This window comes from Choloepus didactylus, chromosome 1 (assembly GCF_015220235.1).
Source record: "Choloepus didactylus isolate mChoDid1 chromosome 1, mChoDid1.pri, whole genome shotgun sequence".
Classification (NCBI taxonomy): domain Eukaryota; kingdom Metazoa; phylum Chordata; class Mammalia; order Pilosa; family Megalonychidae; genus Choloepus; species Choloepus didactylus.
The window spans coordinates 20421562-20565740 of NC_051307.1; the positions used below are offsets into that span (position 1 = coordinate 20421562).

General features: G+C 38.8%; 1 pseudogene; it reads right to left on the reverse strand.

Moving 5' to 3' along the window:
• Window positions 1–35096: 35096 nt before the first annotated feature.
• LOC119545600 lies at window positions 35097–36292 on the reverse strand (annotated as a pseudogene).
• Between the last annotated feature and the right edge of the window lie 107887 nt (window positions 36293–144179).

The following is a 144179-nucleotide window of genomic DNA, read 5'->3' on the forward strand; positions in this document are numbered from 1 at the left end:
TGTGTTCTGCTTTCTATATTTCAATAATCCTGCAAAATGGATATGTTTGTGGACATTTAAATGAAATATTTTATACCCATAGGACTGGCAATTTTAATGAAAAATGTTTAGTGCTTACAACAGTGTTGTGCCTTCCAGCTTTATATTTGCTCCCCACAATCCTTATAAAATACAAAAGAATTAGAAAAATGTTTTTTTGTCTCCGCCTGCTCCTGACCCTTGGCTTCTGTGGCTTCCCCTTAGTGAGTGAAAAATAGGAATAACAATGGGGTATCATTGAGAATAAAGCTCTTGGTTCTGATGTCACAGAATCAGGTTCTGAAAGTTGGAAAGGTCTGAAGAGTGTCTACTCTGTGGCAGAAGACTGTCACCACAACCTCACCACAGTTCTGGCATTTTGGAATCTGGAATTTTGAAAGGGACACCTTCCCTGGCATTATATATTCACGTAGTTTTAAGGCCAAAATGATCCAATATTTGGTAACCTTTGTATAAGAAGGGAAAAAAGCAGAATCTTCCTTCTTGGCATAAATGTAATGAAGAGGAAGAAACTACTGTTTATCCAGATTGCGGATAATTAAAAAATTATTTTCAGAGAGTATATAAAAATCCGACAAAAACACTGTTATCATGTATTGTTGATAACAGTAAGTACCTAGTTTTGCCAACAGGATTGTGGTAGATTGATTATGTACCCCAATTTAGACGTGTTCTTAATTTTAACCCATATTCTAGTGATGTGTACCCATTGTAAAGAGAATCTCTTGAAGATGTTATTTTAAGTTAAGGTGTGGACCCGCTGAATGATGTTGGGTCTTAATAAAGAGCAAGAAACTGAAAGTAGAGTCAGAGAAACCCATGGGGAGGAGCCAGAAGCTAGAAGTCAATGGAAGCCAGAAGAGAAAGGAGAGGACATTGCCATGTGCTGTGAGGCGGGGATACGAACCAAGGAACCCCAAGGATTTCTAGTCAGCCAGCATCAAAACATGACAGACTTCGGGGACAAAGCATTGCTTTACTGATGTCCTGAGTTTGGACTTCTCCTAGACTCAAAACTGTGAGCCAAAAACTTCCCATCCTATTGTGTGGCATTTGTCATAACAACCTGGACAAGTAAGACAAGGGTCAAAATAGGTTGCAGCCAATTTCCCTCCACATCTAGATCTCTGATGAGGACTGATGGGCAGGAACATTATCTGAGCACTGCCAGGTCCTCAAGACATTCTGAGTCACCAAAGAAAAATTAGGGATGTCTGTTAGAGTTTTATTGCATGTTTTACCAATTTACCTGGCTCATGGGGGATTGTGTATTAATTCTACTCAGGATCCCCAATCACCCTTCCCTATACCACTCACCTTACTAGGTTTCCAGGGTGCCACTTGCATTCCTGTTTTTCTTGGTAGTGGTGCAACATAGCTGAAGTTGGATGGGGGCCAAGTAAGGGTAAGTGTCATACCTGCTGATGGTCATCAGGATAGTGGCTGTTGATGTGAAGTCCTCACTTGGCAAGGACAACTAGCTTGGTTCCTGGTCAACAGTAATGGGCAGGGCTTTGTAATGGTCACCAGGCAGTCTTGGACACTGACCTGGTTTCCATGCAGCTCTTAGGTGCTGGAAAAATACTTACTATAGGGGTGTTTTGTTGAGGTGTCTGCTTTTGACCCTGCCCATGCAGCCCCCTTCAGACTCTGCCCTTTAGTTGGGGCCCATGACCTCTCTGCTCTCATCATCTTCCCCTTTGTCACCTCTTTTCTCAGCTTGTTGCAATGTTGTTTCCAGGGGGTTGTACCTTCCTCAAGCTCTTTGCTTTCATTCTCTCTGTTTCTCCCAAACCTTTTTTTCCTACACCTGGACTTCCCTTAGGGTCCCAGAAGGTTTTGGTTTATGGTGACTCACTCAGACTGTGGTGATTCACATTCACTTTTGAAGTTAAGAATGACAAAAGACTAGCTGTTTGAGTGGGAAGCAGGATGGGGAAGGACAGGAAAAAGTGGACAGCCAGAAGAAAAGAAATAATTGTTTATAAATTATTATCCTGTCCCCTTTGCAATAGCCAGTCATTGCATTCTTTCCTGAATTTTCATAGGTATTTAGTTTCATTGGATTTAGCAGGGTTGGAATATTTCTCCCTCCTTCCTTCCTTCCTTTATGGTGTAGCAGATACTGCAGTATGCTATCAGATCCCCCTTCTATGTTTAGGTACTCATTCCTCCAGCTGGTGGGAATTTTGGGGGCTGATGATTCTCTCCAGAAACCATCCTCTGCCGAAGAGAACCACCTCAGCCAAAGTCATACCACTTTCCAGGGACAGCCTGCATTCATGGACCGGTTAGTGGGTTGGGGCTAAACAGAAGTGTCCTCCAACCCAAGGTGGAGCCCCTCTGAAGGGCCCTCACAGCCTCAGAGCTCTCCTTAGGATGAGCTGAGGCTTTTGTGGTGACTGCATCACAGTTCAGCATTTCCCTCTGCTGTGGGTGTTGATTCAGAAGACACTCCCTAATAGCATCTTTCATGCAAATCTCCATCTCAGTGTGTCTCTCAGGGAACTGACTGGGATGTGGTTTTTGAAATAAAACTTAGAGGACTCCCAGATAGATACGTTAGGTAGGAAAGGAGGTGTAAGATTGACTCTTGGGGTTTGACTTGGGTGACTTAGTAGATGGTGATATGATTTACTAAGATAGAGTAGGCTGGGGAGACTTCAGTGGGCACTGAGTTCCAAGTCCTGCTTTGTTCATGCTTATTTTGAGATTCCATTATACATTCAAGAGGAGGTATCCAGGAGGCAGTGGAAGATTTGATTCTGGAGCTCAGGGAGAGATCACGATTGGAGACGATACATTTGAAAGTCAAATGATATAGATAGTATTTAAAGCCCTGGAGCTGGATGTGTTCACTTAAGCAGAGAGTACATAGAAAAGAAAAGGGAGACCTCAATATAGTCATGCTCCCTCTGACATTTTCTAGCAGTCACAGCTGGAAGCAACAGCAAGGACTCCTACAAGAATTTTCTACCAAGTTTACTGAGTTAAAGAATATTCCTAAATTACAGTCCTGCTGCATATGGTATAGGACGTTTCACATTAACCAGAATATTAAATGCATTATGCAAATGCATTCTACATCTATTCTGAATAAATAAGAGCCCATAATGATCTGTCTCGACAACATTTCCCATAGAAAGTAAATACAGAACACTTCCGAAGCATTACATGCTGGTCGGGACAGACAATGTGGAGGCTTGGAGATGTAATTCCTGGAAAACGCACTCATATTCCATGAATACAGTACTTTACCAAATTTGTAGATAATAGTTGAAGAGCTGACTCATGTTTCTGGATTTTTGGAAAACAGACACTCCGCCACAGTACATACTGATGTGTGCAATCCAAAAACAAATGAGGGAAAGAGCTCTCAAAACTGCTGAAGAATCACAGTAGACAGAAACACTATGTACTGGCTGAGTTCTTGGGCAACCTCAATTTCAACTTTCTGTCAAGGGTTTTGCTTGTTTCAGCGTCACATCATTTTTCACAGCTGTACACTTTTATAGCATGTAGCACCTATAAATGCACTAATTTCAGAGATAAGGAGGCAGACCTTTTAAATAAAGCAATGTAAAATCAAGCAGTAGCGTCTATGGAGACATTGCATAGCTAAAAGGTTCAGGGATTCTGATACTGAATTTCGTTTGGGAAGCAACTCAGCCAGTGGCAGCTTCCAAATTCCAGACAAGTTATCTTGATTAGAAATGGCAAGTTGTAATCACCGAACATTTCGATTTTATCCAGCTCTTCTTTTTTGTATAGCTATATAGTTGGAGATTCATTAGCTTTGTCTTTTTGTTCACATGACTAAGCAAAATTTTATCACATGATAACCAATAATATAATTCAAAAGCCTACGATGCTGGGTAACAGGGCCAGGGGTGGTGGGAAAATAAGAAGGCAGTGGTGAGCTACAGCTGCTATGGACAGGCCTCTGAAACCACTATTTGAGGTGCAGAAAGCAAATGGGGTTCTAATGGGATGTAGCATGGCCTAGTAATGAAAGCATGGGTTTTAGAGCCTATTTACTTGAGACTGAACACCTAGCTCTAGCCCAGGTCATATGGATGACCTTGAAAAAATTTTAAATTTCTCTGTGCTTCATTTTCCTCATCTGCAAAACTGGAATGATGGAAATCATTTTACAGCATTTCAATAAAGGGTAAATTTTGTTAAAAACACAGATTCCTGGACCCCAAGCCAACCAGAATTTCCATGGGTGAAGCCTGGGAAACTGTATATTAAATGAAGACTCAGGTTTCTGTATATTTAACAAATTCTCAATGTACTTTGAGAAACATGAATGAGATACAGTATGTAAAGTGCCTCGGATAGAGCTTGTGGCATAATAGACATAATGTGGCATAATGAATATTGGTTTTCTTCCCATACCTTCCCTTATTGAATGTGCAGGGATAGAGGAAATGTGCTCATGGAATTGGTTATAACTGAGCAAGGTAATGGGCTCATTTTCCAGTGTCTTTCTGACTCCTGATTAACAAGTGTTTTGAGTGATAAAATTTTTGAATAGGATTGTTGGTTTATGATCCATCTGCCTACCAAGTGCTATAAGCCCTTTGCCCCAGGGTAAATCATTTTGGGGAGTGCATTGTACCTTTAAAATTATTTCAACATTTAATTATATGACATATTCAAAGTGATTACTGGAAGTAGTCTGTTGACTGCTTAAAACGATCTGGCTGTCACTATCTTTATTTTGAATTACAAAATGTTCATCTTGTTTTGTACTTTTTGTTTGTTTGTTTGTTTGTTTTAAATGGAGCACCCTACCTAAACTTAAATGTTATCAGACTAGTATAAGACAGCTTTTGGGATGGGATGAAGTACATGAAAAATCAGGTAAATTTTTCAGAGCATCCTGATTCTAGAGGCTATGGAAAAAATGATGGTTCAGAAGAAGATAGTGTTTGTCTTTTGGGGACAAAGCTAATCAACAACATTTGTTAATTTAATAAGATTATTTAAAACATTGACTTCATTTTTCAGACATTGAGAGAACACTTGTTGTTCATTACTCCATTCTAAAACAATTTTCAGTTGTGACTTTTCCTAAGGAGCATGTCTGCTGCACTCATTTTGGGAAAACTTCTGTTAACAGAAGAATGTTGTTAATGCAATTGTAATAGGGATAAAAATCATTATTTGTGAGTATGGACTTCTTTCTCTTCCTTTGCCCACTAATGGCAAATCTGGCATTTTTGCAAACTGGTTCTTTTTATTCAGATCACTGTAACTGGGATGCCCAAGAAATGGAAATGGAATGATTCATCTTGGAGCATGTGTAGGTTTATTTGAGAAAAGGGGACAATAATGGGCATAGAAATAAATGGGGTAGAGAAAGGAAAACCTTTATTGATGGGGGTGAAGAGCCAGGGACAGAAAGAAAGTTTTGGAAAGCAGCTAGCAGCTGCTTGGAGGAATCTGAGAGAGGCAGTGATGAGAGAGGATTTTAAAGATATTTCTCTGTGAAGAATGTATTTCCTTCTTTGGTAGTTCCTTAAGAGGCTGAAAAAAAAAAAAAAACCTTGAAGTTCTTTTCATTACCTTTTGGCTGCCAAGCTATGCATTTTTGATCACAGCCCTAGGCTGAGATTGAAGCACGATGGGCCTCAGGATTTATTTGGGTTTCACAACATAACTGAATGCTATAAAATGAAAACTTTAATTATTTCAAAAACCCAACTGTGTATGCAAGTACCATCTATAAAGATTCTTGTATCTTGGATGATGACAAATTTATGATCCAAGATGATTGGTTCCCAAAGCTCAAGGTTTATGAACATGTTTGTTAATCCCATTGGATTAAAATCAATATATATTTGGGATAATTGCTTAGGAACTAAGAGAACATGAAAATTATGAGAAGTCGAGGGAAATGAATTTTTCCAAGAGAAATTGAGACCATTGAGGAGCAAGTTGTTTTCCTTTGGGAACTACATTAGTATTTTGAATTGTCAACGCTGGCAAGTATAGTCAGTCATGTTTATGGACAGGGCAACATCATGGGCTGGTGACTTGTACAGTTACCCAGGACCTCCTGCTTAGAAGGGTTCCATGATTGGCTTAATGCTCTGCTGCCACTGTCTTGAAATTCTGAAGTTTTTTAACAGGGGTCCCATATTTTCATTTTTCACTGGGACATGCAAATTATGTAGTGAATCCTCTGCACAAAAGGTATAAACAAAACGTCTTCTCTAGAGTCTTTATTAAACAGACACAAGACATTTATTTATCTTGAATTTTTTTTTTTTTTACACTATTTGGAATAGTTTCAAAATGCTAGGAGTATTAAAAGGCCCACAGAAAACTGTGTTTTCCATCTCTCCCCCACCCCCATTTTTCTAATTCTCCCTCCTTTCTCCATATAACTGATATTATTCATTTATTGTTTTTTATCCTCCCAGAGTTCCTTTATGCATACACAAAGAAACACGAAGGAAGACTCTGATTTTTCTTCCTTTTTCTTTTTACACAAAAGGTTGTATGCAATGCACACACTGTTCTGCATCATTTTCTTTTCACTTAATATTTCTTGGAGATCTTGCCATATCTGTAAATAGAGAGCTTCCTCTTTCTTTGTTCAAGTTCCATATAATGTCATTGCAACAATGATTCATTATGTATTTAACTGGTCCCTTTTGCTGGACATTTGGGTTATTCTCAGTCTTCTGTTATTACCAACAGGGCTGCAATGAATATAACATTGTGCACTCATCATTTTGTTCATGGATAAGTGTAGCCATAGAATAAATTATCCAAAGTGGAACTGCTTGTTCAAAGGTTTTATACATATATATATATTTTTAATATATATAAATATATATATATATATATAAATATTTAAGTTTCAATAGTTATTGCCAGAATGGCCTCCAAAGACAAATCAGTTTATACCAACAATATATGAGAGCATATGCTTCCCCACAGCCTCACCAACATGATGACTTTCCAAACTTTTAGACTTTTTTCCCCAATCTGATAGTGTGTTGATGATATTTGAATTTGCATTTCTTATTAAGAGTGCAATTTAACATCCTTTCATATATTTACTAGCTATTCGTTTGACCCATATGAAATTGCCAATTTTTGAACATTTTAGACATGGAAAAATCACAGTTTCATGATAAGTTATTATATTACTTCTTTTCTCTGAAATATCTATTCAAATCCTTTGCCTATCATACTATGTGTTTATCTTTTCCTTATTGATTTCTAAGTGATTTTTATATACCAGGAGGTTAGTCTTTAGTGATATAAATTTCAAATATATTTTTTCCAAAATGTACTTTTGATTTGCCCCTGCTATTTCTGTTCATTGCAGAAGTTTTGATCAAATTATTCATCTTTTTCTTTTATGGCTTCTTGATTTTGAATTATCCTTAGAAAGTCTTTGCCCACTACAAAATTATAAAAGAATTTCTTTATAGTTCCAAGGTTATGAGGGAGTTATCTCTTTTTTCCCCCCTCAAACATTTATAGTTTTATTTTTATTACTTTAAAAATCTTTGTTCCATTTGTAATTTGTCTTGTATAAGACATGAGGGAATGGATCCAAGTTTATTTTATTTTATTCTTTCTTTTAGGTTCTTTCCCCTCACTGGTTTGACATGCCACCTTTGATCACATACTAAATCCTGATAAATATTTGGGTTAATTTTGAGACTTTCTGTCTCTCCTAATGATTTGTCTCTTCATGAGCCAATACTACACTGCTTTAATTAAGATCAGGCTCATAACCCATAATGACACTTAGCAAGAGAGAAAACCTGTATTAACAAGAACAGTTTTTCTTAGTGTCCCAATAGCTTCTCTTAAGGCCATAAAAGACTTTGTAAGCAGCTTTGCATCAGAAAGAGACATTTCTGGTAGAAGCTGACTTATAGCAGTATAATGCAGAAAAGAGAATACTGAAGGAACTAGGTGAAAACTGGTTGATTTGTGATTATATATATATATTTTTAAACCTAGAATTTCCATGCCCCTCTGTCCAGTGAAGCAATGGATACTTAAATGCACCTCATAGGCTCAGATCATTATTGTCAGAGTTAGCCTTGGGCACAAGGGTGAAGATGGTGCCCTTTTTTTTCTTCCATAGTATGTTTCTTTCCTCTTTTCTTGTACCCATCTCCACTTTGGTACCCTGTCCCACCCCATAGACGTCTGCCTGTTTGTATAACCTTTCTGTCTACTATACTCACTAGGTTGCCTTATTTTTCATTGATGGTGGTGGGGGTATTGTATCAGAAGAATGGGAAGGTTATTTAGTCAATCAATAATAATGAGATATGTTCCTCAGGTATTCACTGGGTCATTTTATTTATTTCATCCATTTCTTTTACTTGTTTTTTGGCTATGTCTGAAGACTGAGGTTATTATGGAATACCATGAGCTCCTTAAAATCATTGAGAATTAGCCTTTTCTAATCAAATATTTATGCAGGACTCGACATTATCCCTCTATGTTTTGAAAAAAACAGCCACTCCCCCCACCCCCCCAAATACAGGTATTATATAGTGTTGTCCCAATCTTTAGAGGTCTCCCAAGCCCTCCACTATAGCTATATATTTTGAAAGATTACATGATGGCTTTTTAGTGGTTGGATTAGCTCTTCTGTCACAATGCCAAGCAATCCAAGATTGTGTAGTTTTAGAATTTCACACATATGTAAGCATAAGATGAATGTCTGATGTTTATATAAGCTTCACTGCTTTAAAACTAAGGGGATTGCTTAGAAGCAAGGCAGATAACTCATGCATGGGGACAGTGTTTTGGTTTTCCAGCTGATTGTAGGTCTGGACCAATGGATACCACCATTAGGCGTTTCCCTATCTGGGAAAGTATGAATACAGTATCATGTGTGTAAATAGGATTGGCAAAGCTATAGTGTAAGTCTCAGAGTATATACTCTCAGACTCAATTGTTCTTGGAAAATACTATTACTTGGAGAAATAAAAAATGAGTATGTGTCTATTTGCTTCAAGCTGGCCCCTCTTATCACAGAAACAGAAAAAACAAAACATGACTGGAAATTTGTAAAAGACTGTTCTGAATTTGGCCATGCCAAACTTTATACCTAATCAAAATCAAGCTATATGAGTAGTTTTGTATAGATAAAGACACTGACATAGGAATGCTGAGATATATAAAGAAAAAATTTTCTATTAATATAAAAAACATTTTCAAAATCTCGTAGGGCTTTCCAAGCCTTCAGGAATCAAGCACTGATTGGGCTATCAAAATATTACAGAGAGTTTACAATGAACATCATTTTATAAAAGGAAGTCAAGTGTACTGCAGTGGCTTTCAACATTATTTGGAAACACTGAGCTATTTTTTGGAAAGTTGATGACTTATGTGTCAAAGGATGGGGGAAAGTCAATGCGGAAAATAGATAAGAGCAGATCTACTCTGGCTGAAGGGGGTCTGAGTCTTGAAACCTAGGTTCTTGTTTATGCTGCCAATCCAGCTCCTCCCAGGGAAGTGTCGTGTTACTTGGAACTTCTAGTGCTGTGCACACTGCAGTTTGAAAACCACCAGTTCAGTATTTTTTATAATCATAGGAAAGCTCTCAAATTAGGGCTCCAGCAGGTAGACAGAGCATTGCAACTTATTGGGTGAGGGGCAGGGAAGCTTCTTGCTGGGGATGCTATGACTGGTCCAAGACCAGCTATGTCTTAAGCTATGAGGAGTGGCAGTGAGAGATGCAACAGAGATGAGTGTCCTTACCACAGTACCTGGCACAAAATCATTCATGGAACATTAGTTACTATTACTATTGCCATGGCTGCTACTAGTACTACTATGATTCCTACTGTGACCACCCCCACTACTGCAATTCGTCTCCATGAACTGACAGTTGGCTCTGCTGTTGCCATTTTTATTTCCTGCCCAGGAAAACAAAGTGCAAAGAGTGGTGTAGAAAGGAAAGAAAAAAAAAAAAAAAAAGAGTGGCTACAGAACAGACTCTTGAATTAGTTTCCATTTAGGCTCTGGCATTCCAAACTTCATTGCTGATAAATAGAATAATGACAATAAATCAAAATAGTTGGCCACATTTATCCAGTTCTTAGCCTAGTACAGTCTGGTACAGAGTGAAGTGTTGAACATATATTATCTCATTTTATCCTCACAGCAACTCTATGGGCTGGGAACTATTTATTATCTCCATTTTACAGATGAGGAAATTGAGGCCCAGAGATACCAAGTGAAAGAAGTAAAATTCCAAAGTTCAACACTATTCTTATGATTGTTTCAGCATTTTATCCAGAAAGAATCAAGAGGTACTTATTTGAAGCACCCAACCCAACCCCAAGCTGACGTTCCCACACTCAGGGCCCCTCTATACCATGTGTGTGGAGAAGCACTGGCAGTGGGTAGCCTGCTTGATGAGTGATGGGGTGGCAACCTTCATCAAGAAGAGCAGAGGATCTTTTGGAGGAGATTAAGACAGTTTCTAACCAAATAGTTTCACCTGCTTGACCGAGTGCTCCTCAAAACTGGCCTTTTGCAGAGATTAAGCCTAAGAGGATGCGGGGTCCCTGGTGATCCAGCTAGAAATCCAGGGATTGAAAATTCATGGAGAATGAGAGAGAAATGCTTGGTGGATGTCAATAAACAGGATCAACAGACAGAAATCTTGATTGTCAATGTCATTTCCAAATACTCCTTTATGCCTTTCAGTAGTTCCTTTTATATCCACATACCACACAATTCCTTATATTTACCTTTTACTATAACAAAAATAATATTTTAAAAATAGTATCAGGCAATATTTTTTATTTCTACCCATCACCTCCTAATTTACACTAGCCAGCTTTCTTCACTATTATGAGATTGGGTTTTTCACTCTTGTGTCTGTTGATTTCAAGCTTTTAACTCTCATCCAAGTTACTTGTTTCTACTCTTTAATATTCAGAATTGGTTTCTTAAGTCTTAAGTTCCTCTTTTCTTTCTAAAACTTACCTTGAAAGCCGCCTTTTCAGCTGACTTTCTTGCCTACTCCAAGCACTTGCTTGGATGTTTCTCACCTACCGTCCCTCTTAGCCCCTTCAGCATCTAAGTGCAATAGACAGTCAATGAGGAACAGGAGTGGGTCTTGGTGAAAAGCTAGTGTCTGTAGATTGTTGTTGATGATTTCTGCAAAGTGGGTATAAAACAAGAATATTTTGACTTCTATGGCAATTTACTACCTTTTCAGCTCTACTGGAGGGAAAGACACATTTTCGGTCCTAGGAATTGCCAGAAGGACCAAGCAATGGCTGAAGGAATACTTATGGATTAGCAGCAAGACTCAGGTGAGCAAAACATACAAATAAAATAGTGACACTAAAATTAAATCACTGTCTAAATTTCATATTAAAGTGCATTTAATATTAACTTCCACATCCAAGGGAACCACCAACAGATCTTTAAACTGTCAAACTATCGACCACTTCCTAACACAGATTTGTAATATTTTCGTTACATTTGTGATTAACCTTCAACATCAATTTAGGATAATTTATTTCAGCCATGTATCTGAATATTACAAAATTCTGAATCAAATTTCCTTCTTGACCTATGTTCAGCTTTTAAGTTATAAAAGATATGTTCAAAACTCACACTGCAAATGGTTTACTTTAACTGAACACTGGGATACTTTTAATGTGTTTTATGGATCAGTATGATTGGGATGTTTACATACAATTTATCATAGAAATGAAAAACGGTTCCAAAATGAGCTGGTTTTCCCCAAACCCTCCCAACTTATCTTACATTTATCTTTTATTTGTTCTTTTAGAAAACATTTATTGGGTGCTTTATTATGGGATGATTACTTAATAGATGTTGCAGATGTAGACACGAAGATACGTGGTCTCTGTCATTTAAGAACTCCTGGTAGAGTCCGTTGGAGCTGGAGAGTGGAGGGGCTTGGCCAGTGAACAGCTGATTAGAAAGCCTTTTCTTTGCGACCCTAATAATGCAGTGTTTTGCCATTAACTAGGGAATAGCACAGGCTCTGGTCAGAAGGAACTTACTCATTGGCTTTCTGACTTTGGGACAAGTTGCTCAACCATTCTGAGATTTAGACTTCTCATCTATTAAGGGAGAAACTCAACACTACCTTTCATGGGTTTATAAAGAAAGCCATTATTATCTGGGCAATTCTCTTGCTTTCTTTCTCAGTGTGTCTACAACACTGAAAATGATTAGTTTCTTTGGTTGCTCAAGAAAATACCATACAATGGGCTGGCTTAAACAATGGGAATTTAATGGCCCTCAGTTTTGAGGTTAGGAAGAAATCCAAATCAAGGCATCATGGAGGCAATGATATTTCCCTGAAGACTGTGGTGTTCTGGGGCTGGCTGCTGGTGATCCTTAGTCCTGGGATCTCTGTCACATGCCAATGCACATGGTGGCTTCTCTTGGCCTCTCCATTCTCTTCCAGATTCTGTTAGTGTTCAGTCTCTGTCTGCTACCTCTGTAGCTTTCTCTCTCTGTCTGAATTTCATTCTGTTTATAAAGAACTCCAGTAATAGGGTTAAGACCCATCCTGATTGAGGTGGGCCACACATTAACTGAAGCAACTGCGTCAAAAAGTCCTACTTATAGTGGGTTCACACCCAGAGGAATGGGTGAAGTTTAAGAACTTCTTTTTCTGGGGGTATATATGCTCCAAACCACTACAAGGAATAATAATGGAATATTTATAGTTGAATAATTCAGACAGCACTCTCTTTTCCTATGGATATGATTCATTCTCTGCCAAAACACTTGTCTAACCCTACAAGGCAATTTTAAATTTTCTGTAGTGTTGGGTTTGGATGTATTTATTAAGAAAAATAGCAGAGTCTAAGCCTTTGATACATCAAAGTGCTACAGAACTAGTGGATTTAAATAGCACCCTCCCCAATTTGAAGACTTTTGGGCTCCAGAAGTCCATCAACACATTTGATGGAACCATCTCGTGAACATACCATAAACTCCACACTTCACTGGAGTCTCATGTTACATTGGACCTCTTGTTCCCCTGAGAAATCACAGCCTCACAGAGTCAGATATCATAAAGAGGCTCTGAGTGGCCAATCCCATTGCTCTTCAGTGGTTAGTTGTCAACTCTGTCATCAGTGAATAATTTAAAACAGACGTCTTCATGCATTATTCAGTAAAACCAAACCTGTGACCACAATGTGTGGATACCACGTTTCCTGAATGGAATTTGCTGCCTTTGGTTATTTGATTATTTTCTTTCCCCAGATTCCCAAGTATTCAGTTACAAGATAATTTGCTGATCTGAACAACAGTTTTATTAATGTCTTCATTCAATTATATTGACATCATTGTTTTCAGTGTTCACATATCTTCCAAATGCCTCATATGATGGGTAACCTGTCAGCATTCCTCTTCAATCTACTGTTGCTTCAACGGACCTGCTGTTTGAGAAATTCTTATCACATATCCATATTTAGGCAAAGCTCTTGTTTGCTTCACCATCTACCTTAGAAAGAGCATTTGAGATGACTAATTTTTAGCTTCAGCATTTTTAGTGAAAAACTTATGAAGTGAAAATTCTGATATGTAAAATACTTTTGAGAGTAGGGATTCGGCAGTGAAGCATTTATACTATTAATTGAATAGCATTCTATAATATTCTAGACCAATGGATTTAGACAAATACCCCCCCTTTTTTTTTTTAATTTTAGGCACCTGTGCCACTTCCAAACATGCTAATTTTGTTTTCTGAAGGAGTGCACTGAAGAGGAAGAAGAGTAAGATAAGGTTTCATCACTAACCATTTTACCTTGGGTTTACATAAACCATTTCATAACAACCAGTTACTTTTTTCATATCATCAAACATATTTGACAGAATCAAGAACTTGGTTTTCCTTTGTAAGTTCAATTCAACGAAAATAATTTATTCTGGAGATCTTTTCACACAGAGCTTGGAAGAGGCAAAGCTCCTTTTATCATTTTGTTGTAGGTGCATTATGTGGGAGGATGAGTTGTTGGAATTGGTCAACTTGTTCAAAGCTTTGTTAAAAACTTAGGAAGCTTGTATTTGCAATTCAGGGGTAGCCACCACTAGATGGCAGGCTTGTCTCATTAGAGTGCACCAAACTCTCGACTAATGGTTTCTTCAGGATCAGATTCTTCAGTCCACCATGTGAAAAGGCAGTTTTAGCATTTCTTTAAATAAAACAACTCTGTTAAAAAACCTAATTGACATGCATGTGAATAAATTTATATTTTAAGGACAGAGAAATGAGTCATTGAAGTAAAACAAAAATGCAAGGAGAACAGAATTTCCAGGCGCTTGAGTTACCGTCTTCAGTTTTCTTCACTTCAGGCTAAGGCTTTAATTATAAATCCAGGCCTAACTGGACCGCCTTTTCTTTGGTGTCTGTGATTCTCTGCTTTGGCTGCACATTGGAATATTCTAGGAAGGCTTTAAAAGATACCAATACCTGGGTACCATGTCAGAGATTCAATTTGCTTAGGTATTGGGAGCAAAAGATGAAAAGATCCAGAAAGAGACAGAAATCAGCAAGGTTCATGCGAAGGAATGGGAAGCCATACTCTTGAGTAAACAGATACAGTGAGGGAGAGCAAAGATCAGTGTAGGGAAGAAGGAGGCTGTAAAATAGCAGCAGGAGTTGAGAAAGTGGAATCCAAAACAGGGAAATTGCCATGTCACTCTAGAGGCAGAGGTTCAATAAATAGCTGTCACTGAGTGAGTGGGACCATCTCATGACTTGGAAGTTCCTGTAGAATTCAAATTTCTCTTATTGCCCCACTATCTACCCAGCAAGTCCTCAGTACTTGAGGCAGTCTGTGGGACTCTGTTTCTTGTAATCAAAAGAGAGGGACACTAGGACCATCCTGTGGATAGGATCTGGAGCCCCCTGCACAATGTCTCATTTCTCTTTCCTAAAAATATAAATTTATTCACATGCATGTTAATTAGGTTTTTCAACAGAGTTGTTTTATTTAAAGAAATGCTAAGACAAGCCCCCTGTTATGTCTTGTTTCTGCTACTTCTGGGGGCTCAGGGGTCTTGAGCACCATGACTTTGGCTAATCTTCCTACTTCTGCTTAAAGCTACCAGGTGACTCTTGGTCAACCCAAGCACCAATGAATCCCAAAGCAGAAGACACTAGAGCCATGGTCCTCAACTTTGACCCTGCCAGACTCAAAATTCAGCTCTAACAGAGATTTCTTAAAAGGACTTGTGCATTTATTTTGAATGTTAACTTTTATAAGATTATGTCAAATAGAACATCATAAGAGGAAACTCGTTGGAAGAGGCAGCTCACAAGACTCAGCTTCCTTGAACTTCATTTAAAAAGAGAAAATTGCATTAATTTCTGTGGCCATCTTATCTACCTCCCAGTTGGGAACACAATGCAGAAGAAGGGGAAAGGTTCTCAGCTGGACAATGCCCCACTGTCTCAAAATGGAGCATGGGTTTTTATCCATTCCTTGTCTAGAATGGAGATGTTTACACACTCTTACAGGCAAGGAGGAGAATTGGTGTCTCTATCAGTCTTTCTCAACCTTGATTACACAATGGAATTTCCTTTAAAAATATCAATGCCTGGGTCCTGTCCAGAGATTCTGATTTAATGGGTGTGGGGTGTGTCTTGGGATCTAGGAGTTTTGAAAGAGCATCTGAGGTCACCCTTTTTTTTTTTTTTTGCAGCCAAGATTGAGACCCCTTGGTCTACATACCATTGAGAATCCACACAGTTACAGCCATCATTTTCTCTGTGGAAACACTAGCCCACAATGTTCAGTTCTTTTACCTTATTTCCAAAATATTGTTTGGAAAAGACAAAATATATTTAGAACAGACACACTTACAATCTCATTCAGATTATATCCAAATTACATTTAGAATTCATTTCTTCCTTCATTAATATTTCTTCCTAAAGTTAGAGGGGAGATACAAAAATATGTATTCATTCTACAAATATTTGTTGATCACTCCATTTACCTGTCACTGTTCTATCAGGTACTCCTATAGAGTTTTTTCACACTTGCCATGGAATAATCAGTGCCCTGTGCTCTATGGTGTAACAAAAGATGGAAATTGTACTCAGAGCAGTCACATGATGTCCCAAACAAAGAATATGTAAAGTACCTGAACTTTGGTACCCCCTGTGAATGTCCACAGATGCTTGACAAGTGTGGTTTCACTGATTTAAATTCTTTCTGAATAATACAAAAAAAATTTTTTTAAAACAAAAAAAAAAAACACCCCAATCTAACCAAATAGCCCTTTGATGTGCAATGGAACCAGGAGAGTGGTTTGGAAAATGTTCTTAGTTTATTGCAGGTGTTTATCATCAAAACAGAATCAAATTTCCAAGTGTTTATTTTGAAAGCTGGCATTCAAAGAGATTTCTGAGATGTTTTATGGTGTAGTTCATTGCTTCAAGTTACTGGAATTCATTTCATTTATGCAAATGCAATATCTTGCAAAGTGATCAGCCACGAACTGATTGCAAAATGGCCAACTTTGTTAAATTGTTAACAACAAAAAAAGAAACACTGAGATTAAATTTAACTCACAAGATAGTGAGCAAACAGTGCTATGTTGGTATTTTAACCTTTTTAGCATTAGGCAAATGTTTAACAATCATGAAAGATAATAATAGTGCTATCTTCTTATAGGTACTGTTGTGGTCTTCCATGGCCAGGATATCCTTGAAGCCCTTGTCCATGAAAGGTTGACTTTCCTTTTTAGTTCTCTGGAGCTGTCATCCACTAACTCTAAGCAAAGCCTTTTCTACTTTGGTGCACATTTGTTCAGGATAGTTTTGCAGATCTGCCTGTCTAGTGGCTGAAACAAACACATTGGACTTACTGTTGCTTGTAAGACTTTCTCCAGTTATTTATATAATCCATATTTTGGCTGCTTTGTGCCAAACTTTAAGACTTGGCACTTTTAGTGACAAGAAAGAATCTACTCCAGAAATAATCTACTCACCCAACCCCAAAGCATTAGTGAGCAACATAGATTTTGTTGATGCGTTTGTTGGGAATAAGGAGGATCTTTAGCTTTTGGGAACATGACATAAAATTTCACAAATGTCCCTTTCTTAAGTCTCCTCTCCCACACCCCTCTGAACTCTGCTGAGTGGCTCATCTTCTTTCCCTTCACTTGTTGACTTCAATCTTCCAAGCTTTCACTTGGGCATCAATCTCCTCCTTCGTGTGAAGAGCAACTTAGCTTTGTTTCAGCATATCACAGTAAACCTATATACTCACACCCTTGGATAGCAGTGGGGCATTAAAAAAAAGTAGTAAGTTCCCTATCACTGACGTTGGAGATTTAGCAAATAAAAAGACTGCAAATATTGCACGGGTCATAGTTAATGTTAATAAAAATTATTCAACGTTAATCTGAAATTCAAATTTAACTGGACATCCTATATTTTATCAGGCAACTCTGTCACTTTCAGAAGACTTTTTGATCTCCTATCATTAAATATTCTTCTAGAGTTAAAAATTGACCATTATCATAAAGATTCATCCTGAGCTGAGGTTTTGTTTTTAATAGTTTTAAAACTGACTTGGCTGGATATTGAAGAAACAAGAATACATCACAAGAAATATTCTCACTGTACATAGACTGAGTCTTGTCTCTGCGAAGCTGAACTACTCATTTGCCTGCTTTGTCTTGACCTCATCCCTCTGATTTTATGCATACTTCAAAAAACATCCAGTGATATCAAACTATACATTATAAAATTCATTTAGGAAACCCTGGGTGTACTATCTCTCTAGATTCAAGGTCTGGATATTAGATGTCAATTCTGACTTACTTTTCAGTATTTAGAACTGGAAATTTGGTAGAATGTAGAAAAAAAATTAAACATATACTGTGGGACCACATATGCTTCCGGAATTGTCTGTGGAAATGGAAATTGTAATCATTAGACATGGCAATTTATTTTTCAGTCTTGCATTTAGACATTTTGGCAAGGCAGCAAGAAAAACCTTGAGTTTAAAATTTCCATAGACTTCTCTTACAAAAGAGGTTTTTTGGTCCAGATCTCATTAACTGATACTTTCTAAAATTCCTGTGATAGCTTAACATAAGCATATTCAGAATTACTTAGTCAAATTGTGTTATGAAGTACTATTTTTGGGGGATTGAATCATGCCCCCTACAAAAGGCATGTTCAGGTCCCAACCTCTGATCCCTTAGGGGTGAACTCATTTGTAAATAGGATCTCTGAAGATGTTATCAGTTAAGGTGTGCCCAAACTGAATGAGGTTAGGCCTTAATCCAATCTGCAAAGGAAACTGGACATGGCAAAGAAGCCATGGGGAGTAGCCATGAGCTGGAAGTCAATGGAACATGGAAGATAAAGGTGAAGATGTTGCTATACACATTGCCATGTGATGGAAAAGCTAAATAATCCCAAGGATTTCTCCCAGACAGAAGGTACCAATCCTGGGAGGAAGCAAAACTTTTAGCCTCTGAAACCATGAGCCAAAAAATTTCTGCTGTTAAGCCAACCCACTGTCTGGTATTTGTTTTAGCAGTTGGGAAACTAATACACTGTTCTTCAAGGTGTTGAAATCAGGGGCACAGCAATTGGAATCTAACCAAGCTCTGAATTTCTGCAAGGATTCAACTGATTGGGTTTTGGGAGCAAAGAAACATCCACTGATCAATTAGAAAGTCAATTTTGATTGAAGAGGGTGGATATTTGGACAATGTGTAAAATCCCAGCAACAAGTAGGTGTTTAGATTTCTACAAAAATGAATCAGTAAATCATCTTACACAAATCAGCACAAGGAATCCAAATCTTTATGCACAAATATGTTGTGATTAATCATGAAGGAAAACCTAGAACAAGAAATTAAAACCATCCTTTCCTAGCTCCATGACAGAACCATAATCTTGTCTCTGGGGAAAAGGACTGCTGGCTTTCTCTCATGAGGCTGGTAGGGTAGCCTCTTTGCCTCGGTAGATCTCATAGCTTGGCCTGGACTTCATTTTGCAGGCACTTCAAGATTTTGCCAGAACATTGAAAGCGGGTCCATCGCACATGAGCAGACCTGTTAAATAAGCACACGAGGAAGAGGAATGAAATCAGAATGCCCCTGCCTACCTCTCCAGCCTCATCTCTACTTCTCTTCCCCATTGTTTCTTTTGCTCCAGTTGTGGGATTTCTTTACTTCCTATGCATAAACTGATAGGCAGTTCTCTTTTCCGAAAACGTTATTCTTTGGAATCAGCCCCACCTTCCCAGACACACATGTGCTTGCACACTGTGAGCTTACGTATAAACTCAAACATTACTTCTTTAGGGGGACCTCTATGGACATATTATCCCAGCTCCCCATCCCTCTTCCCTGAATTATGTTAGGCTACTGTGATGGTTTGGAACTGTATGTACCCCAGAAAAACATGTTCTTAAACCTAAATTCATTCCTATGGTTGTGAACCCATTGTATGTAGGACTTTTTGATAAGGCTACTTGTTACGGTACGACCCACCTCAGTCAGGATGGGTCTTAATCCTCTTACTGGAGATGTTTATAAGACAATGAAATACAGGCAAAGAGAGGGAAAGCCACAGAAGTGAGAAACCGAAAGCAACAAAACCTGGAGGAGAAGGGAGAAACCAGCAGACGCTGCCATGTGCCTTGCTATGTGGCAGAGGATTCAAGGATCACTGGCAGCTGGTCTCAGGAAGAAGATGATAATGCCTTGATTTGGACGTTTTTCCAGCCTCAAAACCATGAGCAAAAAATTTCCATTGTTGAGCAGCCTAGGAAACTAAAACAGCCCCCATGCGCCATAACTCTTCTCATGCATGACACTTATCGTTCTTAAGATTATTTATTCAAAGCTCATCTCCCCTGCTAGGTTGTCACCTTTATGAGAGTATACACAACCTAACATTTGATGGTGGCATTATGGCCATGGAATTAACACTGATGCCTTTACTCCTGAGACTTTTATTCTCTTTGACAGGTTTGAGAATGCAGATCTCAGTTTTATGAGCATTCCCCATTTTATACTGACTATAAGTGGGCATCTCTCATCAATTTATGATTTTCAAGAAAGATTGACAATTTTGCTTTTGGTTGTTCAAATGTGTTCATTCAATGGTTTCTGCTTATGCCCAAGCAGAGAAAGGAAGTAGCATATGGTATTAAGAGGCAGGCTCATGATAATCTGTCTATATCGTGGATTCTGGGAATGGGCATCTATGTAACTAACATTTGTTAGTTCTGTCTCAGCAGCTTTGACCACAGTAGCTAAAGTCATTGGATATTACTCCATAAACCAGCTGGCCATCTGATTAATTTATTAAGAAAAATAATTCTTAGGAGACTTTTGGTGATTCTTAGTGCCTCTCTTTTCCAGGATTAGAAACCTTTTTCGGAAATCAAGTTAATGTCAGAAGCCCTTTCTCTGGTGAGCACAGAACAAGGAAGAGGGAGTTAGCTGATCTCAGGTATTTTACTTGGGCCATGTTGGGACCTGGAAGGAGCTCTGGACTGGGATTCAAATCCAGACAAGTTCTGCCACTAAATGGCCTGATTCTGCGTGGACCAGTCTTCTCAACTACATGCTTTGTAAAGTCCAATCTCATTGGAATTTTTCTACTTTGGAACACGGAAAGAGCTTATACTTCTGAAGGAGTCTAGGGTTCTTGAAATCCTGGCACTGCTTCTAAGGCATGGACAAGTAACTTAGACATTCTGAGCCTCAGTTTCCACTTCTGTAAAATGGGATAGCATTGGTACTCACTTCATAGAATTGCTGTGAGGATTAAATGAGATAATTCATGCCAAGCCTTTAGCTCATTTCCTAGCATGCTGGAAGCACTCATTCAGTTGTTATCCATGTTTGTAAAATGAGATCAATAATACTGACCACCAAGTTGTTGTGAAGACTAGGTAAGAGAACATACATAGATGCCAAGCTTGGTGTCTGGCCCATGAGCCAGTCAATGTCTGTTTCTACTTCAGACAATGATATATCTTCCTGAAAACTGGAGCAGGCCTCCTTCTCTTGGATAGTTCTAAGAACACATCAACATATTTTTTACTCTTTTCAAGATAATTTCTTTTCCTTCCAGCTAAACTGGTAAGTGATCATTATTGCACTGGTATTATAATGACCAACTGTAACCCATACCCTATGATTTTACCCCATTTCTTCATCCTTTTCTACTATCATATTCTTTGTAGTGATCTTGGTCTTTAGTTATTTTACTTGTGAATCTCATCTATGTTATTTAGATCTTTTCAAGCCCAAAGACAATGGTGGCTAGCTCCTCTTTGATTTTTGCCTATCTCTTCTATCATCTAATTATGTGTGTGCCCCTCAATTTTTAAATATGCTACACTTTGAAATCCCTTTTTTATCTCTTTCATAAAAAACAATACTGGGAAATAATTTGGTTGATAATTTTATTCTCTTTAAGCTGAACAAATTTAAATTCTGGGATTCCTAGAAAATTCCAGATCAATCTCCTTCTTGTGTTTTATTAATAGGAAAATTAAGAGTTTTAAAGCAGTAAAGGTCTTTTAATTTTGTGGACCTCTTTCATATAGGACAAGCACTGGTGTTTTTTTCCGTCTATATTTGTCACAAAAAAGATGTTTCTTCATGTTTCTTATACCAACTCCAGCATATTTGTTTTGTTGTGTTCTTTCTCCTTATAATTTTTGGTCAATATATTCCATTACCTAGAGTGGTTGCCAGTTTTATAGTTCATTTTCCAGGAAAAGCTTTTGTTTTCCCTTTTTTAAGGACTTATTTTGGTTTTAATTTTTCTAAAGGAAAGTTAGAAAGAGCCATCCCTCTCTCCCCCTCCCCCACTTATACTTTTGTTTATTACCCTCCCCAAAGAGGTTTAGGATCATGATACTGACTTCCAATGATTTGTTAAAATTGTCCATGGTCTCTGTGGTGATTAAATTCATGTGCCAAATTGACTAGGGTATGGTGTCCAGTTGTTTGGTTAAGCAAACACTGGCCTGATTGTTATTGTGAGGGTATTTTGTAGATAGACTTGCATCTATAGTCAGTTGATTTTATCTGCTGCTGATTGCATCTACAATCAACAAAGGAGATTTGCTCTCAGCAATGAGAGGGGTCTCATCTAACCAGGTGGCGATCTTAAAAGCCAGAACTGAGGATTTCAGAAATCAGAAGGAAAAATTGCTGCCTCTTCTTCAGCCAGCCAGCTTCTCCTGGGGAATACAACTTCACCTTCCTTGGAGTTTCCAGCTTGTGGTCTGTCCCATGGAATTTGGACTTGCCCATCCTATAATTAATCTCTGGAGAACCTGACTAATACAGTCTTATATGGAATCCTTCCTTGTTTCTGTCACTGTGCTCCCTTCTCTCAGAGCAGCTTCATGCTGCAAATAGAAAAGTCTAGACTTCCTGTAGCAAGACTGTAAACAATGGCTCTTTAAACTATTATTCTTTTCTTCCTTGCTTATGTAAGTCCATATCCATGTTTGTTCTTTTGTAAAGTTCAGCTCTCAACTGCCTCATGACAATCATTTTTAAAAGATTTGGTCATTGGCTTTTTCAAATTCCATCTGGGAAAGAACACAGCATCAAAAGAAGTCTAAAGAAAAGAAATACCTAATATATTTTAATTTTATATATATTTTTCCTTTAATTATTCAAACTGCTTCTACCAGCAACTGAAAGTCTTAGAGGATTTTCATTTTTTTTAAAGGACTATTATTACCAACATCTGTATAGAACAGTTTTGAAAATTGATTTAAAAATATCATTAATCTTTCTAATAACACAGAAATGTTGTATCTGGTGACGGAGATCATCAGTATTTCTAGATGTTAAAATTCCACAACGTGATTGCATTTTTTTGGGGGGGGAGGGGTTCAAAAAATTCTTCTGTAATTGTGATTTCATTGGTTATTCTGAAGATCAGCACACAGACATTATGAACAATTTGTACACAATTAATATATATACCAAAAATCTTAAAACCCATAAAGTTGTAATTCTTTTCTTAAAGTTATTCTAGTGACTTTCCAGCTTAAAATTTGGAGGCAAGTTTCCCTAAGAGGATATCAAGTACCAATATTTTCAAGTGTTGATAAGCTGTTACATCATAAGTCCTACTAATTCACAATTTAATATCATACCTACTACATACTCACATTTCCAGTGTTTCACAGAATATTACAAAGTTATTAGGAAAACAGGACAACCACAACCAAAGATATTACAGAGTACACACAGTTCTGAAAGGGAAAGCCAAGATCAGTGGGCAGTTTTAAGAAACAATTCTACTAAAAAACTTGGGAATAGAAGTAATTAAAAATGTTCAAGACATCTTAAATGCAAAACCGTGACTCCAAATCATCATTTAGTATGTGTTGTATTATAGGGTATAAAAACTGCCACCCCCCCACCCCATGGAATGTTAAAATTGAAATCCAAAGCAGCCAAAGCTTCCCATAATTCAACAACCCACTATTTTCTGGTTATCCCAAAAAATAAACAACCAGCAAATGATTTCTCTTCTTAAAAAAAAAAACATTTACACTTAAAAAATGGGATGAGGTGGGATTCCAATCTCCTTCTTAAAAATGTTCCTTCTAGAGCTACTAAAAAACTAGCATTTACAAAATAGTTGATAAAAAGATTCCTCTGGATTGTACAAGAAGGGAGAAACAGGGACCACTGATAAGACATGGCATATGAGATAAATCAGACTTGGCTTCTTTCTTGCTTCATCAGAGGCTGGACTCTCTTTATTTTAGTTTCTCCATATTCTGCAGGTAAATATTCTTTAGTATTTTGGTTAGCCAATTCAGCTTGTTTTCCCTTTGCTCCTCTTTTCCCTCTTGGTTGCACTTTTTGGTCTGAAACCTTATCCTTTCCTGCTGCGCTTTTTGGCTTCATTTCCACTTTTGCAGGAGCAGGCTTAGCTGACAGCCTTGCAGACCTTCTCCTGGGCTCTTCCTTCCACGCGCCTTCAGCCGGCCGAGCTGACCTTCCTCTTTGGCATCTTGGCAATGGAGTGGGGACTTGCTGGGTGCTGCAGGCAGTAGTTCACCAAGAGCCTTCACGAAGCTGGGCTGCCGGCCTCTGCATGATTGCATTTTAATGAAGATAACTAATTTGCCCTATGGATGAAGTTGAATGAAAAAATTTTTTTATATTTTAAAAACCATTTCCAAAACATTACACCATTTTGTCCTTAAAACAACCTTGTGAAGCTGAGGAATAAGATGATGCTGTACCCACTTCACAGGTGAGATGGCAGTAATGTGGAGATGTGATTTGCTTAAATGATGAGCTCAGATCTCTGGCCCTGACCTGTGCTCATTCACTCACCTTTATAACAGACATTTCATGAGCATCTTGTCACCTGGCTAAGAGCTGGGTGTCCGGCGCTGCCCCGCTCGGTCCCCGGTTCCCGGCCGGCGAGGGGAAACAGGGAAGGAGAGAGAGAGATGCAGACTGCGCGAACTAACCTGGTCATGAATCACGACTCGAACCACACGGCAGTTGTGAAAGCAAGCCCTTTACTACAGCTAGATGAACATTCTGTGTTACTGGTTCCCACACGGGGCACGGCGCCTCGTGGGAGAGCAGCCTCGATGTGGCCGTCAGGCACGGCTCCTTGTGGGCTGTCTCACCCTACCCCGTCCGGGTAAGACCTTTTATACACAATTAACAACCAATAAGCTTCTAGGCTAGTATCGCGTATACAGGATTTCGATTGGTAGGAGCGGGTGGCGGATACATGCGTCACTATGCGGAAACAGGATGCAGGCGCCATCTTGGCTCACTCGATGGGCGGGGGTAACTCTAGAGCAGGCTGCAGCGCATACGCTAGGCCCGATTCGGGAGGCGGCTTTCCACAGCTGGGGACCAAAGACTTAACAAAGTCCCTGCCCATGAAGAGTTTGTCATCTAGAGGTGTAAGTTACAGCAAGCGTATCAAACCACAAGGAAAGTGTCCTCAAGAAATATAAACAGATATATTAAAAGTTAGAGAAGTTTATAAAGGCTTCCCAAATTAAAAAAGGCATGAGTACGGGTTTCCAGATGCAACTGTCAATGGGCATCTCAGACAGAAGGATTGAAATATTCAGAGGGGAAAGGAGGTGGGTGTGGGTGACAGATGGCCAGAAACATGGTTTGATTGGAGCTTGCAGAACATGAAATTGGGGAATGGCAGCCATGAACTTGGGAGATAGATCAGAGTCAACTTGTGAAGGCTTTCTACATATACATGAAGGATCTGGACTTGATCTGCCAGTTTCTGAGGTAGGAGTGATCAGATTTATGTTTGAGAACTGCAGCTATAGCAGTAATGGGGCTATGGACAGGGACATTGCTGATATTAGAGCCAGTCAAGATTAAAGTTATCAGAAACTGTTGCCTCTTGAAATATGCTTATGACATACAGCATGTACTAGATTCTTCATGATAATTTTCTCCTTTGGTGCTCATGTAACTTGGCAATGTAAGTGCCGTGTTGTCCCCATTTCACATATGAGGAAATAAAGGCTTGGGATGGTAAAATAGCCCAAGTTCACACAGCTGCTAAGGTTTAAATGCATGTCTGCCTGATTCCAAAACCATTTTCTTGTCATTGTACTCTACTGTTGTTCTAACAAAATAAGCTCACAAACAGAGGCATTGGCAGAAGGGCAGATATGAGAAATATGTAGGAGCTATAACTGACATGGCATGTCTACTAAGTGGATGTGGTGATCAGGGAGGGGAAGTAGGTGAGACTGCTCTGAGGTTCCTATCTTGGGAGATGGGGTAAATAATTTAACCAAGGAAACAACATGGAGAGCAGGTTTGAGCCAAGGTAGAGGGAGGTAAAATGTCTTCTTGGGACATCTGGTAAAAGATAGTTAGAAGGTTGGTGAAAAAATGAATATGTAGCTCAGAAGCAAGTTTGGGGATGACATGCTAGATAGGGGAGTCTCTGATGTGTAGATGGTTTGAAAGACCAGAGGAAGGGCTGAGGCCACCTAGGGCAGTGCTTCACTGTGTTGCTTCACTAACCACCTTGGACAAGTAACTTAGCATCTCAAGCTTCATTTGCTCATCTATAAAATGGAGATGATGAAAATACACACATCAAAGGGTAATCTCAGGATTAAATGAGATCATGTATATAAAGCAGTCAGTGCTGCGTGTGGCACAAAGTACATTCCCAATCAATCAATATTAAATTTAGTAGTGCTCATTATTAAACTCTGAAGAAGGAAGTCCATAATGAATTCCAACATGTGCTGAGAGAATTCTTAGAATCAAATCAAAGGGTAAAAACTGAAGATTGATTTTATGCTGGTGAGATTGGGAAAAGGAGGCAGAGGAAGAGGAAATTTATCTTTTTCCCCCTTGATATAGAGGTAATAAGCACCAATTAGACAATTTTGAAAAAAAGAAAAGACATAAAAGTAACATCACTGTTATTATTGTCATTGTCTTTGATAACCACTACCCATATTTTAGTGAAAAACTTTCATCTTTTTTCTACATTGTATAGAGTCACTTGAAAGTATATCATGTTCATTTTTTAATAGTATAGATTGTACACCCAGCTTAAAAGGCATCACCTCTACTCTGTGACTTGTTCCCCACCCACCAAAAGCCTGAGTCCCCCACAGTCATTGTGGTTGTTTGAAGCTGTCATGTGTCCCAGAAAAGGCCCTGTTCTTTGAATCCATTCCTGTGGGTGCAAACCTATTGTAATGGGACCTTTTTATTAGGTTATTTCAGTTGAGATGTGGCCCACCTCATACAAGGTGGGTCTTAATCCTCTTACTGAGTCTTTTATAAGAGGATAAAATACATACAGAAGCAGAGAGATGAAATTAAGAGAAGTTTAGAGAAAAGCCCCGGAGAATCTAAGAGAGGATCCATAGAAAAGAGAGAGAAAAAATCACAGATGGAGAAGTCAGAAGCTGAAAGCAATGAAACATGGGAGAGAAGGACCAGCAGATGTCACCATGTGCCCTGCTAAATGACAGAGGAGCCCAGGCTTGCTGGTATCCAGTCTTCAGAGAAGATATCATCCTGGTGATGCCTTAATTTGGACATTTTCATGGTCTTAGAATTGTAAACTTGTAAGCTAATAAGTCCCTGTGCTGGTTTGAATCTGTTGCATACCCCCTAAAAGACTATGTTCTTTTAATCCAACCTTGTGGGGGCAGATCTATTGTGGTCTGATTATGGTGTGGTCTGATTATGTGGTGTGATCATTTGATTAGGTTGTTTTCATGGAGATGTGACTCACCCAGTTGTGGGTGGGACCTTTTGATTATATTATTTCCATGGAGATGTGACCTCACCCATTCAAGATGCATCCAATTAGTTTACTGGAATCCTTAAGAGAGCTCAGGGAGAGAGAGAGAGCTCACTGAGAGCTGACCCAGATGCTTGGAGATGCAGACAGAAAGACATTTGGAGATGCTAAGCTAAGAGAGAAGCTCAGAGTTTGCCCTGAAGAAGCTAAGTGAGTATCCACAGATGCTTAAAGCGAAGCCACTGGAATCAGAAGGTGAAAGCAATGTAACCTGGGAGCAAAGGACAAACAGATGCCAGCTACATGCCTTCCCAGCTGACAGAGGTGTTCTGGATGCTATCAGCCTTTCTTCAGTGAAGGTATCCTCTGTTGACGCCTTAGTTTGGACACTTTTATGGCCTAGAACTTTAAATTTGTAACCTAATAAATCCCCTGTATAAAAGCCAAGTAATTTCTGTTATATTGCATCTGGAAACTTTAACAAACTGAAATGGTCATTCCCTTATTTTATTTGTGACCTAAACTAGGTTGATCAGATTCTCTCTCTCAGAATTTAGGAAATAGGATTGAGTGATTCTAGTTCCATCTTGGTTGTTCATTTGAACTGCATGACCATGAAATAAAAAAGCTGAGACTGCCTTTTGAGCCTGCATGTGCACAGAAAACCATAGAAACTAGTTTTTAAGAGTGGAAAGAATAGAGCTCATATGCAGAGAGAAGCAGAGATGATATTGAGAGAGGACTGGCTGCCCTCAGACTTTCCTACAGACTTTCTTTTTTGCTTAGGCAAGTTCAGATTCATTTCTGTTGCTTGCTATCAAAAGATCTTAAACTCAGACACATGGCAGTGAATAGTCATATAGAATATAATTATAAATGTTTGCATGGTAGTCCTTCACAGGGAACTTCCATCATTTACTCAAACCATGCCCTATTGTTGGACAATAATAATCATAAACATTTCCACCATGTCAACTATATACCAAGAATTGATCTGAGTTCATACCTCATGAGGCAGGTATTAGTATTATCCCCATTTACAGAGGAAGAAAAAGGCACAAAGTCCCTAAGTTCACTCATAAAGTGGTAGAGGTAGGATTTGAACCTAAGTAGTAGTTTTGCTATGATAAAAATATCACAGTAAACATATTTATACCTAAATATATACAAATATAAAGCTACTTCTTTAGAGTAAGAATTGGTTGACAGTTACTAATGGAGCTGCATAACAAGCCACTCCAAAATTCTGTGATGAAAGCACTATTTATTTGGGTCTTGAGTCATGAGTCAACCATTTGGGCTGGGCTCAGCAGGGAGGTTCTTCTGTCTCAGCTGGGCTTGCTCACATGTCCAGGGGATGGATGGTTGTTAGATGATTTGACTCTGCTCTATAAGCTTCCTATTCTACAGCAGGATAGCCTAGACATGTTCTCATGGGAAGCATGTAAGCAGAAGCATGCACTCTTTCAATCCCTTTCTTGTGTCACATTTGCTAATATCTCATTGCCCCAAGAAGATATAGGACTGAGGCAAGAGTTGAAGTGTGAATGCACTCAAGTTTACATGGAAAATGCTGTGAATATAGGGAGGGGTGAAGAATATCTTCAGTCTCTCATGAGGGAAATGCTAGAAGTAAAATTGCTGTATTGAAGAACATGCCTTTTTAAAGGTTGAGTACATGCCATTTAACTGTCTTTCAGAAAAGTACCAATTTAAATTACTATCACAATGTTAGTATGAAGTATTCATTATTCTATACTCTTACCATTACTTGAAAAAATATATAGCATTTTACATATTAGCCAACTGTTTGTTTACATTTCTTTAATTTACAGAGAGGTTGGACTTTTTTAAAAAAAATAGCACTTTATTGGGAGATAACTCACATACCATGTAACCCATTCATCTCAAGTGTTCAACAAAACAGTTTTTAGTATGTTCACAGGGTTGTGCAACCATCACCACAATCAATTTTAAAACATTTTCATTACCCACGAAAGAAACCCTGCACCAATTAGCAGTTATCCCATAGACATTTAAAATTCTTTTAAATTCAACATTTCTCTTGTATGAGTCCTTTATGTATTAAAGGTATCAAAACTTTGCTGGCATATATAACAGTTACTATCTAAGGTTTTTCAATGATTCATTTATCATTTATGACATGCAGAATTTTTAATTTTTAATTTTATCCATCTTTTCCTCTTGAACAGATGCAACTTGATGTGGAATAGTAAAACACATGGTAATGCATCTATAGATAACTTTTCTAAATTATATTTATACATTGGAAGAGTTGAATTTATTGCTTTTAACTAGGAAAGTGTTTTGGTTTGCTAAAGCTGACGAAATGCAATATACCAGAAATGGACTGGCTTTTAACAATGAGGATTTATTAGCTTATGAGTTTACAGTTCTAAGGCCATGAAAATGTCCAAGTTAAGGCATCAATATAATGGTATCTTCTCCCTGAAGAAGGGCTGCTGGCAATCTGGACTCCTCTGTCACATGGCCAGACATACGGTGATGTCTACTGGTCCTTCTCTCCTGGGTTTCATTGCTCTCAATTTCTGGCTTCTCCATCTGTGGCTTCCTTTCTCAGCTCCTGTGGGGCTTTTTTTGGTGAGCTTATCTCAATTTCATCTCTTAGCTTCTGTCTTTTATCCTCTTATAAAGGTCTCCAGTAAGAGGATTAAGACCCACCTCAAATGAGTTGGGTCACTCCTCAGCTGAAATAGCCTAATCAAAAGGTCCCACTTACAATAGGTCTACACCCACAGGAATGCATTAAATTTAAGAACATGATTTACTGAGGTACATACCAGCTTCACGCTACCACAAAGATGAATCTAAGACTTGATTGTACAATGAAGATATAGACCCAGTGTGTTCCTTTGGTCTAAAATATCCATAAATGTTGACCAGCAAATGGAAGTATTTTGGACATGAGATATTTTCCTCATGTTATGTTTAAATCATGGTATTCATGTACTTTGGCTATTAGGTGGAGTTCTTTTCCTTATACATGAGTATGTCTCAAGTAAATTAATTGATATAATAATGGACAATGACCAAAGGAATAAAGTCACTCTCAATTGAGAACACTTTGCAAAGACTGAGTATTCAATTTTGAAAAGTCAGATGGGATAATGGCCAGGATGTGGCAAACCCTGTGTTCCAGTTTGCTAATGCTGCCGGAATGCAAAACACCTGAAATGGATTGGCTATTATAAAAGGGGGCTTATTTGGTTACACAGTTACAGTCTTAAGGCCGTAGATTGTCCGTCAACAAAGGGTACCTTCACTGGAGAAAGGCCATTGGTATCCAGAAAACCTCTGTTAGCTGGGAAGGCACGGGGCTGGCATCTGGTTGCTCCTAGGTTGCGTTTCAAAATGGTGTTCTCCAAAATGTCTGTTTCAGCTCCAGCTAGCTATGAGCTCCTTCTGTCTGAGCTTATATAATGCTCCAGTAAACTAAACAGGGCCCAGGCTGAATGGGCAGGGCCACACCTTCATGGAAATTATCCAATTAGAGTTATCACCTACCGTTGGGTGGGTCACATCTCCGTGGACATGGAACCAATAGGTTCCAACCCAATCCACACTAATACATCAGCCCCCACAAGAATGCATTAAATAATATGGCTTTTTCTGGGGGACATAAATATACAAACCAGCACACCCTGACATTAATGTTTGAACACTCTTTGCATATCAAATGAAGTAGTTTTTGTTTTAAGAATCCAAGTATCCTAATGGTTAACTCAGCAGATTATCCACACTCTGCACATTCCAAAGAACATTTTGGCCCTTACCTTCCTCCTGGGAGATAACCCATAGCCTTGGAATACTAATACTCTGCCTGGTGAGAATCTTTGGTTCATGTTAACAGTGTGATTTTTGGTGGGGACATTGGACCAGGCTGTATCTGCTTGACCTCTGGAGAGGCTGGAGACTGAAGGTAAGCCATGTGTATGGTCAGACTTGCCTTTGCAACAGGCCCCCAATAACCCTGGATACCAAGTTTCTGGTGAGCTTTTCTGGTTGGCAATACTCTGTGTGTGTTGTCACACATTTTTTTCTGGGAGGATTAAGTGCTGTCCACATTGCTCCTTGGGAGAGGATAAGTGGAAGCTTGTGCCTGGTATTACCTGTACTTTGCCCTATGTGACTTTTTCTGTTTCTGATTTTGACATGTAATAAAGCATAACCATGAATATAATAGCTTTTCTGAATTCTGTGAGTCCTTCTAGCAAATCATTGAGCCCAAGAGTGCTCTCAGGGACCCCTCAACTGAGGAACATTCCTTGGAAACTTGAGCATGGCTTCAAGGGTAACCACATTCCTGTTTGCCCAAGTACTCAATGATTCTGCTGGAGAAATGATGAGGATGGTGTTAGCAATGGATGAGCAGGCTGCAAGGCCCTGGAGTTAAAAATACAGAACAAGAAGCAGAAAAATTTGCCTTTTAATCTTCAGGCACTTCTCTGAATTGCTAGGGGATTCACTATTAAGTGGTGACCAAGTGGTGGGAGGGCACTTTTAGATTTGACATTATAAGCTATTTCTTTAATAGCTGCTGACCTGACTCTGGGCAAACTTATCTTAAGTTCCTTATCCCAAGGCCTTAGGAAAAAAAAAATCGAAAGTGACAATAATAAAAGCTATATTTGTAGAAGTTATTTATGAATCAGAGAGAGAAAGGACAATGCTTTTGGTAAACTCTCAGGATCTATTAAATATGAGCAAAAGTGCTCCTCCTGTCTCAATGAAAAGCCTTGACTCCGGCATAAGCATAGCCTGTCTAGAGTTCTGAATGATAGCACCAGTGATATCATCGAGCAATGATGTCAGAGTAACAGCTCAGAAGCAACATCAAGGGGACAGGGTCAAGAGTCCCAGCAGCAGGAGTAGACAAAGGTGAAGATGATATCAAATATAGCCACATTCCAGGGAAGTTCCAGGGAACTTCTTTGTTGCCTAGACATTGGGGATGATACATGAGTAAAAACTTAGTTCACCAAATATTATTGTGATCTCTTAATCTCAGGGTTAGAAAAATCTTTGAAAGTTGTCTAGTTCAGTACCTCAAAGTTACCCAAGCAGAACTTAGTGAGGTTCAAATTCTTGATATTTCTTTTGACATGTTGGTGCTCTGGTCCTTAGCTGTAGGACTCAAGATGGAAAGCCAGTCCTTGTTGGATACTGAGACTCTTCCTGAAATGGGAGTTGTTTAGTTTGAGGGTTTCTGTGTTTTCAAAGGGGTACACATGATAGGTTGGCAGAGGGTTTTACATGTATAACAGGTAGAAAAAAATGTGGCAAAAAAAGAAGAAATTCTCAGGCAACAGCAGTATTAATTCAGCAATATACAATTTTTTTTTAAAAAGAAAATATATAAAATAAGCTCCTCTTGCACACTCACAGGAAGGTCAGGGATTACCTCTGGTTGGGTGTATAAAACAATAGACACCTTGGAATTGTCCGGTGGTGCTTGATATATTGGGCAATGTAATAATAGAGATGAAATAGAAAGTGCCTCAGAACATGGCAGGAGGCCATGGTCCAAGGAGAAACATGGGCCATGAGAAATAGCATGGCAAAAGAGTAGCTACGAATTTTCAGGAATGGAGATGTCTGTTATTGAATTTGAAGTGTTTTTTTTTTTTTTTTCCCCATTTCTGGTGTCTTAATCTCCTTACTAAAGTATAATTTTCAAAAAATAAAATTATTATCCTCTTCAAAAATTTTACTTAATTCATTAAGAACCAGTTAAAAGGAGAATTTGAAGAATAGCCACATAGGTATACACACACATATACACATGCATGCATACATACACAGTTCAATGAAAAACACAGGCAAAGTTATTGAGATAAGTTTGGCAAAAGAGACAAAACTATTATCATCATACCTGACATCTGTCCTGTGGATTTCATGGAAATTTGTTCTGCCCTTTGAAATTTTGATATTTAAGAAAAGTATTTGAAATCTAGAAATTTGGGACAATTCTTTTGTGCTATTGAGAATGTCATCAAAATTCAGAATTTATTTTTTTTTAAATAAAGGTTTTTATGGGATTTTAGAGGTCTTATACACAAGGAAAGTTGTTATTTAGATTTGGGAAATTTACTTTGGACTGTTTTAGTTTCCTAGGCTGCTCAAAGCAAATGCCATGAAATGATTTGGCTTAAACAATGGGAATTTATTCACTCATGGTTTTTAGGCCAGGAAAACACACAAATCAAGGCATCATCAAGGTAATGCTTTTTTCCCCCAGACTGGCTGCCGGTGATCCTTGGCTCATCTGTCACATGGCAAGGCACTTGATGGTGTCTGCTGATCTCTCCTTTGTGTTCTGGTTTGTTGCTTTCAGCTTCTTGCTTCTGTGGCTTTCTCTTTCTTTGTCTGAATTTCATTCCCTTATAAAAGACTCCAGTAATAGGATTGAGACCCTTCCTGATTGAGGTGGGTCACACCACTGAAGTAACCTTATCAAAAGTTCCTACTTACAATGGTGCCACACTCATAAGAATGGATTAACTTTAAGAACATGCAATTCCAAACCATCACAGAACCTTAGTGGACACAAAATTCTCATTAACTTTGTTGAATAAGTAAATTCCCTAACCAGGCTTCTGAAAATCTTCCTGAAATCAAACACTCCTTGGTGACTTTATCTTTCATCTTTGGGAAGTTGAGACAGGCTTATATTCTTACCCCAAAGTTACTTCCTTTGTTACTAGTTTTCTTACACTTTCAAATGTATACTTCTTTCTGTTGTGACAGTGTTGTTTGCCTACCCTAATGCCACCATAACTTTTTTTGTTGTTTTTTTTTTGCTTTAACAAGTAATACCATATATTCTCTTACAAATTTCAGGAAAACATGAGCTGATTTTATCTTTATCATTTTACCAGAAAGTAGTCTATATCCACAAGATTTGTATGTTTCTGTTTGGAGGCAGGCAGAACTAATATAGGAATTACCAAACTGTGTAACAAACTGAAAAAAATCTCTTGTCCACAGTATACAACTGAAAAAATATGGTAGAAATATAAAGCTATCTGGGGGAAAAATAAAGCTTTTCACACTTTCTCCATCAGAACCAAAGTTCTTCATGGGAGTAAGACTATAGAAAAGGCAAAATCACTGATTATTAACAGCCCTCAGTTATTAAGAGACAGTTTACATAGCATGAATCATTACAGAAGTCAGCAGCAAAGAATCCTATGATTATACAAAGTGACAAAGTCAGAAAATTCTGGACACAGATTTGAATGTAGGCCTGAAAAAAGAGCCCCCTCAAGATATTTGGTGCACAGAAAGCACGCGCCCTATGTGCGTTCAACTTTTGTGCTTTTCTTTTGTGCGTAAAACCTGATACAATGGAGGATCTTAGGCTGGACCATAGTATATTAAAAATTCTGAAAAAAGCTTCCAAAAATTAAAGCATCAAATCCTAGCTGTGATTCAAGGTTGATTTTTTTCTCCTCTAGGAGCAAGCAAATAAAAATATAGCCATATATATGTAATTTTTCATGTATTTATAGTTTTACACTGAGCAAGGAGATCTAGTAGGAGACAGCTAGTGTTAGATGCTCAGCTTTGCTATTGCACTATTTCATCATTTGGTACACAAGGCCAATGTATTGGACCAAAGACAAGACTATACATCCTATGTTCCAGCTTAGAACATTCAAATATACTTTTTTTCCCCAATGTGGAACATCACATAACCTTGCCTTCAGTCACTGTTAATACTAGAACAAAATAGGTTTTCTACAGTTTTCTCTTGGACATAAGAAATAAAACACTTTAGAAACTTGGGATACTCTTGCTTTGCCACTGCCCTTAACACTGAAGCTGGTGCCCATCCTCTAGGGATCCATTGGCTGCATATGTAATCTTGCTTAGAATGTTATTCCTGCTAATCTCCTGGTTTCCCTCTGGTGAGCTTACCAAGGTTTGACATATCATTGCAATATTTAATTTGGCACAGATGCATCGATTGTTTAGAGGAGCACCATCATGATCCACAGGAAAATTACAAACTATCCAGTTTTCAGGGTCATTTTTGGTCAAGGCTGGTATTTTTTGAATAGTAGAAAGATAGAATACATCTCTCTGAGAAGATGGCTACACTCTCTTGTGCATTTGATAAACGATGATTGCCTTATCAGCTAATGTTTCCATCACATGAAAGTTTTCTGTAGTTGTTTCCCAGTCATTGTGAACATCAACATTCCAAAAGTAATTGCAGACCTCATGCCTTGTCATGCCTTTAACTGCATGGGTAGCTTTCAAAGGATCCAGAACAATCCCATTTTCTTCAACTTCTCTTCTGTATACCTTCATTTCTCCTTCTACAACCAACTGCCATTTGGCATCTCCACCTTCATCCTGTAATGAATAAGTTATGTGGTTCTGCACTATCCCTTCAATCTGGGAGCTGAATGTGTGAACATTGCCAGATACTGACTAGATCAATGGAAGACAAGGAGGAAGAGCAACTACTTGGCTTTTGGACAAATCTATGAGACCCCACAGAAGAAAAGGCATCTCCAATGGCAAGGATGTAGGCCACTGTAACCTGACCTTTTCACTCTGTGACTGTTCTTCTATTTTATCTTGTGTGTCAAGAGCAGCTTCAACAGCATCAAAGAACTCCTCTTCATTACTCAGGCTATTTGGGCCTTCCTCATAATCTGGTCCTCCAAAGTGGGTTTTTTTCTTAAGTAAGGCCATGGTATTTTTGTAGGCTTCCTCTATTATCCTCTTCTCAATTTCCCACAGCTGGTTAAGACTATTTTAGAGCCCCATGACATTTTAATACAGGCAGAAGTTTGATTTTGTCATAGTGTCACATTCCCATGAGTTCATGGTAGGTAACAACCTCTGTAGATGCCAGGGAGTGAATTACGGTTGATCTAAACCAATCATGGTGGATTCATTCCCTTTCCAGAGATTGGTTCTTAAATCAATGGACATGAGAATAAATCTAGCCTATAGGATCTGAGAAGAAGTAAATTGGGGAGCTTCTGGAAATTTCCTTGTTGAAAACAATTGATATACAAACAGAAACTTGTTTCTGGAGTGGTCAGCTGATGCATGTCAAGGACAAATTCTGCACTGGACAATGTGAAACAGGCAAGGATGACATTATTCAAAATTATATGCAATAGAGAAGACAGAGAGAGAGATCAGAAGGCTAGTGTGATAGAGGGGAGACCAGAAGGCTATCACATTTGGAGAGAGAGACAGGGTTCAACTCCACTGAAGCAGAGGGCAGGAGAGTTTGTAAGGACTGGGATGAGCTAATGGGAAGGTATGAATGGGAGGCCAAACAACAGGGTGTGACCATGACATGATAGCTCTTGAATTTAGTGTGGAGGCCAAGTGGAATATTTCCTATCTAGATTCTGTAAGGGCCACAGTAAGGGTGGCCAGGGCCTAGAGTCAGGAAGAAGCTGTCTAAAATTTAGTCAAGCTAAGGAGACGTTAAGGTCGTTCTGGACAGTAACATAATGGAGGTGGGATTTCTTAACGTCTGCTGCTTTCCAGGATCACAGCGTTCAGGTAAAATTCAACACTGTCCCGCTGCTACAGCCATATTTTGACATACTGACATAATGAGAACAACAAAACTGAAATGGAGATAGCACCAGTGTCTTTGATGACATTCGACATCTACTGAGTTAACCAACCTGGATTGCCTTATCACAAGGATTCTTCTTGTTTGAGTTACTTTGAACTGGATATTCTGTGATTTGAATCAAAACCATTTTAACAGAAATACCTAATGTCTAGAGAAAATCAAATCAACAAATTTTAGTGAAAGATGTGTTCAATAATAAATTGAGTAACCACAGTCCATAATCCTTCACCTACTCTTACTACACTTGTGTGAAGAGAACTATATGTAGCAGCATCTGAGGGGGGCAAAATTTTTTCCGAATTGTACCTCATTCTGTACCTATTATGAGGTGGGCTGATGAAGCTGAACAAGCAGTCAGGTTAGTCACTGACTTGTGTCAATAACCTTCATGTTAAAAGAGGTGTGACCCATGTTTTGAACCAGGCTGCCTATATAAGGTGTAGGAGATTCTGCTCATGTTTATTCATACCTCAAATTTTGAAAAGAAATTCTGAGTGCATGCTGCTTGTCCTGCCACCACGCTTGAGGGTTATGACACTACTGAAACTCCCTGAAGTCTACAAATTCTTCTGACATTGCCTGTCTTTGCTATCCTAACCCCTATTAATTTCTTCCCTATTCTCTGAATAAAAAAAGGTGTCATTCCTCTAAAAATGCAAAGAAATAGAACCTATAACTCATTTGCAGGAGCTTTTCTGCCAGTGTTTCTTAGAGGCCATTTCACATTTATGTTTTCTCTTTTCTTTTCCTTTACCTCTTCATCTCTAGCTCTCTATTAGACCCTTTCCAATGGCATTTAAACAGTCTCTCCCATCTTAATAATACTTGCACCTATGAGAATTGCACAATTTTTCTTCTACTTTTCAATAACAACTTGTAAGAGTGGTGTCCACTTAGTCTCCTTCCTTTCTACTTACTATTTAATACATTATAAATTGGCTTCCATATCCATCACTCCACTGAAACTACTCATGTTAATGTTGTCAATGACCTTTGGCGTTGCTATATTCAAACGCCCTTCAGAGTCCTTCTTGTGGAGCTTTGCAGTAGATTTTGATGTTGTTGGAATAAAGATTCACTTCTTGACTTCCATGTGACCACTTCTGACTCCTCTTGCACTGATCTTTCTCTGGCTCCTTTGCATTCTCTTTATCAATCCCTTATCCGTGGTTAAAGTTACTATTCACATGCTTATCTTGTATACACATTTATATATTTCAAGCCAAATTTTGAGTACTAGACCTGTATGACCATCTGTTTACTGCACCTGGATGCCTGGTAGGCACCTCTGTCTCAGCAAGTCCAACCCATCATTCTGTCCTCATCCCCAACATCTTCTTCAATACTAGTCATCCAGTTTACCATGGCATCAACCATGTCCTCAATTTCCTAATCTCTAAAATAAGAGGGTTGCATTAAATCATCTCTAATAACACCTTCAGTTCTACTAAAGTTTGTAAAATATTAAACTATAAAAACTAAATGAATAAAAAGGGCTTGAGATAAATTTTTCTTGAAGATCTTACTTCATTATGACCTAAATTTTCTCTTTACTGAAACAAAGCTCTTCCTTTCTAGAATATATAATTTCCATTTGTAAGATCATTTACTGCCAGGTTTTTCTCATAAAATTCTCCATTAAAATGAGACTGACCCCAATTTAGATGGAACTTGAAGGTAATGTGATGAGATATTCTTGTTGAAATTGAATATCATGAAGATGCTCTTCTTTTAATGAGCTACATTCCACTCAGGAATATATAATTTAGAAATAAAAATCTGAAGGGAATAATACTATATCTTCAAAAATAGATTTGGGGCAGGAAATATTTCTACTTTTAGTGACCTTGGAAATGTCCTTATGATATCATCAAATTATTGGAGAAAAGGGATAAATAAATAAAATTTTGAGGGAATTCTGAATGCTTACATCTCTTAGTCTCTTTATATTGGCAATAGTTTTTAACAGGTAAGCTTGATTTTCCAGATATCTTTACAGAATGCTCCAGAGCAATCTGAAGCCACCTGAACGTAAAAATCGTTAGACTCCACAGATCATAGATCTAGATTTGGAGTGGATTTTAGGAATAAACTCATCTAATTTTTATTTTGAAGAGGGGGAAATGTGGTCTAAATTAAGTGGTTTATAAACACATGTCAAAAGCATGGCCAAAATTAGGACCTATATATCTCTGGTTTTCTACCCAGAGTTGAAGTTATAAGAATGTAAATGATAAGGAAATCCTGGGAGGCAACTCTTAAATTATATATGATTTCCTTGTTGATGCAAACAATTCCACAGCTTCTGAAAGATTTGTACCATTCTTGATATTTATAGCAGAATCCCAGCCACAAACTACAGCCTGGGAATAGTTTTTCTGCTACAGGAAAATCAGGTATCAGGTTATAGAGAATAAAATTAAACCAGATTGGTGGAGCCTTTTCTTTCTGGGAGAAGCAGTGGAGGGTTTGGTGTAGAACACCAGTTCATTGTGGCTGGGAGTTCCCTAGAAGTGATTCCTGTCTCTGTATTCATCTTTGCATTTACTGTCACCACACATGGCTGGTGACCTTTACACTATTTATGCTATCTCAGTGGTACATTGTCTACATTTCAAATCCAATTACTAAGATAGTCCCTGTCTTTCCTGAAAACAAATTTTCCTTGCCTACTGAGGGCATATTCTGGGTGAATATTTTCTGTTAAAATGATCTTTTCTATATTTTAGTTTTTAGATATTAAAAGGTAGACTCTTCTATTAATATGCTCCTACATTTCTTTTTTATGATGTCAGTTCTATGCCCTTTTTGGTTTCCAGTTGCTGAAAATGCTTATTACGAATTAAGTACTTAAATGTCATTAGCTGATAACAAATGAGGGAGTTGCTGAGTGAGGGAATGAAGAAGTGGGGCAGTTTTGAAAGTGTTTATGGAAGAGCCTACCTTAATCATTACCTTAATTAGCTATTAGGAAGCTAGCTTCCCTGTAGCACTTAGAATCCGGCCAAATATTCAGGACCTCAGTCACCCCACTTGGAGTGTGCTAAGAGGTGAGATCCAAATTCGTGAGACTATACAAGAGCAAACTACTTCAAAGAAACCAAGGAAAAAACTGAACAACAATTTCCATCTGACAAAATTCATATGATATCATATAATCTAATCAAAGAATGTTGGATGCTTACTAAACCTAAGTACCTTGTCAGTTTCTGGGGATGCAAAATGAATAAAATGTTATCCCTCCCCTTGAGGGTGTTTCAGCTCAGAATTACAGACACACACAAATAATTATCATGAAGAAACAAACTGATCATTATAAAAGCTTAGAGAAGATAGAAGCAATGTAATTGGGAGCAAAGAGGAACCTTTGGTTAATGCTGATGGGGGACTGGTTTCAGTTTTATAGGGAAAATGATATCTGAGTTAGGCCTTGAATGATAAGAATAATTTTGGTGGACAGGGATGACAAATATCCCAGGCTCAAAGAATTATATGAGAAAAATTTTCCAAAAAATATAATTTCAAAAGATATTAAATGAGGTAATAATTATAACACTTTCCATACTTTCCTTTGACATGAAGCAGTTAACATTCTAAGGTATAAATAACCTTTACCCAGACCTGGATAAAATCTGGATTGCTTTTTAAAGAAACTGACGTAATGATTAATAATTTTTGTGGTGGTAAGACAGTGTTATGAGCTGCCAAAATCAGAGACCAGCCAGGCAACATTTTAAACAAGTTGATTTTGTCCCTATAGAAATATTAGAAAGGCAAATTAAAATATTTTCTTTGGTTGATAGCATGCTTTCAGAGTTTATGTGTGAGTCCTTTAATGCAAACAAAGATGTTTTCCACTGAAGTTGCCTTAACATCTATCATTCTTTGACTTTTAGGGCTTTCTCAATATAGGCATGGGTTGGGACAGACATTTTATTGCTGAAGCTGTTGAATTTATCTTCTGACTATTTAGCCTTGATTACAGAATGATAGAACAATGTATTTTCTCCACATTCTCTCTTCTTTTCTTGCAATTCCCAGAGAACATGCCGTATGAGTGTGATGGAAATTATTTTAGTTTCTCTTGACTTATGGCTCATGAAGAGCTGTTAATGCTGGCATCACATTACAGGTTTGTTCTTTTGATTTTTTTTTTTTTTTCTTTCAAGATTTCTCATTGCAACGGCATGTTCTAGTGCAACCACTCTCCCCACCCCCAACTGCTTTCCTCAGACAGGATTCCAGGAAGCACTGGTCCAGTTCTGAGGTGAGGTGTAAATGATAGACAGTTGGCCTGCTTGGTCACTCTTCCCAAAATAGTGCCCTCAGAGCATTGTTCCAAGCAGGGAGCTGCTCTTTGGAAGACTCTTTGAAATCCAGTTTCTCCTTTATCCACATTGTCCCTGCTTCCTAAAAGGAACTGGGGTGCCTCACAGTAAAAGATGAACATAAAACAAGACTGTTAGAATGGTCATAGAGAACAAAAGAACATGAAGACCAATGTGGTAGGATGTAATAAATGTGCCAACTAGACCAAACCCCCAGAGCATGTGTTTCAACCTTGGCACTGTTGACATTCTGGGTCTGGAAGTACTTTGTTGTCCAGGTATATTGGGCACTGTAGGATGTTTACCAGCATCCTTAGCCTCTGCCCACTAAATGCCAGTAGTATCCTCCTTCCCCCAAGTATGACAACCAAAAATGTCTCCAGACATTGCCAAATGTCCTCTGGAGGCATATCATGCCTGGTTGAGAACATCTTCCCTAAACCAATAAGAAAATATCTGACTTCATACTTTCAAATCATCTGTGTCTGAATTGCAACTCCAGAGAATACAAGGTCCATTATTGTCATGTAGTACTTGGCAATCCTGTGTCCTGTTCAGCAAGCACAATGGTGATTATGAACTATGGTTCAAGTCTTGGCTTACCACTTACTAGTTGTATGACCCCTATGACTCAATGTCCTTATCTATGAAGTGGAAGTAATAGGGTTGTTTGTGAGGATTAATTGAGAAAATGTTTCTAAAGCACTCATCCCAGTTGTCTGGCATTTACTGAGTGCTCTATAAATACTAGTATGTTGGGTGTGTCTGTGTGTTTCTTTTTAAATTCTTCCTTCCTTATCCTGAGTCATGGCTAGAGTAAGAAAAGGGAGGCAGCATTTGGTACTGACTCAAGGTGGAGAAAGAGACAGAGACACATAGCATATCAATACTCAGGAGATACCCTAAGGGGAGTTCGATCTTGATGCATGGAAAGGTCTTGACTCCCAAGTTGGGAAGCCTGATCCCTCATCCTCTTTCCTTGTCTGGAGACAGGTGGAACAGAATGGGTGAGGAAAACCCAAGAAGAAGAACCCTGAAGGAAGGGAGGAAAGGACTTAAAGAGACTGGGCTCATTGGGATATAGAGAAGAGGAAAAGTCCCAAAGGAAAGGGTTTTTTTCCTACTAACTGTGAGAGTGGTGTCCTATTGAGGATCCAAGATGTGGCTGAGGATTTATTGGAATGCACGAGAGTGGATAAGCTGTCCACAAACCTCTACTTCCTCGTTGAATCTTTTGTGAGCTGAACGACACAACTTGGAAAGACAGGACTTCTCAAACATCACAAAAGTCTTGTTCTGGGGATGGCAAATAAAAATCAGTTATGGCACCTGTGAAGATAAATTCAGTACTCAGACAAGAGTTACTATTACCTCAGAAGTGCTACCCCGTGGAGAATGTGCTTGAGGTAAACTAGGGTATCGAGTCTAGAGGATTCAGGGCCTCACACACCCAACTACAGAATGAATGGTTGTTCTATCTCTTACAAAGGCACAGCCACAATGCCTGAGTTACTTTTCTTACTTCAGAACCTCTTGTCAATTAGAAAGGGGTGAAATCCCAGCTTCTATATTACTGTGGAATTAGTTGGCTTTTCTTCATCTGGAATTAAAATATTCCATGCATGAAGGTTCTTTCCAATTGATAACAGTGATTGCACCCACACAGGCAAACGCTGCTTGTACAGGAGTTTAATGGAGGGCAGTTGTTCTGACATCACCCCCATGGAAGGGGCTGGGGTCATGACAGGCAGCACTCAAGTCTTGGCCAGGTGAGCGTGTTCCTGTGGCTGTGGGTGAGTTATTTTGGGTGCATTTCATGGCCAATGATCCAACAGAATCCTTCTCCCTGGGATTTAACACAACACAAAGGATACCAGATCACCCACCTCCACCCATGAATTCATGCTGCTCTAAGGGTGAGTTAATGGGGATTCTCTAGTGATCCAGCACTCAGCTGAGTTCTCACAAAGCTTATATTCTCGTTTGGCAAGCCAAATTTGACAAAGGACTGCAGTCTTCATTACTTTGCCTATTTTAGTCACTGTGAGAAAAGCGAAAAATAACATGAGTGTCTGCATGTGTAAATGACTATAAAAGTTGTTAAAGTTAAAGACTTCTGAAAGTGGGATCTACAAAGAGTAGAAGTAAGTTAATTTTCATAAACTTGTGCCTGGAAATGAGGTGAAAGAGTTCTAAGAGGCACTATATATAAGGTATCACCCATTAATATAAATAAAAATACGTTTATTACATTAATGTGTATACATTTTTTATTACTGTATTATACCACATATATAATATTATATATGATATATAAAAATGAAATAGTTCATCTTACATACCATGTGATTATAGTGATCAAAAACTAACTAGTGATGTAAAAAGCATCAGCTGCAACCTTAAAAAAGTGAGCATAGGCCCAGGCACATTAAGGAGAGAGTGCTGATCTCAGAGCAAGAAAACTGGAAAGGAGTGCAGAGTCCCAACAGTGGTGTACTTATAAGCTGCCCGCATGGTCAGGGATCTTCCCTGCAGCCAGATGATGGAGAGAGGAAAGTGAGAAAGATGACAGCTCCCAAGTCACCCAGGAAGGAGAGCTCTGGCTCTGCCCCTTGGCTTTTATAACTGAGGATCCACCCTACCAGGTATGAGGGAGAGGAAGAGAAGGGGCATCTCTTTCAATTTCATATTTTATTTTCACCACAAAAGAAAAAAATGAGAGTTACTCTTGTCTCAGAAGTACTACTCCATGATACCGAGGATGCTGGGTGATGATTTTGATGCATCCTAATTTAGTTGATGCAAGCCTTTAGCCCAAAGGCAGAGGATGTTTAGTCAAAATGTGACCCTTCTAAGCAATGCATTCAGTGCAAACCATTGCTCACAAAGGAATGATCCAGAATAGGAAACCATTAGAGTTAGCTCTGAATTTTTGTCTTTGGAACTGGATAATTTGTGCAAGATAATTTTAGTAACATTTATTTTACCTTCTATGTCCAGGCTTATTCTACCTAGGATAAGAGAGCCTTCACTTCATGGACTCTGTGGAAAAATTTCTCAGTTCACTAGTCTCCTGATTTAATCATTATGACCAAGTGGGAGACAATGAAGATCTGTTCCAATGGGAAATATTTAAAAGGGCAGGGATTAAAAATTATGACAATTATTTTGTATCGTCTTCTTGGGAACCCATAACCTTACTTAATAATATTCTAGGAAATTTCTATCTGGAATAGAAAGGGCAATGGATTCCAAATATGGGGATCTACTGCATACATACAGTGCTATAGGAACCAAAGCACTGGCTTAATTCTCCTTTGCTAAAAGCTCTAGTAGGACTCTTGACCTCCATTTTTGAGGAGATAACAAGGGGGCCTTCCACATGTTATTGAACTGAAAGATACAGTACAAATTAGCTAACCCTCAGCCCAGCATCACTCTTAAGCAACAACAAAAATATACCTCATCCAGCAAAAAATACACTTCATCCAGGGCAATCAGGAGTTTCACGCCAGAGATTGAATCTTGTTATGGAAAATGGGGGTCCCACATGGGCCTAAGATAACTGACTTCTAGAGGAATCTCATATCTACTAGTGGACCAGATAGGATTCTTGCCAGTGTATAAAATGCAACTGGACCCTAGAGATTGGATTGATGGTCTTCAATCCATCTGGAAACTTGGAAACTGGTGCAGAAGGAATCCACATCACTGTCTTTAATACTCATGAGATGATACACTGGTTGTGTTCTAGATAAGACTAAAGAGATGCTGTATTCTCCCTCTTGCACCCTAACTAGGAGTGGGTGGCAGACTGAACATACTTGGTCTTCTCCTGTGGCTTTCTCTGACTTCTGGCTTCTATGTCTTCTGACTTCTTTGACTGTGTCCAAATTTGCACTCTTTAATTTGGATTAAGACCCATCCTGATTCAATCTGGACACACCTTTAACTAATAATAACATCACCAGTCAGTCCTATTTACAAATGGGTTCACAACCACAGCAATGCAGATTAAATTTTGAACATGTCTTTTGGGGGGGAACATGATTCAATTCCCAACAAGGGGTGTGAGATAATGGACCTCTGAAGTGGAGAAGAGGTGATCTTTCCATATAGAGGACATTCTGAAATCTTCTCATTCTTTTGGCTGACTCATAAAATAAGAGGGATGTTGAGGATTGAATTATGAACCCCAGAAAAACATGTTCATAATCTTAATCCATTCCCATGGCTGTTAAACCATTGTAATAGGATCTTTGGAGGATGTTGGTTTTAGCTAAGTTTTGGCCAACTGAATCAGTTTAATCCAGGTCACTGGAGGCCTTTATAAGCAGAATGAAATTCAGACATAGAGAAACCACAGGGAACAGCCAGAAGCTAGAAGTCAACAAAACTTGGAAGAGAAAGAAAATGCTACTGTGTGTATGGCCTTGTGATGGAAAAACCAAAGAACCCCTAGGATTGCCAGCAAACAGCTCCAGAATTCCACAGTCTTTAGGAAGAAAGCATTACCTTGCTGATGCCTCAATTTTGGACCTCTTCTAGCCTCAAAATTTTGAGCAAATGAATTGCTATTGTTTAAGTCAACCCATTGTATGGTATTTGTTGTAGCAAGTGGAAAACTAATATCATGGTGTGAACACTCCAAGTGTCTGGATGCTGCCCTTAGTATGCCCACACAGTATAACACACCTCACTCTTTCCATGGTATTTGATGGCCATGGTGGGGAGGAAGTGGCATTCATTCTTGGATGGTTCAAGGAGTTCAGTTAGGTAGAGAGTGTGGCTGGATGGCCTTTCACTTCCACCAATCTCCAGTGTTCTCTTACTTTTCCATTGAGGTGTGGCTCATGGGTATCAGAGTGAAGTCCAAGGTAAGGAAGTACATGATGTTTGAGCAGAGGAATAACATATGAAAGCCATGCCCTCAGAAGAGGTTGCATCTAGCTGTGAGAGGTCTCAGTCTCTCAGAGATACAATGAGAAGCTGACTCTCTTCTCCCCTTCTCCATATTTCCCTAATATCCTGATACCTCATTCTTCAGCCTCTTTCATAGAAGAACCATATGGAATGGAATGACTGACAGCCATGTTGGAGCTGAAGGTGAAGAAAAGGCAGGACATTCAGGTAGGGGACACAGTGGAGATAAAAGGACAGTGGGGCCCCTGTGGGAGGGGAATTATCCTGATCAACCATGAGACATTGGGCAGGAGGAGCATGAACCCATGTCAAAGAACCCATGTCTGTGAAGGAATTGGGAGGGATGAGTTCAAGAAAGAAAAGAAGCAGTTCCTGAGTCCCTTGAACCATCCACATAAATACATTAGAAGATAAGACTTGAACATATAGTAAAAGCCTTGTTTATGTACTCTTCTAGGCTCCATGTATAGTTAAAGCAGATTACAGTAAAGTCACTTCACAAGGTTTTTTTTTTTCATGCATGTCTTTATTTTATTACTTGTCTACCTATACACTGGATAAAGGGGGTGTCAGTCCCAAAGTTTTTATAATCACATGGTCTCGAGATAAAAGCTATATAGTTATGCAATCATTTTAAGAGATCAAGACTATGGATTATGGTTCAACATTTTCAGGTATTTCCTCTGGCTACTCTAATACATTAGAAACTACAAAGAAATATTTATATAATGAGCCAGTAGTCATAATCATTTGTTAAATCCTAACTTCTCCATTACAACTCCTCCCTCTCATTTGGTCATTCTCTCAATCTTCAGGGATATCTGGGCCATGACCATTCTAACTTCTTCATGCTGAAAAGGGATGTTGACATTATGAGGTAGAGGAATTAAACTGGTTGATGTTCTTGGAGAGACTGGGTTTCAGGGTTTATCTGCATAGGAACAACCTGGAGGCTTTAAGTTTCTGAAAAAATGAACTTCCACAAGGGATTTTACAAATCTTTTCTTTAATTATTAAGGGCATTACACCAATTAGTATCAAATTGTTATTCTTGTCAATTTCTTGCCAACCACCCCTTATCAGGCAGAATTTTGTGTAGGCTAAAGCCCTGAGTTCTCCTGAGGTTTTGTCTCTGCATGATAGTCTCACCAATTTTTCAGGAACATAGGTTTTTTTTTTTTTTTTTTTTTAAATCTTGTGCCTCTTTTGTTTCAAATCATAGATCTTCATCTCATCATTTGGTTATTTCTCACAATGCTGTTTTTCTCTAATTTCTTCCTGGATCTCAAATGTGAGGACAATGGAGTCCCAGTCATGGAATAGTTCCTTCTTTTTGGAGGTTGATTCTGATGCATAGCAGTCATAGAGGGACTTCTGGAGTTCTCCATCAGATCTGACCATTGTCATGGCTCCTCTTACCGCTCAAGGGGTTGTGTGTTAGAGGACATCATTTTTGCCAGTTTCATAGCCTCCATATTCATTATATCATGTTTTTGAAAGACAATTGCAAATTCAGTAATTTGTAAATCACGTGGTTTATTTGTCTGAACGTATTCAATAAAAGCAGCCAAAATTTTAGGACTAGGACATAGTAAGTCAATTCTAGATTAGTCACCATTTTAATGATCTATTGCAGCCTAAACATATTACCACAAACTTGATAGCTTAAAACAACACACACTTATTATCTCACAGTTTCTGTGGATCATGAATCCATGCATGGCTTAGCTGGGTCCTCCTTATCCCAGTGTTGCAATCAAAGAGTCAGTCAGGGCTGCAGTCTCATCTGAGGCTCAGCTGAGTCAGGATCTGCTTCCAAAATCCTGTGGTTGCTGGTAAAATTCAGTTCCTTGCACCTCTTGGAATGAGGGCCTCAATCTCTTGCTGACTGTTGGTTGGAGGCTACTCTGAGTTCCTTGCCTCGTGGGCCTCTACAACATGGCCATTTACTCCCTCAAATCTAGCAAGGGACAAAGTCTTCTAGTAAGATGGACACTACAATCTTATGTAATGCAATCATGTGTCCCCTTTGCTGTATTACATTGGTTAGAAGCAAGTCACAGGAGGATGGTGGGAAGGCCCACACTCAAGGGGAGGTGGTCACACAGGGCAAGAACACCAGGAGGTGGGATCATGACGGGGGTGGCGGTTAGAGGTGGGGATAAGAAGTGTGAATTAAAGTCAGTCCACCACAGTTAGCAATACTTAAAAACTAAGAGTGACCGTGGTCAGGATTGGAAATAAATGTAGCTGCCACTGCATACACATATTTTGCTGAAGCATATGGGGAAAAGAGGCAGAAGGATCATGTTACCTGAATCTCAGAAACTCAGGAATGGCTCACCTGGGAATGGTGATCCTGTTGCCCTCTCTGCCCTGGCAGCTGTAACCTCAAGTTGTATAAGACAAGGAATCTACTTGGATCTGCAAGGTTCCATGGAAGGGGTAAGTCTGGATAGGGACCAACTGCTTTCTCCATTCTTTCCTGGAGGGTAGACAGATTCCAACTGGTGGATGGCCAAGGGGACATATTTCTTTCTTTTTTACACAACTTGTGCATATCTTCCTAGGAGATGGGTATGTGAGAGATAAAACAGGTCTCATTGCTGTCTCTGTCCCCTACTTTATTTATTATAAGGGCTTTCCTATTTCAAGTTCTGATGCTGCCTGTTGGGCCTCTGCAGAAGTATTTCCTGCTTATGTTCTCTCTTGAACTTAGCAGCTTTGTCTTCACTTTTTAATTTTTAAATTTAAATTTAAATTTACTCTAATCTCTCTAACCACACAGTGAATATGCATACTCCAGAACTTGCAAATATGTACTTCAATTTGTCCTTCTGACAGTTCCCAGGTTTGCATCTTGAACTACCTGCTGGATATTTCTGCTTGGCTTTCTTTGGTTGAGTATTCCCAGTAGCAGACCCCAAGACAAGGATCTGCATTCAAATAGTTTAAGTGGGAGTTTATTCCAAGAAGCAGCAGTAGGGATGTGAGGAGGTGAGATAAGAAAGGACAGGAACCTAATAAAGGGTGTGATATTGACCAAGTTACCACTGGAGCTCAGTTCTGCTGGGGAACTCTGAGACACTATGGAGCTTGCCTCAGAATAGTTGCTCCTGTTTTCATCCTTGAGCAAGGGAGCTGGGCTTTTTATCTACCAATTCCCATCAATTCTGAGTGAGAGCTGCTTCTGGAGGGTGGGCATTGACCCGTGTGGTGGTTTGCAGCTGTTAGCAACCCCAGAAAAGGCCATGTTCTTTTAATTCATTCCTGTGGGTGTAGACCTCCTGTGGGTGGGACCTTTTGACTAGGTTATTTCAATTGAGATGTGACCTACCTCATTCAGGATGGGTCTTGAGCTTCTTGCTGGAGTCCTTTAAAAGAGATGAAATTAAGAGAAGCTCATGAAGAAAAACCCTGGAGAAGCTCAGAGAGGAAGCCACTGAAGCCAGAAGCTGAAAGCAATGAAACCCAGGAGCAAAGGACCAGCAGACGCTGGCCATGTGCTTCCCATGTGGCAGAGGTGTCCTCGATGCTGGTAGCCTGTCTTCAGAGTCCAGTTATCATCCTCTTGAGGCCTTGAGTCAGAACTTTTCCTGGCCTAAGAGCTGTAAATTGTAAGTTAATCAATCCCCATTGTTAAAAGCCAACCCACTTCTGGTATATTGTATTTCATAAGCTTTAGCAAACTGAAACAACCTCCTAGTATTTCAGGAATGCCCCATGAGGTCCAAGTGAGTTGCAGTGGTGAGAGAGAGATCACTTCTGAGAGAGTGGTCAGTGCTTGCATTTGGAAGCCATTAGGTTGGCATTCACAGGAGGACTGAAAGAAAATGTGCAGAGCTTCTATCACACAAGCTTAGCTGTCTCTTGTTTTGTCCTCTGAACAGAACTTGGTCCAAGTCAACTCAGTTCCTTTCATGTCTACATAGCTCCCCAACTTAATAGCCCCATCCAACAAACATCACCAGTCTTCAGTCACTGAGACTTGGATTTACTGGGTTATCCTTGCTGTTCTGATGAGGAAGCTGAGAATTAGAATGTATCAGTGATTTGCCCAATGTCATATGACTGCTAGTGACAGAATCATTCTACTACTCTACCTAGAAGAGTGTCTCATAAGTGTAAAAAGGCTCAAGGAGCTTTGCTTGTAGAAGCTTGGGCTCCTGCAAAATCAGATAACCTAACATGAGGCAAGAGGGGTCACATTCAAGTTGCATTTCTCTTTGGGCTTCCTGTTTTGGAAATTTCTCCTTCCTCTGAGATGAAATTGGCATACTCTGTAGCTAAGTAGATGGTTTAATAATTCTTCTGGATCTTTGCCCTACTACTGACTCCAAATAGTTCTAGAACTTTAGTCAAAGCACATATCCTCGCTAGAGCTTTTTTTCCTCATTTGATGAGTTTTAAGGTCCCTTTTAACCCTAACAATGTGAGACAGGAGACAGAGGACTTACTTCCTTTAGTGGGCTGGGCACAAAGGTGAAACTCAGCCTTATTTATTTTTAATATAGACTGTGGTTTGGATAGCCTTCATAGATCAAGCAGAAACAATTGTAGACCTTTTCAAAATATCCATGGGAATGTTCTTTGCTTTCTCGTGCAAAGACTTAAAAATGTGCCAGGAATAGCTAGGGTGATGTAGCTAACTGGGGCAAAAACAGTAAAGGCTGTGAAACATAATGTCCTAGAGATAGCATCTCCAGGAATAATGCACAAGCAGCATTCCTTCTAGTGTGAGTTTCTGCAGGTTGTCAGCAATCTGAGGGCAATAACTTTTCTCAGGGCAAGCTAAGATATTAAATTTTACCCAAGAGTGAGATCAAATCATCTGGGAGTTTAAGGAATACACAGTGGTACAGATTTTAGTTCTAATGAGTGGAAACTGAAAACACATTTGGAGGGCTACCATCTTGTTTCTTTTCCTTCCTCTGTCTAGTGATCTCATTGGTTTGAAGTCTCTGTGGTCTGGCTTCAAACTGTTTCTTTCCCATTTTCATCTTTCCAATTTGATGTCCCATTTCATGGTCTGTATCTTTCCTTCTCCTAGGTTCTCGCTCTTTTTCAACTTCTTGACTCTTTCAACTTTTCTTCAACCCATTGCATGCCCCTTCTGGCCTTCTTCCACTTAGTTTCATAAAACAGATTCATGATTGTGGCAACTGGGAGGACAGAATGAAGAAAGGCCTGCGAATTTCTCCAAGCCAACCTATATGGTTTTCCTCTAAGGTTTCCTTCTTATGCTCTTCCCAAATATCTAAGTGAAGAAAACCTTTGTAGGACAGCAGGGAAATTGAGGAAACAAGAGAGGACAGTACAGGACTCTGTCTGGGTTATATGCCATAGGTAACTAAGAATAATAAATTTTGGGTCATCTGATCTGCACTGTACTTTCTGATCCAAAAAGTCTTCTCTTCCCTCCAGAGCAGTGACTGACAAACTACGACCCATGGCCCAAGAACTGCCTACTGTCTGTTTTTTTTTTTAATGCATTTTTTATTGTGAACTTTAACATGTATACATAACAGTGATAACTTTCAAAGCACAATTTAACAAGTAGAGAGTAAATTTCAAAGAATATTATGGGTTACAGTTCCACAATTTCAGTTATTTCCATTATTGTAAAATATATATACAGAAAGCTGGTAACTTTCAAAATATAGCTCAACAAGCAGTTCTATGGGTAATTTCAAAATATGTTATAGGTTACAGTTCCAGTTTCATTTCTTTCCTTATTGTGAAATATAGGGTATACACAAAAGGGTGATAAATTTCAAAGCACAATTCAATGAATAGCTATAGAGAAAATTTCAAAGAATGTTATAGGTTACAGTTCCACCATTTCAGTTATTTCCTTCTAGCTATTCTAATACCCTAGCATCTAAAAAATATATGTGTACATATATATTTATATAAAGCTTCAGTTTTCATAATCCTTTGTTAAATTCTATGCTGTCTGTTGCTACCCCTTCCTCTCATTTAATCATTTTCTCAATCTTCAGGGGTGTCTAGGCATAACCACCCTAATTTATTCATATTAAAAAGGAGTGTCAACATTATGGGTAAAGGGGATGCATCTAGTTGATGTTCTTAAAGAGGCTGTTGCCTCTGAGTTTTAGGACTTGTCTGGCATAGGAACACTCTGGTGGATTTAAGCTTCTGAGAGATAAAACTTAGTGAGTATTTTATAGAATCTGAGATACAGACCTAGGTATTTCAGGACTACTGTTGGTTAGGCCATGGCATACTGTGTCTGTTTGGGATGTCTAGCTGGAGCTTGCATAAGAGAAACCTCCAGGATAGCCCCTTGACTCTACTTGAGATTGCTTAGGTACTGTAACCTTATTTTGTTACCTTTCTTTTTGAAACCCCTGTTGGTCAAGTAGGCATTTTCAATCCCTTGATGCCAGGGCCAAGCTCATTCCTAGGAGTCATGTCCAATGTTGCCAGGAAGATTCATTCCCTGGGAGTCAATCCCCATGTAGGAGGGAAGTTAATGAATTTACTTGCCAAGTTGGACTTAGAGAGACAAAGGCCACATCTGAGCAACAAAAGATATTCTCTGGAGGTGCCTCTTAGGCATAATTATAGGAAGGTTTAGCATCCCATTTACAGGCCTAAATTTCACAAGAAAAAGCCTTAAGATTGAGGGCTTGTCTTATTAAGTAGGGGGTTCCTAATTTCACATAGCATATATTCTTTCCCAAGATAAACAGTTTCTCCCATTATCTTCACTCATCATCAATCTCATTTTTAAACAATTATCGTAGCATAAAACATCCCAGAGCTCTTATCAGCTGCTAATTATTCATCCCTGGTATTAGTGTAGTGCTGGTAAGATATTCCTATTAAATATAGTCTATAATATATAATGGTAGCTTTTCCATATACCATTCTGTTGTTAACTCTTTGTACCAATGTCATACCTTACATGTATATTTGTAGTACTACTCTGTGGGTTATATGCCTTTAAACAACCACTTTTGAACACATTTGCCTTCAGTGCAGCACTGATACTTATAATCCCATTAAAGAACCATAATCACACCTGTCCATTCCCATACCATTAAGTTCATCCTCATTATCATGTCTGTATATATTAGATTAGCATTCCCCCTTCACTAGCTTCTGTGTATCTCTAGGTCTCCTAAATTCTACATTATAAGACACATTTTACATTGTTCATGGAGTTCACAGTAGTAGTAACATATAATATCTCTCCTTTTGTGTCTGGTTTATTTCACTCAGCAATATGTCTTCAAGGTTTATCCATGTTGTTATATATTTCAAGACCTCATTCCTTCTTACTGCTGCATAGCATTCCATCATATGTATATAACACATTTTGTTTATCCACTCATTTGTTGAAGGACATTTGGATTATTTCCGTCTCTTGACAATTTTGAACAATGCCACTGTGAACATTGGTGTGCAAAAGTCTGTTTGTGTCACTGCTTTCAGATCTTCTGGGTATATACTGAGAAGTGAAATTGCTGGATTGTAGGTTAACTCGATACCTATTTTTCTGAGGAACCACCAAACTGTCTTCCACAGTGGCTGTACCATTATACAGTCCCACCAGCAATGGATAAGAGTTCCAATTTCTCTACATCCTTTCCAGCATTTGTAGTTTCCTGTTTGTTTAATGACAGCCATTCTTATTGTTGTAAGAAGATATCTCATTGTGATCTTGATTTGCATCTCCCTAATAGCTAGTGAAGATGAACATTTTTTCGTGTGTTTTTTAGTCATTTGTATTTCCTCTTTGGAGAAATGTTTTTTTCATATCTTTTTCCCATTTTATAATTGGGCTGTTTGTATTGTTGTCTTTGAGTTGTAGGATTTCTTTATATATGTAAGATATCAGTCTCTTATCAGATACATGGTTTCTAAATATTTTCTCCAATTGTGTTGGTTACCTCTTCACCTTTTTGACAAATTCCATTGAGGTACAGAAGGTTTTGATTTTGAGGAGTTCCAATTTATCCATTTTTCCTTTTGTTGTTTGTACTTTGGGTATAAGGTCTAAGAAGTGACCTCTTAATACTAGTTTTGAAGATAATTTCCTACATTATCTTCCGGAGTTTTATGATACCGTCTCTTATATTGAGGTCTTTGATCCACCTTGAGTTAATTTTTGTATAGGGTGTGAGGTAGGGGTCCTCTTTCATTCTTTTTGTTATGGCCATCCAGTTCTCCCAGCCCCATTTGTTGAAGAGACTGTTCTGTCCCAGTTCAGTGGATTTGGGGGCCTTATAAAAAATCAGCTGACTATAGATCTGGGGGTCTATTTCCAAACTCTCAATTTGATTCCATTGATCAGTATGTCTATCTTTATGCCAGTACCATGCTATTTTGACCACTGTAGCTTTATAGGAAGCTTCACAGTCTGGAAGTGTAAGTGCTCCCACTTTGTTCTTTTTTAGGATGTTTTTGGAAATTCAAGACCCCTTTCCCTTGAAATAAATTTGATAACTAGTATTTTGAAGTCTGCAAAGTAGGTTGTTGTAATTTTGATTGGAATTCCATTGAATCTGTAGATTAGTTTGGGTAGGACTGACATCTTAACAGCATTTAGCCTTCCTATCCATGAACATGAATATCTTTCCATCTCTTTAGGTCCCCTTGTATTTTAGTAAAGTTATGTAATTTTCTGTGTGGAGGTCTTTTACATCCTTGGTTAAGTTTATTCCTAGGTACTTGATTTTTTTAGTTGCTATTATGAATGGAATTTTTTTCATGAGTGTCTATCGGTTAGGTCATTTCTAGTGTAAAGGAACATTGCTGACTTCTGTGCATTAATCTTATATCCCACCATTTTGCTGAATTTGTTTTTTAGCTCAAGTAGCTGTGTCATTGATTTCTCAAGATTTTCCAAATATATGATCATATCATCTGCAAATAATGAAAGTTTTACTCTTCCTTTCTAATTTGGATGCCTTTTATTTTTTTTTTGTCTCGCTGGATTGCTCTGGCTAGAACTTCTAGCACAATGTTGAATAATCGTGGTGACAGTGGGCATCCTTATCTCATTTCCAATCTTTGGGGGAAGGCTTTCAGTCTCTCACCATTGACTACTGTGCTGGCTGTGGGTTTTTTATGTATGCCCTTTATCATATTGAGGATATTTCCTTCAATTCCTACCTTTTGAAGTGTTTTATCAAAAAAGGATGCAGAATTTTGTCGAATGCTTTTTCAGCATCTATTGAGAGGATTATTTGATTTTTCCCTTTTGCTATGTTAATGTGTTGTATTCCATTGATTGATTTTCTTATGTTGAACCACCCTTGCATGCCTGGAATGAACACCACTTGGTCATGCTGTATGATTTTTTTTTTTAATGTGTCTTTAGATTTGATTTGCAAGTACTTTGTTGAGAATTTTTGCATCTATATTCATTAGGGACACTGGCCTGTAGTTTTCCTTTCTTGTAGCATCTTTATCTGGTTTTGGTATTAGACTGATGTTAGCTCCATAAAATGAGTTAAGTAGTGTTCCACTTTCTTCAATTTTGTGAAAGAGATTGAGCAGGAATGTGTCAGTTCTTTTTGGAAAGTTTGCTAAAATTCCCCTGTGAAGTTATCTGTCCCTGGATTTTTATTTGTAGGAAGCTTTTTGATGACTGATTGGAACTTTTTACTTGTGATTTGTTTGTTGAGGTCTTTTATTTCTTCTTGGGTCAGTCTAGGCTGTTCATGTGTTTCCAGGAAATTATCAATTTCCTCTAAATTGTCTAGTTTGTTGATATATAGTTGCTCATAGTATCCTCTTATGATTTTTTGAAATTTCTTTCGGATCCACAGTAATGTCCCCCCTCTCATTTATGATTTTGTTTATTTGGGTCTTCTCTCTTTTGACTTTGTCAGTCTAGCTAAGGGTTTGCTAATCTTATTGATCTCAAAGAACCAACTTTTGGTTTTATTTTTTCTCTCTCTTGTTTTATTTTTTTCTTCTCCATATAATTTATTTCTGCTTTAATCCTTGTTATTTCTTTTCTTCTTCTTGCTTTAGGGTTAGTTTGATGATCATTCTCTAGCTTCTTTAGTTGTTATTTTAGCTCTTTCTTCCTTTTTAATGTATGTATTTAGAGCTATAATTTTCCCCTCAGCATGGCTTTGCTGCATCCCATAGGTTTTGATATGTGGTGTTCTCATTATGATTCATCTCTAGATATTTAGCAATTGCTCTTGCAATTTCTTCTTGACCCACTGATTGTTTATGTATGTGTTGTTTAACCACACATATTTGTGAATGTCCTGGTTCTTTGATGGTTATTGATTTCTAGTTGCATTCCATTGTTGTCAGAGAATGTGCTTTGAGTAATTGCAATCTTTTTCAATTTATTGAGGCTTGTTTTATGCCCCAGAATACTATCTATTCTGGAGTGCATTCCATGAGTACTAGAGAAAAATGTTTATCCTAGTAATTTGGGATGTAATGCTCTATATATGTCTATTAAGTCTAATTTGTTTATCACATTGTTTAGATTCTCAATTTCCTTATTGGTTCTCTGCTTGGTTGTTCTATCTATAGAAGAGAGCTGTGTATTGAAGTCTCCCATGATTATTGTAGAAACATCTATTTTACCTTCATTTTTGCCAATGTTTGTCTCATGTACTTTGGAGCACCATGATTGGGTGCATAAACATTTATGATTGTTATTTCTTCTTGGTGAATTGTCCTTTTTATTAGTATATAGTGTCCTTCTTTGTCTATTATTACATCTTTGCATTTAAAGTCTACTTTGCCTGATATTAGTATTGCTGCCCCTGCTTTCTTTTGGCTGTGGCTTGAGTGCAATATGTTTTTCCATCCTTTCGCTTTCAATATCTTTGTGTCATTGGGTCTAAGATGAGTCTCTTATAAACAACCTATTGATGGTTCATACTTTTTCATCCATTCTGCCAATCTGTATCTTTTAATTGGGGAGTTTAATCCATTCACATTCCATGTTACTACTGTGAAAGCAGTTCTTGAATCAGCCATCTTATCCTTTAATTTTTAGTTGTCTGATCTATTTTTTCCCTCTCTCTCTTTATTTGCTTTAAGTTACCCTTACAAACTTTTCAGTTCTGTGTCCTTTTCCAGTCCTCTCTGTTCTTTCCTTTTTTTCTCAGCCAGTAGATCTCCCTTTAGTATTTCTTGCAGAGCAGGTCTTTTTTTAACAAATTTTCTCAGCATTTGTCTGTTGTGGAAAGCCGCCTCCCGAATCGGGCCTAGCGTATGCGCTGCAGCCTGCTCTAGAGTTACCCCCGCCCATCGAGTGAGCCAAGATGGCGCCTGCATCCTGTTTCCGCATAGTGACGCATGTATCCGCCACCCGCTCCTACCAATCGAAATCCTGTATGCGCGATACTAGCCTAGAAGCTTATTGGTTGTTAATTGTGTATAAAAGGTCTTACCCGGACGGGGTAGGGTGAGACAGCCCACAAGGAGCCGTGCCTGACGGCCACATCGAGGCTGCTCTCCCACGAGGCGCCGTGCCCCGTGTGGGAACCAGTAACACAGAATGTTCATCTAGCTGTAGTAAAGGGCTTGCTTTCACAACTGCCGTGTGGTTCGAGTCGTGATTCATGACCAGGTTAGTTCGCGCAGTCTGCATCTCTCTCTCTCCTTCCCTGTTTCCCCTCGCCGGCCGGGAACCGGGGACCGAGCGGGGCAGCGCCGGACAAGTGGTGGCCCGTACGGGGAAGCTCCTCCTCCTGCCTCGCTCTCGACGGTCCCTCTGTGAGGAGAGCAGCGCTGCGCGTCGAGCTTACGGCGGACTTCCCGCGCCTGATCAACGCGAGAAGGTGAGTGCGTCTTATTACATGATAGTTAGGGCCCGTGGGTTTTCAGGTGACCCCGGGGGACTCGGAAGAGCTCTCCGAGTGACTGAAGTATAGTGCCGACTGCAATCATGGGGCAGTCCGGAAGTTCACCTCTCTTAGCTCCCTTAAAGAACCTTTTGAAACAACGGGGTATCTCGGTCAGGAAAAGCTCCCTTCAGCGTTTTCTTGATGATGTTGATACTTTTGCCCCTTGGTTTGCCTGCACCGGCAGCCTTAGCCTACCCTCTTGGATGAAGCTCGGTCGCGACATAGACCGAGCGCGCCAGACGGGCGTGTGTATGGACCCGATTCTAGTACCCATATGGGAGACCGTCCGTGCGGTCCTTGAACTAGAATCGGCTACCGGCCTAAGCCCGTCCTCTGTCTTGCAAGAAGCACGGTGCGCGCTCCAAGAAACCCAGTCAGTTTCGTCAGCGGACGGCTCCTGTAAGGGCAAACCGCCGGAGTCCAGTGACTCTGACTCAGAGTCAGATAGCGATACTGACGAGAAGGCGGAAGCATCCCCGCTAATTGAGTGGGAGGAGCCTCCCGCCACACCCGTGCGGCCTTCCGCCCCGCCAATGTCTACCGCTGCACCCCCAGGGACACCCCAGCTCCCAACTGACGCCTTGGGCGGTCCCACCAAAGGACCTTGCCGAGAGCTCCCTCTAGTGGCCATGCCCAGTAAATGTAATTATCCTTTGCTGCCAGACCCGGAAACCCCGATGGGTCGGTCAGGGGAGGGGCAACCTTTGCCGTACCCCCCGCCCGAGTATACAGGCCCTCAGGACCCTTTGCCATTAGGTAGTGGTGGGAGACATTTCTGGAGATGGAACCCTTTCACAACATTTAGACCTTTTGGCATGCTGGGTGGCTACCAGCCACTTGAGCCGCAGCCAGTCTCAGAAATGTACCCGGTTATTATCAATCCCCAAGGTGGCAATCGGCACGAATCATATGATTACAAACTATTGAGGGAATTGAGGCAGGCCGTCCATCAGTATGGCCCCAATGCCCCTTATACCTTGAACATGATCGAGAACCTCTCTGCTCTAAATCATACACCCGCAGATATTTTTCAGCTAGCCCGTGCTTGCTTGCCGTCAGGCCGATTCATAGATTGGAAAGCATGGTTTGAGGAGTTAGCTGAAGAGCAGGCCGCAAGGAATGCGGCGGGGAGACGTGGCGGGTGGAATGCTGACATGCTGTTGGGGAGAGGCGCCCATGCCCAGAACCAAACGGGTTTCCCACAAGAGGTCTATGCCCAGATCTTCCGCTGTTTTGTGGGTGCCTGGAAAAAGCTAACAGGTGAGGGAGAGGCTCAGGCCTCACTCAGCAATATACACCAAGGCCCCACAGAACCATTTGCGGATTTTGTAGCCAGGATGCAAACCGCAGCTGAGAGAATCTTCTCAGATCCAGGAGTAGCAGAGACTGTGGTTAAGCAAATGATTTTTGAGCAGTGCAACAAGGAGTGCAAAGTTATCCTGGCACAAAACAGAGCAAAAAATTTGACAGAGTGGGTCAGGCTCTGTAGAGATGCTGGCAGCCCTTTAACTAATGCAGGTCTAGCTGCCATGCTAGCCAGCTCCCTACAGGTGGCTACAAAAAGCCCGAGAACCTTAGGGGCAAAGTCTAACGGGTGCTATGGCTGTGGCCAATCAGGGCACTTTAAGAGAGATTGTCCCAATAGACGTCAACCCCCTGCCACTCAACGGTTTGGCGAACCAGGTGCAGCAACCAGGCCGTGTGGCCGTTGCCACAAAGGCCCCCACCGCGCAGAAGACTGTAAATCGGTTTTCGATGCGCAGGGTAGACGCCTCTCTGGCCGCCCCGAGCAGATTCCAAAAAATGGGAAGAGGGGGTCCGCCCTTTCGACGGACCCCCTTGCATGCCATTCGACAACACAGGATCCGATCAAATTCGTGCGTCCCCCGGCTCAGCAGGACTGGACCTCTGTGCCACCTCCAGACTCGTACTAACCCCCTCCATGGGTGTCCAGTTAGTAGGGACCTCCTTCAAGGGGCCCTTACCGGCTGGTACTGTAGGGCTCATATTGGGAAGAGCATCCACGGCCCTGAAAGGATTAACAGTTATACCAGGACTTGTAGATTCAGATTTCACAGGCCGTGCCCAAGTTATGGTTCAATCTCAGCGGGGCACCTTAGTCATTGCAGAAGGTGATAAGCTGGCGCAGCTCCTGCTCTTACCCAGCTTACATGCAGTCTTTCCAAGCAGAATCAGACAGAGAGGGGAAAAAGGGTTCGGATCCAGTGGAGCGATTTTTGAGGGACTCCATATGTCCCTGGAGTCTCGACCTATGCTAACCATTAAGGTGCAAGGCAGATCTTTCTTGGGCCTGCTCGATACAGGGGCCGATCGGTCTATCATAAGACAACAAGAATGGCCCCCCACCTGGCCAACGAGCAGGGCGGAAGAGCCCATTAGAGGAATAGGCCAAATTTCAGCGCCCATGCTCAGTGCAGCTGCCCTTCATTGGGCCGATGAAGAAGGACACCAAGGCAGTTTCCAGCCTTATGTATTAGCCCTGCCTGTGTCTTTGTGGGGAAGAGACATTCTGACCCAAATGGACGTTACTTTAATTAGCGGCTACTCCCCAACCTCTAAGCGACTGCTAAAAGAAATGGGGTATACCCCCGGCAAGGGTTTAGGAGCTTCACTGCACGGACGTGCGGAGCCTATACAAGCTGCCCCCAAGTCTGACAGACGAGGCTTGGGTTTTTCATAGGGGCCACTGAGGAGAGATTCCCACCCACACCTATAAAACTAAAATGGAAAACCGAGGCTCCGGTGTGGGTGCCTCAGTGGCCCTTGCCACAGGAAAAACTTGCAGCGTTGCACGCCCTAGTATCAGAACAACTAGAAAAGGGCCATATCGCCCCTTCCACGTCACCGTGGAACACCCCTATATTCGTAATAAAAAAGAAATCTGGTAAATGGAGACTGCTACATGATCTAAGAGCTATTAACGATTGCATGGAGCCTTTAGGGCCCGTTCAGATGGGACTGCCCCTCCTCTCGGCATTACCGGAGCACTGGTCGATTTTCATCATAGATCTGAAAGATTGCTTCTTTTCTATTCCGCTCCACCCTGAAGACACCCCTAAGTTTGCCTTTACTGTGCCCTCTAGTAATCAAGAGGAGCCCTGTCAACGCTTTGAATGGACAGTCCTGCCCCAAGGCATGGCTAATAGTCCTACCATGTGCCAGCTGTATGTCGCTGCGAAGCTAGCTAGCACTCGGCAGCAGTTCCCTCAAGTGAAAATCATCCATTATATGGATGACATTCTCTTAGCCCATAGAGACACAGATCTTCTTAAAACAGTTTTGTCACATTTAGTCCTTAGTCTTAGAGAAGCTAACCTAGAGATTGCCCCTGAAAAAATCCAAATGACTGACATTACCACTTTCCTGGGGGCAAAAGTCGCACCCACTCATGTTTCCCCCCAAAAGGTGTCTCTCAGGCTAGACAATATACACACTCTCAATGATCTACAAAAACTCATGGGGGATATCAATTGGATCCGTCCATACCTAAAAATACCCAATGTCAAACTAACACCTTTGTTCGACCTGTTGAAGGGGGATTCTAATATAAACTCACCTCGAAGCTTCACTCCAGAGGCAAGGCGAGCACTATGCCAGGTGGAACAGGCGCTCAGTGGCGCTGCATTGAAGAGAATAGACCCTGATGAGCCTTTTGAAGCCTGCGTGCTGCCGACAGAATTACAGCCCACTGCGGTACTGTGGCAGCGGGGGCCGCTGCTCTGGGTCCACCCTGGAGTTTCCCCCAAAAAAGTCCTAGAGCACTATCCTACAGCGGTTGCAGACTTGGCCCTAGAATGCATTAAAAGGGCTGTGCAGCATTTCGGTCAGCAGCCCAAAAATCTCAGGGTGCCTTATTCTTCCCAGCAGCTTGAGATACTCACCGGATGCATAGATCAATGGGCCATTCTCCGGTGTACATTTCTTGGTCCCATTAACAATCAGTTTCCTAAGGCTCCTCTCTTGCAGTTTGTCACCCGGCACCCAGTGATTTTTCCCAAAGTAACCTCTCCTAGGCCACTAGCAGGCGCCCCCACCGTATACACGGACGGCTCCAGCTCTGGAACAGGGGCGTATTGTGTGGAGGGGGACACTCCTAAAACAGTGCTCTTCCAACCACAAAAGCCTCAATGGGTAGAACTGCAGGTTATCATTGCAGTCCTGGAAAGCCTTTCCGAGCCCTTAAATGTCGTCTCGGATTCTGCTTATGTTGTGAACTCTGTACAAATTTTAGAAACGGTGGGCATTGTTAAACATTCCTCTACAGTAAGGACGTTCTTTGCCAAACTACAGGAGGTTATATGGACCAGGCAACACCCTTTTTACATAACCCATATTAGAGCCCACACAGGTTTGCCTGGCCCTATGGCCCAGGGGAACCACAGCGCAGATGTAGCCACTCGACAGCTGCACATCTTTCCGACGCTGGTACCGTATCAACAAGCCCGAGAATTCCATGCCAAGTTTCACATCAATGCAGGTACCCTAGCTAAGCGGTTCAGCATACCACGTGCAGCTGCTCGAGATATTGTCCGAGCCTGCAACAATTGTGCAGAGCAGAGAGCAGTCCCCTCGGTTGGGGTCAACCCTAGGGGTCTCACCCCAGGGGATACTTGGCAGATGGATGTCACTCATCATTCAGAGTATGGTAAGATCAAGTACTTACATGTGTCGGTGGACACATGCTCCCAAGTTTTATTTGCCTCTGCTGAACCAGGAGAAAGAGTCTCCCACGTCATTGCACACTGCCTTGCTGCATGGGCAGCTTGGGGTAAGCCAAAGACGTTAAAGACGGATAACGGGCCTGCCTACACTAGTAAATCCTTCCAAAAATTTTGTGACAACATGGATGTCCAATTAAAACATGGCATCCCCTATAACCCTCAGGGGCAAGGAATCATTGAAAGAGCGCACAGATCTCTCAAAGACTTGCTTAAAAAACAGAAAGAGGGTATAGGCCACGGCCTGTCCCCAAAAGCTCGACTGTCTGTAGCCTTGCTCACATATAATTTTTTAAACGAAAATTCACAAGGAATGACACCTGCCCTGCAACACACCACCCCGAGTCCTCCGCATAGAGGTCTAGTCCGTTGGAAGGATGTCCTGTCGGGGCAGTGGAAAGGCCCTGACCCGGTGCTCAGCTGGGCCAGAGGCTCTGTTTGTGTTTTTCCCCAGGAACCAGGACGTCAACCAGTGTGGGTTCCGGAAAGACTGGTGAGAACCGTGACATCACCTGAAGAAGCCAAGGAACAGCTGTCAGAAACGCCAACGAATATACAACCTGAACCATTAGACCAAGCCTCCGACCCTGCTGATGATGGCGACGACCGACAAGACGATAATAGTAGGACTGACCACCCCGCGGTTGCCCAAAAAGAGGATCGGTAACTCTGTTCTTTGCTCTCCTATAGCAATCCTTCTAATCTGCCTTTTTCTTTTTAGTGGAACTATATTTCCTCCACAAGCTTCAACGAGTCCTTCCCCCCCACCAATGACACACTGATCCTCTCTTTTGCTAACCTCTCTGTCAAGGTTGTCAACACCACAGTTGCGGCGAATGCTACTTGTGAAACTGGTAATGGCGAGTTAAGTAAGGGAGTCTTGCTTGAATTTCTTAATGTTACAGGGAAGAGCCGCCAGTCTTGTGAAGGGATCTTGAGTAAAAAGGAGACTCAAAGGTGCCTTTTCCTTCCAGGGCTTGCTCCTACAGTCTGCAACCGTTCCAAAGACCCGGATGCCTCGCCGCCCCGCTATCCTAGTGTATCGCCCAAGTTATGTCTGGCTCCCCGTCAAGGCAACCGACTGGGTTGGCCCTGTTTCTCAAGTTGTTTCACTTAACAATATCCCCTTCTCTAAGTCTAGGCGTCCAAGAGGCATAAAAGAATGGCTATCGAATGCTGCCAGTGTAGCTTCCTCTTTGTTTGTCCCAACGATCGGGCAGGCTGTGCTACAAGCATGGACAGATCGGCAGCTCGCCATAATGATGGAAACGGTAAATGGCTTGGTCAACCTTACCCGAGACGTGCTACGCCGCCACAATCAGATGCTGAACTTAAATTTCCAGGCCATTCAGAAACTCCAAGCGGAGATAGATGAACTTGGACTGGAAATAGATGGACTCTGGAGAGTGCTTCAGCAAACATGTGACACCCGGTGGCTTACGGTTAAACTCTGTGTCACTCCTGTCAGGGCCAACGTGACCGGAAGCATTTCCAGAGTCTCTGATTGGCTGAAAAGGTCATATTTTCCTGAATTTGTTAATCTCTCCCAACAGGTGGAATTTAGTTTAGACACAATTGGGGGGATCAAGTTAAAACCCGTTAAAGTCGATCTCTCCGGGTTAGGCGAGGTTCTACAGAAACTATTGCACAGTGTTTCTTCCTGGTTCTCTTGGCCCAATTTAACTAATTGGATCCTCATTGCAGTGGGATTATTGGTGGGATTAGTCGTTGTTAAATGTTTGCTAGAACGCCTGTTTCAAGCGCAGCAGCAATTGCGTGTTACCACTATGATGGCTATGACTCCCACCTCTGTTACCCCCGATAGTGACCGATTTATTAACCATACCCCTTCCTGGTCGCCTCAGGTGGGGCGCTTTGGAGCAAAATTTGTAGCGAATCGCATGGCTGTTTCTCGGGTGTAAAAGGCGACACCAGTAGTCATAATTTTGTCTCAGGTGGGTCTCTAGGGCAGAGTCCTAGTTGTGGCCAGACTGGACCCTAGCCATTGCACAGAGACACCTAGTGACACCCCCGACTCTGGTTACTGCTGTTCCTGCCCCCGTCGTTGTTCCCCAGTTGCCAGGCAAAGCACTGCAGGGAGAGTCACGTTGCTTCCAGCTTACGGACTCTCCGGTCTCCATATGACGTGAGCATTCTGGTTGGTGCTAGAGGCTCCGCCGCTGGATGGCTGAGGCCTAGTCCAGACTCCCCAAAGCACCAAAGAGGTTGTGAACCATTTGGGTTCACGGGAGCACGCTCATCACTGGAGACACTGGGTCAAAAATAAATAAGAAAGGGGGAGATGTGGAAAGCCGCCTCCCGAATCGGGCCTAGCGTATGCGCTGCAGCCTGCTCTAGAGTTACCCCCGCCCATCGAGTGAGCCAAGATGGCGCCTGCATCCTGTTTCCGCATAGTGACGCATGTATCCGCCACCCGCTCCTACCAATCGAAATCCTGTATACGCGATACTAGCCTAGAAGCTTATTGGTTGTTAATTGTGTATAAAAGGTCTTACCCGGACGGGGTAGGGTGAGACAGCCCACAAGGAGCCGTGCCTGATGGCCACATCGAGGCTGCTCTCCCACGAGGCGCCGTGCCCCGTGTGGGAACCAGTAACACAGAATGTTCATCTAGCTGTAGTAAAGGGCTTGCTTTCACAACTGCCGTGTGGTTCGAGTCGTGATTCATGACCAGGTTAGTTCGCGCAGTCTGCATCTCTCTCTCTCCTTCCCTGTTTCCCCTCGCCGGCCGGGAACCGGGGACCGAGCGGGGCAGCGCCGGACACATTGATTTGTAATGAATCTGTTGATTCTGTTTCCCTGGAAAACCTGACTAATATCAATTTGGTACTATGCCAGTTTGAATGTATTATGTCCCCCAAAATGCCATTATCTTTGATGTAATCTTGGGTGGGTAGATATGTCAGTGTTGATTAGACTGTAATTCTTTGAGTGTTTCCATGGACATGTGACCAACCCAACTGTGGGTGATGACTCTGATTTGGACAATTTCCATGGAGGTGTTACCCCACCTATTCAGGGTGGGTCTTATTAAATCACTGGAGCCATATAAATGAGCTGACAGACAAAGGAACTCAGTGCAGCTGAGAGTGACATTTTGAAGAGGAGCTACAGCCAAGAGGGACACTTTGAAGAATGCACAGAAGATGAGAGAGTAGCTGCAGATGAAAGACATTTTGAAGATGACCATTGAAAGCAGACTTTGCTGTGGAGAACCTAAGAGAGGACAAATGCCTGAAGAGCAATTAAGAGTGACATTTTTGAGGAACTGAAGCCTAGAGAGAAAAATCCTTGGAGAAAGCCATTTTGAAACCAGAAATTTGAGCAGACACCAGCCATGTGCCTTCCCAGCTAACAGAGGTTTTCTAGATGCCATTGGCCATCTTCAGTGAAGGTACCTGACTGTTGATGCATTACCTGGACACTTTATGGCCTGTGCCAGTTTGAATGTACTGTGTCCCCCAAATGCCATTATCTTTGTGGTCTTGTGTGGGGCAGACGTTTTTGGTGCTGGTTGGATTTGTTGGAGTGTGCCCCACTCAGCTGTGGGAGATGATGCTGATGAGATGTTCCCATGGAGGTGTGGCCCCGCCCATTCAGGGTGGGCCTTGATCGGTGGAGCCATATAAATGAGCTGATTCAGAGAGAGGGAACTAACAGAGTGCAGCTGGGAGTGATGTTTTGAAGAGAAGCAAGCTTGCTAGAAAGGAACGTCCTGGGAGAAAGCCGTTTTGAGGCCGGAGCTTTGGAGCAGACGCCAGCGGCCTTCCTAGCTAACAGAGGTTTTCCGGACACCACTGGCCGTCCTCCGGTGAAGGTACCCGATTGCTGAGGTGTTACCTTGGATGCTTTGTGGCCTTAAGACTGTAACTGTGTAGTGAAATAAACCCCGTTTTATAAAACCCTGTCCATCTCTGGTGTTTTGCATTCTGCAGCATTAGCAAACTAGAACATGGCCTTAAGACTGTAACTGTGTAACTGAATAAACCCCCTTTTGTAAAAGTGAATCCATTTCTGCTGTTTTGCATTCCAGCAACATTAGCAAACTAGAAAAGGTACTAAACATGGTATTGAGAAACAAAATCTTGATAATATTCTGAATTATCTCTGGGTTTGTTTGGAAGTGGATCTTGAATATGATTAGATTAAAAGGCTCTGGTGTCTCTATTCCTATGTTTGAGCTGTCACTCATAAACTGCATTATGAATTGTCAATAGTGGTACACAAAATATCACTATTGTGTATTGCTACCCAAATTCTTGTAAGAAGCCAGACTCTGGGTAACAATGTATCTGATGCCTTATTCACTTTCTGGAGTTAAAATGTATAATGTTGTTGGTTGCTTGCCCCTAAATATGCTAAATGTAGGTATGAAAGAAAGGGACTAGCTAAAGTCCCCAAATGATCAGTTTAAACATGGTACAAAGGACATGAAAGTTTCTATGTGTGTTCTGAAAGACTCTATTATCATAGCTGCAGACTAGAAATTTCTGAGAACCTAATCCAGAGTTTCATTGTTTAAGTGGCTGAATTGCAATATAAATTGATTTCCCAACCTAGCAGTATGTCTGCTGTTAAAATGAGGGTGTTGATTTGGATAGGAATGGGATTTTGAGAATTGCAATGAGATCACATTGGGTGATTATGATGAAGGTGGAGATATTGAAACCCTAGATTTTCATGATTCTTTTTTTTCTGACAAATATTCTTCTCTTAGGAATAAAGAGATTAACCCAGTGTGCCTGATAAATATGTAATTGCCTCTTCTGAAGAAATAGCCTTCTGGTAGTTTGAAGTTGTATGAACCCCAGAAAATATGCTTCTTTAATACATTTATGAGGGTGTGGACCTATTGTGGGTGGGACTTTTTGATTAGGTTATTTCAATTGTGACATGACACCCCTCATTCAAGTTGGGTTTTAATCCTCTTGCTGGAGTCCTTTATAAGAGGATAAAAATATATACAGAAGCAGGAGATGAAATTAACAGAAGTTCATAGAGAAAGCCCCAGAGAATCTGAGAGGAAGCCACTGAAGCCAGTAGCTGAGGCAATGAAGCCTGGAAGAGAAGGACCAACAGGCATCATATGTGCCTTGAGCTAAAACTTGCTGGTAACCAGTCTTCAGAAAAGGTATAATCCTGATTAGGCCTTAATTTGGACATTTTCATGACTTTAGATTTGTAAACTTCTAAGCTAATAAATCCCCATTGTTAAAAGCCATTCCATTTCATCAGCTTTAGCCAATGAAAACAAGCCCCACATCTCTCTCTGAAGAAAATAAACCTTTTTCATGGAAGAAATTGTAAACAAATGCCCTGAGAGATTTGGCTTGTAAGGCAGTGCTAATTCATCTCATGAACAAGTCCCACCACCCCTCTTTACTTCTAGACCTATAATTGGTCCCAACAGAACTGAAAAGTTGTGGTTCTAAGTATATTCTATGAAGACTTGCACTACAAACCATCTAAAAACCTGAATGAGTTTTCCAATTTCTGTAAAGAGAAATCAGGGCAATATGTATGGGAATGGATTTTAAGGGTGTGGGAAAATAGTGGAAGGAAGATAAAGATGAATCAGGCTAAATTTATTGACATGGGCCCACTAAGCCAGGATTCTTGATTCAGTGATGTAGCTCAAAGTGTTAGTAAGAATTCTGATAGTTTGCGTGTGTGGTTGGTTGTAGCATGGACCAAAGTGTGGCCTACATTATCTAAAGTCAAATGTCAGTACTGCTTTGGTATAATGTAGATGAGGTGCTCTAAAGGCTTAGAAAGATTGGAATGTTAGAGTGGATTTAACTTGCAAAACCTGTTAAACCCATGCCATAAATGTCCAGAAATCATACCTTTCAACAAGACTGTGAGGAATAAATTTTGGAGAATAACTCATCATCAATATACAGCTCTGTGGTTACTCTTCTCTGTAGGTAAGAGAGTACTGTAGGAACTGCTGTCATTGAACTTGGATGCACTTGGCAGTAGCCAGGTGGCTGAATTTAATTGGCAAATACAAGGTTGGCATGGCTACCATATTGGACAGCAGAGTCAAAGTAGTAATCAGAATAATCTGACTTGCAGAGACCTATGATGTTGGCTCTTTCTTATGAAGTACCCAGAAGTAAAGTACATGGGCAGCCTACTAATTTATTACTTGACCTGTGTAAGCAGAAGAGTTAAATATCAAGTGAAAAAATGTCTAACTTGAATCACAAAGCAGAGAGTCAAAGTCCCTTAATTCCCAGATTTGAGTCAGTTTACAGACCCAGAACACCTTGCATGAGAGGAAGGTCAAGTCCCTTTGGGAAAGGAAACTGCTACACTACCAGAATATATATTGTAAATCGTCCTCCAAGCTTTACCAAAAGGGATCAAGAGCCTTTTACCAGGATACCTATACATTGGGAAAAAGGACATGATAAAACATCTCAGGGGTTATTAGGCACTGGCTCAGAAATGGCATTAATTCCAGGAGACACAAAACATCACTGTTTTCCACCAGTTAGAGTAGGGGCTAAAGGAGTTGTTCTAGTTTGCTAATGCTGCTGGAATACAAAACACCAGAAATGAACTGGCTTTTATAAAAGGTGGTTTATTTGGTTACACAATTACAGTCTTAAGGCCATAAAGTGTCCAAGGTAACACATAAACAGTCAGGTACCTTCACTGGAGGATGGCCAATAGTGTCTGGAAAACCTCTGCTAGCTGTGAAGCCACATGGCTGGCATCTGTTCCAGAGTTCTGGTTTCAAAATGGCTTTCTCCCAGGAAGTTCCTCTCTAGGATTCAGCATCTCTCCAAAACATCACTCTCAGTTGCTCTTGGGACATTTGTCTTCTCTTAGCTTCGCTGGAGCAAAAGTCTGGTTTCAAAGGCCATCTCCAAAATGTCTCTGTAAGCTGAATCTCCTCTCTCAGTTCCAGTGCATTCTTCAAAGTGTCCCTCTTGGCTGTGGCAAGCTTGCTCCTTTTGTCTGAGCTTATATAGTGCTCCAGTGATTTAATTCAGACCCACTCTGAATGGGTGGGGCAACACCTCCATGGAAATTGTCCAATTATAGTCATCACCCACAGTTGGGTGTGTCACATCTCTATGGAAACACTCAAAGAATTACAGTCTAATCAATGTTGATACATCTGCCCACACAAGATTACATCTAATATAATGGCATTTTGGGGGACATAATACATTCAAACTGGCACAGGCATATAGAAATCAATGAAGTTTGAGGTCAGGTCCATGTCACAGTTGTTCTAGTGGTTCACCAAACTCATTCTGTAATTTCCCCAGTTCTGGAATACATAATTAGAATAGACATACTTGGCAACTGACAGAATACCCACATTGGCTTCTTAACTTGTGTAGTGAAGGCTATTGTAGTAGAGAAGGCCAAATGGAAGCCCATAGAACTACCTCCACCTAGGAAAATAGAACATTAAAAGCAATATCACATTCCTGGGTGGGTTGTAGAGATTAGTGTCACAGTCAGGGACTTGAAGGATGCAGAGGTGGTATGATTCCCACCACATTCCCATTCAACACAACCATTTTGCCTATAGAAAAACATTGGAATCTTTGATGATAGAGGATTTTCATAAACTTAACCAGGTAGTGACTCCAATTGCAGTTCAGTTCCAGGTATGATATAATTGTTTGAGCAAGTTAATGCATCTTGACACAGCTCTTGATTGGAAAATGTTTTTTTCCTGAAACCTGTGAGTAAAGACCACCTCCAACATTTTGCTTTCATTGCAAAAGGCCAGCAATATATTTTCACTATACAACTTCATTGATATATCAACTCTCCAGCGATATATCATAATCTAGTCTGCAGGGATGTGATTGAATTCCCTCTCCACAAGACATATTTGTCTATTATATGGATGGTACCATGCTGAAGGGACTTAGTTTGCAAGAAGTAGCCACCTCTTATTGATAAGGCATTTTTGTGTCAGATGGTGGCTGATAAATCCAAGAAAAATTTAGGGCTGTCCATATCAGGGAAATTTCTAGGTATTCATCATTGTGGGCCATGTCAAGATATTCTTTCTAAGGTGAAGGGTATGCTGTTTCATCTGGCTCCTACTGCGATCAGAAAAGTGATGCAATTCCTGTTTGGCCTCGTTGGATTTTGGAAGCAACATACCCCATATTGCCATTTACAGAGTGACACAAATGGTTGCTGGTTTTGATTTGGAGGACCTGAAATAGGTCCAGAATGCTGTCAAGCTGTTCTGTCAGTTAAACCATATGATTCATCAGATCCAATGGTGCTGAAAGTTTTAGTAGCAAACAGAGATACTCTATGGAGGATATGGCAGACACCTATAGGAGAATCACAACACAAACCCTTAGGATATTGAAGCAAAATCATGCCATCCTCTGCAGATAACTACTCTCCATTTGAGAAAAAGCTTTTTGTCTGCTACAAGCCATAGTGGAGACCAAATGCTTAAACATAGGCCACTAAGTTACTATGGGAACTGAGTTACTGGTCATTTACTGGGTGTTGTCTGAGCCACCAAGTCATAAAGCTGGGCATGCACAGAGGCACTCTATAATCAAATGGAAGTGGTGTATACAAGATCAGGCTCATGTAGTCCCTGAAGGTACAAATAAGTTAGAAGAGGAAGTGTCCTTAATGACCATGACCCCACTCCTGCCACTTTATTTTCTCTTGTCCAGCACACATATATTGCTGCATTGGAATTTCCCTACAATCATTGGACTAAGGAAGAGAACATTCAGGCCTGGTGTACACACCTCTGTGCACATCATACAGATAACACCTGAAGTTAGACAACTGTAATACTATAGTCCTGTTTCTGAGACATCCCAGTAAAAAAATTTTGAAGGGAAATATTCCCAGTGGGCAGAACTTCAAGCAGGATACCTGGTTGTTCATTTAGCTTGGAAGGAGAAATGGCAGGAGGTAGAATTGTACACACTGCCTGTGGACAGTGGTTTACCTGGATGATCAGAGTCATGAAAGGTATGATGGGACAATTGGTGACAAAGGGGTATTGGGGAGAATTGTATGGACATCCATTACCAAATGGGAAAATGCCATGAAGATATTTGTGTCCCATATGAATGTTCACCAGAGGATAACAACGTCAGAGGATTTTAATAATAAAGTGGATAGGAAGACCTGTTTTCTGGATATGGATTGGCCTCTTTCCCAGTCATTCTTGTCATTTCCCAATGTGCTCTTCAACAAAGTGGCTATGGTAGTATGGATAGAGGTTATGCATGGACTTGCACTCACCAAGGTACACATGGTTAAAGCCACTGTGGGGTGCCTAATCTGTCAGCAGAGATCAACATTCAACCACTGCTATGGCATCACACCTCATGTGATTGCCTTGATACCTAGTGACAGGTTGATTACATTGGACCACTTCCATCATGGAAGGGGAAGTATTTTATTCTAACTGGAATATTAATATCCTATGGATTTGTATTTCCTTTCTTTGTGCAATGCTTCTGAGAAAACTATCATCTATGGACTTATAGAATGCCTTATTGAACTTTCTGGTGTTCCACACAGCGTTACTTCTGAGCAAAGAACCCTCTTTACAGCAAATGAAGCATAGAAGTGGGCAAATGCTCATGGAATCCACTGGTCTTACCATGTCCCTGAAGCAGCTGGAGTGATGGAATGGTGAAATGGTCTTTTGAAGACTGAAATGTGGTGTCACCTGTGAGGCAATTCCCAGCAGGGATTGGTCAATATTCTCTAGGAGGCTGTATACCCTCTAAGTCAGTGTCCATTCTATCATGTTGTTTTTTCCAAAGACAGAAATCAAGGGATAGTAATGGTGGTGACATTATTCACTATCACCATTAGTGATCTGGTGGAAAAAAAATGTGCTTCCTGTTCCTATGACCTTAAGTTGTGCTGGATTATAGATCTCAAGTCCAAAAGGATGGTTGCTTCCACCAGGAGACAAAACAATGATTCCAATTACCTGGAAGGTATGACTTCAGTTTGTCACTTTGGGCTCCTTATATCCCCAAATTAACAGGCAAAGAAAAGAATTAGTACTGTAGTGGTTGGGGTGATAGATCATAATTACTAAAGGAAAATAGGACTGCTACAACCCTCAGTAGGCAACAAAGAGCTATCTGGGATACAGGAGATCCCTTAGGGTTATCTCTGAATACTACCATTCCCTATGGTTCAAGTCAATGGAAAACTTAAACAACCCAATCCAGACAGGACCACTAATGACCCAGAAACTTCAGGAATGAAGGCTTGGTTCACCTCACCAGGCAATGATCATGACCAGCTGATGTGCTTGCTGATGGTAGATGGAATATGGAATGCATAGTGGAGGAATGTAGTTATAACTACCAGTGATGAATATATGATCAGTTACAGAAATAAGAACTGTAACAGTTATGAGTATTTATTGCTTGTTTTGTTATAGTATATCTGCATATATACATAAACCATATAACTTTATTTTCTTTGCTATCATCCCCTTGTCATATAATACATTTCATTAAATTTATGTCATAGTATTTACATTACATGATATGCAATTTAAGTATAGATGTTACTCAAGTTACTTGAATCCTCTATTGGGTAATGATTTATTGTGTTTCCTGCTGCATGCAGGACAGTTGAGTTATGTTAGGTGAAACTATGACCACCATATTTAGAGAATTACTGTGCTTTAAGGAGATATATGGGTGCCAATTTGACAAGGGTTCAACTGCAATGGTTAATTTCATTTGTCAACTTGGCTAAGTTATGGTATACATTTTTTGGCCAAGCAAGCACTTGCCTAATTATTATTGTGACTATATTTCATGGACTTAAATCATTAGCCAGTTGTTTGCATCAGTGGCTGATTACATCTCCAAACTACAAAGGAGATTGATTTTATCAATGAAAGAAGCCTCCTCCAATCATGTAAAGGCCTTAAATGGAGAACTGATGACTTCAGCAGTGACAATAAAGAATTTCTATATCTACTTCAGCCAGCCAGATCCTCCTGGAGAATTCATTGACACATACATTGAAGTTGCAGCCTGAGGCCTGGCCCTACAGAATTCAGATTTGCTTCTCCCCAAATTTGCATGAGTCAATTCCTATAACAATCTCAGTATTTACATTTTATATATGTATAGATAGATATCTATTGAGATATAAATGTTGGTCCTGATATATATGTTTTGTGGGTTCTTTTTCCCTGGAGAACCCTGATTAACACAGCAGTAACTAATATCCCATCAATAGGAAATTAGATAAACAATTTATGCTAATTCATATATTAGAGGATTACTAAGAAATAAATATACTTAACTAATTATAGAAACAACATCCTTATCCTGAATAAAAGAAGCCTTTCTTAACAGAGCACATGTTGTTTGCTTCCATTAATATGAAATTCTAGAACAGGCAAAACTTTTCCAGGGTGGATAAAAACATTTGGACATTGGTGTCTTTGTGGGAATAGAGGTGGGGATTGATTGGTGTGGTAAATCAAATTACGTACCCCAGTTTTAGGTGTGTCAGTCTTAATCTACATTGCTCTGGGTGTAGAACCAATTGTAAATAGGAAATTTGATTTTGTTAAGGGGTGGCCCAATGCACTGAAGTTTGGACTTTATCCAGATTACTGGAGGCATCTTTATAAATAAAACACCCTCCTGTGTGGCAGAGCTCAATGTGGGAAACTTGATGTTCACTGAGTATTGGTGGCTGTAGCCCCTCCTGGATATGAGGAATAATCACTGTAATTTTGTTCATATCATTCAATTCCAAGAGAATGAGCCTAGTTGAAGGTGACTCCTAAGCAGAGCTAGCACCAAAGACAACAGGAAGGAGGGACAAGCAGAAAGAACAGGAGCCAGGGAGACTTATCCCTGTCCCCAGACCCCTCTGTCCACAGCAGGATCCTGCCCATTGGCCAATCCCTGGCTGAGGCTCCAGATGCCTCTCACTGGGATGTTTGTGACATCCTGCTGACTGCCACCACACACAAGTTAACTTACTCCCTCTGCAGAGGCCCACCTACTGAGGGCTCTCCCCTCCTCCATGCCACACACACTCTGCCCCAGTCCAGCATGAGATGCTCAGTTTATTGGTGAATTTATTGAGGATCAGGGACAGTGACTTATAAAGGATCAAACTGCCATCTCAAATCTGGGCAGACCCCACCCAGTTTCCCAGATCATGGCTCAGTGAGAAGCAGGGGTCTCATAAGTCTGACAGGGAAGCTGCCTATAATGTGAGGGTGATTGTTTTTCCTCTCCCACTGCCTTAAATCTTGCCCCCTAAATTCACAGTCACCAAAACACCCTTGCATCATTTCCAGTGTAACAGTAACTTTTTAAATATAACTTTAAAACTGTAAGCAAACAGAAAATTATAAAATGTAACCTTCTAAGCTGCAAACAGGAAACAATGGAAGCACCTATTCTCACAAAGGAGAAATTTGTAAATATAAAGTGTGCAAGCATATGCAAATGTAAAATTTGTACCTTTCCCAGGTGTCACCTAGGAAACAGGAGATAAATTACTGAAGTTCTCCAAACCTGTTACATGTTAACTAAAATAGTTGGCTCCCTTTGTTCCTAATGGGTTTAGCTAATTAAAGAATCACTGGGAGACTGCCCCAAACCTCCCAGATAGATGGGCTTTTTGTCTATCATTCTTGTTGCATGTTAGCTGAATAAGTATCTTTCTTTGTCTCTGCAGCTGGGTATAAAACCAAATTGGAGCAACAATTCAGGGAAGCAGATTTGGGAAAATTTCCCCTGCTTTCTTCCAGCATAATAAACCATCTTTCCTCTTCAGTGGGGTTCAGTGTACTAGCTGCATCAAGCAACAGACCCATATTTGGGAAGTGCCCCTTCTTCAGTTTGGTGACCATGAAGGGATGAAAACATCTGAATGACATGCTGTTCAGTGGGCTCCAGGACCCCTGAAGTAAGACAGTTATAAGCCTCAGTCAACAGACACTTTTCTCTGAGAGCTGGGTGAGAGAGCTTTCTGCTCCAGCATCCAGGACCCCAACGGTGGCTGCCATGGAGGAAAACAGGTCTGTTGAGTGAGTGTGTTTGGTGAGTGAGTGTGGATGTCTTGTGAGCATGCACAGGCCTTGTTTCCTTTTGTTTGTGGGTCCTGTTTGTTTCTTCTTCAGTTAAAGAAACTCCTGCTGGACCTATAAGTGGGAAATCAATTGGTTGGACACTAGTTGGCCATAAGTTCATGCTAAAGCTGTTTCTGGAGGGTGCAGCCCCACACATGGAGGAATAGCCATTGAGATTTGGTTTGGAATGAAGGAGCCCCTGGCATTAAGGGAGGTCACTGAATTTGGTGCCAAGGTTTATTTGAGTGCTCAGTGACATATAAATTTATGCCAAGGCTGTTTTTGGAGGGTACAGCCCCAGGTACAGAGGAATAGCCTTTGGGACTTGGTCACCTAGGACTTGGCTTTATTTTCTTGGTCTTGTCTTCTTTTTATATATTGATTCCATTCGGTTTCTTTTTCAGTGGCTCACAAACTCCTGCTGAAGCTGTAAGTGGGAAACTACACTTGGTTGGGCACTCAATGGCACATAGAAAGAGCCATTAAGACTTGGTTTGAAAGGGAGGGGGCAGCCCCTAGTATTAAGGGAAGTCACTGATTTTGGATGCCTAGGTTTTTGTTGTTTGGTTGCTCAGTGGCAGATAAATTTATGCCAAAGCTGTTTGTGGAGGATGCAGCCCCAGGCATTGAGGAATAGCCATTGAGACTTGGTTGCCTAGTACTTGGCTTTAAATCATAGTCTTTTATTTGTTTGTGGTTTGGTTAAGTTTTGTTCTATGTTTTCTTTTGTCCTGCTTTGCCTCAAGTTATCTAAATGATGTTTAAAAAATAGAAACAATGTAAGTGAAAAATCTAAAGAAATTAACGAGTATGAACTTTTAAGTTGCATTCTTAAGCATTAAAAGCAATTCAGATTTGAATGTGTGTGTAGGTGTATGTACATACATGCATACATATTTACTCATGTATCAAATAAGTATCATTTAGTGTGGCCAGTCAAATTGGTAGACCACAAATATTTGGATTTATTTGATTGCTGGATTGTATTACTGGAGTATATTGGTAAGTTGGATGGTTTTGAGGCATTTTGAATTTTTTTTCTTTTGGGTGTTTTGAGGATTTTAACTTACATATTATTTGTCAATGTAAAGAAATCATGACCATTCATATTTAAAAATATGTTGATTTGTAAAATGTTTCTTTTTAATGCACTTTTATTGAGATATGATCACATAACATACAGTCATTCAAAGTGTAAAATCATTTGTTCATTTCTCCAGAAACAAGACAAACATTATAAGGCATCACTAATATGGACTAACTATAATGTGTAAAATGTTTTTTTTTAATTCATTTCATTGAGACATATTCATATACCATGCAGTCATGCAAAACAAAGCACACATTCAATTTTTCATAGTACCATTAGAGTTGTGCATTCATCACCAAAATCAATCCCTGACACCTTCATTACCACACACAGAAAAATAACAAGAATAGTAATTAAAGTGAAAAAGAGCAATTAAAGTAAAAAACATTAAGTGCCTTTGTTCACTTGTTTTTTTCATTCCCCCATTTTTTGTGAGAAACAAGCACTATTCCTAAAGAGGAATAAATGCTCACCCAATTGTGGAGAAGAAAAGAATTTATTCATGATCTTGCAAGAACGGCCCGATCAAAATGTGGAGGTTGGTGCCCAGAACAATAGACCCAGCAGTATTTAATCCCTACACCTAACCACAAGTCCCTCCCCTGTTTCTTCATTGGCTGGATACTTCAGAGGTTACATTCTATTTGACAAGCCTAACTAGCCCACACAAATTTGAAACATGCAGCCTGCCCAAATTGGAAACATTTTTTTTTTTAAAAGCCTCCTGTGCAAACTTGGAACATTTGAAACAAGTCTCCATCGCTCTTTCCTTTGTTCTTGAACTGCAGAGCTGGTCTGAGCTAGTTTGGTAACAACTTATGAAGCTGTTTAAGGAACCTCTACCCCCCACCAGTCTCCACATTGCAAAGACAGTGGGTGGATAAACAGGAGGACCGGCTGCTGATTATAGCTTGGCTTCTTGAACCTCTGCCATTCCCCTGAGCTGCCCCCACCCTGTGTGAAAGCTAAACTTAATCTAATTCTCACAACTCCCCCCCTTTTTTTAAACTCTTTTTAGCTTTCACATTTGAGTCTTTTAAACCTCTGAAGAGCTTTTTCACATTCCTCATTATAAAGATCCTTCTCCTTGAGGGAGTACAAATTGTTTTGCATTTATTGAATTGGCATTTGTTTGATTAGTGTCATTTTAATAAATCTTTGAGTTAATTCCTGTACCCATGGATGATGTAGCCCCTGACTGTTGTGAGTACTTCCACTACAACGATGAGAGAGGTTAAGATGGACAACGTCACACCTTTCCACTTTTTAAACCAGCTTTCAAACCACCAAGTAAGGGGGTTATTAATACCTGAGTTTTCTGTTAGACCTTGCAAAGCTTTGATGATGGTTTTATTAGGTGCTGTATTATTTGGAATAAATGTACAACTACTGCCAATCATTACATAAATGCTCCTTTTTTAGTGAGCATCATGTCTAAGGCTATTTTATTTTCCCATGCCATTCGGCTAGCAGCATTTTGCTGCTTTGTGATGCCTTTAACTGCATTTTTGGTGTAATTGATAAATTTTTGTTGGGTATAATATACGTAATTATTCCAGTCTACGTTCTTATTAATCCTGACCCACCAGAACAAAAATGACTAGCTTTAAACTCATTTGGGATCCCCTGTGGAATGCCTATGCTGTCTAAATAGATTCAGTCATTGAAAGGAACAGGTGAGCTTTTTTTTCTTCCTTTTCTTTTGGGTTTTCATTTCCTCCCCTTTCTCAAATGCCAGGGTTAGTGGGATGGTCAATTGGACCAGAGCACAGGTCCCTTCCATTTTTCAGATAACACTGGTTGGAGGATGCCCTTTCCTCAATACTACCAAAGGTTTGCTCAGGGTGTGGTTAAACTGGAGAAACTGCTAGTACTATCCTCAGTCACATTCCACACTTGGGTACATGAGGCCATGGTTTCAAGATCCTGGAGCCCCTCTCCCTGTCTAGAGAGACAGGCAGAGTGGTTTCCTGGACCAAGGTGAGGAGCTAGCCTGGCCTTGGTGTTTCCTCTCCTGATTGGAGGAAAAAGGGAGGACAACGTACTGCAATTTTCACCAGGAGCAGTATTCCAGAAAAGGAGCACCACACACTTGAACTCTTTTTTTATGCTTTTCCATACCAAAGGGAAAGGGCATGATTTGAGCAGTGGGTCAGCCTGTTGCACAAGCTTAGCAGTTACTTTTATTTAGGCTCTGGACTGCATATTTAACCCATTCTACCCAGGCATTTGCATCTCTGTATTCTGTTTCTATTTCTATGGTTTGCTTTAAGTTTTCTGTTTTGATTCTTCTAATTACCTTACCCCCTTAAGTGTTACTGAAGGGCTAACTGGAGGGAACATTGTTAATGACAAGTTTATGGAGAGGAAAGAACTTGTAGACAGAATCTCCCCAGAGGATTTTTACCAGTAACCTCTATCCCTATGCCATATACCCCAACAACTCCCTGAGTCCACTACCTGACATGTGTCAAACTGCACTGTTTGAAACTCTAAGCTTTCAGTCATATTTATTACTAGTTTGACAGGATTCATTGCCTTTCAAACTGGAAACATTATAGCTAGCATAATTATTCCCATTCCTAGTCTGATCTTTAAGGTGCCTATTCTTTAGCTTTCTAAAGCACCTGACCAAGTGGTGTGGAGACACAGGGTTTGACCTGCCTCCCACCTTTTCCAATATTCCCTCCCAGCTATTGTCTTTTTAGGGTGACCCTTAAGGCATTTGAGGTTAGAGTTATTTTCCAAGATTTGGGTGGAGTTTCTGGGTACTTATCGTCCAGTTTAGACACCAGTCCCTTTACTCAGGTGTAGTGAGTCCAGCCTTCCTTTGCCATCCAGACTGCTGTTTCAGTTGTTGACAAAACTTGATAAGATCCCTCCCAGGCTGGTTGAAGTTTGGATTCCTTCCACATCTTGATTAGGACCCAGCTGCCAGGTTGGTGTTGATGGACAGCACACTTAAGGGGTGGAGTCTTGGCCAGCAAACCAGGGTGCCTGAGGGATGACAGAATAGGAGACAAAGCCAGTACATAATTTTTAAGGAAGAGGTTCTTTGAATCTAAGGAAGGGAGATTTCTAGTTTCAGCCACCCCACTGGGGGCATCTTAGTGTAATTAACTTGAATACTTTGAAATGGCCTGAGGCCTGGTTCCCTTCCCCCATGTACTTGTTTTCTTAGGACTTTATTAACCCTTTGGCAAATTATGCATCATTTACATATTTGTTTAGCTACAGTATAAAGGCCCACACATTTAAAATGCTTAACAGCCAGATTACACATGGTCTGTACTTCCCAATGACTTCCCTGGTGTAAAACTGCCAACACTTCCCTCAGGTACAGACACCCCTGAACTCACTTATATGAAGCACAGCAAGAATTTATCAGCATTTAAGGCTATTTACTGCTAAAAAGAATGGAGCAATTAGACTAAAGGACAACAACAATTCAGAATAACCCAGGATTAATGAATAAAAAGGCTCACCATTCTCAAATACCCACTGAAAATCCAGTCTTCAATAGACCCAGTTCAGTGATGCCTGAATATAGTTGATTCACATATATGTACACCTTGAACACACACACAAGGTTTGCTGCCAGATGAGTAATAACCCACTCTTCAGGGAGAGGAGAACAAGCCTTGGTGTGGAGCATTTGACAATATAAGTGGTGCCTCTATTTCCACCAGAGTCAATTTTAAGCTAGCAACCTGGCATTACCAAACACAGAGCTGGGAAGAGATATGCACCACTCACTGTCCCATGTTTGTTTGATGCAGCTTCAGTGAATCTTAACCCCTTTTACAGAAATGTGTGCATACAATCCCCTTGCACTTTGATTATGAACCTTTTGCTGTTGCCCAAAATATATCAGCAAAATCGTATTACAAATCACAAGAACACACAGCCACTTATATATTTGGAACAGACAGACCCATAGAACTTACACATACTCAAACCACTTCTACCTAAGGGAAAATGCTGTACACAGTAAAATTTGTATATACACACCCAAAACCATACAAAACCACACATTATGCCCATTTGCAAGCATGTACAGCCAGTTTCTTTTACAGTTTCAAGTAGAGTTGTCTTATTCTTCACACTATTTTGAACCTGCACACAATTGCCCAGCTTTAGAGTACATACAAACTAATATAGGCTACAAAGACACAAAGAAATATCTTCAGTCTACTATAGATGAGTACACAGGAAATCTCTGCCAAGTCTTAAACCATACACTAACAAACTTCCACAGCTTTAAAGACTCCTACATAATCTTATCACATGCTTTTATTACATACAAATATAATTATCCCACATCCCTGTGTAAACACGTGACCCAAACTTCCATTAGATACACGAATCTTTAACTTCCAGAATTTATACACTAAAATATGCAAATGTATTCACCAATACCTGTCCAGCCCCATATCACTTAAGTATGCGGATAGAGAATTACACAAACCCCATGACACAGAATCCTTAAATCTGAGCATATACGACTCCCCACCAAACCCAGAAATTTCCTTAGTTCCCTTTTTTTGGGGGGGAGGAAGAGGTAATCCAGCCACGGCCTGAATTCCCCCCAGACCAATCCCCCCTCTTTCTTTCTAACTGGCCCCAACTGCTTCTCTATCTTGCCCTTGTCTGTCTTTTTCCTGCTTTGTCCCTAATCTCTCCTTGACCATGAGGTCAACCGTGATCATCATGACCTTGGCTTTCTGCTTCTGCTTTTCCTTCTCCATTCGTAGGGTCCATTCCTGAGTATTTCCTCACCTGGTCACTCAACCTTTGCAATAGGCTGAGGGGGACTCATCTTTTTCTTGATTTACCTCAAAAGGCCGTACTTAGGTTTTGGAATTTGGGTACAGCCAATTTTATTCCCAGTATAACTAGTTCTCTAAGATTTTTGATGTGTGTTTTAGCCCCCTGATCATTATTATCCCAATTGGGGTCCACATTGGGGAACTTCTGCTCTGCTGCCATCACCCCTTGTCCAGGCGGGTGCTGCCTCTCCCGTTCTCTCATAGCTGCCATCCTCACCATTCCCCTTCCCTTTCCCATAAAGAGGATATTTAGTATGGACATAAGTTCAGACCAGGTATATAAACTGGGGCCTAAGAATTGATCTAATTGTTCAGCTAGCCCTGCTGAGTCCTCCATTAATGATTTCATTTCCTTCTTGAACTTCCTTCCTTCTGTACTCGTTAATGGGACATTTACATAACCAATTTCTCCTGATCCAATAGATACTTCTCTGAGAGGGTACAAAGACTCAGCGGGTTTATACACCCTTACCCTCCTTTCCTCAGGAGCCTCTGGAAATGGAAGCTTCCGTATATATGGAAGCTCCTGTATATCTTTTTTACATTGTTTTAATTCTTTTCTTAACTGTGGGTTGGTTGTAACTGGTGGAGCAGTCGGCACTGATTGGCTCTCCAACTGCCCCTCCCATTCCCCAGGGTTGGGGTTTGGTTCCACTGAATCTTTAGGGCTTAATGGTTCTTGCCCCAGTGGGGGAGGTGAAACATAAGGCGGGGAAAGCTTAACAAAGGATTCCAGGTTTTCGTTTCTAAAGATTCAGTCTTTTATGGTATAAAAAACTGGTTTCTTTTCCCTCCAGCCAGCACATGACATAGTCAGATTTTTCCTTGGAAAAGGTTTCTTTTTATTAACATAATGCATGAGGTTGGCACAAAGCCATTCCTCATCTGCCCCGTATTTTGGCCAGAATACATCAGGTGGCAAAATGCTTTCTCTTGTCCAAACATAACAATAATATTTCTTTTTATCCTTTTCCTTGGTCCGATTGCTTTCGGCCCAATGTTTCAACATCCTCCCCGATGGACTATTCAGAGGGATGTTTCTGGGTGACCCTACAAGTACCCCCTTCCCTTTATTTTTCCCCCGGCTGGCTGACTGCCTCTATTCCCCATTCTGAGTCTCGTCTGGGTGTCTTTCCCTTAGGATCAGCTGCAGACTTACCAGAATTTCCCACCACCAAGGTAATACTTAATAGCCCTTTTTTTCTTACCTTGGTCTGTGCACAGAGTTACCTGGTGGCTGCAAGGCATGTTTTTCTTTCCCCTTTTCTTGTTCACAATTGGCAGACCCAAGCATCTGATCACGGGTGTCACCAGCAGTCAGATGTGGGCCCCCAACGATGGAGTCCGAGACCGCTTAAACGGCGGGGCGCGCCTTCCCTTCTTCCATCCCGGGGGTCCTCCTCGATGCTTCGGATACCGGACGAGCCCCCAAGAAATTGTGAGAAACAAGCACTGTTCCTAAAGAGGAATAAACACTCACCTGATTGTGGAGAAGAAAAGAATTTATTCATGATCTTGCAAGAACGGGCCCAACCAAAATGTGGAGATTGGCGCCCAGAACAATAGACCCAGCAGTATTTAATCCCTACACCTAACTGCAAGTCCCTCCCCTTTTTCTCCATTGGCTGATACTTCAGAGGTTACATTCTATTCAACAAGCCTAACTAGCCTGCGCAAATTTGAAACATGCAGCCTGCCCAAATTGGAAACATTTTTTTTTTTAAAGCCTCCTGTGCAAACTTGGAACATTTGAAACAAGTCTCCACCCCTCTTTCCTTTGTTCTTGAACTGCAGAGCTGGTCTGAGCTAGTTTGGTAACAATTTATGAAGCTGTTTAAGGAACCTCTATCCCCCCACCAGTCTCCACCTTGCAAAGACAGTGAGCGGATAAACAGGAGGACTGGCCACCGATTATAGCTTGGCTTCTTGATCCTCTGCTATTCCCCTGAGCTGCCCCCTGTGTGAAAGCTAAACTTAATCTAATTCTCATATTTTCTACTCATCCATCCATAAACTAGACAAAGGGGAGTGTGGTCCATATGGGTTTTCCCAATCATATTTTCACCCCCCATAAGCTACATTTTTATACAATCATCTTCAAGTCTCATGGGTTCTGGGTTAGAATGCTTCTTAATGTAATTGTTGGTTTGTCTCTCCCTGTATTCAGTAGGCTGTTGGGGGCTAGGACCAAGCAGAAAGCATTTGACTGTTGTGCTTACAATAGGCAAGGTTCTTGTACACCATCTGAACTTTCTAAGTATATAGAAATAACTGCTCTCTCTCCCCACAAACATACACATTGTAAATATCTTAATTGTAAGCTGTGGTGGAAAATCTCTATGTGTGTTTATTTGACATCTGTGTGGGGAGAGTTATTAGATAATTTTGCATGTAGTAGACAGATTTTCTGTTTTTTTATACCATGCATCTTTGCAGATTTGTAGAAATTGCTATCATATAGTAAATATCTTTTACTTAAAATTACAGGTCAGAAGTTTCTTTTTTTCTTTCTTTATTTCTTGTGGAAATGTAGACCACTCTAGACTGTTGAGTGAGATTTTTAGGTGACTGGGTATATAGCCATTATTTCCCTAAAATATCAGTTATTTTTAGATGTATAGACCTTATGACATTACTGATATATTTTCATTGGTTTCCTTCTGTTTTTACTGGGTTCTCAGGAGGGATATGGACATACTGGGTATTTTGTGATTTTATGTCTATTAATATTCAGTGTTTTTGCTTTGTATTCTTTCTTGCTTTATAGAGATTGCAGATGTGAATAAGTTCTGTAAACAGTATGTTACACAAAATGTTTGAAATATTTAATTTATGCAAATATTTATGTTTAAGAGCTCTCTATGTTGGGTTTTTGGTTTTCTTGTTAAACAGCTGTGTTTTATAGTACTTTATACAATTTCAACTGTGTAAATATATAAAGATGATGAATTATTGGTTCACCTTTGTGTAATCTTCATTAGATTGCTCTGTTATAGACAAATTAACTTCAAGAAAGAGTTGACCTCTTGGAGATTTTTTTATTTTTATATATGTTGTAATATTAGGGAGGGAGATAGAGTAATTCAAATACTTTTTACCATATTTTCATTTAGAAGAAAAATTACAATTGGAATCATTAAATGTTCATGTTCACTTTATACAAAAATACCTCTATTTAAGGGACATGTAAGTACATATTATTTTCCAGAAGGTACTTAGATTCAGGATGTGATTCACTTTCACAGAAAACATTTTATAGAATCTCTAAATTATACAGTTCTGTTTTCATTCATTGCATAGTGATACTCAAGACAACTTTGTAAGTGATGGGTAGTTAAGATTTAATTTGTAAACATCTGAGTATTTCTAGATATATGGAATCTCACAAAGTATAATTTTCTAATATATCACTGTAAATTTGTAGTTCTATTATTCTTTGCAGTTGACTTGGCAATGAAGTTGCTGAAAAACAGGGTCCTGTTGCTACAAAAAGTTTGTCATATATTTTTGAGGAGACAAGATTTAAGGCTTTAATGCCATTCTCATATAGAAGGCTGCCATTGGAAGAATATTTCATTTGTTAAACCATACCTAAAAAACCATGCAAATTCATTTGGTAAATTTATTGTGTATAAACTGAGCATCCTGATTTTTTGCTGTTAACATTCCAGATATAAATTACTTTGTTAAAGAGATTTTATGCTACCTCTTGGAACTATACACACTTCTGTATGTGTTCCTTTGATTGTATGAAAATATTCAAGACAACTTTGTAAATAATATGCAGTTAGTTTTTAATTTTTAACATCTAGTATTTCTAGATATATGTCCCACAAAATATGTTATAAATACTTCATTGTAAAATTTCATGGTTTCATTCTTTCATGTGAATGTCTTAGCAGTGTAACTGATAAAATTGTAGGGTTTTTGAGCTATGTATATTTTAGTATATGTTTATTACATTGTTAGGGGAAGGGGAAAGGATTTCTGCTTTCATCATTGCAGTTTCAGTGCCTGTGTACATTAAAAAACTGCTGTAACTAAATCATACTTTTGTAGTTGTATTGAGTTGCTGATAGGTCATTCTATGAATATATTTTGTAAACATTATGGGAAAAGCTTCATATAAAGAAAATTTTATTCTACCTCTCTGAACTATACAGTTTTGTATTTGATTGCACTGCATGACAACATTCAAGACAACTAAGTAAAAAACAGATAAATATGCCATTTTAAGAAATCTAGTATTTCTAGATAACTTGGAGTCTCAAGGGTATAAATCTGTAAATATTTCATTGTAAAATATCATAGTTACATTCATTGATGTCTGTAAATGTTTTGGCAGTGCAATAGATAATTAATGGTTGACCTCTTAAGACTATAAAATATTTTAGTATTTGTACAGTGGGGTTTGGGGGAGAGGAATAGGAGATCACCACTATGTCTATAGAATGTTATCTTCTCATAAAGAAGAAGGGTGTAGATTATAACCCTTGGACTTTGGTATACTTGAAAAAAACAAAGACACAATGAGAAGGCAATTATCATTTTTAATCAAGTTATATTCAGAGTTAGTAAACATTCAATTAGTTAAAAATCATTGTTATTTTGTTACACTATATATGTCTGCATGTACACATGTTGAAAGAATACATATAGGTGGTCTTGACAGATCTGTGTATAATTTTATGTGTGCATATGCATAAACACACATAAAATTAGAAATAAGGAATGAAACTGCATTTTAAAAAGGGTACTAGCTTATTCATACTTAGTGATTTAAATTTTATTTTTATTTGAAATTTAACAGTATTTTCTAAGCTTACAAACATTTCTGTTATAGCCAAGTCTATGCAGATTTTTATATTAAATAAATAACCCAGTCATATCAATCTCCTCTCTAGTGTGTATATATAAATATATACATATATATACAGAATTTCTGTGGTTATGAACAGTTCTTGTTTTTTTTCCTTGAGGTAGTTATATGTTATGTCATAATCAGACACAAATGCCAAAAGTTGCTTTATATCTCTGTTGTATGTAAAATAATTTTGGAAAATTTCTTCTAAAGTTATTATTCTGTAGTGATTAAAATATAAATCAGTATATCTTTTCAAACAGAATTTTAGCAATGACAATCAATTAGCATGTGTAATTTATGAAATGGTATAATTTCCTGCTGGGGACATATCCTCAAATTCTAGAAAATTTACACAGAAGAAAGAATATTATAGATTGATTACAGCAATAAACAGTAACTTGTACATCTGAAAATACCCATCAATAAGTATAAAAGGGAGAAATTATTGTAGACCATTTAACCAATAAATACAATCTCTGAGGAAAAAATTCTGGAATATAAAAGTGTTAGTAGTAATTTAAGTTCAAGTTTAAAATGATATTTTTGAAGAAGCATCAACTAGTTGTTTACATTTGCAAAGGTGTGTGCATGTTGCCTCTAGTTACTCTAACAAACTCTTAATGGTAATTAATCTACACAGCATGGGGAACAATAGAGTAATTCCTGATCATTGTTACAATGGTGATTATTTTACTGTATTTTGAAATTTTTGTACATGTGTGAATTTACAAAGTAAAGCATTGTATGCTTTATATGTTGGTATACTGCTACCTGAGAAAATTCAAAGTGAACATGTGATTATATGTGAATAGAAAATTGTCTGGAAGAATATGTGGCAGAGAGGTGGAAAAACAAGAACTGTTTCTATGTTCTGCATTTGAATTTTATATGTTATTTCAAAATGTACACTTAAACAAAAGAGGGAATTTTAAAGATACAGTCTGTACATCCCTTAATCCTTGCCTCTCAATGGCTTGGGGGTTCTGTTTTATTAAGCTTTGTTTTCCTAGTGGCTGTTATGAATGTGTTTAGGGAATGATCATATAAAGAACATGCAATCTAGAGACTAGTGCAGCAGAGTCTTAAAACATTAAAACAAAACATATTGGATCACCTGAGGAAAGAAGATAGGTGATGGGATTGGAGGGGTCATGAGGAAAGAAATACATTTACAGATAACCTAAGTACAGCTGACATCACCAGAAACATTCACCCTTCAATGGAGATTTTTAATTCATAAGTCTTAATTGAAAACCACTTAAGGTATACTCTTGCCATCTATTTTAATGCCAAGGAAGACACCATCAGAGAATGATCTTTTGCTGTACTCCTCACTGAAGGATTCTTCACTTCCTGGAATAACTTTTGGAAATATGATTGCATTGACCACAAGGGAAAATGATAACATTGCTTCTACCACTACTTTCACCAAAACTAAAATACAATCTTCCCAAGGCTTACAGACTCCTCCTCCTTTTTGTGTGTGGCAGTAAGCACTCCTTGAACATGAGAAAAACTGGACTGAAAAATGAAATACTCACATTTATAAAGTGACCCAATATGTATCATCATAATGAATTCTAAGCAGGCATGTTGACTGCTTTCATTGCTGCCATTGGACTAAATCCCTGGAGCCTGAATGGCAGAGATGTTAGTACCCATAGAAGCTCAGGGTGATGGAATGGACAACTCCATCTCAGTGGTTCCATAAGTGTAAAGTGCATATGTTTCCAATTCTCATTTATCACTGGATAAATTTTGAAATCTTAGTCATAAAAATCATTTTTCCATAAATTTAGAAGACAGTAATTTTTGAATTAAAATATTTTTACTTCTGAAGTATCTTTTCTCCTCCTGATTATACTCCCCTGTTTTGTCTGCTATTGATGGGATTTTCTGCACATTTTTTGGTGGTATGTTCATTAACAATAAGCACATAGTGTTTTAGGGGATCATAATTTCTTTTCCCTTTTAACCCTTTCTTGAGTCCCTTATTCTAATTTGGTTATATAGCTTTACCTATCTTGGTAAAAGAGATGAAAATTTATTGTGACACATTCTTCTTTAATAGATCTTTATGTTTGCTACAAATTTTCTCTGCAACAAACATGCTTCTGTGTAAACTATTTTGAATCTGTCCCACTTTTTCATTGGAATTCTTCCTGTGAATTGATACTCCTGGGGCAAAAGAAAAGGAAAATATGCATTTTAGGTGAAAATTCCTTCTAAATGTAAGGCAGTCAAGCTTGCTCATCATCTCATTAATAGTATTTCACTTCCATGTTCTCATTTTCCTTTGAATGTTTTCATTTCTCTTGAAATAATAGTAACTTCATGCTGATATCTAAGGGCTCAATTATGATGAGCAATGTCAGTCTTCTGATTTTCACACATTGCACAAGAAATACCATGTTTTCTTCCCATTTAATTGATTCTACTGTTTTATTTTTGTTTATGCAGAATTTGTGTATTGAAATATAACCATGTTATGTTGCATGGCTTTTGAGTTTTGTATTTATTACAAATATTTACATTAGTTTCATACATATATTTGTCTGTATTTTCTTCTAGTTTCTAATAATTATTTCTGCAATTTCCTTATGCATGGGTCATTACTTTGGTTTTAAGGCATTAAATTTTCAAAATTGAAAGAAAATCAATTTGAGTATAAGCCTGTGACAAAGAAAAGCTACATACAAAGTAATTTGGCTTCAGTGTAAATTAGAGAATAGCCACAAGAGGTCAAATTAGGGATCAATAAAGTAAAATGCCATTTTACAGCTAAATTTATTTTGTAAGAGAATAAACAAATGGAATAAAATTCTGAATGTACAGTGTTTTATGGCTCTATCTCAGAATAAAAAGCTAGAGAGAAAATGTTTTGGGCATGGCATTTTACCATATCAACCAAGCCCCTAGCCTCTCCTTAAAAGCTCCAGAACTTATTGCTCCAGGAGAAATAAAAGAGGTTCCTAGATCCCAGTAAAAGATAAACAGACTGAATCTTCCAAAGTCCAGGCTAAAGAAGTAGCCAAGGCCTCTGTGCCCCAGGCTGTGGGACACTAGAAGCACCTGACCCCCAAGATAAAATCAATGATCATTCTGATGCATTTCCCTCATCCTTGTTTTTAAAGAATAAAAGAATCCCTACAAATGGATTACATTAAACTTTTCCATTTTAATTAAAAGTTATTAAACATGAAAACTTTTCATGTACTACTTTAAGTGATTTATAAAGGTGGGATTTATTCTGAAAAATCCACTTGAAAGGAAGGATTAGTAATGGTAAAGCAAGCTTAGCTTATCTATATATTTGTACTCTAATCTTATATCTCCTTGTGCTACTGTGGTTGGGCAAAATCTGCAGGACCTAGTAAAATCTATTAGTTGTCTTTTCTGAGAGCTAGTGGTAACTGGAAATAAATCAGGTTGCAAGAAACCAATCTTTTCTAAATTTGTTAATCTTTTTCATAATTTCCCTTTAATGTAGCACTAAATCTGGAGGGAATTGCTCATGCTACACAGTACGAATTTCCCACCCCTCCGTAAAGCTTTGGAATGTTTTCAGTCATGTTGTAGTTTATTGTCAACTACATTAAATCTCCTTTTCATTAAAATAAGGAACATTTTTGTTTAACATAAAGTAAATGATTTACTGTTTGTTAGTACAATGGCAGCTTGATTTTCCAGTGTAAATCTGGGAGCAACTTCCTAAGAGTAGGTAAAATAATTGGGTAACCATTGTAGAGCTTAACAATGCAAGATATGGTTTAAAATGGTAAAATTAGAAACTAAACAAGGAATTGATCAAAGCTGTGAGTGTTGTGAGAACCCCTCCCCAATCCTGCTTAGCCTAATAATCTCATAGATGCTGTAGTCACCCAGGATCGAGGGGGTGGTACCTTTTCTCCTCGGTTCAGATGCCCACTGCTCGTGCATTTCCCCAAACCCTGCAGCCAGGGTCTATGGTTTTTGTGGGGTCTGTAAACTCTGCATTTCCTTAAGCCTTTCAGCCAGAGTTGTGGTGTTTGTCTATCACCCCACAATATTTTCTTCCAGATTTCACTACTTTGGGCAGCCTCTTCTTCCCCACATTATTGGAGAAATGCAGATGAGAATGGGATGCCTTTGAATTTACCCTGAAGTGGCCTTCCTACCTCACATCATGAATGATATGAATTTTAGGCAGGGTGTCTCTACCTCTGGATGGCAAAAGCAGGGACAGTAACCTCTCCAACAAGGTCCAGCTGAAATATTTGTCAGTGCTCCTGACATTCATCAAAAATTACAAAGTTGAAGGTGAACTTAAGAAGTTGCCAATCTCAACAATGGTGGAATTGCATTTAAAGTGTTCTGTGCAGCTCAAGGAAGGGAACAAAAGAAAGCTATCACCTATAAAGCTTATTGAAATGCTAATATCTTTGTAGCAGTCCTGAGCAAAATTTTTCGGCAGCAAAGAAAGTCTATAAAAGTTATGTCCCCCAGGGTCCCAAGGAAAGTGCTGTGCTCCCAGCAATGTGTACATTGCAGGGGGAGGGACATTGAAAATGGGAATGTTCCAGCTTGATGCAAAAGAAAACAAGGGACTCCAGCAATACAGTGTCCACAGCTGACAGGAGACTAGGACAGGGACCTTTAGTAATGTGGACCAGGGGCACTTTCCACCCATCAGGGAAACATCCTGATCACCCACAAAGAATCTTGGGCCTCATTCTAAGTGGGTAAAAACAGTAATTTTTCTGATAAACATGAAACTTAATTGCACTCAAATCAGTGCTTGTTATGGACTTGTCTGAATTTGCTAATGACTTCTCACAGCATCAGCAATGCCAAATTATAAAGGGTCAATTGACTTACAAATTTCTTTGCAAGCCTCCCTCTCTCTCTCTCTCACCTGGCAAAATAAAATTACAAGTTCTTCTAGCAGCAGGCCTACAAACTGCATTAAAAGATCTGAGCAAGCCACAACTTCCTATCAAAGAAAAGCCATGAAATATCCTTGAGGTGAGCCAGAGATATACAAAAAGTCAAGGTAAGATTGTAGCCTCACATGATTCCAACATGTTTAAACAATGTCCACTTACGTGAAGAGAAGAGAGAGCATTTTTGCCACCAATTAAAAGGTTTTAAACTAAAGACACCAGGATCTCAAGATTACAGATTTGTCCAAAATTTAAGTCATAAATCCAATGGTAAAAAGTATACATCCCATAGTATTTAATCTTTATACTCCCTCATCAATATTCCTGATGCATATACTTGGTTTAACTTTAAAAATGCCATTTATTGCATCCCAATTAATAAAGACTTGCAAAAACTCCTTACATGCAAATTAAAAGGACTTGACTTAGGTATAAAACAGCAGTGTAATTGGATTGTGTTAAAAAGTGCTAATTTTTTCCAGAAATCCTCAGGCAGTAAAGCTCCACAAGTGACCTTTTGCAAACTAGACCCTTTGGCAAGTAGCCATGCCAAAGAAAAAAAGGAACTCAGGATTCTTTTGTATAGTGAGCTATTGTTAACTTCCAATACCAAATTTTGAATTGATAGCCAAACCTCTATATCTGGCCATAAAGAAAAAGAAAACATTAAAATGGATACCAGAATATACAACTGTCTTTCAAATTTTAAAGGCAAATTAATATCAGCTCCAGCCTTGGGTTTCCTACTGCCATCAAAATTAACTTATCTGTCCATGGAAAACAGGGCATGACGTTCAAAGTATTTACATAAGACTTTTGAAAAACTATGTAACCAGTGGCTTATTTGTCAAAAGAGTTTGATGCTGTAGACCAAGGATGGCCCACTGGCCTAAGACAGTGGCAACCAGCTGTGAACACTTATGAGAAATAAAAAGTGTACTTGGAGATCTCAACTGTCCTTACTGTATTGGAGCAAAAGGGGGACAGTGGTTCAGAATGGAGAAGCTGGGTCACTATGAGGCAGTGCTGCTGGATAACCTTGAGTGTCAGTCATCCCACAAAAAGCAAGATATTCATTAGCAAATATTGCCTCTCCTGCCATGAACATAAGCACAAATGTGGGATTAATTGCCCTCATAAGGGCCCTCAGCTAAAAACAAGGCAGAGTCTCCTGCCTGCACAAACTAGCATATGTTTTTGCTGATTTGCATGCTCACAAAACCATTTGAAAAGAGCATAGCCAAAATAACTGCAGCCAGCAAAAAAACATAAAGCTTATAAATCTAAATTTTAAATTGTTAAATGTAGTAATGAATCCCAATAAATTAGTCATCCCCTGCAAAGGACATCTATCCATGAATAATAAAAGGTCAAGATGAAGAAAACTAGCAAATAGATTTACTGTCCTGCCAAAAGTGCTTGGGGTCTTCAAGTACTTGCTAGTATTTGTGTACACTTTTACTAAATAGTCAAAAGCCTTTTCTTTGTTGAACAAAAGAGCACAAGTCACAAAATTGTTACTTCAAAAAAAATTCCTTAATTTGGAGTTCTGATTTCTGTTCAAAGTAATAGACCAGCTTCCATAGCAAAATTGTTAAAAGTGTTTCAAGACTCTTCAGCATCAACTGGTGCCTTCATTCTAATTACCAGCCACAGTCAACAGGAAAAACAGAATATGTGAATTAAACTTTAAAAGACGGTCTCACCAAAATCTCCTTGAGAAATGGGACAAAGCTCTACCTATTGCCCTCTTGAGAATATGAATAACACCCTGAAGTGGGCTGGGTTTGAGCCCTTTAAAATTACATTTAGAAGGCCATTTCTAAAGTTTAAATAAGCAAGTAACATGCATCCCAGTTCAGAATTAACTACAATTCAATATGTAAAATTCCTAAGTACTACTTTAGATGAAATTAATAATTAAGACTCTAATGCTTTAAATTCCCAACAGATGTACCCCCTACACCATTACCAGCCTAAAAATTAAGTCTGGGTCTACACCTAAAACAAGTGTCTCCAGGTTCAATTAAATTCTAAATGGGCTAGGCCTTATTTAGTGTTACTTGTTACTCATTTTTTTCTTAAGTTGCAGGAAATAAAGCCCTGGAATTCAGCATACCAGAGTCAAGTTGCAACTGTTCCAGGGTGAAGACACACTATCTGTTAAACAAAAAGTGTGGTAACAGTAAATCCTCCAGAAATAGAGTCATGGTTATGGACTCTTTTCAAACCATACTTACAATCTTCCTAATTGTTATGTCTACCCTTATCCTAGTCAAATATCTCTTATCTCTACGTACTCTAATAATAACTCAACTATGTATGAAACACTTTTCATATTCTAAAACTCTGGCTAAGAATGATCCATGATCACTTGAATGTAGGGGATATAAGGAATGTTTATATTAGAGGGAAAAAGAAAGTAGTTTTGTCCTAAATGTCTAGTTGTTTCAGAATGTGGGACAAAAGCCTGAATGGAGGAAGAAAGTTGCAGAAAGTTCACAGAAAGTGAAATTTATTTTTGTGGTCAAGGTAGGAAAATGGTAAAGACTAGCCATGTCACTAATGAATGTTAAAACCTCACAAATTAAAGAGGTAGTTTTTTAAAACAAAATACCAATAAATATTCTGGCTGCCACCAAAGGTGGTACTTGTGCTCTAACTAATGTTCAATGCTGTACACATGTGCCTAATAATTCACAAAATGTAACACTTTTCATCTTCCAGAGCTCCAGATAAGAATAATCCCTTCTCCTCCCCCAAAGGAAATTGACAATATCTATAAGTTATAAGTCAAAGATTTCACCAGATAACCTCTTAATTACTTCACCCCAATTGTCAAATGAAGCAGCCAGACCAACCAATGGCCAATTCCCAAGACTGGAAATGAATATTATTTTAAGGGGGAAATTATAATGGTTACTTTTAAAATATAATCTTAAACTGTAAGCAAGCAAGAAATTGTAAAACATAACCTTCAAATCTGGAGGCAGGATAGAATGGAAGCTCCTGTTCCAACAAAGGATCAATTTGTAAATGCAAAGTGTGCAAACATATATAAATGTAAATTTTGCACATTTCTGAGATGTCATTTAGAAAACAGGAGATAATATATTACTGAAGTTCTCCAAACCTGTTGCATGTTAACTTAAATAATTGACTCCCTTTGTCTCTAATGGGTTTAGCCAATTAAAAATCACTGGGAGACAGTCCCAAACCTCCTAGATAGATGGGCCTTTTGTCTATCACTCTTGTTGCATGTTGACTGAATGATTATCTCTTTTTATCTCTGAACCTGGGTATAAAACTCAATTGGAGAAACATTTCAGGGAGGCAGACTTGGGAAAATTCCCCCTGTATTCCCACTAAACTAAACCATAAACTAAACCATATTTTCCTCTTCAGCCTGGTTCAGTGTGACTTCTATTAGCTGCCCCAAGCAACAAACACATATTTGGGAAGTGTCCCTTCTTCAATTTTAATTGGTATTGTGTTGAATCTATAAATCAGCTTAGATACATCAAATTAAGCTCTTCAGCAAAAATCAAATTATGCCATTTAGCTCTGACTGTTTTTCTCCCCATAGCCATCCATGGACAGCATAGATCCCTTGAATCAGGCTACATTTCCATAAACCAGAGTGCATTTGGCTTCTATAACTACTAGTGTTATCATTTTCTGTTAGTTAGCAGGGGACCAGTAAATGGTTACTTGTATATGTGGTCTTTGATCCCAGGGGTCCTTAGCTATTTTTTGCACCTATGGAGCTTGACTTCCCTTATAAGGAATAGGGAAATGGGCTTGCCACAACTCCTCTGGGAGAGCAGATGTTTCTGACTTCCTTTCTCCCTCAGAGGATTGGGAGGTCACTTTAGTAATCTCTGACCCCTAGGCAGTTTGCTCCATAGTTTTACTAGGACTGTATCTGGTTGCTTATCTATAGTTTCTATTTCTGTGCCTACAGTGATGAGATTCACCCACCTCTGCTTTGGGGATTCCCAATTACAGCAGTATATCTCATGAGAGACTTTCCCATTGCCCTTACTCCCACGCCCTTCTATGCAGCCTCTCCACCTTCCTGAGGTCAGCTATGGCCTGAGCAGCAAGGGAAATGTGCTGTCATACTAGCAGATATAGGATAGACATGAGAGGCTCATAGTAATGGTTGACAGCACTATGCAATACAGTGTTTTCCATTCCTATGGTAAAATCTTCAGTATCAGGACCTACAAATACTATGGCATAAATGGTGTGCTTCATTCCAAGCCCCCCTAAAATGTCTTGTAGCTCTTCCATAGTTTTCCAATGGGGATATTGTGTGGATATATCCCCTTCATTGGGTCATGCAGCCTTATGTATGTCAATCAGCCACACCAATAAGGAGGTGGTTCTCACATTGGCTGAGGTAGTACACAAGCTAGAGAAAGGTGGGTGGAAATAGATGTCAATTTACTCATCTCTACCACCAGAAAGCACTTATTCCCTCTGTTCTGTTGCCCCACAACCTCAGAAGCCATTTGGATAGGGACTCTCCAGATATTGTCTATAGTGCTGCCCCAAATTTCCAATTTCTGCCATGGTACACTATTATAGTAATGTGTAATTTCTGTTCAGGAGGCTGGAATTGCTGAGCCCAGGCAGCTGATGTTATGATGCCTTCTGTTTCTGTTGTATTATGGGGCACACCTGTCAGGGCTCATCTTCCTCCACCTCTCATCATTCCTCCCCTTCCAATTCTGAGAGGAGTCTAAGGAGTACCTTAAGCCCCAGGAAACTTACAGCCATTGACTTGGGCATTTCTGCATGCCAGAATCTTTAGCTGATTGTCCACTCAGAGCAGGTGATCAGTTAGAAAGTCCTTTTCCACCCGGACATATCCCTTTCTAGTTTCACTTTCTCCTCTAAATGGCATGCAGTAGCTTCACTGCTTGTTCTTTCTTGGTAGCCATCTGTGGGGCTCCTAAAAGGGGCCATGCTATGACTGCCAGTATTTGCAGTCCCTTTTCTTTCTTCTCAAATTTAATTATCCTGGTATCCACTGCAAAACAGTTAGCCACTCTGCCAATTTCTAGGGCATTCCCCTACTCTAACAGCAGCCCCATTCATCCAGGAGGGCATCCACCCCTCCTCACATGAATGATAGGGGCAATTTGGATTGCCTCCATGGATTCCCCCTTCTCAGGACCCAGGCACACTATGGCCAGTGGCTTTTGGGCCTCCTGCCTGGCTCACCAGTTGTTTCAACAGAGCTTAGCCCTAAGACTGAAGGGCACACCAGGCACAGAAGGAGATATTGGTTTAATTGGAACTTTATAGGAGATGATGGTGTCATGGTTGTGGCTGGCTATGGAAAGTGAAAGACAAAGAAAAGAGAGAGAGGAGTGCCAGATGGGGTGGCTTAGAAAGACTTAGGTCCATAGGTTGTGACAATGGAATTTCAGTATGGTCTCATGAGTCCTGGGACTTAACACTGATCAAGGGAAGGGAATTTTACTTCCACCAACCCATGGGGGATTGGTTGACCTTGATGCCTGTCCCATTCAGGTAGGTGGCTGCATGCACTGAAAATGGAGGAGGGCTTGGGGCTGTGAGGCCTCACACACCCACACCTAGGCCCAACTGATTAATCCAAAGCTGGAGATTACAACTGTGCTAGTGCATTGTGTAGGCTTAGCAAATGCATCATTTTATTATAGACAAACATCTTGGGAGGGACATATGAAACTTATGATAGTGGTTGGATGGGAAATGGAGCTTGTTGAATGGTGGGAAAATGATGACAGGGATGGAAAATTTATATGTACACCCTTATTTACTGCTGGAATTTTAGCCATGTGCACCAAGCAACTTTCAAGAATATGAATAAAAAAAGCATTGAGAAAAGAATAAATGTCCAGAGGAAGGGTATAACAGAAAAATGGGTCTGCACTGCCAACCACAGTCCCCACCCTGCATCTGGAGGCAGTTTCACTGTGCAGGCCAGTGCAACAGGGTGGCTTCCCACAGCAGAAGATGAAGAGGGTGTGATGGAAGGTGTCAGCCTGGCAGGACACTGGAGTATACAGCTGCAGCAGGAAGGCCAGTGGGTACCCACAGAGGCTGAAGACCAGCTCCACAGGGCCATGTTTCAACCCAGCTTAACCTTAGAACTGAAGAATACTCTAGGCATGGAGTTAGACATGAATTTAATAGGACTTAATTAGAGGAGATGATTTGTTCCACAGCAGTGGATGCCAGGAAAGATTGAAGTTAGTGCTTTGCAAAAGCAGGGGGTGCCAGGTGGTGGTTTATAAAGGTTAGGACAAGGAGGGTGTAAGAACAGGGTTTAGGCAAGCCCTTGTGACACAGGGGGTGGAGATTTGTTATCAAATTGATCAATGGAGAGCAGTTTCAGTGCTTTGTTTACAATATATTTTTCCTCCCCCGGGGACATCTGATGAATTTTAACACCTGTCCTGGTCATGTAGGAGTCTATGTGAAATCACTATGGAGAGGAGGGGTCCAGGCCCTGGGTCCCCACAGCCTGGCAGCCCCACCTGCACCAGCCATGCTGGCTGCCCATTCAACTTGCTGGGACAATGCTCACTGTGCAGGTGCCACATTGGGGCCTCCTCCATGAAACACAGTTCCTCTAGACCTGCAGAAGCAGATGCCATGGGGTAGACATAGGATTCAGACGTGCAGAATGTCAGGTTTGCTGAGGGAACATAGAGGGTGCAAAGGCAGACTGCCACAAAGTGCTCAGAGAGCAGGATGAGGAAAAAGAGAGAAACCAGAAGACAGTACTCAACAGGAAAGAGAGACATGAAACAATTTGAAGAGAGATGTGAGAAGGAAGGACAAATGGCATGAGAAGGCCTAGGGCCCACCCCTTCTACACATATCTGGCACACTCATCTTCACTGACTAGAAATGCAGGGGCTGGGCCTAGGGTTCCACACAGGCACAGGGAGCTTCCCAGTTCTCTTGAGTTGGTGGGCATCTATAATTCATGAATGACTATGGTGAATTGTGGAAGTTAATGACATATAACTGTAGGAATATTTGAATATTTAACTAAACTAGACTATGTTAACTACATAAAATGTATGAATCCTATGGAGTGAAATGACCAAGAGTCAAGGACAGATGGGAAACAAGGCACAAGCTACACAGTATCTCCTAGGCTACTGAAGTTTCTTCTAAAACATATATCTACACAAGCATAAAAGGATGTGAAACTAGGGTCTGATAAGGAGAAGGAAAGAAAGAAATTGCTCTCTAATTACATGGTTCCTAAGATGTGGCCCCTCCTAAATGTTCATAAGAAACTTTCTTTAGCCAAGGACAAAGGTCAGGAAGGTAAAAAATCTCCCAGGAAGGGGAAGAATATAACCATGATGTAAAAGCAGCACTGATCATATCTTAGTCTTAAACACAAATGTTAGTAAAACATCAGGTTTTAAGTCCCTTTAATGAATGTAATAGGGACTGAATATCCTCATGCTATATGGAATGTGTTGTTCTAAAATCACACATTAACACCCTGCCACCCCTGCACTGCTATTCCTCATGGAAGCACTAAACCTCCAGATCAGCCACCACCAGAAAACCTCTCCTGTCCATAAGTCGCAACACACCTATGTCTGCTTCTATACCTGGTGTGTTTTTCACTCTCTTGGTAGCAACCCCCCAACCTCCCCAGAGCTCTGCACAAACTTGGTCTGGGCACTAACAGCTCATTGGACTATTACCACAGTTATACAATAGGAATTTAATAATATTCAATGAGAAATGAACAAATATTCAATAATATTAAATAAATACAGGAGCAACACATGGATTGTAAAGGATAATCAAAAGGAGCTGGTCAAAAACTTTGTGGAAAGAGCATTCCAGAGAAGGGATTCTGACTCCAGGATAGGAATAACAGCAGATCAGCCAGCTGGGGTGGGTAACTGGGAAGACCAGTGGACACCCGGAATGTGTTTGTCTGTTTCCTGAGGTTTTTGTAGGTTTCTCTTCCTCTGCAGAGAGTCCTGGGAGGGGCTGATTGCCCCATGTGGTTTCTGGAGAGCAGAAGTACCTGATTGTACTCAAAGGGGCTGGAAAGGTGGCTGGGTGTGTCCTATTCTCTGGGACCTGGAGTGAACAGGAAGACTGGATAGTGTGGCCCAGGTGCCAAAGTAGTTTATGCTCCCTCACCTCATCCCTATTGTGCCAGGGAAGGCAGCAAAGTCCAGGTTGGGTGTGCCCACAATGTGCAGGGCTTGAATGCAGGTGTAAATGTACAGGGGTGGATGGCTGAGAAGATATCTAGAGGGTATCTAGGCCCTAGGAGTGGTCTGAGCCCACCCCATGTCAGGCCTGGGTTTCTTCTGGGTTGCTACAAATATGGATGTTCTGGGTCACAGCCATCTGCCTGCCTGAACTGGAATGGCAGAAGCTAGGGCAGTGGGTGTCCATGCAGGCATTCACATGTGGCAGGAGGGCTCCAAGTACTCACGGGGAGGAGCCATGATCTGGGTGGTGGTGGAAAGAAAAAGCAGTGAGGGAGCCAAGGGGACTTGATATGCCTGGCAAAAGCCTACAGCACCTGGTATTCACAGATGGCCTCCCATCCAAACATTAACCAGGCTCGAACCTGATTAGCTTTCAGGATCAGACAAGAACCAGCACGTTCAGGCAGTATAGCTGTACCAAGGACCACAAGAGCAAGACAGAACTGCCCTGCCCAGTTCAGTCCCTAGAGGTACCCCACTAACCCTAACATCACCCAGCCACCCTGCACAATCCCGTTAAAACCCTACCTGCCCACACATGCCCAGAAACTGCTTTCTCCTGTCCCCTAACCAGTCCCCTAACTGCAGGACACCAAGCTGCAACCCTGTCCATCTGGCCCTGCCTTGCAAGGGTAGTAGACTGGACAGAGGGCACCAGGGCAGACCAGGGTGAGGAGAAAGCCCGAGACCTGCTTGCACGCAACACACACTCCCTGCACCAGCAGCCACAGCTCTGTGGGAAAGTGGGTGGAACCTCATACACGCTTCAGGCTCCCAGTGGTCTGTGGGCAAGTTCCCTGCTAAGGCCCTTGGAGCATGGAGGCTGCAGCCCACTTGCCTTTGGCAGCCTTGTGGCGGATCCTGCCCGGCCACCCCAGAACCCCTCTAGCACTCACTCTTCCCCTCCCAACCCCCACCTAGCACCACACCAGCTAGGCCTCCAGGCTACTGTGGATTCTGACCCAGGTGGTCACAGAACACCCAAAAAGATGTGGCCCAGGGTCAATGGAAGATGATGGGTGCGGTTTCCAAGACTTGCCAAAGCCATCCAGGGCCCTGAAGGAACCCATCCTGAGTTCCTACTCCTAGTAGGGTATCAGTTGGGGGTGGGGACAGAGTGTGCTTCTCAGATCTCCCAGGCCTGAGCTGTCACTCCACAAACCTCCCCATGGCTAGAGTGACTCCCTGGTCCCTTTGGTCAGTCTGGCTTCACCCACTTGCCACTAAGGAGCCTGAGAGCCAGTGACTCTTTCCTTTCCCCTCCCACACCAACAAGAGATCACTCTGGTGGGAGACAGGCAGTCAGCCTGGGCCCTACTACCCTGAGGTTAGGAAGCCCAGGGTTGCTGCCAGATGGGCTGGATCCCAAACCTAAGGATACAGACATGGTCACTCTGGACCAGTTGCTGGCTGGTGCCCAAGGAAAGATGACTCATGAAAACAGACTATGGTGAACAAAGCCAGGAGCTCATGCTAGCACTGGGCCCAGAGTGGAAGGCACTGCCCCACTGATGGAAATCAGCCAAGGTGGCCCAGATGTGTGACACTGCCACCTTGGTCTCCACCATGGTCTCTCATGGGCACCTTCCATTTGGATCTGCTGGCCACTGTGGGAAGACTTATGAAACCCTGTGTTGCATCTGTCTGTCTCTGTTTCTGAGGCTGCTTGATGGTATCCTTTTGTCTGCATTGTCTGCAGAATGGCCACGTGAAGGCAGCTCATGAAGCTGCTAGGTTTCCCGAGAGCAATCCCCACCCACACACCCCCATCATCCTCAAAGTGGTGTGAGGCTGCCTGGGTGGGTCTTGTGTCCTGGGGTCTGGAGTGCATGGGAAGCCTGGAGCATGGTTCCCAGGTGCCAAGGGAAGGGATGTTCCCTTATCTCAAATTGGTCATGATGGGGAAGGTAGTGAAGGCCTCTGCTATCCATGGCAGGCACTCCCCTTTTATGCATGGTTTGAGGGCAGGTGCTGAGAGTTAGGGGCCTATGTCCCAGAATGGTTCCCATGGATAGGGTATCTTGGCCTCAGTCATGGGGTCTCAAGGATCATTTAGAAAATCTCAATTTCATGGCCTATAGTTAACAATTTAGAAGAAACAGACATTAATTTGAAGGTAGAAACTGTCAAAGTTCACTGAGGAAACAGTGACTAGACATGTATTGGTTGAGAACATTGAGTTTGTAGTGAAAAGCATTCCAGAAAAGAAAACTTCAGGCCCAGATGGTTTCACTGGTGAATTCTACCCAATATTTAATTAACATTGATGTACTATCAATTCTATGCAATCTCTTCTGGAAAATAAATGAGGAACAACTCCCCAACTCATTTTATTTTGCCAGTTGCACTCTGATACCACAATCAGAAAATGACATTATAATGAAAAAATGTTTTTAAGAATGTCTTGGTGTGCTGACCCTTGTAGTTAAGGTAGCCATTCTTTTTACATGAAATCATGGGAATGGTGTATTTCTTCCATTTTACTCTTCTAGTTTGTCTCTTTGTTGATATAACCTTGGGAACAAATTCAATCTATATCTGTCAACAGCCTGGATTTCCATTCCATCCAGGCCACTCTGGTCTTCAAGGATGCACATATATTTCTATGGAATCATTACATGGGAAGCTATTTCCAGAGATGGGTGTGTATATTGGTTTGGATTGTACTGGCAACTCTTAATATTGTAAGAGATGCCCCAAATGTTATTCTTTTTAATAGAAAAATCAATTTTATTATTTATATACTAGGAAACATATTTGGAAAAAGAAATGTAAAAATACCTTTGCAGACAAACAGAAACACAAAAGGTGAGGATAAAACATAACAAATACATGCAAAGTACATGGAAAACTCCAAATCATTGCTTTGGGTAATAAAGAGTGTAAAAACCAATGAATATGAGGTTTACTTGCCCAAGCCCATGGAGCATCTAGAAAAACATATTACAGTCTGGTCCCCTTATTTTAAGTTCTGTTTGTCATCAGGTGCTTTAGGTGAAAAAGGGCCCAGAGTAAGAATAGGACAAGCTTTCAGGGAGAGGAAGGAGCAAATCAGCCACATATTTCATTATTTTATACAAAGCATAGCCCTTTCATTCTAATCATCTCATATATGGTATGTGGTCTTTGTAGGTTGCTGGTCCTGGTTCAGACTGTCCATGAATATCATGTACTTTGTTAAGGTTCAAAAAGTGATTTTGATGACTGTGCTAGTTTGGATGTATTATGTCCCCCAAAACACCATGTTCTTTGATGCAATCTTGTATTAGGTTTGATTTGGTTGGAACCTAATAATTGAGTGTTTCCATGGAAATGTGACATAATTAAATCTCTGGAGCCATATAAAATAGCTGACAAACAGAAGGAACTCAGTGCATCTGCAGCCAAGTGACATACTTTGAAGATGTATCTTACAGAACATACAGGAGCAAAGAGTGGAGCTAGGATCAGCAGATGCCAGCCCCATGCCTTTCCAGCTAACAAGGTTTTTTTCTGATGCCATTGGCCTTCTTTTGGTGAATGTATACTTCTGTTGATTGCTTCATTTGGAAATTTTCATGGCCTTTAGACTGTAACTTTGTAAGCATATAATCCCCCTTTATAAAAGCCAGTGCATTTCTGGTATTTTTCATAAAGGCAGCATAAGCAAAGTGTAACAATGACATTTTTGACTACAGTACTTGATATTAACCTACTGGGTCTGCCTGGGTTGTCTCTCTACAATTATGTACTAATTCAAACACCAAGGCTTCTATATTCACAGATACTGGTGGAGAACCATTGCTGTCATTAGCTTTTGGATTTAACTAACACCTCAATTTTAAGTTGCTCTGATGTTTAAAACAAGGCTGAGACATTGGGCTCCTCCATGCACTAGCATGGTAAGTGCTGAAGGGGACCTCAGCAAATTCAGGCAGTGCAGCCCTTAATATGACACGGGAGAATGTTTTTAAAGGAAAGAATCAAATAAAAGGAAACTTTTTATGAAGGAATTACTTAGGTGAGTGTTTAAAAAAGACAGTGGCTCTTAGTTATTCAAAGTCTTTTGTTTAATAGACAGTTTCAGGCTAAGAGGTTGAGGCAGTGTTATTGCCTTGAGTATTTACAGTCTCCATTTCCAGCTATATTCTTTTTCTTTCTTTTCTTTTCTTTCTTTCTTTCTTTCTTTCTTTCTTTCTTTCTTTCTTTCTTTCCTTCTTTCTTCCTTCCTTCCTTCCTTCCTTCCTTCCTTCCTTCCTTCCTTCCTTCCTTCCTTCCTTCTTTCCTTCCTTCCTTCCCTCCTTCTCTCTCTGTCTCTGTCTCTCTCTCTTTTCTTTCTTTCTTTCTTTCTTTCTTTCTTTCTTTCTTTCTTTCTTTCTTTCTTTCTTTCTTTCACCTGAGATAATGATTTTTGGTCTGCCTTAAACTCATATTGACTGTGTTGTCTTAGCACAGTTGAATAAAACTAGAAATCAATGACAGAAATTTAAGTGGCATTTCTAAGAACCATGGAAGAGATTTTGATTTCCTGGAGCCATCAGGATCCTACTGTCTATTTGAAATTTCAGCTGTGCTCTATTTTTTATGCCAAGGATTACATGCACAGGGATTCTCTAGTGTCATTGCTTCCATACATTTTAAACTAAAACTGAACAAAGATGGCCTGGCTATTAAACAGAATGATTCCTGCCATGGTCTTCATCATCCCCGGTGCCCACTCATCCTTGTCTGCACCTAAAACATGACTGGATCTTTAACAGAATTCCTGCCTTGCACCTCCAGTTTAAGAAAAAGCAGTATTGTGAGTGTTTTATGTCATTCTTTTCTTCTTTTCCTACTCTTCACCCCCCTCCATGAATCACCCCACTTCTCTCCTGCTTTATTTTTTTAATAAAAATGGAATAGAAAACATTGATGGGATAGTATTCAAAAAATGAGACCAATGTATTCTTTATTATTCATTGAATTGAAAAACTCACTCCCAGAAGTTTTAAGCAGAATGGATAATTGTTAATGAAAGTGCAGACTGATTGGATGACAGCACTTACTGAAACTGGTGTCAGCCAAACAGGGAGGGACCAGAGGGCTCTTCTTGCAGCAAAATGTTTCAATATAGAGATTACTAATTTAAATGATTTAAATAATTATGATTGATTACTGTTTATCTTAAGAATTGGAAATTTTATTATCTATTGATATTTCATTAATAATTAGAACAAATATCTACCTATTATCTTCTCTTTGCTAACTTCTGTGCTATATATTCAAGTGATATGAAGTGAGTAAATGAATCCTTGTCATAAAAATAAAATATGTACATGATCTCCTTATACTTTTGGTGTAATTCCAGTGATTTCTCATAGCATTAATGAAAGAGTATATAAGCATTTGTTCATGATTTATCCACACACCATATACTTCACATCTGAATATTTTGAAACCTTGATTAACTTTATTTTAAATATTATATGGAAATATGGATAAAAATGAAAAATTACCATAGTGATTCTTCAGTTTGATAATTGCCTTCTTCAAGTTTATGCATTAAAGTGAATAAAATTTGATTTTATATTGTGTGGGATGAGAGCACCTATGCAATATTCTAGTTACCCCAGGAAAACTGCTGTGCAGAGTTCCTCCTGCTACCTGTCAATCTGCAAATAAAGAAACAGTCTAAGTTTTACAATATCCATTTAAAACAATTCAGAACATTCCATAATGTCATAATTCTTTTTTCTGGCTTTTATAAAGGAGGGTTATTTGTTAACTAAGTTAAAGCCTTAAGTCCATAAATTATGCAGAGTAAGGTATCAACAACAGTGTACCTACACTGAAGGTTGACTGCGGTGTCTGAAAACCTCTGTTAGCTGGGAAGGCATGTGGCTGGCATCTGCTTGCTCCCAGGTTGCATTTCAAAATGGTATTCCCCAAAATGTCAGTGTAAGATCCCAGTGGCCATCTTCAAAATGTGTCTGTCAGATGCAGCTAGCATCATGGCCTATGGGGCTCTTCTTTTTACTCTTTAGTTTAATTTTATTGAGATTGTTCACATACCATACAATTATCCAAAGAACCAAAGTGCACAATCAATTGCCCATGGTATCATCATACAGCTGTGCATCCATCACCACAATTACATTTCTTTTCAATTTTTAGTACATTTTCATTACTCCAGAAAAGAAATAAAGACACAAAAAAAGAAAACTCAAATCCCCCTATACCCCTAAACATCCCCCTCCATTGCTGATTCATAGTATTGGTACAGTACCTTTGTTACTGTTGATGAAAGAATGTGAAAATACCAGTGTGCAAATGTCTATCCATCCCCACTCTCAGCTTCTCCAAGTACACACTACATAATGAGACTGCGGGAACTCATGGCCCCCACACACCCAGCTTCCTGTGGAACCATCACACTGACATACAGAGAGGCTACATCATTTTGTATCCCCATCAACAGTAATGGTTACATCCCTCCCTCCATGTTTTCTCCAGCACTTTTACCCATATTTGTATTTTTCCTATAATTTGATAGAGATATATTCACATACCATACAACTATCCACACTGTAGAGTCAGTTGTTCATGGCATCATCATATATTTGTACATTTATCACCAGAATCAGCACTTGAACATATTGATTACTAAGAAAAAGCTTTTTTGGGGTGAATAATAAAAAGATAGTAAAAAGAAAAATAAAATGCCATACAATACAATGTAATAGTAAGGACAGGAAACAACACCATGACCAAGAATCCCATATACCTCCCCCACATGACTCTCTCATGTACACTCAACTTTGGTACATTGCCTTTGCCACATCCAATGGAAGCACATTACAATGTCACTGCCAACCACAGACTCCAGTGTGCTTTGGCTATGTTTTTTCCAAAATGCCATCCCTTTTATAACACTCTGCAAGGTTGACCTTCATTTGCTCTACCACAGGTAAAAACATTTTTATATTTCTACGTTTAGAAACAGTCATTGGCCACTCCAGTTTTTGCCAAGCTACACAATCCATCTCCATCATCCATCATTACCTTTGGTGTCATACACTCCCTTATCCCACCTCCTTCAGCTTCACTCACAGATATTTTTGTTCAGTGTACCTAAAATTTGTGCTACCTTCACATAGTATTATGATATCTATTTCTGTATCTATACAATCAATCCTGCTGAACATTCTGTAGTCCTTCAGCATCAAATGCCCTATCTCTACCCTCTTTCTAGCTCCTGGTAGCTTGTCATCAGCTTTTAACTCTCAAAATTTGCTCCTTAATGTTAGTTCATATTAGTGACACCATACAGTATTTGATCTTTTGTTTCTGGCTAACTTCACTCAACATAATGTCCTCAAAGTTCATCCACCTTATTATATTTTGTGTCTTTGTTCTATCTTACAAGCTGCATAATAGTCCATCATGTGTTTATATACCACAGTTTGTTTATCCACTCATCTGTTGATGGACATTTGGTCTGTTTCCATCTCTTGGCAATCATGAATAATGCCACAACAAAAATCAGTTTACAAATGTCCATTTGTGTCTTAACTTTCAGTTCCTTTGAGTATATACCTAGCAGTAGAATAGCTGGGTCATATGGCAGATCTATACTTAGTTTCCTGAGGAAACTCCAAACTGTCTTCCAGAGTAGTTGCACCATTCTACATTCCCACCAGCAATGAATAAGTTTGCCTCTTTCTCCACATACTTCCCAGCACTTGTTAATTTCTGTCATTTGTATAATGGCCACTCTGGTAGGTATGAGATGATAGCTCATTGTGGTTTTGATTTGCATTTCCCTAATAGCCAGTGAAGTTGAACATTTTTTCATATGTTTTTGAGCCATCTGTATTTCATCTTTGGAAAATTGTCTGACCATGTCTTTTGCCCATTTTAAATTGGGTTGTTTGCCTTTCTGTTGTTGAGTTTTAGGACTGCTTTATATATTCTGGATATAAAACACTTATCTGATATGTGGTTTCCAAATATTGTCTACCATTGTGTAGGCTGCCTTTTTACTTTTCTAACAAAGTCCTTCAATGTACAAGAGTGTTTGATTTTGAGGACATCCCATTTGTCTTCATTCCTTGGTTGCTTGTGCTTTGGGTGTATGGTCTAGGAAACCATTTCCTTTCACAAGATCTTTAAGATATTGCCTTATATTTTCTTCTAAGAGTCTTATGGTCTTAGCAATTATGTTTAGGTTTTTGATTCAATTGGAGTTAGTTTTCATATAGTTTCAATTCTTTTGGAAATGGATATCCAGTTCTCCAAACACCATTTATTGAAGAGACTGCTCTGTCCCATTTGCTTTGGCTTGACTGCCTTATCAAAGATCAATTGTCTGTAGATGTGACAGTCTATTTTTGAACATCCAATTTGATTCCATTGGTTGGTATCTCTATTCTTATGCCAGTACCATGCTGTTTTGAGCACTGTAGCTTTGTAATACCCTTCAAAGTCAGGTAATGTGAGACCTCCCACTTCATTCCTCTTTCTCAAGATATTTTTGTCTATTCAGGGCACCTTTCCCTTCCAAATGAATTTGGTTATTGATTTTTCTATTTCTGCAAAGTAAGTTGTTGGGATTTTAATAGGTATTGAAATGAATCTATAAATCAGTTTAGGTAGGGTTGACATCTTATTTATATTTAGTCTTCCAATCCATGAACATGGTATGTTCTTCCATTTTTTAGGTCCTTGTCAATTTCTTTTAACAGAAACTTACCCAAGGACACAAAAGACCTATTTAATTAAACAGGTCTTTTGTGTCCTTGGGTAAGTTTATTCCAAAATAGTTGATCCTTTTTGTTGCTATTGTAAATGGAATTTTTAAAATTTCTTCCTCTTGTTACACATTACTTGTGTATAGGACACTATGGGTTTTTGCATGTTGAGCTTTTACCCTGCCACTTTGCTGTATTCATTGATTATCTGTAAGAGATTTGCTGTAGATTTTTCTGGATTTTCTAAGTATGGTATCATGTCATCTTCAAACAGTGGAAGTTTTACTTCTTCCTCTCCAATTTGCATGACTTTTATTTCTTTTTCTTGCCTAATTGCTCTAGCTAGAACTTCCAGTACAATGTTGAATAACAGTGGTGACAGTGGGCATCCTTGTCTTGTTCCTGATCTTAGAGGGAAAGCTTTCAGTCTCTCCCCATTGAGTATGATATTAGCTGTGGGTTTTTCATATATTGCCTTTATCAAATTGAGAAAATTCCCTTCTATTCCTATCATTTGAAGTGTTTTTATCACAACACAATGTTGAATTATGTCAATATCTTTTCTGCATTGATCAAGATGATCATGTGGTTCGTTTGACTTGATTTACTGATGTGGTGTATTACATTATTTAATTTTCTTGTGTTGAAGCAGCCTTGCATACCTAGAATAAATCCAACTTGGTTTTGATGCATAATTCTTTTAATGGGCTCTGATGGATTCAATTTGCAAGTATTTTGTTGAGGATTTTTGCATCTATATTCATTAAAGTGATGGGTCTATAATTTTTTTTCTGATAGTATCTTTGTCTGATTTTGGTATTAGGGTGATTTTGGCTTCATAGAATGAGTTGGATAGCTTTCACTCCTTTTCAATTTTTTTGAAGTGTTTGGGCAGGATTGGTATTAATTCCTTCTTGAATGCTTTCTAGAATTCACATGTGGAGTCATCTCATCCTGGGCTTTTCTTTTTGGGGAGTTTTTTGATGACTGACTCAATCACTTTACTTGTGATTGGCTTATTAAGGTTTTCTCTTTCTTCCTGGGTCAATATTGGTTGTTTATGCTTTTCTAGGAATCTGTCCATTTCATATAAGTTGTCCAGTTTACAAGCATATAGTTGCTTATACTATGTTCTCATTATTTCTTTTATTTCTACAGGGCCAGTAGTTATGTTTCCTTTTCCATTTCTGATTGCATTTATTTGCATCCACTGTCTCTTTCTCTTTGTTAGCCTAGTTTCTTTTTGTTAGCCTAGCTAGGGGCCCATCAACTTTGTTGATTTTCTTCAAGAACACAGCTTCTGGTTTTATTGATTCTATTGTTTCCTGTTCTCAGTTTCATTTATTTCTGATCTATTCTTTGTTATTTCTTTCCTTCTGTTTGCTGTGGGTTAGTTTGCTGTTCTTTCTCTTGTTCCTCCAGGTAGACAGTTAATTCCTTAGTTTTTTCTCTCTCTTCTCTTTTAATATAGGCTTTTAGGGCAATAAATTTCCCTCTAAGCAATGACTTTGCTGTATCCCATAAGTTTTGATATGTTGTGTTATCACTGTCAGTTGCCTCAAGGTATTAACTAATTTCTCACTTTAATGACTGGTTTTCTAGGAGTGTGTTGTTTAGTCTCCATATATTGTGAATTTTTCAATCTTCTTCTTGTTATTTATTTCCAACTTCATTCTGCTATGATCCGAAGTAGTGTTTTTTTTTTATTAAATTCAGTTTTATTGAAATACATTTACACACCATACAATCATCCATGGTATACAATCCACTGTCCACAGTATGATAACATAGTTATGTGTTCATCACCACAATCTATCTCTGAACATTTTCCTTACATCAGAAAGAACCAGAACAAGAATAAAAAATAAAAGTGAAAAAAGAACACCCAAATCATCCCCCATCCCACCCCATTTGTCCTTTAGTTTTTATCCCCATTTTTCTACTCATCCATACATTCAATAAAGGGGGTGTGATCCACAACGTCTTCACAATCACACTGTCACCCCTTGTAATCTACATTATTATATAATTGTCTTCAGAAATCCAGACTGCTGGGTTGGAGTTTGATAGTTTCAGGTATTTACTTCTAGCTATTCCAATACATTAAAACCTAAGAGGTGTTATCTATATAGTGCATAAGAATGTCCACCAGAGTGACCTCTCAACTCCATTTGAAATTTCTCAGCCACTGAAACTATTTCATCTCATTTTGCATCCTCCTTTTGGTCAAGAAGATACTCTCAGTCCCATGATGCTGGATTCATATTCATCCCCAGGAGTCATATTCTGCATTGCCAGGGAGATTTACAACCTTGGGAGTAAAACCCACAGCTAACATCATACTCAATGGGGAGAGACTGAAAGCTTTCCCTCTAAGATCAGGAACAAGACAAGGATGCCCACTGTCACCACTGTTATTCAACATTGTACTGGAAGTTCTAGCTAGAGCAATTAGGCAACTCAAATTTGAGGGAGAGCTTAAATTTTTCACAGACAAACAAATGCTGAGAGAATTTGCTAACAAGACACCTGCCCTACTGGAGATACTAAAGGGAGCCCTACAGACAGAGAAACAAAGAAAGTACAGAGAGACTTGGAGAAAGGTTCAGTACTAAAGAGATCCAGTATGGGTACATTAAATGATATTAATAGAGAAAGGGGAAAAATATATATGACAAACATAAACGAAAGAATAAGATGGCTGATTCAAGAAATGCCTTCACAGTTATAACATTGAATGTAAATGGATTAAACTCACTAATTAAAAGATATAGATTCGCAGAATGGATTAAAAAAATGAACCATCAATATGTTGCATACAAGAGACTCATCTTAGACACAGGGATGCAAATAAATTGAAAGAGAAAAGATGGAAAAAGATATTTCATGCAAGCTACAGACAAAAGAAAGCAGGTGTAGCAATATTCATCTCAGATAAAATAGACTTTAAATGCAGGGATGTTTTGACAGGCAAAGAAGGCCACTACATACTGATAAAAGGGGCAATTCAACAAGAAGAAATAACAATCATAAATGTTTATGCACCCAATCAAGGTGCCACAAAATACATGAGAGAAACACTGGTAAAACTAAAGGAACCAATTGATGTTTCCACAATAATTGTGGGAGACTTCAACACATCACTCTCTCCTATAGATAGATCAACCAGACAGAAGACCAATAAGGAAATTGAAAACCTAAACAATCTGATAAATGAATTAGATTTAACAGACATATATAGAACATTACATCAATGTAATGGCATTAACTGTGCAATTCTTGTTTGAGTAGCAATTTGGATCACATAGTGTGAGATGTAGAGTGTATAAAAAACTAGCATCAGGGATGTTGTCTTCACAGTAAAATGGAAATGGAGTCCTCTTATAATATTCTATGATGTCAGACAGTATTGAGTAGCTTATATTTATTAATAGATACCAAAAATGCCACCTCTTCCTTTTCAATACCATAACTGGAAGATGTACAAATGTTAGTGATGATGTGAAACTGATTCAGTGGAAGAAATTGACTTGAATGAGTTGACACAGTTAAAAAATAATGTTCTAATGCAATACATTTGAAGAATTGCTAGAGATTTTAACTGGGACTTTGAAGTGAATGACCATATCATTTGCTACAAAAATACCAGGAATTGAAGGCTTATTTGTTATTTGCTGTTTGTTTAATTCATTGGTTTCTGGCTGTAAAGAGAACATTGGTTTCATCCTAATTGATTATTTCCTCATATTCTTTAATTTTGGATTCAAGTCTTGTATATAATCAACTTGATGGTTTTATTTGCTTTTTTCTGTAATGCAGCATTGCTAAGAACTGGTTTACTCTTTCATGTCTGAAGGCTCTGTTAAGTTGAGGAGTTTAAGCAGACAGCTCTTTTAGCCAAGGGCCCTTCCTGGGTTGGTGATAGTGCTGAAATCTGCCTAGGCTTAAAAAATGTTTCAGAAAGGGATAAGAGACCTGCAGGGAAGAAGACACAAGGGAAGACTTTGAAATAACCTCAAGAAAATAATGAATTCACTAACAGATAGTCTGTGCCAAATTAAGAGATTGGGAGTAGGCTCATTCTGCCTTGACTGATGAAAGGATGATGAATTGAATAAAAAGATCAAAAGTGATCTAGCTCCAACAACTTGGCCCCCATAGCATCCTATACACATTACCATCATCGACAGTAAATACACTATATTGTTCTCCTTGACCTTCCTGTATCCAGCCCCAAATGACATTATGAGTCAACCAAGAAATATCAAAAGAGACCATACTGCTGCTCAGTCACAGAATTCACCCATCTACCAGGGACCAGCTCCACAAATATTTGCTGAGTAATTATGCAAATACTGTAGTGCATGGTGTGGCAGATGCAGTGATAATTCTCACTGGGTTAGATCTTCCTTTTCTCCTTCTCTTTCTTCTTGACCTTGACCTTCCCCTCTTCTGTTGATGGAGTTATTTCAGGCACATTCTGGAGGATACAAAATTCATTAAAAAGTGCTGTACCTTCAACCTGGGAGTCTCTTATCCACACATTTCCTATATGAATAAATCATGCTGGCTTCATGGACATCTGCTGTTCTTGCTCACTTAGAATATATATTTTCTTCTTCCTGTACCACCATCTTGATGTTTTCTTTTGGGAGATTCTCCCTTAATCTGAGTCTGTGAGAAACAGTGTAACATGATGTTGAACAAAATGGTGTCTAGAGCTAAACCTCCTGGGCTTGAATTCTAGCTCCACCAGCTTGGCCCCCATAGCATCCTATACACATTACCATCATCAACAGTAAATGGAGTATATTGTTCTCCTTGACCTTCCTGTATCCAGCTCCTAAATGACAGTGAACTTCTGGGGAGCTCCTTAGCTGCTAGCATACAGCCTGAAACATAATAGGTGCTCAAGGGTGTGACATTTTACATATGCCATCCTCACTAATCAAAGTTGATTTAAAAATATTTTCATAAGTTGAAGTATAAAGAATTGTCTCCTTTCATCAAAATAATCCTGTCACTACCCAAGTTGCTTTTTCCTTGTAATTTTCTTCCAAATGTGCTATGACATGGTGTCCAGAGCATTGAATGAATGAAGAGTGGTTAAGATAGTTCAAGTTTTTGGAAATATAGACTTGAATCTATAGTGATATTGCCTTATTATTAATTACATGTAGACAGGGTCTTTTTGATGAGTTGAAAACTTGTGAACAAAAAATGTTTTTTTTGTTTTTTTGGTTTACATAGTTGTGATAAAGACTTCTTGAAAGTAGTGGTACAACTTTTATCATTACTTCTCTATTGTAAATAAGATTACTATAAAGAAGAATTTTTTCTTCCCCAGCTATTTATCACATGTTAAAGAGTCAAGAGACTGGAACAAATTGGGCTACAAATTTTATCTGCAGTAGAAAACTTAAAACAGTTTATTGAAAGCTGCTTTGGTCAAATACAAAAAAATGACATATGGGAAAAGGAAAAATGAAGGGGAAAGAAGTTTAGAAAAAAATTATAATTCCTCACCTTTAGGTGGCAGATTTAAAAGCTTGCAGTATTCTTCTTTTCACTGTTATTTTTTGTCCTCTATGTACTGATGTCATATCACAGACACTAAATCATATCTCAGTGTGTTTTAAGTGCTCAAGAAAGCATTCTCAAGGTAATAGAGGAAATGTGTCAGCTTGTAGAATCAGAGTCTTGAATTCTGAGTGACAATTTCCTTCCACACCTCTTATTTACACTTTGATTGAATTGAGGGATGCTCCTAATAATTCTTTCTCTGACTTGAGTCAATTGATTTCATTCTGGATTTTGGTATGTTAAGTGTCCAAGCCCCAACTCTAGAAGGATTCCAATTATATTTTAATGGATGGAAACATCAGGGAGATCTAAACAATATTAGTACTATTATTTAAGACTCAATTATTAGTAGGCACTAATAGATATAAATTGAAAACTCATAGTGCTTAGGCACTTGGATCAGCTTTATTTTAGCTTGTTTAGAAAAGAAAATGTGTTTTGAGCTCTCTAGTCTTTTTACAACAGTGCTGCAAGAAACCAATTTTAGTAGCAAAATGATTTGAATTGCAGTTTCTTCTTGAGATTTGTTGAATTTGTTGTTTAGAAAAAAAATTTACTTTCTGAGAATGACTGCTTCTCTGCTTATATGTTCTAATCTCTGTTCTTATGTTATTTGAACAGTTGTCAACATGCCTCTTTACTTTCCAGTAGTTAGGAGTAAAAAGCATTCATTCTCAGGTTTTATTTTGTTCTTGTGCCTTTAAAACTTGATTAAAAGTCAGTGGGTTGCTCAGAGTTCTAAGTAACTAGATATTATCATTATTTCTTTGATAATCTTCTCAGTGTTCTATAAACTAAGTAATCAGGTTTATCTTGTAGCTGTTGTGCCAAAGGTCCCAAAGGATATACTAATGGAAGCTAAAAGGTAATTTTTGTCATTGTTATAAACCAGCATTGTGCTGAAAATAATTTGAAAATGAAAATTTTAGACCCATGTTTGATATTTCTGACCTTAGCTTCCCTGAATCTCTCTCTGTCATTACTTTAGCTGTTACAAGTCAGGGTGAATTAACCAAGGTAATGTCTACACCAGCATTTTAATTACTTGGCTTTGTTGGTCAATTTTTGAAATTGCTTTCATCTGGCAGGTTGACATACAGCAAATTTATAGTAAGAATAGCTACCCAGTATTTGCAGGTCTTTTGATGTGCACTTCCTTTCATAGGAAGACTATTTTTCTTAACATTTTAAAAATATGCTATATTTTTAGCTGATTAAGAAACAAAAACAGCTTGCACATCAAAAGGAATTTTTAGTTTTTAGAGACCTCAGTGCTTTATGGCATTATAACATATACTCTAAATCAGGGTTCTTCAACCTCAGCACAATTGACATTTGGAGATGGATTGTTTTTCTGTGAGTTACTGTCCCATACATTGCAGGATGCTTGGCAGCATCCCTGATCTTCATCCACTAGCCACCAACAGCACCTCCTCTCCTAAGTGTGACAATCAAAAATGTCTCCAGACATTCCCAAATGTCTTCTAGAGGGCAAAGTCACAAAATGTCTTCTAGCAGGGAACCACAGCTTTAAATTATGATTCCATTCTTGTTTTGTTTTCTTATATTATTTTGCCATATTTATGTCACTATTTTGTGTGTTTTTATAATATAGATGGTCAAATTTCATGTAGATCTCCCCTAAGCAGTTATTCTTCCACTTGGATTCACAAATGAGTCTTAATCTCTACTGATAATTTGCCTTGCATCACAGCTTTTCATGTATTAGTAAAACTGGTTTAAATACAGGTGGATTATTCTGATTCAGTCTTTTGGTGCAAGATGATTCAACAATTAAAAACAAAGCAACAAGTTCCTTCTATAAGGGGATTTTTTGTTGTTTAGCACATTTAGTAATATTTCAGTTGGGACCCAAAATAAAGTTCCTCTGGTGAAGACTTCCCACATTAATGTACTGTGATTTCCTAATATGAATGTGATGTGTCATATAAATTTTACAAGTTTAAATGTAGAAATAGTAGAAACTATTATAATAATGGCTGATATTCACCAAGCACAAATTGTGCCAGGTAATGTAACAAAGCTTTACTTATGTTGAATCATTTAATGCTTTTAAGTGCTCTGAGGTAAGTACAATTGTCATTTCTTTTATACATAGAATAAAGAAGCTTGAGAAAAATTTAGGCACTTACTTAGAGTCAACTATTGTTCAAAGTTGGCATCAGGACTTGATCCAATGGTTTTTACTCTTTGTTCTCAACTCCTACACTATTCTGCAAACCACTGGCTTCTTATCTCTAGCAAATGGTGACCCACCCCATCCCCACAGGCTGCACTCTAGACCTAACTGCCAACATCTGCATTTATGCCTGAGGGTTTTCTTTAGTTATAGAGAATGCAGTCTAGTTCATACTCAAGGCAGGCCAGATGATCCAGAGAATTAATGGCTATCCATGCTTCAGCAATTCTCAACTAATTACCAATGAGAGTTATATAAATACCACAACTCCCTCAAAACTAAACTGAGATAGCTCTGAGGCCTTTCTGCACTAGCTCCCAGGTTTGCTCAGTGGCAATACTCCTTTTGAACATGGTGATAATGTATTTGCTTGATAAGATACCCTTTATTATCTGTCTTCACTTTCCTAACTCCCCTGCTTCCCTACTAGTGTTTTCTAAATCATTTCCCATGTAAACTCCTTGCACTAGAGTATTTATCTCAGGGTCTGCTTGTGGGGCAATCTAAACTAAACCAATTATCTTTCCAGAAATTTGCTTTGATGGAGGCATTGATAAATGATTTTGAACCCATATTAGGGTTATATATATTAACCCATATATATACACACACACATCATATATATAGGTTTTTATGTTAGCAGATGAAAAACTTTAAAAATTTATGTTTTTATAGAGTGATAGACCAGCAGTTCAAATATTTTCAGCTAATGCATCACAATATATTTGTTATGTTGTAATATATTTCTTTGAAATTTAATCTATGAAAGCATATAGACACATGTTTAACCTAAATAAAATGCCATATAGAGATTCAGTCCCATTAATAGTTTCTCAATTTCCAGAAAGTATTTAGTGACGGTCATTTTTATGAGCTTTATTTCAATCAATAGTATTTGAATAGGTTCTGTTTTTTACACTAATTCATTCAAGGACTATCTTAGGTGTTTTGGGCTCCTTCCTCTTAAGAATCAGCTTAAGAAGCTTACAATCAATTATGGGAGGAAAAAATTGAACCCTTAAAGTGATTGAAGAACAACATAAATAATAATCACTGATAGTTGTTCAGAGTTTTACAGTTTGCAAAGCACTTTCACTTATAGTGTTAGACTATAACAGAAAGACTTCAGGACAGAAAGGCAGCACAACCTGATTGTGGTTCAACTTCTGTTATTAACTGGCCATGTGTTGCCTTGGGTGAATCCCATGGCCTCTCTGGGCTTCAGTTTCCTCATCTATATAAAGGAAATATAGGTTGAGAAATTTCTTCCCAGTCCTGAGATTTTCTCTTATTCTTCCTAACTACCTTGGTGTATAAGTGGGAATTTATTATTATTGTCATCACTGTCTTACAAGTTCACACCCAAGGAAGTCATGGCTTAGCTAAGGTCACACTACCTGTTGATGAGAGATGTTGGTTTAGAACCCAAGTTTTCTTATGCCTAGACTTGCACTCTTTCTATAACAAGCAACTTCTCTACATGGAAATCTACTTTCAAGTGCTAATTAGAAATATTACTAATTTTCATTCACTGGGTACCTACTAAGATTTAGACTTAGGAATCTCAATTCTCAAGGTATATTTCAATCATCTGAGGAGCTTTTAAAACTAACAATGCCAGGCTCAAATGTCAATGATTATGATTAAAGTGGTTTGATACAGGATTTAAGCATTAAAACATATTTAAAAAGTTTCCAGGTAATGGTAACATGCAATAATTATTGAAAACAACTCATCAAGGCACTGTGCTAGACATTTTACATGAATTAGCTATAATCTTCACAAAAATATTCACAAATGAGTTAAAATGAAAAATCTCTGATATGATCAAAATCAGTTGATAAAATAAAGCATCCAACATGATATATTGATACATTAAGTATTTTGATTAAAAATGAAATGTAAATATGCATACACTTACCAATATTTTCTTAGCTTTTATTTTGAAAGGATTTCAAACTTATAAGAGAAGTGGAAAAATACCAAAAAACCTAAGCAGAGAAGTTCAACACACCCCTCAGATAATCAGATTCAATAACTTTTAATATTTTGCCACATTTTCCATACTATTCTATGAATCCTTCTATCCATCTGTTCACCCATCCATCTGTACATCTATCTACTTTTTAAACATAGAGTCTCTTGATGTACACAATCTTTTGGTGTATAATCAATGCATTTTTTCAGGGTAGGTACATCTGCTTCTGGAGGTACAATGTTTTCTTTTTTGCATGTACCATATCCATTATGAATCATCTGTGATTTTCATCTTTGCTTCTTAAAGTAGAGAAAGAAATTAAGACAATTGCAAAGGAGTTCTACTTTTGAAGACAGAATTACAGGTACAAGATTAACTCTCCTGCTTCAAACAGCTAATTAACATTTAAATCATATGAGATAGGGGTTTTCACAGGAAAAAAAAATCTGACAATTAGCAGTTTCCCTGAATCAAAGATATGGAAATTGGAATTCAGTGAGGCAGATAGCTAAAGTTCCCAGTGTAGGGTATTAGAAAGGAGTGGTCTGCACAGAGAGAGAACAGCTCTAGACATATTCAGTAGACAAATACATTAAAACAGTTACATTTATTCCATTTGTTCAAGAAGCAAGAGGAAAGATTGACCATGGTAAGTAGAGATGTGGAAAAACTATATTCAAACCAGAATTTATGCACAAGTACTAAAATGTTGGGGATGAAAATATGCCCTGTGGGATTAATAACAGGCTGAACACTGTAGAAAAATAGTATGTGAATTTAAAAAAATAGCAATAAAACTATCCAAAATGAAATACACAAAATCAACTAACAGTATAAAACACATACACAGCATCAGTGATCTGTGAGGCAAACTTAAATAGACTACTATACATGTACTTTGAGTCCTTAAAGGAAGAGGACAGGAAAAATATGTGAAGGAATAGTTGCTGAAATATTTTGATATTTAATGAAACTATATACCCACATATATAAGAAGCTTAGAAAACCCCAAGACCAATGTTCTGGCTTGCTACAGCTGCCATTATGCAAAATATCAGAAATGGATTGGCATTTATAAAGGGGATTTATTAGGTTACAAATTTACAGTTCTTAGTCCATAAAAGTTTCCAAACTAAGGTGTCAACAAAAGGATACTTTCACTCAAGAAAGGCTGATGGCATCCAGAACAACTCTTTCAGCTGGGAAGGCATGTGGCTGGTGTCTACTGGTCCTTTGCTCCTGGGATCTGGTTTCAAAATGCCTCTCTCAATAACAATCTCATTTTCTTTGGCACAAACTTGATAGTATGCACAAATTATATTCAGATACCCATCCATCCCCCAACTTCATGTAGTTTTTGTTACAAATTACATGTTTACGCATTGAGTTCCACACCACAGTTTATCATTAAATTTTTTGCCTTTGCCTTTTAGATCCTGTAGGAAGTAAAAAGTAGTTATAAACCAAAAAAAATACAACTGGTCTGATATATATATTTACCCACGTTGTTACCTTCACCAGAGATCTTTATTTCTACATGCAGCTTTGATCTACTGTCTATTGTCTTTCCTTTCAACCTGCATAACTCATTTTTTATCTCCTGTAGGTCCAGTCTAATAGTGATGGACTCCCTCAACTTGTGTTTATCTGGGAATGTCATAATCTTTCCCTCATCCATGAAGGATAGTTTTGTCAGATATTGAATTTTTTTTGTAAATTTTTTGGTTTTAGCACTTTAAATATGCCATTCCATTGCTTTCTTGCCTCCAGGGTTTCCAATGAGAAATCAGCTTTTAATCATTTTGCAGCTGTGTTTAACATTTGCATTTTTTCTTGCAGCACTTAGAATTCTCTATCTGTGGCATTAGACAATTGGTTTGTGATATGCCATGATGTAAGTCAATTTGGATTTATACTAGCCCACTTCTTTCAGCTTTACTCATGCAGATCTTTGTTCAGTGTACTTACATTATTGTGCTACTATCACACAGTATTATGCTACCTATTTCTGGATCTATATAGTGAATCCTGTTGAACAGCTGTAGCCCTTCAATAGTAAATGTCTGATCTCTACCCACTTTCTATCCCCTGATAGCTTGTGTTATCACCTTTTAACTCTCAAGGTTTGCTCATTAATGTTAGTTCATATTAGTGAGACCATACAGTATTTGTTCTTTTGATTCTGGTTAATTTTCTCAATATAATATCCTCAAGGTTCATCTGTGTTATAATATGTTCTGTGTCTTTTTTCTGTCTTACAGTGGTGTAATAACCCATCATGTGTATGTACCACAGTTTATCTACTTGTCCATTGATGGACATTTGGGCTGCTAATGTCTCTTGGCTATTGTGAATAATGCCACAATAAACATCAGTTTACAGATGCCATTCATGTCAACTTTTAGTTCCTCTGAATATATACCTAGTAATGGAATAGCTGGATCATGTGGCAAATCTATATCTAGCTTCCTGAGGAACAGCCACACTGTCTTCCAGAGTGGGTGCACCATTCTACTCTCCCACCAACAGTGAATAAATGTGCCTCTTTCTCCACATCCTCTCTGGCACTTTTAATTTTCTATTTTTCTAATAACAGTCATTCTGGTAGATGTGAGATTATAGCTCATTGTGGTTTTTAATTGTATTTCATTAATAGCCAGTGAAGTTAAGCATTTTTTCATACATTTTTGAGCCATTTGTATTTCCTCTTCAGAAAATTTCTTTTGCCCATTTTTAGATTGTTTGTCTTTTTGTTGAGTTGTAGAATCATTTTATATATTTGGGATATTAAACCCTTATCTGATATGTGGTTTACAAATGTTGTCTACCATTGCATAGGCAGCATTTTTACCTTTCTGACAAAGTCCTTTGATGCACAAAAGTGTTTAATTTTGAGGAGATCCTTTCTGTCTATTTGTTCTTTGGTTGCTCATGCTGTGGGTTTAAGGTCTAGGAAACCAACTCTGATCACAAGATCTTTAAGATATTACCCTACATTTTCTTCTAACAGTCTCATGGTCTTAGAACTAATGTTTAGGTCTTTGATTCATTTTGAGTTAATTTTTTGTATAAGATGTGAAATAGGAGTCCTCTTTCATTCTTTTGGAAATGGATATCCTGTTCTCCAAACACCAGATATTGCAGAGGCTGCTGGGTCCCAGTTGCTTTGGCTTGACTGTCATACAAAAGATATGCCCTTAGATGTGAGGGTCTATTTCTGAACACTCAATTCTATTCCACTGGTTTGTATATCTATCCTTATGCCAGTACCATGCTGCTTTGAGCAGTGCAGCTTTGTAATATGCTTCAAAGTCAGGTACTGTGAGACTTCCCACTTCATTCCTGTTGAGCTGGACCATGCCCTCCTTTTCTTGCAGGAGCTATGCCCTTTAGGGTATTGTTTCCCCCACTAGACTCATTGCATTGTCTCTCAGATCTCTTTTAGCCCTGCTCTTGCCTGGGTGCAGTGGCCAACTGCAAATCTTTGAGGCTTTCTGTTATGGGCTATTTGGAATTATTATTTTTTTTTAAAAAAGACAAAAAGATGAAAAAAGAAAAAGAAAATCTCAGTATAGATTATTTAAATATAAGCCTTTTAGTCTTATCACTATCTGCTGGGTAGTTACTCTGAGACTTTACACCCATGCAGGGGCTGGATTGACACCAGAATTCTGATGAGCTATTTAACTGCAAGGAGATAAGTTGTTGGAGAGCAATTGAAGAGGAAAGGGGAAACTAGAAAAAACAGCTTTTCAGAGAAGGGTCCCAGATTCCTGGGTTTGAATATGTGCCAGATTCTTTTGGAGATCAGCCATTCTCCATATTTGCTCACCCTCAAATCCAAAAGTCTCTGTTTTTGTTTTTGCTTTTGTTTTCTTTTTCCTGTTTTTCTAGTCCTGTCTTCTCTCTGCCAGGCTGGCTGCTCCTCCAGTGTCTGGTCTCAGTTTACTTATGGTTGGATTTTTCATTCACCAGTCTGTTTATTAATTGGTTCTGCAACTGGGGCCAGGTTAAGCCTCCCTCCTCATTCCCAGCACTGATGGCACTCTCTGCCTTTGGGAAACCAGAAACAAAACTTCCTGCCATGCCTGGTGTGAAGGTGCATGGGCCCCCTAGCTGCAGGAACTTACAGGTTTTGCTGATCTCATCATGCTCCATATGTTCCAGACTGTTGTTATGAGTAACTGATCACAGATTTCCCTGAAGTGTCTGTTCCACACAGTTTCTTGTTATCTACCAGTTGCCCCAGAGAAGTAACTAAAACCCACACCTCACCACTCTATTTTCTTAAATAAGAAAATTTAAAAGTTTGTAAAGCAAATAATAGATTTAGAAAGGACCATATGATGTCAAACATAATTTAAATTATAATCACTATGTAAAGTCCAACTGAATGAATAGAATGAAGATGTACTCAGATTTAGTTTACAAAATATATTTTGAAAATACAATATTTAATATTTATGATATTTATGCTAGAATCATAAATTGAGAATTCCTTGTAAATTTGGGCAAAAACAGAATGTCACCTCTACAGAGGTTAATATCAGGCTGATCATTGAATTTTTAATAACAAAAGTAATTGATAAAATAGAGGAATATTACCTGTATTTTAGTGTAATATCTTTTAAATAGGATATTTAATCTTCAGTCTTCAATGAGGCAGAAAAGGAATTTCAAATGTGTGATATGTTAAGAAATACAACCCTCCTTGTGCTTTATTGTTAATAAAATAAGTTGAGAACAACCACACTGAGATTACCAATTGATGAACAAAGAAACTATGTTAAAAATGTCCAAGATAGGAGTTAGATTAATTTAATAATAACACATGAGGAAATGACTAACTTTGATTACTAAATGTATGTGTGACTCAAAATAAAACATAAATATAACAAACCATGACAATGTGGAAATATTAATATAACAAAGAAGATTCCAGAGTTTGGTGAGGGAGATTTGTGAAATATTAATGTTGTCTACTTCTTCCACCAATATTTACAAAGATTTATTTTCCTTTTGTATCTCCACAAAACTAATGCCTGTTTCCTTACAGAACAGTCCACTTTTTAAAACCGATTAATCAGTTAATAGAGAAATAAGTACACATGTATCATTAAACTATTAAAGTAATTATCTAAAAAGTTTATACAAATAAATTACTAAAAACAACAAATTCTTTGCATTGCAGGCAAGGTGATAGAATGTGTAAATATACTGATTTACTTTTTCTTTAAAGACAGTGAATAGATGTATAAAAATTGAATAATGGATATTCAAATATGTCTTCAGAACTGTAAAATGATCAAAAGTCTTAAAACTATTAGCTCTCAAGCACAAACATTCATAAACGTATAATTAACTAGAAAAAGAAACAAAACAAAGAAAGCATAACAAAAATAAGTTGCCAAAAAAAAGAAATGAAACATATTTATGATATGCTTAAAGGAAATGGAATAAGCATACCTATTAAAAGAGAATGAAGATAGTATTGGATTAAGTGAAAATCCTAGATTTATGTTGCAATAACATCTTCACTGTCAAGGTTGGGAAATTATGTATCCAGACTCCACTGTATCTGAGATTTCACTTGTGATTTAGGTTCTACTTACTCATTGCATGTGAGGATATTTGGATGATGGATGCTATATCATTCTTTAGCTATTTTTCTGTTAGCCTGCAGACATATTATTTTTTTTCTTACAGCAGAATTTCATTGTTCATAGAGCAATGAGAGGCAGGAACAGAGATGTATCATAGCAAGATCAATAACATCAACAAATCCATATTGAGATTGCTTTAGATCTTTCAAATATTTTGTGTAATATCATGTTCATGATATTGAGCCTTCCATTCATCTTTATATCTATTGTAGATTATCATTATAGATATCACACATTTTGTTGACCTTTAATTCTATGAGTTTTATGAGTTTTGAATTTTGGAATGTATTTATTGTAACTAAATTTTATAGTTTATCTAGCTTTGAGGGAAGCTCCTGATTTATTTTGATCAGTAGCCTCCTGGAAGACATATATTAGGTTTTATTAATTTTGTTGTCTCTGCCATGATTCTTTACAGAAAAATTTCTCATTTAATCCTCTTAACAACCCTATGTATTAGAAATTGTTAGTGTTCTGACCAAGCCTTCTGGAATCTTAACCTACTTCTCCAAACACCTATGACCTTCTCCATCTTACTCTGTAGTTTCCCAAGTATCTTAAACCTCTTCCTATTTGGAGACCATAATGTGATTATTTCTTTTTTAGGATTCTGGCAATTTCTCTACATCCCTCCTACATCCCACTTCATGAAGTACTCTTTCCACCAGTATTTACAACACTATTATTTTATTTATGCAATTACAAAACAATATCTTCCTAGAGAAACCTTCTAAATCCAACTTTCTTCCCAATACATTTCTATACTATTACTCTGTTGTGTATTTTGTTTAATGTTATCATTTTTCTTTCATTTATTTCTAACTTTGCTTGGAAATTTAGCTTGTTTCATTAGAGAAATTGTAGGTTCATAAGAAAAATCTTTCTGAAAATATTGACTTCCTATATACACCTCCCTCCTTTATCAAAAACTTGAATTAGTACTGCACATTTATTAAAATTAATGAAAGATTATTATTATTGTGTTATAAATTTCTGCCCATGGTCTACATTAGGTTTCCCTTTTGTTTTGTACAGTCCTATTTTTAAAATTTTTATTCTAGTAAAATATATAAACCTAAAATTTCTACTTTTAACTACATTCAAACATAGACTTCAGTGCTGGTAATTGGTTTCACAATGTGCTACCATGACCAGCATCCATTACTAAAACTTTCCCAGCACCACAAATAAAAACTCTATATAATTTAAGCATTAACTCCCCATTCCCTGCTCCCACCCCAGCCTCTGGCAAATTGTATTCTAGGTTTTGACACTATGAATTTGCTTATTCTAATTATTCTATCAGTGACATCATAATCTATTTGTACATTTGTATCTGGCTTATTTCACAAACATGATGTCTTCAATGTACATCCATGTCATCACATGTATCAGGACTTCATTCCTTTACATGACTAAATAATATTTCTTTGTATGAATAAGCCACCCTTTTCTTATCCATTCATTAGTTGATGGACACTGGGGTTGCTTCCATCAATTGCCCATCATGGTTAATGCCCTTATGAACATCAGTGTGCAAATATCTGTTCAATATAGTGCTTTAAATAATTTGGGGTGTATGCCTAGAAGTGGGTTGCTAGTTCATATGGTAATTCTATATTTAAGATTACGAGAATATGCCAAAATGGTTTCCTCATGGGCTGCACCAATTAAAAATCTCATCAACATTGACTTAGCGTTCCTATTTCTCCACTTCTTCAACACTCATAATTTTCCTTTTTATTAAAATAACCATTCCAATGAGTATGAACTTGTATCACCATATGGCATTGATTTCCATTTCCCTGATGTCTAATGATGTTGAGCATCTTTTTGTGCACTACTATATATATACATGTGTGTGTGTGTGTGTGTGTGTATTCATTCTTTGGAGAAATGTCTAACTCTTTTACTCAACATTTCAATATTTAATTGAATTGTCATTTTCTTATTGAGTTGTACAATTTCTTTATATATTCAGCATTAAAACCTTATCAGATATTGTGGTTTCCAAATACTTTCTCCAATTTTCCACAATTACAGTGGAAAAACACTGTTTTTCCAGTGGAAAAACAAGGAAATTCTAGCCTAATACTAGGTCCTAAAGAGGCATACCTGTGTTTTATGTTCTCTTCTAGAAGTTTTCTAGTTCTAGTTCCTAACTTTAGATCTTCATTGCATTATGTGTTGACTTTGTATGTAGGGTGACATAGGTGCCCAGCTTCATTTTTTTTGCATTTGGACATCCAGTTCTCCTACCACCCTTTGTTTAAAAGAATATTTTTCCCAATTGAACATATTTGAGATACTTGTCAAAAGTTGCTTGGACTTAGATGTGCAGGTTTATGTCTGAATTCTGAGTTTTATTTTATTTATCTATATGTCTGTCCTTATACAGGTACCATGCTTTTTTATAGCAATTATAACTGCAATATATATTAAGAACATTCTCTGTGCCAGGTACTGAGCTGAAGGTTTTAATACATTATTTTAAAATCACTACACTATTCAGGTTGGTTCTGTTAATAGCTCCATTTTGTAGATAAGAAAGCTGACTTGTCCAAAGTAACAAAGCTAGTAAGAGACAAGGACAGGCCTCAAATCAGATCTCAGTCTCCAAATTCCACATTTGTCATAGCAGAGTGTTTTTCCTGCAGTTTTATTGAGATATAGTCACATACCATACAATCATCCAAAGTGTACAAGCAGTTGTTCACAGTATCATCATATAGTTGTGCATTCATAATCACAGTTTTTGAGCATTTTCATTACTCCAAAAATCATAAAACAAAAATAAAAATAAAAATGAAAACCCATCATAACTCATCCCCATCTTCCTATTATTTATTTACTTTTTTGTCCCCATTTTTCTACTTTTCTGTCCATACACTGGATAAAGGAAGCATGAGCCACAAGGTTTTCACAATCTCACAGTCTCACTGTATATGTTACATAGTTATACACTTGTCTTCAAGGATCAAGGCTACTGGGTTGCAGTTCAACAGTTTCAGATATTTCCTTCTAGCTATTCTAATACACTAAACACTAAAAAGTGATTTCTATATAATGTATAAGAATAACTTCTGGAATGACCTCAACTACATTTGAATTCTCTCAGCCACTGAAACTTTACATTGTTTCATTTCTCCTCCCCCTTTTGTTTCAAGAAGTCTTTCTCAATTCCATGATGCTGGGTCCAGACTCTTCCCCAGGAGTCATGTCCCACTTTGCCAGGGAGATTTATACCCCTGGGAGTCATGTCTCATAGAGGGGGGAGGGCAGTGAGTCCACCTGCTAGGTTGGCTTAGAGAGAGGCCATATCTGAGCAATAAAAGTGTCTCTCTGGGAGTGGACATTAGGCACAATTATAAATAGGCTTGGCCTCTGCTTTGCAGTAACAATCTTCATAAGGGCAAGCCCCAAGATTAAGGCTCAGCCTACTAAATTGTTAGTCCCCAATATTTGTGAGAATATAAAGAATTACACAGGTGGGTAAATTTAATATTTCCACATTTTCCCCAGTCAGTCTGAGAATTTAATATGAGAACAAAAGTTACCAGGAGAAGGCTAATAGTAATGGTTCCTAGATTTTAAGCTCTTATATCAGTTACATCTATTTTTAACTTGTAATTGTTTTTTCCAAATTCTGAGATTCTGAGCTCTCTGTGTATAAACTGATCAGTCCCTGTAACTTTAGGTATCTGTGTGACACCTAAGACTCAGAGACAGAGTTTGACAGCTATGAATGTCAACATTAACCCCAAAAGCAATTGTTAAAGAAGTTGAAGAAGAGATTAGACTTCATTAGAGATATGAATGTAGCTGATCTGGTTAGGACTAAGGCAAATCAGACTAAAGGGTAAAGGACAATATTGATGGTATTTTAAAACTTCAACTTCTGTGTGAGAACAAAGGAAGAGTTTTGTATTTTGGGCAAAATCTATATTTCCTATAGCACACTATATAATTAATTTTTATGGTCAGTGTATTTGAATACCATAATCACATGTAGTCTTGAATACAGAGTTAGATCTCATGGATTTGTAAAAATTAATATGAAGTCATGACACATGACAGATAAATTTGGTCAGGGAATAAAAAGTATTTGAAAAGAATAAAATGTAAGGGAGAAAATGTGGAAACATTAAACTAACTCACTGGGGTATTCCTTATATTCTCACAAGCACTGGGGACTACCAATTTAGCAGAGTGAGCCCTATACCTTGGGGACAGCTATTATGAAGCTTGTCAATGCAAAGGATAGGCTGAGCTTACTTATAATTGTGCCTGATGGTCACTCTCAGAGGGTCTTTGTTGTTTCTTGGATGTGGCCTCTTTCTCTAAGCCATCTTGGCAGGTGGTCTCACTGCCCTCCACCCTGGGTGGGACATAACCCCTGGGGATATAGTTCTCCTGGCAATGTGGGACATGTCTCCTGGGTATGGGTCTGGACCTGGCATTTTGGGGCTGGGGAAGGTTTCTTGATGGAACGGGGAAGGAGAGATGAAACAATGTAAGGCTTCAGTGGCTGAGGGATTTCAGGTGGTTTCAAGAGGTCATTCTGGAGTTTATTCTTGTGCATTATATAGATATACCATTTTAGTTTTTATTGTATTAGAATATCTAGAAGGAAATACCTGAAACTGTTGACCTCCCATTCAGTAGCCTTTATGCTTCAAGACTATTGAACAACTATATACCTTATATGGTGTGATCATGTGTTTGTGAAAACATTGTGGCTCACACTCTCTTTATCCAGTATATGGACAGATAAGTAGAAAAACATTGACAAAAAAGTAAAGGAATTGTAGGAGGAGATGGGGAATGGGATGTTTTGGGCATTCTTTTTAACTTTTAATTTTGTTTATATTCTTATTTATATTATTATTGTTTTGGAGTAATTAATATGCTAAAAACTGATTGTGGTGATGAATGCACAACTACATGATGGTACTGTAGAAAACTTATTATAACCTTTGAATGACTGTGTTATTTGACAATATCTCAATAAAATCACAGGAAACAAATAAGATAATCAATTCACCTTTCTACAGGTCAATACGGCAAATGCATTTGGCATTGGGGACTTTATTTGAAGACTTAGGCCAGCTTTTCACTATTTTTAACTTCTTTTTTAACTTGTCTGGCATAGGAACACTGGTGGGTGTAAATTTCTGAATAATATACTTAGTGAGTGAATCTTTTATAGAATCTCAGATAGGGACCCAGTTATTGCAGGATTACTGTTGGTAAGTGAAAGGCATACTGTGGCCATTTGGGGTAGCTAGATGGAACTTGCATAAGAATATCCTCCAGAATAGCCTTTTGAGTGTATTTGGGATCTCTTAGCCACTGTAGCCTTGTTTTGTTGACTTTCTTTTTCCACCTTTTTGTCAGGTTGGCCCTTTTGACACCTTGATGCCAGGGCTGGGCTCATTATTGGGGTTCATGTCCCACATCTCAGAGAGGCTCATTCCCCTGAGTCCCTGAGGGTTGTGTCCCACTTGGGGGGGTGGGATAAAGTAAGTTTATTTCCTGAGTTGGAGTTGAAGAGATAACCTCATTTGAGCAACAAAAGAGGTTCTCTGAAAGTGCCTCTTGGACATAATTATAGGAAGACATCCTCCCATTTAGAGTACCATGTTGTTTTGATTACTGTGGCTTTGTAATAATTATTAAGTCCAGGAAGGGTGGCAACTCTATCTTCATTCTTCTCCATTCTCAAGATAGCTGTGGCTATGCAGGACCCCTTAAATTTCCATATTAATAAATTCTTTGCTTATTGGCTCTAGTAGCTTTGCTGTGGATTTTTCCAGGATTTTCTGTATATAGGATCATGCCATCTGCAAATAGGGAAATTTTATTTCCCCCATTTCAATTGGATGGATTTTATTACTTTTTCTGGCCTAATTCTTCCAGGTGATAGTGGGCATCCTTGTTTTGTTCCAGATCTTTCATTTTTTCACCACTGAGTATGACATTACCTATGGTTTTAATACATGTCCTTTTTCAAGTTGAGGAAGTTGCCTTCCATTCCTAGTGTTCTAAGTGTTTCTACAAAGAAAGGGTTTGGTGTTCTCTCCTTTTTTCTACTTCCTCAGTTTTGGAGATAGGATTCTGATTTGAGATCTTTATTTTTCCTATAAATTACACTCTCAGTACTGCCTTTGCCGTGTACCATAAGCTTTGGCATATTGTATTTTCATTTTCATTCACCTTAAGACAATTCCTAATTTCCCTTATTTCTTATGTCTTATTTTTGGTTTAAGAGTACATTGTTTAATTTCCACATATTTGTGAATTTTGTATTTCTCCCTCTGTTAATTCCTAGATCCATTCCATTTTTATCAGAGAAAATATATTGTATGATTTCTGTATTTTTGAAATTATTGAGACTTGTGTTTGGACCTTTTTGTATATCCTGGAGAATGATCCATTTACCCTAGATAACAATGTGAATTCTACTGCTTTTGGGTGAAATGTTCTATATATTTCTATTAGGTCTAATTGTTTTAGAATATCATTCAAGTTTTCTATTTCTTTTCCTATTGTTCTTTAGTATAGATATTCTAATTATCAAGGATAGAGGTATTTTGAAGTCTCCTGCTATTAATTTGGAAGCATCTGTTTCTCCCTTCCAATATGGCAAAGTTTGCTTCATTTATTTTGAGATTCTGCCATTAGATGTATACATATTTATACTGGTTATGTGTTCTTGATGAATTGGCCACTTTCATCAATATATATTGACTTCCTTTTTCATTGAAACAGTTATTTTTTCTTAAGTTCTATTTTATCTGTTATTATTATATTCTTTCATCACTGCTATTAAATCTTGTACTTGATGTTCTGATCAGAGGAATTAGGAAAAAAGAGAAATAAAAGCCATCCAAAGTACATAGGAAGAAATAAACTCTCTCTATACACAGATGACATAATCTACATAGAATATTACAGAGAATTTCCAAGAAAATTACCAGAGCAAAATAAACCAATTCAGCAGATTTTAGGTTGTATGATTATTTCTATATCCCAGCAAAAATAGTTGGGAAAAGAAAATCAGAAAAAATACTATTTACAATTCATCTAATAAAATAAAATTCAAGCAATAAATATAACCAAGGATGTTAATTATTTTTACACTGGAAAGAACAAAACCCTGTTTTAAGCAATTTAAAAATAAATAAATAAATTGCAAGATACACTATGTCCATGGATAAGAAGACTTAATATAGATATGATATCAATATTACCCACAATGATCTTTAGATTCAGTGTAATCCTTATCTACACCCCTGCAGTCATTTGCAGAAATGGGAAAGAACAAATTTGGAGAACTCACAATTCCCTATTTCTGAATTTAACAGTGAGCTATTCACATAAAGATTGATATAAATATTTTTTGTTCCTTTTAGTACTCTTCATTTTATCTTCCTGCAACTATCATCTGGTGTATCCACTATGCAATGGTGAGCTAGAACTGGATTGTAAGTTTTGATAGTGCTTTTTCCGCTGCTCCATGGGCAGTGACATCACATTGTAGCTTGAAATTCTTCATTGCGTAAGTATTTACGTGATGGAAACTGGTGAAACCACAAATTAGTGCTTTTTGTTGTTTTTGAAAGATGCTATACAATTACATCTCTGTCTCAATGTTTCTCTTTTAATATTTTTTATTTCATTATAAATAACTTCATCATTTTTCACAATATTCATAAGGCATTCATTGGCTTATTATCCACTTCCTAAAATGTTTTTCAGATGTTTCTTTCTGCTATACAGCCTATCATGCTTTTTGCTTCTAAACTTAATTAATTAAAACATTTCTTGTTTCCTTCCCACTATCTTTGAAACTATTTTAAACTGTCTTCTTTTTACTTTATTTAATGTCCTTCTTCAATATTTAGTAATATTTTTCTTTTTCCTCCCTCCTTTCTTTCTTCCTTTTTTCTTTTTCTCTCTTTCTTTCTTTCCTTCCTTCCTTCTTTCTTTCTTGAATTTAGATATTTTATTTGAAGAGATTGTTACACCCAACAATAGGGCTGCCCCCACAAGAGTGGATTAAAAGAACATAGTCTTTCATAGAGTTCATAACAGATTCAAACCAGTAGACCCTACACAACTTTCAAATATCTGAGTGCATTGACAAGATTGTTCCCCTCCACCAGAACATTTTCCCAAGTCAATACTGGTGAAATCTTTAGGATCCGTGCTTCCATATTGTACCTGGGAGTATCTATGGCTCACATATCTCTAAGGATCAGGTCTTCTTAGCCACTGATTGGTGACTGACCCAGATCTCTCTCACTGGCTACTTGTTTCCTTGGACCACTTCTGGAACTATTTGAGGCTAGTGAGTTTATTTTCTTAATCCATAATTCAAATGAGAATGGCATGCCTTCTTTTATTCCTCTAACAGAGGCATCTATGTAGACAGACAGAGACTCTAGTCTGTCCATTTTTATTTAATAGTCCTAGACTAGTGTAGAATGGCAAATGTTTAAATTATAAAATGGCAGGAAGATATGAAGGCAGCATTGGTATACATGACACCTTGGGTCTGTGGGGCGAGAGTATAGTTTAGGTGTTGGTAGTGCTGCAGAGGTAGGTACCTCTGAAGGGATTGTCTTGGGAAGAAGGGACTGTAGAAGCAAATGAATATCAGATTAACAGCAATCTGATGTCCACTTGATATTTTGGACAATGACATTAGCTTCCTATGAAGTTGGATGTTTGGGTATGATCACCTGATATTTTAAATTAAATGCCCAGAGAACTGTATCACACATGCATTGTGCCATCACTTCTTCACTTTTCACCTCTTTCTCTTTTCCCATTATATTTCAGTATTTCTCTCTCTATTAGAATAGCTTGACTATTTTGGGAGAGTTAAAGGATTATGCTACCTTTTACAGAGAGTAGAAGCAAAAACATCACATCTTTGTCATTTTCAGACCTAAATGTGGAAACGTTAATTTTAAAAATGGTTTTAACGTGCTTATATTCACCTAATCCCTTATAAACAATTTTTGCAAATTTACTTTGAGAAAATCACATTTCAGTATAGAATTCTGAAAAGTAAAGACAAATATAAATGATAAATTAACATTCACATAACTTTGTTCAAATTAAATCATTGTTAGCTTCTTGGTGTACCAGGACAAACAACTTAGTGACATTTAAAGGACTGATATTTCATAACCAGCTTCCTCATTTATAATCTGTACTCCAACTGACAAGTTACATGCCTATCACATGTTCATATTTATTATTTTTAAAGACATAGTATTAAATTGGTGGACAACATGGCTTGTCAAAATTCCTCAAAATAAGTGTGTGTCTATTTTTGAATTGCTGGTATTTTGAGACAAACACATATGTACACACACAATATTTATACCAAAATATCAAATTTGGTTTTTGATTTGCTTATATCAAAAGCATATATCGGCGGGGCAAGATGGCAGACTGGTGAGCTGTAGGTTTTAGTTACTCCTCCAGGAAAGTGGGTAAAAAGCCAGGAACTGCGTGGACTGGACACCACAGAGCAATCAGTCTTTGGGCATACTTCATACAACACTCATGAAAATGTCAAACTGCTGACATCAGCGAAATCTGTAAGTTTTTGCGGCCAGGGGACCCGCGCCCCTCCCTGCCAGGCTCGGTCCCGTGGGAGGAGGGGCTGTCAGCTCCGGGAAGGAGAAAGGAGAACTGCAGTGGCTGCTCTTATCGGAAACTCATTCTACTGATCCAGATTCCAACCATAGATAGACTGAGACCAGACACCAGAGAATCTGGGAGCTGCCAGCCCAGCAGAGAGGAGACGGGCATAGAAAAAAAAAAAAATAAAAATAACACGAAAAACTCCAAAATAAAAGCAGAGGATTTTTGGAGTTCTGGTGAACACAGAAAGGGGAAGGGCGGAGCTCAGGCCTTGAGGCGCATATGCAAATCCCGAAGAAAAGCTGATCTCTCTGCCCTGTGGACCTTTCCTTAATGGCCCTGGTTGCTGTGTCTACTAGCATTTCAATAACCCATTAGATCTCTGAGGAGGGCATTTTTTTTTTTTTTAATCCCTTTTACTTTTTCTAAAACAATTACTCTAAGAAGCCCAATACAGAAAGATTCAAAGAATTGCAATTTGGGCACGTCAAGTCAAGAGCAGAACTAAGAGAGCTCTGAGACAAAAGGCAATAATCCAGTGGCTGGGAAAATTCACTAAACACCACAACTTCCCAAGAAAGGGGGGTGTCCACTCACAGCCACCATCCTGGTGGACAGGAAACACTCCTGCCCATCGCCAGCCCCATAGCCCAGAGCTGCCCCAGACAACCCAGTGTGACGGAAGTGCTTCAAATAACAGGCACACACCACAAAACTGGGCGTGGACATTAGCCTTCCCTGCAACCTCAGCTGAATGTCCCAGAGCTGGGAAGGTGGAGCAGTGTGAATTAACAAAGCCCCATTCAGCCATCATTTGAGCAGACTGGGAGCCTCCCTACACAGCCCAGCAGCCCAGAACTGCCCTGGGGGGACGGCATTCACCTGTGACATAGCACAGTCATCCCTCAACAGAGGACCCGGGGTGCACGGCCTGGAAGAGGGGCCCACTTGCAAGTCTCAGGAGCCATACGCCAATACCAAAGACTTGTGGGTCAGTGGCAGAGACAAACTGTGGCAGGACTGAACTGAAGGATTAGACTATTGCAGCAGCGTTAAAACTCTAGGATCATCAGGGAGATTTGATTGTTAGGGCCAACCCCCTCCCCGACTGCCCAGAAACACGCCCCACATACAGGGCAGGCAACACCAACTACACACGCAAGCTTGGTACACCAATTGGGCCCCACAAGACTCCCCCACTCACCAAAAAGGCTAAGCAGGGGAGAACTGGCTTGTGGAGAACAGGTGGCTCGTGGACGCCACCTGCTGGTTAGTTAGAGAAAGTGTACTCCACGAAGCTGTAGATCTGATAAATTAGAGATAAGGACTTCAATAGGTCTACAAACCCTAAAAGAACCCTATCAAGTTCAGCAAATGCCACGAGGCCAAAAACAACAGAAAATTATAAAGCATATGAAAAAACCAGACGATATGGATAACCCAAGCCCAAGCACCCAAATCAAAAGACCAGAAGAGTCACAGCACATAGACCAGCTACTCAAAGAACTAAAGATGAACAATGAGACCATAGTACGGGATATGAAGGAAATCAAGAAGACTCTAGAAGAGCATAAAGAAGACATTGCAAGACTAAATAAAAAAATGGATGATCTAATGGAAATTAAAGAAACTGTTGACCAAATTAAAAAGATTCTGGACACTCATAGTACAAGACTAGAGGAAGTTGAACAACGAATCAGTGACCTGGAAGATGACAGAATGGAAAATGAAAGCATAAAAGAAAGAATGGGGAAAAAAATTGAAAACATCGAAATGGATCTCAGGGATATGATAGATAATATGAAACGTCCAAATATAAGACTCATTGGTGTTCCAGAAGGGGAAGAAAAGGGTAAAGGTCTAGGAAGAGTATTCAAAGAAATTGTTGGGGAAAACTTCCCAAATCTTCTAAACAACATAAATACACAAATCATAAATGCTCAGCGAGCTCCAAATAGAATAAATCCAAATAAAGCCACTCCGAGACATATACTGATCACACTGTCAAACACAGAAGAGAAGGAGCAAGTTCTGAAAGCAGCAAGAGAAAAGCAATTCACCACATACAAAGGAAACAGCATAAGACTAAGTAGTGACTACTCAGCAGCCACCATGGGGGCAAGAAGGCAGTGGCACGATATATTTAAAATTCTGAGTGAGAAAAATTTCCAGCCAAGAATACTTTATCCAGCAAAGCTCTCCTTCAAATTTGAGGGAGAGCTTAAATTTTTCACAGACAAACAAATGCTGAGAGAATTTGCTAACAAGAGACCTGCCCTACTGGAGATACTAAAGGGAGCCCTACAGACAGAGAAACAAAGACAGGACAGAGAGACTTGGAGAAAGGTTCAGTACTAAAGAGATTCGGTATGGGTACAATAAAGGATATTAATAGAGAGAGGGAAAAATATGGCAAACATAAAACAAAGGATAAGATGGCCGATTCAAGAAATGCCTTCACGGTTTTAACGTTGAATGTAAATGGATTAAACTCCCCAATTAAAAGATATAGATTCGCAGAATGGATCAAAAACAATGAACCATCAATTTGTTGCATACAAGAGACTCATCTTAGACACAGGGACACAAAGAAACTGAAAGTGAAAGGATGGAAAAAAATATTTCATGCAAGCTACAGCCAAAAGAAAGCAGGTGTAGCAATATTAATCTCAGATAAAATAGACTTCAAATGCAGGGATGTTTTGAGAGACAAAGAAGGCCACTACATACTAATAAAAGGGGCAATTCAGCAAGAAGAAATAACAATCGTAAATGTCTATGCACCCAATCAAGGTGCCACAAAATACATGAGAGAAACACTGGCAAAACTAAAGGAAGCAATTGATGTTTCCACAATAATTGTGGGAGACTTCAACACATCACTCTCTCCTATAGATAGATCAACCAGACAGAAGACCAATAAGGAAATTGAAAACCTAAACAATCTGATAAATGAATTAGATTTAACAGACATTTACAGGACATTACATCCCAAATCACCAGGATACACATATTTTTCTAGTGTTCATGGAACTTTCTCCAGAATAGATCATATGCTGGGACATAAAACAAGCCTCAATAAATTTAAAAAGATTGAAATTATTCAAAGCACATTCTCTGACCACAATGGAATACAATTAGAAGTCAATAACCATCAGAGACTTAGAAAATTCACAAATACCTGGAGGTTAAACAACACACTCCTAAACAATCAGTGGGTTAAAGAAGAAATAGCAAGAGAAATTGCTAAATATATAGAGACGAATGAAAATGAGAACACAACATACCAAAACCTATGGGATGCAGCAAAAGCAGTGCTAAGGGGGAAATTTATAGCACTAAACGCATATATTAAAAAGGAAGAAAGAGCCAAAATCAAATAACTAATGGATCAACTGAAGAAGCTAGAAAATGAACAGCAAACCAACCCTAAACCAAGTAGAAGAAAAGAAATAACAAGGATTAAAGCAGAAATAAATGACATAGAGAACAAAAAAACAATAGAGAGGATAAATATCACCAAAAGTTGGTTCTTTGAGAAGATCAACAAGATTGACAAGCCCCTAGCTAGACTGACAAAATCAAAAAGAGAGAAGACCCATATAAACAAAATAATGAATGAAAAAGGTGACATAACTGCAGATCCTGAAGAAATTAAAAAAATTATAAGAGGATATTATGAACAACTGTATGGCAACAAACTGGATAATGTAGAAGAAATGGACAATTTCCTGGAAACATATGAACAACCTAGACTGACCAGAGAAGAAATAGAAGACCTCAACCAACCCATCACAAGCAAAGAGATCCAATCAGTCATCAAAAATCTTCCCACAAATAAATGCCCAGGGCCAGATGGCTTCACAGGGGAATTCTACCAAACTTTCCAGAAAGAACTGACACCAATCTTACTCAAACTCTTTCAAAACATTGAAAAAAATGGAACACTACCTAACTCATTTTATGAAGCTAACATCAATCTAATACCAAAACCAGGCAAAGATGCTACAAAAAAGGAAAACTACCGGCCAATCTCCCTAATGAATATAGATGCAAAAATCCTCAACAAAATACTTGCAAATCGAATCCAAAGACACATTAAAAAAATCATACACCATGACCAAGTGGGGTTCATTCCAGGCATGCAAGGATGGTTCAACATAAGAAAAACAATGTATTACAACACATTAAAAAACTCGAAAGGGAAAAATCAATTGATCATCTCAATAGATGCTGAAAAAGCATTTGACAAAATCCAACATCCCTTTTTGATAAAAACAATTCAAAAGGTAGGAATTGAAGGAAACTTCCTCAACATGATAAAGAGCATATATGAAAAACCCACAGCCAGCATAGTACTCAATGGTGAGAGACTGAAAGCCTTCCCTCTAAGATCAGGAACAAGACAAGGATGCCCGCTGTCACCACTGTTATTCAACATTGTGCTGGAAGTGCTAGCCAGGGCAATCCGGCAAGACAAAGAAATAAAAGGCATCCAAATTGGAAAAGAAGAAGTAAAACTGTCATTGTTTGCAGATGATATGATCTTATATCTAGAAAATCCTGAGAAATCAGCAATAAAGCTACTAGAGCTAATAAACAAATTTAGCAAAGTAGCGGGATACAAGATTAATGCACATAAGTCAGTAATGTTTCTATATGCTAGAAATGAACAAACTGAAGAGACACTCAAGAAAAAGATACCATTTTCAATAGCAACTAAAAAAATCAAGTACCTAGGAATAAACTTAACCAAAGATGTAAAAGACCTATACAAAGAAAACTACATAACTCTACTAAAAGAAATAGAAGGGGACCTTAAAAGATGGAAAAATATTCCATGTTCATGGATAGGAAGGCTAAATGTCATTAAGATGTCAATTCTACCCAAACTCATCTACAGATTCAATGCAATCCCAATCAAAATTCCAACAACCTACTTTGCAGACTTGGAAAAGCTAGTTATCAAATTTATTTGGAAAGGGAAGGTGCCTCGAATTGCTAAAGACACCTTAAAAAAGAAAAACGAAGTGGGAGGACTTACACTCCCTGACTTTGAAGCTTATTATAAAGCCACAGTTGCCAAAACAGCATGGTACTGGCACAAAGACAGACATATAGATCAATGGAAGCGAATTGAGAATTCAGAGATAGACCCTCAGATCTATGGCCGACTGATCTTTGATAAGGCCCCCAAAGTCACTGAACTGAGCCATAATGGTCTTTTCAACAAATGGGGCTGGGAGAGTTGGATATCCATATCCAAAAGAATGAAAGAGGACCCCTACCTCACCCCCTACACAAAAATTAACTCAAAATGGACCAAAGATCTCAATATAAAAGAAAGTACCATAAAACTCCTAGAAGATAATGTAGGAAAACATCTTCAAGACCTTGTAATAGGCGGCCACTTCCTAGACTTTACACCCAAAGCACAAGCAACAAAAGAGAAAATAGATAAATGGGAACTCCTCAAGCTTAGAAGTTTCTGCACCTCAAAGGAATTTCTCAAAAAGGTAAAGAGGCAGCCAACTCAATGGGAAAAAATTTTTGGAAACCATGTATCTGACAAAAGACTGATATCTTGCATATACAAAGAAATCCTACAACTCAATGACAATAGTACAGACGGCCCAATTATAAAATGGGCAAAAGATATGAAAAGACAGTTCTCTGAAGAGGAAATACAAATGGCCAAGAAACACATGAAAAAATGTTCAGCTTCACTAGCTATTAGAGAGATGCAAATTAAGACCACAATGAGATACCATCTAACACCGGTTAGAATGGCTGCCATTAAACAAACAGGAAACTACAAATGCTGGAGGGGATGTGGAGAAATTGGAACTCTTATTCATTGCTGGTGGGACTGTATAATGGTTCAGCCACTCTGGAAGTCAGTCTGGCAGTTCCTTAGAAAACTAGATATAGAGCTACCATTCGATCCAGCGATTGCACTTCTCGGTATATACCCGGAAGGTCGGAAAGCAGTGACACGAACAGATATCTGCACTCCAATGTTCATAGCAGCATTATTCACAATTGCCAAGAGATGGAAACAGCCCAATTGTCCTTCAACAGATGAGTGGATAAATAAAATGTGGTATATACACACGATGGAATACTACGCGGCAGTAAGAAGGAACGATCTGGTGAAACATATGACAACATGGATGAACCTTGAAGACATAATGCTGAGTGAAATAAGCCAGGCACAAAAAGAGAAATATTATATGCTACCACTAATGTGAACTTTGAAAAATGTAAAACAAATGGTTTATAATGTAGAATGTAGGGGAAGTAGCAGTAGAGAGCAATTAAGGAAGGGGGAACAATAATCCAAGAAGAACAGATAAGCTATTTAACGTTCTGGGGATGCCCAGAAATGACTATGGTCTGTTAATTTCTGATGGATATAGTAGGAACAAGTTCACAGAAATGTTGCTATATTATGTAACTTTCTTGGGGTAAAGTAGGAACATGTTGGAAGTTAAGCAGTTATCTTAGGTTAGTTGTCTTTTTCTTACTCCCTTGTTATGGTCTCTTTGAAATGTTCTTTTATTGTATGTTTGTTTTCTTTTTAACTTTTTTTTTTCATACAGTTGATTTAAAAAAAGAAGGGAAAGTTAAAAAAAAAAAAAAAAAAGAAAAACAAGGAAAAAAAAATGTAGTGCCCCCTTGAGAAGTCTGTGGAGAATGCAGGGGTATTCGCCTACCCCACCTCCATGGTTGCTAACATGACCACAGACATAGGGGACTGGTGGTTTGATGGGTTGAGCCCTCTACCATAAGTTTTACCCTTGGGAAGACAGTTGCTGCAAAGGAGAGGCTAGGTCTCCCTATATTTGTGCCTAAGAGTCTCCTCCTGAATGCCTCTTTGTTGCTCAGATGTGGCCCTCTCTCTCTGGCTAAGCCAACTTGAAAGGTGACATCACTGCCCTTCCCCCTACGTGGGATCAGACACCCAGGGGAGTGAATCTCCCTGGCAACGTAGAATATGACTCCCGGGGAGGAATGTAGACCCGGCATCGTGGGACGGAAAACATCTTCTTGACCAAAAGGGGGATGTGAAAGGAAATGAAATAAGCTTCATTGGCAGAGAGATTCCAAAACGAGCCGAGAGATCACTCTGGTGGGCACTCTTACGCACACTTTAGACAACCCTTTTTAGGTTCTAAAGAATTGGGGTGGCTGGTGGTGGATACCTGAAACTATCAAACTACAACCCAGAACCCATGAATCTCGAAGACAGTTGTATAAAAATGTAGCTTATGAGGGGTGACAATGGGATTGGGAAAGCCAAAAGGACCAAACTCCACTTTGTCTAGTTTATGGATGGATGTGTAGAAAAGTAGGGGAAGGAAACAAACAGACAAAGGTACCCAGTGTTCTTTTTTACTTCAATTGCTCTTTTTCACTCTAACTATTATTCTTGTTATTTTTGTGTGTGTGCTAATGAAGGTGTCAGGGATTGATTTAGGTGATGAATGTACAACTATGTAATGGTACTGTAAACAATCAAAAGTACAATTTGTTTTGTATGACTGCGTGGTATGTGAATATATCTCAATAAAATGATGATAAAAAAAAGCATATATCAACATATTTTTAAAGACTTCATTCACTTCCATCATATGGCAGTGATTTCTTAATAATGGATTTAATATAGGTTATTAAAGTTGTTTGCAGTTTATTACAATAAGAATTAATATAGGCAATGTTTTCATGCATTTACTTATACTATGTTTCATTTCCTTGTAAAAAATTCCCAGAAATAGAATTAAATGCACAAATATATGGTAAATTATAACATAGCTTCCAAATTGTACAGATGTGGTACAATAAATATTCATGCCTGGAGTATATGAAAGCTAGTCAGCACAATGCATCATGGATAAAATAAATTGAGTATTTTAAAACTTTTAGTGTTAGTAATGAAAATCATTGTTTTAATATTTGTTTTTAAGGTGAGTTTATTTATTTTTATTTTTATTTATTATTTTTTCCTTGCCTTTTACTGTACATTGTCCATTTTACACTTATATATTTGTATCTCAAAATTATTCATTAAAGCAACTGATCCCTTGTTTTTCTTTTTTATGCATTTTCTTTTATATTTATATATAAATATTTACCAATATTCAAATGCTGCAAAGTTATATTACCAAATATCTAACCAAAATATAATGTAGAATATGGGAAGTAAAACCAACATAAATATTACCCCATATCTATAATCATGTATGTATGTATGTAAAATTACACCAGAAACCAAATCAAAATAAATGAGACAAATGAGTAAAAGAGAAGACTAAGAAAATTACAAATACCTTGCCACATCTTGTCAACAGGCATTGCAGTCATAACATTTGCTACATATGATTATTAAAAATGAAAATGTAGATTCTTGTGTATTTGTACAACTTTATATAAAATTCTCCATGGTCAGAAGTTGTGGAATTAAAGACTAATTAAGGTGCTGAAGAAACAAAATAGTGAAAACTTCCTCTTTCAGCAAGGATACATGAAAAAGGGAGTCTGCTTTTGCACCTGGATCATTTAGGAGAAAGAGGAAACATAAAACAAATTGGTCCTTTAAGCACTTTGTGCATACCTTATGTTATTAATTATCAGTTTTGCTAATAAATATAGTTAAGAATGGAAAATTGTTACCATTCAGAAGCTTAACATTGAATGTTCCCACTGACTGATCATGTACTGAGAAAGCAGTGAGAGTAAAACAAATTTCCTATAAAATTATGTACCCATACTTACACATGTGTGCATGCATGTGTGCGTTTAGTTTGCCAATGTCTCATGACCTCCTCTACTACTGCCCTGTTCCATTCTCCATCATGTCCTGCTTGGAAGTCTGCTGGAGCCTTCTAACTGATAACCCTTTGAATGCTTCATCCCATTCACCTCTTTCTCCACCAAGGCAAGAAGAACAAACTTTTCAAATATAAATTGGGAAGTTCTGGGTGTTGATACAAGACTTTAGGTCATCTGAAAATCATAATCTTTCCATGTCAATTCTTAGAATATATAGTAAAGAGCCAGAGAATGAGTGATAAAGGAAAGCAAAATGATACCTTCATTGAAATTGGAGACAAAGAAGACTTTCAACTACAAATGACTTGTAAGGGAGAAAAGAGATAGGGACTAAACAGAAAACTGCAGAAAACCCAGATTGGGTCCAGGAGGCCCTGCAAAGAAGAACAGGGTAGAGAGGGGTGACTGCTGGAGTAAATGCCCCCGATTATTAGGAAACAACTTACCCTAGTTTGGAAACTGCTGTGGACAGGTCTGATAGACAAGGAGGCAGAGAACAATCAGGGGGTAATGAGAAAGATGTGGAGGCAACATAGAGGAGACATGGTGGAGCCAACAGGGCAGCCCTGTCTAAGCTGAGGTGACAAACATCACAGACATGCCTACTGCTGAGGGTATGGTAAGAATGGGATGGTAGAGAAGACTCCAGGAATGTACACAGCACTACATAGATTGGAGAAACCAGAAAAGCTGTCAACTTCTGCTCCCCCTTGGGGCCCACCTGATGATAACTGGAAAGCAAGTCCAACTCCTAAAATAATGGCATATGAATCTTCAGTGCTCTACAAAATACTATAAGAAAATCTAAAATAAAAAATACATTGTAGCACACTTCTTAGCAGAAAAAATAAGTTCACCAAAAAATGTTGTTGAAAAGCATAGCTGCATTATGACACAGAGTTGATTTAGAACCAAAAATCCTTAATAAATAATAACATTCTCTTTAATAGAGAAAATCATGAAACCACAATGTAAGAATTCAGAAAATTATGATCAGACAAGGAGAGGCCATTTCCAGACAACAGAAATATGTGAGGTGAGAACTGAATTGTCAGGAAAGAATTTGAAGAAAATTGAGAGTATAAGCTGCATAGTTGCTTTGTAGGTTGTAGGTGGCAGTAAAATCATATTTGAAATTGATGACTCAAATAGAATAGCTTATCATACTTGAAAATAAAGGAATAAACATTAAAGATGTTTAATGAAGAATAATTTGCATTATCCAGGGGAGGATAAGAGAGAACATCACTTTCTTTAGATACATTGTTACCTAGAATATATTGACTGATATATATTTGATCATTTCCCTGACTCAGCCTCTACCATGAAGACTAGCGGGTACCACAAAATATAGACAGCTTTGCCATGTGCAGCTTCAGGAAAAGAAAAGGAACAGTGAATAAAAGAATATTGATAATATCTGCATCTGTAATTTCTACCATTGCTTTTATTCATGTAAATGTATTTCTATCCAATACATTTATATTATATTTTTATTCCAATCTACTCTATTCCAGTGTGGCTTAAACTAGTACTTTCAATTTCATAAAACTGACCTGGAATTGAATCTTACACTGTCACTTACACTTGTGTTTTCCAAGGTGA